We start from the raw sequence: 144,179 nt of genomic DNA, 5'->3' as shown, positions 1-144,179 counted from the left end.
GAGGAAGATATCCCTAAAACTACTTTTAACACAAGGTATGGTCATTATAAGTTTATCATGATGTCATTTGGATTAACAAATGCTCCTGCCACCTTCAATAGGTTGATGCGAGACATTTTCCAACCCTACCTTGATGACGTTGTCCTCATCTTCTTTGATGATATCTTAACATATTCCAAGAATAAAGAAGACTATGGACCACAACTACGAGTAGTTCTTGAAATAATGAGAGCCCATAAATTGTATCCTAAAAAGAAGAAATGTGCCTTCTTCAAAAAGTAGATTGAATATTTAAGATTCATAGTATCGACAGATGGCATTTCAATGGATCCTGCCAAGGTCCAAGATATACAAGATTGGCCACCCCCAACAATGGTCAAGGAAGTGCAAAGCTTTCTAGGGCTAATGGGTTGGTATAGAGTCTTCATTAAAGACTATGCCTTAATCATCGTGCCTCTCACCAACCTTCTCAAAAAGCAGGTCTCCATTACATGGATGTCCCCTGAACAACTAGCTTTGAGAAGCTTAGGTGGAGTTTGGTAACTACTCCTATCTTAAGGCTACCCAACCTAAGCAAAGAATTCTAAGTCATAACTGATGCAAGTTCTCTTGCTTTAGGTTGTGTGCTTATGCAAGAAGGATATCTAGTGGCCTATGCTTTAAAAAAATTAAAGATCCACAAAAGAAACTATGCCACACATGATCTAGAATTAATTGCCGTAATTCATGCCTTTAAATTATGGAGACATTACCTATTTGGTAATAGGTTTTCTCTAGTCACTAATCATAAAAGCCTAAAATGGATTTTTACTTAACCAAATCTCAATATGAGACAACGCCAATAGATTGAGACCTTATAAGAAATTAACTTTGAAATCAAGTATAGACCATGCAAGGAGAATGTGATTGTAGATGCCCTAAGTCGTAAATCATTCCTTAATTCTCTAATCCTAGAGAAACCCTCTAGGGCTGGAACTCTTGCTATAATGATTTCCATGTCCAACAATCCTCTCATAGAAATGGCTAAAGAAGAGGCAGTGAAGGATCCAAGCTATCAGAGATTGTTAAGAGAAATTTTCGTCAAGGATTCAAATCCAAAACTCAAGACTAAGTATCAAGATTTTTCCATAAACGAGGAGCTTTCCTATTACATGACAAGACTATGTATTCCTACAAGTTAGGAACTCAAAAGAAAAATACTCTGGGAAGCTCACGATTCTCCATTTTTGGGTCATCCTAGTTATGCTAATACTCTTAATATAGTCAAAAGAAGCTTCTATTGGGAAAGACTCAAGGGTGATGTACTCAAGTATGTCACCGAATGTCTAAATTGCCAACGAATTAAGGCCAAACATGTCAAGTTGCCAGGAAAGCTCCAGCCCCTTGACATCCCTTAAATGAAACAAGAGTATATTAGTATGGACTTCATAGTTGAATTACCCTCGGTACAAGGATGATAACTCCATGATGGTAGTCATTGATATGCTAACAAAAGTTACATACCTTATTCTTGTAAAACCAATTACAAGGCTTTCAATATCTCCAGGCTTTTCATTAAGGAAAATTTCAAGTTACATGGATTACCCCAGAGAATCATCAGCGACCATGATTCTCTCTTCACCTCAAACTTTTGGAAGAGTTTGTTCGAAGCTCTAGGAACCCAGCTTTACTTCAGTACTACTTACGATCCCCAAACCGATGGTCAAATAGAGCGGGTCAACCAAGTTATTGAAGACATACTGAGAGCTTATTGAAATAGGGAACCCAAACAGTGGATCTAATACCTACCCTTAGTTGAATTTTCCTACAATTCATCATACCATCAAAGTATTCAAATGACTCCTTTTCAGGCACTATATGGGCAAGATTGTCTCACACAAATAAATTTTTTCGATCCTACCCTATGGGTAGAAGCATCTAGGAAAATGCTGAAAGAAATGGATCAGCCAACAAGTGAAGACTATAATGCAAGATATTCAAGCCACCAAGGATTGACAGAAGGCATATGCTGATCAACAAAGGTAAGAACTCATTTTCAAAGAAGGTGACATGGTTTTGCTATGAGTTTTTCCAAAGAAAAGTTCCTTATCTTTGGGGGAATTCAAGAAGCTAAGTCCCAGGTATTGTAGGCCACATAAGGTGCTAAAGTGTCTAGGACCAAATGCCTACAAGCTACAACTCCCTAATAACTTGAAAGTACATAACGTATTTCATGTCAGTCTATTGAAAGCGTATGTTTCTAACCCAGACCATATACTTAACGACTAACAAATTGTGATGCCAAGACAAGGAGTCCTCGAACTTCAACCACCAAAGATACTTGACATGCGGGAGAAGACTCTAAGAAGCAAAACCCTTAGAGAGTATCTCGTCACGTGGAAAGGCTACCCTGAAGAGGATGTCACTTGGATTGACCAAAAAACACTATGTAACCAATATCCCCAATTTCATTCAAGATGAGGACATCTCGATTCCCCTAAGGGGAAGAGGATGTGATATTTTAACTTTATTTCCAATCTTCCCGACTTCTCGCAAATTAGACTTGAAGAATTCTATACCATTAAATAGAGGAAGTCTTGAGCAAAATAGTCCAAGGTTTGTAACACGACACTTTCCTGGGTTGATAGGGATTGTAGCCATCCTTCACAAAAGTTACCATGCGAATGCAAGTCATGGGCCATAAGTCGAAATTGACCAAACCCATTTAAAACTTAGCAAAGCAAGACAAGTCTCAAAGCTTTAAGTATTAAAGCTTAAAAAGCTTATGAAGAAAAAGAATATGAAGAGGAAAGCAACGATGACATGCTACCGCCCCACCCCCCCTTTTTTTATTTAAAAAATTGGTGCCTCATGCTCCCAAATTTGGATTCCTTGATTGCTAAAGAAAAACCCTAAATTTTCCTCTTGTATCACAACAGATAACTCCAGCAATCTCCCCCTCTTCTCAATTCTATGAGAGGCTAAGATTGAAGCAAGATCTTTTGAGAGCCAGGCGAATCAGTCATGGTATATTGATAGCCGCTCTCGACCTCAAAGATCAAATCACCAGCATTAGATTGCATCTTGAAAGCTTCCAGATTGTTGATTTTTTAAGATACCCTTCGTAAAGAACTCTTCTTCTTGGCCATAACCCTTCTTCTTTAATTTAGCTATAAATATGAGGCATGAGGAACCATTGGAGGGCAGTCCCAGTAAGAGAGGAGGAGGCCCTTCTCAGGAGTATAGAACAAGAGGGAGTGGGGCAAGAGAAGTGCAAGGATGGGAATTCTCGTCACCAAGACAAGGAGGATACTCTGCAAGCTCTTGGAATCAATCCTTTGTCCCTTCTACCCTACTTCCATGTGGAATTAAAACTCTTCTTGATTTTCCTAAAATCCTAGTGATCACCAACCCCCATCAATCAAATTCCTATCAACCCAGTTGCGACGACCCCAAGCTCTCTTGCCAAAAATCCCCTCTATGATCTCGCGATTAAATACCATCGCCCCGAAAAAAAGAAAGTTATGAAGGTCGTGGAGGCAAGATCTGCCAATAATGTTGTGGACACAATTACTACAAACAGAATGACGAGTACTAGGGTTACAAGTGAAGCTACGAATACCATCAACCAAGCACTTGTCATGGATCCCCATGTACTATATTTTTATAATAAAGGCAGCTAGCAAGTCAACATCCCATGAATTGGCAACAAATGCTACATTCGTAAAATACGATTTTATTCATTTCCTGCATAAAATCCTTTAAAGGAATTCTTAACTGCAAATTCCAAGGGGTAACTTGGGTTTGTACAAGATGAACCTAATCGGGTCCAAGGAAGGTACTATGTCCCTGAGAGACAATATATTTTTTGTGTGTATTGATCTAACAAAACCTCTAATGGATAATCACAAACACTAATTCTCGGTATACAAAAGACCTTGTGATGGAATTGTCGAAAGAATACTTTTCGTAAGTAAACTAACCAATATTTTTTTATTGTGGACAAGGACCCATAAAAATCCAAGGGAGTTATTCTCAAGAATAGAATTGTTATTTAGTCTAAACTAGATCCCGAGGAAGGGGATATTTGAGAAGACTATTGGAAGGTATTGCCACTTACGCTAAGTTTTGCCTTAATATTATTATTTTTGGAAAGAAACAATTTTTCTTGGAAATAAATTTGTTAAAATTTAATGAATAATGCATTCGAAATAAGATGTTTATGATTGTAAGTTACGTACTAATCTTTCCTAAAATCATTAGGCTAAAAGATGGATGACTGAGGCAATATTCCGATGAGCATAGAATACCCAACTAAGGCAGTGTTCTTGATGGCGCTAGACCTCCCGAAGGCTAGTGTGAATAAAACCTACCCTAAGGGGTTTTCTTTTTTTATTCCATGTTACTGAGTATAGATCAATCATGACGCAAAAGGTCTTGTCAGAGGGAACTCTAGTCGGCAAGGGGAGGTGAGGGTACCAGGGGGCTCTGGTCATAAACTCCTTAGGCTCTTACAAACTACTAACTACCCTTCAATTTTCAAACAGTATTCTGGAAGTTCCAATACTATTTGAGGAATTGAACTTGGAAAGAATAATACATTCAGGTTGACATGACTCTAGTCAGAACAGAAAACATTGTAAAAAGTTATTTTTCTTAAAGGAACCTATTGAGAAGGGATTGCTTTACTCCATTTTTGTGTCATAAATTAAAGGCTTGTAACAAATTTGTATTAGGAGACAATTCAAAGAAGTTGTTTTTATATGTTAAGTGATCATTTCCTCTCTCCACTTGGAAGGACTTTCCCGGTCGGCACGTTACAACTACAACAAAGGTCAATGCTCATCTAGAAAAATACACATGGCCTCCTATAGCTCAAAGCGGTATTGCATCATAATCTTTACCCATAATAACTCCTCAATGAACTTGATTTCTATAACTCTAGGAGGATGAATCTTTGATAAATTTTTCTTTTCAGGCACAATGAATACAAAGAGCCTATCAACCTCAAACATAATCACACCTTTGTACTCATTATCCTCATCCAAGAATATCAAACTCTCCACCCAAGGCTTGCACAACAAGAGCATTAGCATCACAATATTCAACAAGTGGGCAAGTAGAAACTCTTAGACAACCCTTCAAGGAGATCTTCACTCCAAAATCGCACAACCTACAAGGATAACTCCCAAATCAATGAATCATTGCCACCCTCCACATATGCAATTGTAGTTGTTTAGACCTTTGACATGAGTACACATGGCATCTCACACACTCTTCAATTCCACAAACTCTTTTATCTTCTTCAAACCACCACTTTGACTTCGACTCCTTAGGCTTCACTAGCTTAACTAACCACCATATTCAACACCTCCACTATCGTCTTCACACTCCTCTTATCCACATGGAGGCCACCTTGATTTGCTTGGCCTCTCCTTCTCTTGTCTTTGTAGCCTTCATGCTCCTCCCCTTATTCAAAACCATTTCACCTTCTTTAAATACCTTTTGGGTGGCATAAAAGTGCCCTACTTTATCTTTGTGAAAGCTTTAACACATGGTTTCTTTGCATTTTGAGTTATCAAGGCTTTGTAGCCTCAAACAAAGTAGCATGTTGGCTATTCATAGTCCTCCAACTCCTTTGCATTTTCCAAAGTTGGCATGCTCAAAAACTACTACCATCCATACTTTGTTCATTTCTTTTTGCTTTGTCAATGCTACTAGCATCATTGATATCATCAACATCATTCTCTTTGTGTTTTTTACCTTGAAAATTGAGGCACATAGTTGCTTTTCTACCACCTTTTTCATATACAAGCTTTTAGTAGTGATTTAACACCATGTCAACATATCAAAAATCTTGCCATGTCATATAAACATGGCCCACTAGTTGCTTATCTATTTCATCAATTTCCGCTCAATCCAAAGGTGCATCATATGCCATCCACCATGGAATACTACCATAGAAGTCCACCAAACTCAAAAGAGTGGGATGATACTAGGTCATCAAGTTCACTATTCTCAAAATTAACCACATATACATCATCTTTGGCCTTCCATGCTATTATATAAAACTCCATGATGACACACTTACTTCCATTGCTAAGATATAAAGTCTCGAGCCTCTCCTCTACACCAAGCCAAAACCCCGAAACTCTAATAGATCTCGGAAACTTTAGGCAAAAACCTACTATTCATGGGAGAAAACCCTAGAACTCTCACCTAACCACAAGAACTCTAGTTACTATCTTCACTTTTCGTGGCTTTTCCACATGTCACCATCTCATCCTCAATCTACTTTAGGCTCTCAAGAAAGCCTCACAAAGTTAGCCACCCCCCAATCTGATAGAGCATTCATGCTCATTAGCCAAAAAGCTCTGACACACAACCATGGTAAACAATAACAAGAAGCAAGAATGTTGCCAAATTGATAGAGAGGGAAATAAATTGTGAGAGGGGTTGTAACCATCTTAACCACACAAATCCTTAAATTGCATAAGTCTAAAGGTGTAAAGCCCCTTCAACTTCTTGGATGAGACAAAAGCTATTTGACATTCTTTTCCTATCATAATATTTATAGATTGTGGAATTTTATATTTGTGGACCCATATCAATCTAAACTAAAATACATTGTGTTATGTTGGATTTTCCATGAGAAGTACAACTTTAAATTGTGCTTGCATAAAATGCGTATAAATCTGGATCATATTGTGCTTATTTTGTGCATAAGATTTTATATTATCAACTATTGCTTGCCATGATAAGTTCAGGTTGTTGGGGGTAAAGGCACCTCTGCCTAGCCACCCGTGTATTACTACACTGTGACAGTACTCGCGCCTGCACACTACAGGCGGCAAGCACTCATCACCATCACTTTATTCTTTATTCTTTTAGTGACATATAAATAAAGGGAAGGTCGGTCATACATTGTGACTGTTGGAGTTCCCACATTGTGAGTCCCTCTCTCACTCTCGCTCTTCCTCTCACACCATAGCTCTCTCGTGCAAGCTTCGATCCTTCTCACCTTTCAATTGGTATCAAAGCATGGTTGCTTGAGCATTCGAGCTTGGTCAATGACTAATTCAACATTCATTCGAATCCCTACACCATTGGTTCTCACTCGTGGCAACTATATTCGACTCCTTCAAGCTCTGATTACTCCCCGACTTCTTGAGCACCTACCCGTCCCATTTGGGTACCCTCAAGGCATTCCTTCAGAGGTATTGAAATATTCTTTTGAGTGTTTATTTCAGTTTGCAGGGTATAGCAAGAAGGGGCTGCCATAGCTCCATCAACCATTAGAGCTCCCCCATTTCATATCTTGGCTCCTTCCTAATTAGGCTTGAAAGGCTTTGTCTAGGCCTTCTTTAGGCCCTACTTGAGCCCCCCTTCCACCCCATTAATGACACATGGACCATTAGCATACCCAACAACATTAGCCCTAGTTGGGCCAGCTTGAAGACCTGCAAAAATTTGTTCTTTACTTCAGCTCTCCCTTGGCACTCACATTGGTAGCTTGAAAACACTTCATTTGGCACTTGGGAACACTCCCTTGATCCTCGACATTGGTGGTTTATCATTGGCATTGATTTGTGGAATAATTGACCTTAGTTTAGGACTATTTTCCACAATCCACAGGCAGCCACAAATAGTGTTACATCAGCACTTTATGATTATGCTTGGATAGCATTGGCCATTTGATGCCCGATTGGTCCCGAATGGGTCCCTGAATGTTAGGGGAATGTATGCCTATTGATTGGCCATCATTTGGAGCTAATTTATGGCCTGAAATACTCAGTTTTACATAGTAAATCACTAATGTGCACTCCAAGGCTGAAGCTTATTTAGTCACTTTATGCTTTGCCTATTGGTCATCACGGGTGCTTCCTGGGTGTTTCATATGACTATTGGGATGCAAATGAAAGTTGGAAAATGCTTCGAATGGTTCCAAAACATATTTTTAGCCTTGTTTCAGCTCTATATTGGTTGGAATTTACTTGACATTGGTCTACACCGGCATGCTTTATGACAGAGGTTATATCTATGGTCTATGTATGACCCGTTGACACATGCTTGATGCTTATGTTATCTACACACATGCTAGTTACATTATTTGGACTTGAATGCTACTAGAGCTTCATTTGGGATTGACTTTGGATATTCTAGAGATTATTTTGGTCTTGCTTTGGCTCATTAGATATTGATTGGGATTGTCTTCATGACATTGGATGCTATCATTGGATACTTGACCGCTCATATGCTCTGGATGTCTTACTGATGTATGATCTTGGATACTCCATCCCCAGTGCTCCTACATGCTTTGATTGAGCTTATTTGCTTGACACTTATAGCTTTTGTGCCAGTGGGAGTGTCTTTGTACACTTATCAAACATTGAGTAGTGTGGGTTATGTATATTGAGCTTTTGGATCTTTGAGACCGGGATCTTCTCATGGATGATGTATGGTTGATATACCTTGGTCCATGTAGATGTACTTCGGCTGATTCGGCTTTGTATTCACTGAGCAGACACTGACTTGTGTCAAGTCTTGGCAGTGGTATGTACATTTTGCCTTGTTGATAGGGGTTATTGATAAGGGGTGTACTGACTTTACTAACAGACTTTGTCTGACATGCTTGGGTGTTGGCTCATGTTAGTTTGACTATTACATGCTTGTTTATGCCCGCTTGATGCTAGTTTTGCATTTACAATCAATGATTGACTTTGAGTATTGGGTTTTGCCTACTATCAGCTATCATTGTACACTATTGTCATAAATTACAGCAAGCATATAGCTCCGAATTGTCATGTATTTTTCATGTTGAATCATCTTGGTTTAATGTACTTTTGATTGTATTTGGTGGGTAGCATCATTATATACTTGTTTCTCGCCATTTTGCTTTAGTTTTTGTGATTTTTTGGTCCTTTTCTATAGTTTACATCAAGCAGTTTTGAATTGTTTGCACTATTTGAGATTGCAGTTTGGCATCTTCTTCCACTGCCAATGCTATCTTCAACATCACCAAGCTTGTTGGTGTGAATTATGCCTATTGGAAGAGCCAACTTTGGCAGGTATTGTGCAGAAATCACAAATAAAGCCACTAAGGTTGAGTGGGGAGCAGCCTGAAACTATGACTAATGATGAATGGATGGAGCTTGATGAGTTATGTAAGTCCACCCTCATCTTGTCTCTCACTGAACAGGTGCATTACAATGTGGTTCAGGAAGCACAGAGTACTTGGTAGCTTTGGGATAAGATCAAGAACCTCTATGACAAACAAAGTCCTGTAAGTCAAATGTATTGGCTAAAACAGCTTATGGATCTCCATGTGAAAGAGAATGTGACCATGTCAGCTCATTTGAGCCAGTTTCATGCTATTCTTAAGAACTTGGTTTCACATGGCATTGATTTTAAATAGGATGTCACTCCGTTGTTCTTGCTTGGAACTCTTAATGAGTCTTGGGATGTATTCTACATTGCCTTATGTGCTTCTGCCACTACTTTGAAGCTATATGATGTTGAGAGCTCTCTTCTGTAGGAAGAGATAAACCGTAAGAATTTTGATGTCTCTCTTGTGTCTCATGCTTTGACTGTTAGAGGCCAACATGATGGAAATGCAAAGAATGACCATGGTAATGGCCATGAATGGGATTTGCAAAAATCTCGATCCAAGTCGTGTGGCAAGTCGCACAATAAGTCTTATGGGAGAAATGCAAATCTTATTTGTCATCATTGTGGGAAGAAAGGGCACAGTGTCATGAATCACACAATAAAAGGTGCAAAGACAAGGGGAAAGAGAAAGTGCATGAAAAGTCTTCTGATCGCAGCATGGTAGCTGCTAAGTCAAGTGTTAAAATTGAAGAGATTAATGTTATGCAGCCCGAGGATAGTGATGGGGATTATATCCTTACAACAGCTTCATCTAGTGCTTCGCAGATGACAGAGATACACTCTATGTATGCACAGTATTGGCTCTTGGACTCAAGTCTGTCCTTTCATGTAACACATTGCCGAGAGTGGTTCCATTCATAACATTCTATTTCGGGTTCTGTGCACTTGGGTGACGACAGGTCTCTTGAGATTGTCGGCATTGGTGATGTTAGGCTATAGTTTCCTTCTGGCAGTAGTTTTGTTACGCACAATGTACATCATGTACCTACATTGACACATAGTCTCATGTCCACTGGACAGCTTGATGACACAAGATATCATGTATCTTTTGGAGACTCTACATGGAAGATTACTCATGGCAGGCTTATGCTTGTGAGAGGTGCCAAGGCTGGTAGCCTCTACCCCTTCGTTGTTTCTGGATCTACAGTTGATCATGTTTTGTCAGTGGGGTCCTTACCTCATGTATCTCTTTAGCATGCTCATTTGGGGTATATGTCTGTTAAAGAAATGAAAATTCTTTCTGGTTTGCAGTGCTTACCGCTCCTTGACTATTGTCATTTTGATTCTTGTGATCATTGTCTTTATGGCAGGTAAACTAGGTCTATGTATAAAAAGTCTGGTATGTCACGCATGAGTGAGCCCTTGGCTTTTGTATATTCTGACGTCTCTAGGCCCACACCTTGTCAGTTTTTGGGTGGTGTGAAGTATTTTGTTATCTTCATAGATGATTTTTCACGTAAGGTATGGGCTTCTTCCATAAAGCAAAAGTTCGATGTCTTAGCAATTTTTCAAAGATGGCTTGCTTTGGTAGAAAACTAGTCTAGGTATAGGTTGAAATGCCTTAGGACAAATAATGGGGGTGAATATGCATCACGTGATTTTGAGCAGTTATGTGATGAGAGGGGTGTTAAGAGTCAATTTATTGCCCCTTATACCCCTCCCCAAAATGGTATGGCTAAGGGATGACTAGAACCATCCAGAAAAGGGTTCACAGTATACTTAGCCATGCAGGCCTACCCCAACACTTTTGGGCTGAGGTAGTTACAACTGCCATGCATATCATTAATTGATCGCCCTATAGTGGCATTGATTTTCAGGTAGAAAATCCTCCCTCTTATGTGCATTTACGTGTCTTTGGATGTGAGGCATTTTGCCATGTACCCAAGGACAAGTGTAGCAAGCTAGATCCTAAGAGTGCTAAGTGCATATTCCTTGGTTATAGAGATGCAGGAGAGATGGGTTACCGTCTATGGGATCCGCAGGCACAGAAAGTCATCCGTAGCAATGATGTAGTCTTCCATGAAGACAAGATGCATAGGCAGCCTAAGAGAGTCATGGAGATATACAAGGTTATATTTCAAGAGGAGCCACATGCTCTCGTATAGCTAGCTAGACAACCTGCAATAGTAGTAGATGCTCATGGCCAGGGTGTTAGACAAAATGTTGGGCAGGTAGCAAAGCCTACAATGTGGCATTCTACTAGAGATAGATGCCCACCTGACAGATTTGAGCCCTCCATGCACTACCATACACTATGTCTTAGTTACAGATGCAAGAGAGCCTCTCACCTATGATGAGGCTATGTGCAGGGGTGATAGTCGCTCTTGGAAGAGGGTATGTAGTCTGAGATAGACTCCTTGCATAAGAATATGACTTGGGATTTGGTTTCCTTGCTAGCAAGAAGGCTCTGCCATGCAAGCGGGTGTAAAAGCTGAAAAGTACCCCTGCACACCCCAAGCTGGCATACAAGGCTAGATTGTTAGCAAAGGGTTTTAAGTAGGAGCATGGTGTTGACTTTGATGAGATCTTCTCTCTTGTGGTTAAGATGACCACCCTGTGCTTAGTCTTGGCTTTGGTTGCACAGCTTGACTTGGACTTGTACCAAATGGATGTCAAGACGGCTTTCTTACATGGGGACTTGCATAATGAGATTTGCATGGAGCAGCCTAAGGGCTTTGTAGAGCCTAGCAAGGAGCACCTAGTATGCAAGTTGAAGAAAAGTCTTTATGGTTTGAAGCAAGCACCTAGGGAATGGTATCATAAGTTTGATCCTTTTATGCAGCCATAGGGCTATAACCGTAGTGCTATGGATCTGTGCTTATACACGAAGAAATCTCATGATGGTTCTTTGCTTATTTTGGTACTCTATGTGGATGACATGCTATTAGCAGGGAAAGCTCGTGATGAGCTAGATGATCTTAAGGCTTAGCTCAAGAAGAGCTTTGAGTTGAAGGATCTGAAACAAGCCTGTCACATACTTAGTATGCACATTAGACGCAACAGGCATCAAGGACTCTACTTGTCACAAAGGGAGTACATTTGTAAAGTCCTTGAGCACTTTCGCATGTAGGACGTGAAGCCTATTGGCTATCCATTACCTTCTTATGTGAAGGTATCGCAGGCTGATTGTCCGCAGATAGATGAGCAAAGGGCCGAGATGGCCAAGATTCCCCCCATGATAGCCACTCATCTAGATATTGCCTTTGCAATTGGTGTTGTGGCATGCTATATGACTACACCTGGCAAGAAGCATTGGGATGCCGTGAAGAGTATCATGAGGTACCTGAAGAGCACTGCAGCTATGTGCATATGCTATGGTAGCAAGGATATAGGAGTCATGGGGTACATTGACTCTGATTATGCAAGACATGCAAATAGTAGGAAGTCCACTTCTGGCTATGTGTTCACCTATGCTGGAGGTGCTGTCTCTTGGACTTGGATGTCCAGGGTACAGAAGTGTATGGCTCTTTCTACCACTAAGTCCAAGTATGTTGCAGCCACTAAGGCTTGCAATGAGGCCATATGGTTTTAGGTCATTTGGTTCATGACCTTGGTATTGATGCTATCCCTACACTGCATTCAGATTCTATGAGCGCTATTCAATTAGCCAAGAATCCAGTGTTCCATGCAAAGACGAAGCACATTGAGGTGAGGTATCACTTCATACGTGGGGTCGTTAAGGATAAGTCTGTTGACCTTGTCAAGATCTCGACTATTGACCAGAATCCTGCAAATTTGCTCACCAAAAGTCTCTCTATGGAGATCTTTGCCTTCCTCAGGAGATCTCAACTACTGACCAGAATCCTGTAGATTTGCTCACCAAAAGCCTCTCTATGGCGATCTCTGCCTTCCTCAGGAGATTGATGGGCATGGGATGAGATGATGTCTTTCCTCATCCTCCTGTACATGTGTACATGTTGTATTGTCTTTTCTTTTTCTTTTTCACTCCTCACTAGGGCATATTCACCTTTAAGTGGAAGGTTGTTGGAGGTAAAGGCACCTTCGCCTAGCTGCCCGCATATTACTACAGTGACAGTACCCGCACCACCTGCACACTAAAGGCGGCGAGTGCCCATCACCATCACTTTATTCTTTATTCTTTTAGTGATATATGAATGAAGGGAAGGTCGGTCACACATTGTGATTGTTGGAGTTCCCACATTGTGAGTCCCTCTCTCTCTTGCTCTTGCTCTCCCACCATAGCTCTCCCATGCAAGCTTCGATCCTTCTCACCTTTCAGAGTTCTTATATGTGATTAGAGACCAACAATGTCTAACACTTGCACAATGTAACACATTGTTTACTTTTAAACAACTCACATAGTTTATGAATGTCATTGACCTTTAATATATATATATTATCAATTCATAGAGTTTATAAATGTGGCTTGCCTAAACAAATGACCGTTAACAATTCAATCTTAGCACAATGGGGTGTCAGCCCCATCGAAAGACCCACTTGATGATGGGTCTAGGGTTGGGTGACTCTTAGTGAAACAAGGAAATTGTTCACAAAGAATGGATGCCTAAAGCTATGCTTGAATACATGATGGTATTTGTCAAGCCTTTCCCTGTGACATGAATGAACTAACAAATGCAACACTAAGATATAGAGTGACTACCTGCACATTTTAGAACTACGATTGAAGTGTTACATAATGAAAACTCGAGTAGATTGGTAGTACCCCAAGCCCTCTAAGCCTTGCCTCAATGTGATGACCAAAGTCAGTAGAAGGATAACCATTTGCATCACAACCATAGATCTTGGTGCCTATTGAAATTTCAAGTAAACATGTAGGTGCTAATATACTTATTGGGCTTTTACACCCTTTGAATGAGTGATACACGTGGTCACCTAAAGTGTGTAAGAGTACTTGAATGAATTGATGAGAGAAATAGATGTGCAAATGTCAAGTACATTTGAATCAATGGCTAGTAGAAGATGACAAAAAAGAGTAAGATAGATGAGATAAATGATATAGTAATGAGATCACAAAAGAACTATCTAAATACAAATAAGAGAGTCTATAAATGCAAATAAGATACTTTACAAATATAATGATAGAACTAAGCCATGAACAAGATAAACCATAGTTTGATGAGATCCCCAATAAAAAATTTCATCATTGTGTAGTGCATGCCACGCGCCCAATCTTGTAATAAGAAAAGCCACACATGATAAAAACTCTTGAAGTATAAATATCCATGGCAATAATATAATAACTCACCTCTTACCTATCTTGCCTATGCGCCCACAGTCTCTCAACAACCACCTAAAGGCTATGGCACATGCCCTCAAGAATATAGTGAACCTTTACTATATCATGTGCATTCAAGTGTTAATCTATAAATTTATTATGAATAAAACACATACTTTCTCTATTCAACCTATGAATATCCCCATTAAATGATACCCTTTTATATATTTTTTGAAAAACGTATTAAAGTTACATGTTTATCCCCATTAAATGATACCTATGAATATCCCCATTAAATGATACCCTTCTATGTGCTAAAATAAATCTTAGACTTACATGTTTCTCAATGACCCCATGTGCCCCATATCCTGTCTCTAGCCTCGAGCAGTGAACCCAATCTACAAAACTAACTAGGCACAATAATGAATATGTGAATAAGTGAATATAATACAAAAATGAACTTAAAAAATCTAAACTTAAATCATAAAATAAATTGCTTACAAAATTTGTCTTGAGAAAGGGCCAACCACCACTCCCAAGATGCAATTTTGACCCTCTAAAGACATGCACATGGTTCACCTCCTTTTTTTGACTCCACTTGTTAGTGTTCTTCTTTTTCACTTTTTAATCTTCTTCCATTGGTGCCAATTGAACCACCTAGGCTTTCCCAACCCATTGTTGTATGTATCACTTGTAAGATGGGCTAGGTGTTTCCATATATGTTGTCGGAGGGGTTTTAGTCGAAAGGTCATATCCACGGGGATTAGAGAGAGTGAAGAAAGTAGATAATAGAAGATAGAAGAGAAGAAAAATAATAGACAAGAGGTACACAAGATAAAGACAAAGCTCAATGAATCAATGCACTATGTATTGATAGAACTTGAGAAGATAAACAAAATCCTTATCTAGGACTACTCGAAAGCAATCTCCAAGCATTAGATCTCTTGGAGCTCCCTGGTAGACCAAAAACATACACCAAACATTAACTTCTTCTTACTACTCAGACCGCAAATCTGATGGTTTTGTTAGCTTCAAAAGGAGGGTAAAGCTTCAGGACACCTACTCAAAATTATTCTAGATCACTCCTTCTTCTTCTCCCAATTTGGAGGGGGGTCAAACCCTAGGATGCCCGGTCAGAATTCTTCTAGATCACCCCTTCTTCTTCTCCCAGTTCGGAGTGTTGTTTCCTGCTTCTAAACTTTGATCGCACGCCACACGATTTCAAAAGCCCTTCTTTTTGCATGAGATCTCTAAAACTAGTTGAAAAAGCAACTTGCTTTTGCATGTCACCCTATTTTAGAATTTTTCTATAGCTTTGTAGGATATTTACAAGAAATAATATCCAAAATATCAAAAATAGGCTAAACTTGTCCAAATCTAGTATTTTTGAACCATCCATACTATGGACATTGACACTAATTACTAATATGGCATTGGCTCTCTAGATCAATAAGAAAGCTAGATGAAGATACAATCTAGAGTTTTTCACATTGGGTCCATGTAGTGGCATGATATGCACCCCCTCTGAACCTACACATCCTTCGATATGTGCCACTAATGCACCACCCAGGTCAAACACCCATAGCATCAACTTGTTGCTCATTATGCCTATAAGAAGGCATCCCCTTGGATCATAGAGCCAAATAAGTAGCATTTGTACAATGCTAATACCATACCAAGCATCCACTCCAGGGTCATCAAGCCTTGGGTGTGCATCATATACTGGGGGTTGTTGAATCTCCATATACAGGCTATCAATGTACCCATCAACAAATGGATAGCAACATGTCTGCTCTTTCAAAGTCCAACACATTGAAATTTTCTTATATTGATAATTGTGTATTACATCAAACATAAACTGAGCCTCACTTGCATCCAACATATTCTCACCATCACCAAAAATAGTGATGTGGTCCATATCTTGAAGCATCTTAGAATTGCCTATCAAGGCCTTTGACAAAGTATCCAAAACATTTTCCATTTGTGGAGCATCACATCTAACATACTCTAAAGCATATCCTCAAGCTCATGAACTATCTCATAAATGATAATTGTATCCTACAAATCATGTGTATCCAACACCTCACCAATCTCCCTTTGAGTCCCATTTGTGGAGCATCACATCTTCCCTTTGAGTCCCATTTGTGGAGCACCACATCTAACATACTCTAAAGCATATCCTCAAGCTCATGAATTGTCTCATAAATGATAATTGTATCCTACAAATCATGTGCATCCAACACTTCACCAATCTCCCTTTGAGTCCCTGTATCAAGTAAAATATGAGCTTCGTAAACCTCTTCAAATGCATTAAAAATATCTATAGATGTAATGCTGACTCTTCCATAATAGGATCTTCCAAGGCATCCTTGGCTGTCTCAATATAAGATTGTAGCTTATATCCCAGCTATTTGCCCTCTTGCTTGCTATTTAGTTTTTTCTCCTACCCAATCTCTTCCATAACATGCTTTTGAGGTGACTAATTTGCAGCTTTAGGCTGATCCACACTTCTTCTTATCTCTGCATTATCTTTATCTCTCTTCCCTTTCTCTTCCACAAGTACATATGTGTTTTGCACTTTTGCTAAATCTGTATACACTAAATATGCATCTATTGGTGATCTAGTTATGTCTGGAATGTATTGTCCCGCATAAGACATTTCACTATTAGTAACTTTCCTCTTTTCAGCTGCATGCAAAGCATGTGTCCATATTGTAGCCTTCGGACCAGGCCATGTATTCTATCCAACTATAGATCAAAAGAAGAAGTATGTACAACTGCATAAGTATTTTGAACATCCAAGTCGTCCAACAACTTTTGCATACCTCCCTTTCCAAAATTCAAAGCAAGAGGCAATCCCATTTCTTGTGCATGGATCTTACCATCTTTCCAAAAGATGAGTTGTCATGCCAAGGCCTCCTAATGATAAGCATCACAATCCTTCCTTTCATGATGTTGCAGACTATCACACCACATACATCTTTTTCTTGGTTTAGGAGCTACTGCCCGTCCCCTTTCCTCTTGTCCTTTCTCATCCAATTTTGTGACCTTCAACTAAAGATTTCACATGCCTTTGACCAATTCATCTAATACACTATGTCAACTCATGGTCACAAGCATAATGGCTACTTATATATACAAACAAGTTAATATGAGATCTCCTTCACTTTGTTATTAGCACACACACACACACACACTCTCTCTCTCTCTCTCTCTCTCTCTCTCTCTCTCTCTCTCTCTCTCTCTCTCTCTCTCTCTCTCTCTCTCTCTCTCTCTCTCTCTCTCTCTCTCTCTCTCCATCAAGAGTTACCCCTGTAACAAAGTATCATAGAATCAACTAATAGGTTGCTTGAGAGAATAATAAAATCATAGAGTTGAAGTCACTACCCATTTTAAAAATCTCAAGATACCTAAAATATATTTCTTGCTCATGATTTTTCATGTACAAGAATCCATAAGGGTTCTAAAAATTGTCCTCTACTTCATCTTGGTATAGATCAACATATATGTAGCTCCTCTCCAAAAAAAAGCTTCATTGTTTGGAATCTCTTTCTTGTCCTCATCTATGTATGAAAACTCTTGCTTATCTTATTCTTTTGGACATTTTGTTTAGTAGACTCTTCCTTAGTCCCATTGGGAGTGTCCACTCCATCCTTATGAGAGTATCCAACCATTTGAATAGAGCCGCTTGTGGCTTCAATTAGGTTATACTCTTCATACAACCTATGAAAGCATATGGTGAGTTGTACCATGTACAACCACGGGTCATCTAATGGATTGGAATGAAAGTAACCTACAAGCAATAAGGACTAGGCTAGCAAGATACCAAGGCAAACTTATCCTAAGTTTCAAAGGGAAGTTAGCATATGTAACTACTTGTGTTTGGGAATCACAAACATGTCAAAGAGGTCGACTCACAACTTTATCTCCACAAATCTTGAAGAACCTCTTTGGATGGTAGCACTTGGCCCTTCCATGACCACCTTGTACCATTGGACATCCAAGAGGAACATGTTGAATTCAAGATAATCAATACATAAAATTTTCTTGGATCTTCCCAAAGTGCTCTATTTTGGTGACCCCCTCTTATATGCATCTCTTCTCAATTCACCATGCAACCACCTAGTGAAGGTGTGAAATACTTATAGCCTCTCTAGATAGCACACAAGTCATCGACGAGTTGCCTTAATAAAAAAGCTTATCTAGCCATCTTTCTTTTCCTACTCCTTTTTAGCCTCATATTAGGTCAACCACTTCTCCATATCCACATGTTGTAGCATACAATAAATTTATTTATTTTGCAAGAGATTTATCCATCCTCTTTTTCTTTCATTAATCTTGTTTAGCCTCTCCAACTATCCATGGATCATCATGTAGATGCCATAAGGAACACAAATTGGATTGATCTCCTATGTAATTTGTTACATAGACTAAAGACTCTTGGATCAGCCATCCTTCAACCACACTTCCTTGGGTCTTGCCTTTTTATGCACAAATCCCTTCATGGAATTCATGAAGCATTCTATGAAGAAAATCCACCTATTGTGAATGGTGTTGGCTATTGCTACCTCATCCACAAGATGTACTAGTAAATGCACTTGGATGGTGAGCATCGATGTATGGAATTATTTCTTTATGAGTATCACTACTTTAATGGAGTTTCTTTTTGTAGCTTTGATAGAGGCAATATGGACTTTGTTTTGAGAAATCAATTGTACTAGCTAGTTAACCTCACATACTTTGGATCAAGTCTTTGGAGTGAATGACCTGTGACCTCGATTGGTGAAAAAAATTGCAAATATAAGAAAAACATAAGATATATTCAAAGTAATGAGCCTTGTAAGCATTGTGATCAATTTTTATATACATATATGACACACCTTGTACCAATTGTGAACCTTTAATCCACTCAATCTCTTGTCCTTTGTGAATGCTCAATGTTGCTTGTGTATAAAGGCCAGTCAACATGCAAATCTTTGAGCTGATACCTTTTGCATTCTGTTCATTAGCCCTTAGCACTACCCACTGGGTCCTTTAGTAAAGAATGTAACCATCATTGTATTCCTATGGCAAATAGGCTTGTATGATGTTTGTCTCCACAAGATCTTTGTCTGTAGCCACTTACTCCCTTGATCTTATGAGATATGTCCACAAGGGACTTCTAACATTCTTGAGTATATGTGTTGGACAAATAAGATGGTTTATCCAATAAGGCATTCTAGTAGGGCAATGTGTAGATTGTAGAATTTCTAGATGGTAAGGTTTCAACATCTTGGCTACATAAAGTCTTTTAGATGACGATGGTTGATATGTGCTTGGGTGGTCTTCCAAGAAAGCTGGATCAAAGAACAAGATCTTTCAGGAGAAAACTTGATGACCTTCATGTATCATCTTCTTCAATGACCTCAACCTCTATGCATCCTACATTAGCCCACATATAAGATAGTGATGGTAATGGCTAGTAATGAGACCTGCATGACTTCAAACTTAGTAGACAATACATGGAAAGATAGTATTATTTCCAAATTGTTCATAAGCATTGATGGTAGAAAGAGGGAGTGATATATTTCTAAACATTCTCCATACTTAGGAAAGTCATGCATAGTCCATATTAACACCCCTTGGACTTGAAAGTTTCTTTACTTGTTAATAGCGCACCTACTTATACCTATCAATGGAATAAGGCAACCATAATACTTGGAGCTCTTCAAGTAGAGGTTATAGATACACATTGATAATATTTACATTTTATTAAATAAGAATCAACAAACTAAGTATGAGCTGATCCTTCTTGGTTGTAAGCTATGGAGGAATTTTGTAGTTTACCAAAACCACAAGCCAAACACTATACATGGTTGCTTCTTGTTATGCTACTATGCCTTGCAACTGGCTAGGAAATGTAGCACACTTTTAGAGAAATGATATTTTGAGTGCCATGATATAATGGCCGCCAAGTTCTTGGATTTGAATATGTTTTAGGTCATTGGTATGAGGGAGAAATATTGAATGGCTTTCATGGGTACTATCTTCTGGGGGAACTTACTACATCTATATCCTCTACATCACGTGCATTCAAGGCCTATTTATAAATATCCTTATCTGTGAATATTTCTTGAATAAAATATAACCCTTTTCTATTCAATCGGTAAATAACCCCTTTATATTACACCCTTCTGCATGTAAAAAATGTATAAAAATGGTATTTTAAAAATACCTTATTTTGAACTCACGTGATGCACACATATATTCATGAGTAACTTACCCGAGACTATCTTATCTTCCATGTCATTTTGATATTGATCAATACCATACTTGGACACACATTGAATTTTACATGCTTGTTTCTAAAGTGGATGTAACCATTAAGGCATGTACAGATTGTATTATAGTCAATATCTAGCTTTCATAAGACCTTATTGGCCCTATTAAGAACATTTGGCATGATGTTTGATATTATAAAAAATGATTTTTAAAATAAGTTAAAATATATAACCAAATAATATTATAGTTGTAAGACATCATTATGGCTATCCAATGCATTGCAATCACATACTTGAATAAAGATGTTACTCTAGTGTTACCCCATCAAGGGATTGTAAGTCTAATAAAAATATACATGCCTTGAGTCTAGATATTCTTAATCCATCATATAGCATTGTATTAGGCTCCTCTTTCTGGCATCAACACAAGGGTCATTATACTCAAGGAGATCATCTATCATTTGATCCATCTCTAGTTTGGTTAGATCCTTATATGCTTCTTACTCCAAGCATATGTTTGAACCAGCCCCTCCATTAGATGCTGCCATAGATGTTTGTCTTCTTTGAATATTTGTGAAGGGACCCTCACTTCTTCTTAATGTAGCTTTTCTTTGAACACATCTCACTAGTCATTACCTAACTCTCAACACAAAGTTCTAACACATATATTTTACTATCATTGATTAAATATACATTGAGATTGACTGTATTGATAGAGTCTATAGTCATATTGAAGACGAGTTTCGCTATTGCACAAGTTGGTCTTTTTGTTGGGAGGGATCAAACTTCCCATAGTGCCATACATGAGCTATGGTGATGGGATATTGCCATTTAATAATTATTTGTGTCCATTACATGGGCAAGGCATTCTTTGATTCATGAGAGTATCTCAATCATTTGCTTTAGCCTCATTCAAACTAGACATTAATTTATGAGTACTAAATCAAGGAGACATATAAGGTTCTAGACCTTAAGACCTCAAATTTTATTTGTTAGCGGCAAGAAACTTTGATGCAAAATGGTTTGTAAGCTCTTTCGCAAGGAAATTGTGATCCAAACCTTAAGAAATGGCTTCATATAGAAAACATATGCTCCTTTCTTCTTTGAATTGACTTGGAATAGTAGTATTTTTATTCCCATTATTGACTCCTGGAAGTACCTTTTTGAGATGTAATGAATAAATAAGCTTCATCCCTAGAGTGTACAATAGTGATTTATTGTGTAAACGTGAGTATTTTAGGCCACTAAATCACCCGAAGGTTTTTGCCCTCAAAAACAATTTGGGCACTTATAATAACTGGGCAGGAGCAGATCAGAGTACTACTCTACTGCATTATTACAGGGGTATACAAATGAATGAAGAGGTATTATTACGTATGTCGGGTCATTGGGGTATGTACATTACATGGGCCTTATTGGGGAATTATAAAAAATGAATTTTTGACCCAAGTATCTTGAGTGAATGTGAGTTGTAGACAATGGACACAGCAAGTTGTTTACTACAGGACCCTGCTGTAGTAAATCTGTAATAACTTTTTGTAGGAGACTGCGATCGGGGTGGGCCATATATCAAAACGGAGCTCTCGAGGAGTACTTTGAGCCCATGTATGATTTCCATTGATATCCATAGTGTAGGGTAAAATCTTCTTTGAAACAGAGAGTTGTCAACAGTCAATCCAAGAGAAAACAATGCCATAGATAGCTCATCTTGAAGAGGGAATTGTTGGCTCGGATTTGAATTAAAAAAATTTGGAATTGGAGTTTCCTAGCTCAAGTTATAACCAATTTTCTGATAGGGGATACTGCACGACTATACTACTATGGCAAGTCATAAGGGAAAGAGTAAAGACCAGGATGAGTATGCTAAAAAAATCAAAGATTCTATGTTTGAAAATATGCCTCAAAAGAGCCCTAAAGAGCCTCAAATATAAGGAGAAATCAACACACTTAATAATACTATGTATAAACATGAGAATAGGCATGCTCAAAGGCATATGGAGCTATTATCTAGAGTGGAAAAAATGGTATTGTCTACTAATCAAACGAAGTTTTCTATTGAGAAGTTGGTGGATTCCACTACTCAAACGAAGGTTTCAATTGAAAAATTAGTAAAATCCAATGCTTTTGAATCTTGAGCATGATCCTAAACACAAATATCAAAATTACTAGAGCAAGCTACATGATGCTTGTGTTCTGGGCCATGTAATATTGATTTCAAGGACTCATCTAATGCTTTTTGTAGCCTCTACCTATAGGTTCCAAGTGTTTATAGTTGTAGCCTCTAAGAATGGGCTGGCATATGGGTTTAATGTTTATATGTTACAAAAATATGGGCACTTTTCTACCTTTCTTAGAGACTACAAGTTTGTATGTATTGGTTTAATGTACATGCATTGGAAACTATAGGTTGAATGCATATGAATCTATATAGGTTGGAAACTAGGGATTCTTGCACATATTCAAAAAAATTGGTTCTTAGTTGTACCCTCTATACTTATGAGTTTGTAAACATTTAATCCTAATCCTCCCTAAGCCTCTAGTCTGATACATTGTAATCCCATATACTTCAATCTTTAATCTCACATACTTTCTTTTTATTTTTTCACTATTTTACCATTTACAATCTTTCTCTTTAAGCATATGCACTCTATCTTCAATCCTACATGCTTTACTTTTATTTTACATCTTTTTTTATTTTTCATGAATTTTATATTTTCATGTTCTCTTTAGAATTTTATCTTTCATGTTTTTACATACTTTCTATCTTCAATCCTAAACACTTATACTCTTTAATTTTATTTTCCCTACATATTTAGATTGTGAAAACTTCTATGTGGATCATGAATCCTTATTCTTTGTAATTGCTAAGCTAACATGAAAGTTGCATGATAAAATGGTGACTCCTAGTTCAAGGGTTTGAATTTGAAGTGGAGTAGACTATCCAAGATAGAAAAGGAAAAGTGACTCTTGAAAACATCCCCCTACACGTTGCTCGACAATACCGGGTATAAGAAAGGGGGGGGACAAAATGCTTTGAAGATGTACGTTCATAGATAATATTGGAGTGATCTTGAATGCTTCCAAAGATGAGCCATTTAGGGGAACCTGTTGCAACTAACTTCATATTCAGGATGAAACAAGACAATTATGCTAGATAGTAAGGAATTACAAGTTTTCTGCACTAGAAAAAGCTAATAAATGGACTCGACCCATTATATATTTTTCCAGTAGTGGTGTGTGTGTGTGTGTGTGTGTGTGTGTGTGTGTGTGTGTGTGTGTGTGGCTTTAGTTTATATATATATATATATATATATATATATATATATATATATATATATATATATATATTTTCTCACTTTGGTTATTTTGCCGGTTGACTTTGCATAAGGTTACATATAGTTATTACAAGCATTGTAACACATGTTTGAGCATGGGCATGCTTACCAAAGCAAGTGCCATGTTGCTATAAGCAATCCTTCCTCTTAAGCATTCTCGGATGTTCCACCTATAAGAAATCATCTATATAACATGCATTCAAAGGATATTTCTTATACCCTTTCTTTACATGCTATAAGGTCTTAAATTGACCCCTTTTACTTTACTAAGCTTATGGATTTTTCAAATTGTAATTTGAAAATCCCTTTCGTAAGTATAATCTTGTAAATTTTACTAAATATAATACCCTTTCTTTTGAACTCACGTGGTATCTTACATGTTCTATAAGAAGGACTCATTGGGTAAGCATTTGGGAAGTGGAGAATTTAGTTCATTGGATCCATTGATTCTCCCAAAAGAAAATAGAACATGTGTGTCCTTGTATGCATTGGTTATGTTATCAAATGGTTGAAACTAAAGCCTTGAAGCACAATAATGGAAACAATATGACCCTTTTCTCGTACAAGTACATTGTTAAATACTTTGGTAGTTCCTTACCAAAACTATTGCAACACACACACACACACACACACAAATGATTTTCATAGACACAACCCCTTTTGAGTTAGATTATTGTATAGAAGCTATCTTTCTTCTTGAATTGGATTTTCCTTCCCTATAATAGCCATCAATGAGCAACTAGGAGACAAATAATCTGCTTAGGGCTCATTAATACACTTGGGATATTTGATTGGAATTTGATTGAAAGTTGTATAGTGCATGCATTTTGGTGCTCATCCAAGGAATAGTTGATCTCTTGGATTGTAAAAATTAGAATGTGCAAGGTGATCTATGGTTCATGTTGTGTTCATTGATTCAAGGCATCATCTCTTTGTTGTTGGGGAGGGGGCTTAGTAGCAATAAAGGGAAACTTGTTGTAAACAAAAGAAGAGAAGGAAGAGAAAAAGGTTCAAAAATCTAAGAAGAGGATGAGCCTTTGTTTTGGTTCTTCATGCATGTTACCCAAAGGATTTTGTCAATCCAAAACTCCATGGCATGGCTCATAGTACTAGCAATCAAGAAAGGAGAGTAGTTTAATGCAGCAATACAATAAGCATGTGTGTTTATGCACAACTAGGACCAATTTATGAGGTTGCACAAAAGTTGGCATTGCTTAGATAATCGCCTCCATCAAGCTACCATGAGGAACTATTTTACAAAGGAGGCTGCATGCTAGAACAGGAGGAGAAGAAGTGTGGTTACCTAATCGAACCACAACACCTTCCCCTAGATAGAAACATCCCTAGCCTATGCAATTATTATTATGTGTTTCCTTCTTTTGCCCTACAACTCCTCTATCTATATCTAATAACACTCTTGTTTCCTTGTTCATGGCTTGAATTTCACTTGTACTCATCCATCACAAATCAAAAACCTCCTCCAGAAGGCTTCTTTCCTCTTTTTTGGCCTCCTCCTTAGCCCCTCCCTCAATTGCATTTAATCTTATTCCACATGTGAAGACTAATCCAATTTGTTCAAGACCAACCAATCGAGTACAATAACAAGATATAATATAAACAAATGAATGGTGGACACTTTTAGGGCACATTTCAATAGTGTGACTTCAAATCAAGGGCCTATTACCATAATGCACATGTGAAGTGACAAAATGGCTTCTTCAGAGAAGGATTATCGTATCTTCGTGATTGTCCATGCAAGAATGTCCAATTTGGAAAAACTAAGAGTCAACATATATCATGATTACGCTAAAGTGACAAACAATATCAAGTGTAAAGACAATGGATAGCTTTCATCTGCCCTTTAAATCAATCTCCTATCCAAGGAGAGCGCTCATAGAAAAAAGAAACATGAGATGTAAGTGCAACTCGTAGACACATGCTTATTCTTGGCTCGTATTAAGTGGATGTTAACCAAATTCAATCACTGTAAAAAATAGTAGTTGCTAAAAATGTTAATTACTAAAGTTATTAGCTACTAAATTCCAAAATATTTGAGACATTGCCCAAGGTACCATGAGTTACAAAAAGTACCATTTTCAAAGTGACCAAAAACAACCTAAAAAAATGGTAACTACTAAAAATAGAAAGTGATACTTAGATGATTGAAAATAGTAGGAAGAGACCATGGTAATAGCAAAAAAGACAACAAAATAATTTTTAGAGATGTTTAAGGCTTTGGCATCTCTTTAAATTACATCTCTATTCATATTTGTTAGTCTCGTAACTACTCAACATTTTATAGCTAACTCTAGAAACATACCATGTGGAGAATGGGGGAAGAATGCTTACTGTAAAATCCAAGCATGAGAGTGATCGATTGAAATTAGTAGAAAGAGACCAAGGTAGGAGCATAAAAGGCAACAAAATCATGTATAGAGATGTTCAATGCTTTGGCATCTCTTTAAATTAGATCTCTATTCATATTTGTTAGTCTTGTAACTACACCACAACATTTTAGAGCTAGTTCTAGAAACATACCATGTGGAGAATGGGGGGAGAATGCTTTTCGTAAAATCCAAGCATTAGGCTCACTTTGGTGCAATCTTAATAGGCTTACAAGTAAAATGAAAATGTCCGCTTGTGTGCATTAGAACACCCTATAAGGCTAAATATAAGAATCACGAGCATGTATTTTGAAATTCTATGGGAAGGCATGGTCTAAAAATTAGGCATTGTAAGTAGACAAGAGAGGGACTAAATGAGAGTGTCAACCAAACAACAACCCTATGTACATAACATGTAAAAAAACCTAGAGCTCATTCTCATGTGTGTAAATGTGGGAGCTAATGCTTCTATCCTTCCAACTCACACACACACACACACACACACACACACACACACACACACACACACACACAACCCTTTTCTAGAGAGAGAGAGAGAGAGAGAGAGAGAGAGAGAGAGAGAGAGAGAGAGAGAGAGAGAGAGAGAGAGAGAGAGAGAGAGAGAGAGACTAATTAGGAGGTCATGGCATTGAGGAGTGCATATAGGAATCACAAGACCATTCCTTGATCCCTATGGCAACCATGCCTACAACAAAATACAAAAGAAGTGTGAGTCTACCATGCTGTGCTTTTTGATCTTCCTTGTGTGCTTCCATTGCTTCATTGATAGTCAGCAATAGGGTTCAAAGCATAGTGTATGAATTAGCTAGGGTTCAATGCATAGTGTATGAGTCAACTAGGTGAGAGCTAGCTTGAGCTTTGAGGGTAGAGTGCTTGAAAGAATAAGTATTCCATCTACTATTGTCTTGTTAAGCTAATTTCTAAGAACATGGAAGGGTCATGCTCGATTCCAATTGTAGATTTTTTGGACCATGTGGGTCAATTGCTCCTAAATTTGTTTGTACCTTAATGAAAATATGCTTGAAACACCATTGTCATGAGGCAACTCTAGAATTTAGATGGATGGGAGATGATAGCTTGGAGCCTCAATTGGGTTGAGTTGATGAACGTCATGTAGCTTATATTAGTGGTGGTGGGTCACTAAAGCATAATTTTAGTTTTCATTCTCTTATGTATTGTGTACTGGCTACTTCTCAATTGGGTTGAGTCGATGAACATCATGTAGCTTATATTAGTGGTGGTGGGTCACTAAAGCATAATTTAAGTTTTCATTCTCTTATGTCTTGTGTATTGGCTGCTTCTACTTGGGGATATATTATTGAATCTCAATGTCTCTAATGCTCCTTATGGTAGAGTCTGAAGCATGGTGGTAAATGACATGACCTAATGTAGGGGAACCAAACCTCTCATACAAAAATACCATGGTAGTGGCCTTTTGAATCATAGTAGGCAATGCATTTGCATACATAGTGGTACTTCGTCTCAACCTCCACTTGTCACCTCAAGCATATTCTATCCTCCCTCTTCAAAGTGATCCCTTGTCTCAACTTGAAGATGGCTTGAGGGGGTTTACTCTCACCTATAACACCACCTCCCAAATGATATAAGCACAAATGTACATCTTACTGTAATGATGAAGCCATCCTCAAAAACTTGGAGAAGGTGGTCCTTGTAGAAGTCCATCTTTGCATTGATTGGTGTTTCCAATGGAATTTTTGTAATATCCACCTTGACAAGATTGTTTAAGTCAATGTGTTCAAGTTATAGGGTAGGTGCACTCTAGACTAACCCTAGAGAATGGATGACTACAATATCTCCTTGCATCACATCGTCTTTCTGGTATGATAGTATATGACCCTAGGATGGGTGGACCTTAGAATATGTGAGGCATTTGGAGGGAGGCCACCACCATCGTAGCTAGACTAGACCCTTAAGTTCTATCATTCAAGCAAGGCAAGGTATTAGCACCAAATTCACTTCACTCAAAAGCGTTACTCCATCAAATTACCACCCTTGAATGCTATATATCAAGGAGATAAATTTCATCACCTGTTCTTTCTTTTGACCAAAAAACACCCACCCACCCTACTATGGTGCGAGTACCTGTGCACGAATGCGAGAAGCGATAATTCCTTGTGCATCATAGCATGAATTGTCTTTGCAAATCTCTGTTGCCTTCAGCGGGAGGTGGGCGACTACTCAGCAGCTTCGCTTCAGCACCTTTTACTTCTCAAAGGAGCAACTGCATTCCCTCCTGCAGGTTTCCAGTGAAAAAATGGCAGCCCGAGCGAGCTTCCTCCGATCCAAGGCATCTCTCCTGCATCGCCGGTAAGCACCTCAGGCTTTTTGATGGCCAATTGGGACTGAATTATTCAAATATATTTGTGTTATCATTTACTCGGGTTTATGTCAAACTAGGATTTTTACTCTTTCAAGCATAAAAGCAACTACATTATCTTTAGCTCGCTTCCTTAACTAATATAATGTTTACACAGTGAAACTTAACTATTGAGACATCAACCCAGCAAATAATAATAAAGTTGTTGCATCCGTCTATGGATCATAAAGCTAGGAGTCATCCGTCTATTGTCAATTCGCAGAAAACTAGAATACCAGCTTAAAGTGAACTATGCGGGGAATAAAAAACAAATTATGTACTTAATATAAGTGGGTGATACTCTAGCTGCTTCTATGATATTTCATAACTATCAACCCTGAAACTCTCTGAAGGATTGTATCCAAAGAATCTAGTGAGCATACAACTCTCGAACAAAAAATGATCGCAGACCATGCCCAACGTACAATATTCAGCTTAATCAATATTCAAGCCCCATGGTAGGTCATTAAGGTGTGTAATCAGACTATTTTATAGAAATGCAATCTTGGAGTTCCGTATTTCACACATAGAGAGAAGCAGAGTGTGAAGGGATTTTCCTCAAATTCTGTAACAAGGTGTGTAACATGTGGCAATGCAGCGTCACAAGTTGAGGAACATGCCAAACAAGATGTGAGACCTTGGGTATCAGAAGTAGGAGAAAGTGTGAAAGATAAACCTCAAAAGAGATACTTGCAAGTAGTCCTATTCCAACCACAGGTATGGGAACATAGGGAGGCTATTGCTCACATTCATTTTTGAACTTTGCACATGTCTTTCTCTTTCAAACGAAAAAGATTACAGGTTGTCACCCACAAAGAAACATTATGCAGTGACATGAGGAGTTGCAAGTAGCATTTTATCAGTACGATTGCAAGGCGCCATTCCTCTAGAGGAAGGTGCACATTGCAATTTCCTGAGCATTTCAAACTCACAAAATAAAACGATTGCTTTGTTTGTCAATGGAAGGTGTGACAAATAACAATTTATGTTCTAGTATTAACTTATTAGTTTTCTAACGATGAGGTTTACATCTTCTTGTCAACAGCAAGCTCAGACAGTGTAAAACTAACTAAAGTAATAAATGCTTTGGGACAGTTGTATTTCACTCAGATGTTAGCTGAGGACAAACATTGTAGGCCGAAGCAAAGTGCCATAAAACTTGGAGATGCTAGGATGATGTGTAGGAGGAACAAATGATGATGCCAACATCCACACATCAGACCTTTTGTAGTGAACAGCATGCACCCAAGTCTTACCAACTATCACAATTATATTTTAATGACTAGGCAAACTCAGGTGTGCAGCCAACTGAGCACTTTGGGGAAAAATAAAGCAAGGATTTAGTAGTCTCCTCCAAAATTGGGCTTAAAGCTTGTGTCCTTTTTTTTCAATGGTTGATATTGCAGTGTCCCAGGTGTGGAAGAACCGCACGAATCCATCCCTAACTTGGTGGTGAAACTCTACTATAGTAGATACCATAAAGGAACCTTGTAGGAAAATAGCCTAAATGATTAGGCACCCAACCTGTAAGTGCAATGACCCACTTGCAAGGGTGGCATTGTACCGAGCTATATTGCCCGCTCTTCCGCATCCAACTGAAGTATATGTGAACAAGCTAGGTGCTTTTTGTCCTTATTCTTGGTGTAAATGGGCTATGAAATAGAGTATGTAAACTCACATTAATACTCTCTATTTCACAAGATATGTAACCACACATTTTGAAATTTTGAAGACTATCACACCTTTACCCTGTAATTGCTGCACACCAGGCTGTAAACCAGCACCGTATTTTCCTTGCATGCATGGACCACTTGATGGATTGGCATCCATGTCCTTGAACTTTGAACTACTTTCAAAATAACGTTGATGTGCAGATGGTTGCTGATTACTTGCATCTCACTTATTATTATCAATCTATTTCAGTTTGTGTATGTGCAAGAGTACACTTTCTCTCTTTTTGTAAAGAGTATATATATTAGTCACAAAAGAAGTACGAAAGTCAAGGGAGGATCACTGAAGAGACCACTTGATGCCAATAATTTATTATCTCTAGTCAAGATACTAGCATGCTGAATAAGATCAAGCTGCCACTGAAAAAGCTCCTTAAGCTTCACAACATGACATTGGATGCCCATGGCATAAAAAAAAATGAACGCATTGTGAGTAATCCAAATATGCCAACAACCCCAAGATACAGAATCTTCATATGAGGTTGTGGTCACTGTGCCAAGAGCTAGAGGTACCAGAATTAGAGTTCATTTTAGTTAGATCATTAAGCCCAATTGTTATTTTGGTAACATTCTCTAATCTTTTGGTAGGTCCTATTGTTGTCTCATAGGAAATTGGCTACATTCTTATAGAATACTTACGACAGCTCCTATGCCTAGTCCTTAGGCTAGTCTATTACTCTACTCTTGCTCATTGACTTTCTATTATATCAATAAGAGATTCATCTTTTTGGCCTCGTCTCGGGGTTGTTCTCCCCATGCGATAAGCTCTCTAGTAGATATTTTGGACCCTTCAATCTAATTGTCAAAATAAATGTTGTTTCTTATGGACTTGAGCTGCCTACTCATTGGAAAATACACAATTCTTTCCATGTAAGTTTGCTAAATTCTTACACAGGACCAGAACTAGAAGAACCGAGTATTGAAGATTCTCTTGAAATCGAAGATATAGAACAACTCTTGAAACCCGAATAAATTTTATTTCACAAGGATCGCACCACAAAAAAGTAGCCTCGTGACATGAAATTTTTTGTTAAAATTAAAAAATTTACCCGCAATAGACGGGTAGTGGATAGTTGAAAAATTTATGAAGGATTACCTAGACATTCTTTGGCCATATGCAAAAGCTCTTTAGCTAAGAATAGCTGAAATAAAAGCTGGTGGGTTGTCATAACATAATAGAAAAATAATTTATATCCTTTTTATTATTTTGTATATTTGATTGTTTATTAAATGTGTTTCCTTTGCACTTACTAGATATAAAGAAAAATGCATTAAAGTTGGCCATTGATGAGTGGTCGCACAAGTTATTGTGGACTTATGCAATGGGTCAAGGAAAATCTAGTGCATAGTTTTACCTATATGATTTGATTGGGCGCGTGTGATTGGAACTCAAGTATATTAGGATTAGACTTACAAACTGAAAGGATTAGTGCTTTGAAGTGTGGACTAGATTAGTTAGAATAAATAGTTGCAATTAGCAAAATGGCATGATCATGAAATGTTTGTATAATGTGTACATGTAGGTTAAAAGCTTAAGATACATATATCTTTGCATGTAAAACTTGTATGAAGATTGTAACATTGTTTTTGTAATATACTTGCATCATCATTTTTGTAATATACTTGTAAAAAGCTTTCATATGATACCCATATTAGAGGCAACGGGTTCCTAAATTTTAGGAGTCTTGAATTGGTCTAAAAATGCTAAATCTAAAAAAATGAATGATATTCTAAAAATAGCAAGTTTTGTATTTTGGAAGTACTTACTAAATTTGGTTGTTTCTATTCTTGATAGTACTCAGCCAAAAAGGAAAGTTGTAGAGAAGAGACAAGAAAATAGTAAGTTTTGTATTCTGGAAGTGCTTACTAAATTTGGTTGTTTCTATTCTTGATAGTACTTAGCCAAAAAGAAAAGTCATAGACAAGAGACAAGAGTTATGATACTTGTTACACAAGCTTCTAAGTGTTCTACCACTTCACATCTCATGACACATGGCTGGAGGACACTTGTCTTATGCTACTTTACTTTCCCTTTTTGTTCTAGCTCTCTCCTTTCTCCTATAAAGAGAGCTTGTTTTTTCTCATTCTACATTTGTTTTCTTAGCTGTTAACTCTTGTATAGCAATTGAAGATAGCCTAAAGTGGGCACTATCCATTTACAGTATCATTCTCTACTCCTTTACCATCGAATATCCTATATTCTCTTTTGCTATTGTTTTATAGGGCAATAGAATTGAAAATTCATTAGAGCCCCTCATTCTCGAGTTCTTCTTCCATTTCAAGAATAAGAAGCAAGCTATATCAATGTATTGTTGTTCATCAATAGAGAAAGGCTGATTTATTCTCTTCCTATTTTCATCTTTGTAAAGAAATCAATTGTTCTTTTTGCATAGTAAGTGATACATGTGTGTATGTATATCTTTTCATGACCTTGTGAGAGTGAGAACCACTTCTCACTCTTTGGTTGATTATAACTGAACTCCATCCTAAAGGACTCGGGTTGAGTAGAAATAAATTCATTCGAGGGGGCTGCCCATCTTTAATCCTCAATCTTGTCTTCATTACTTTTATATTTCCATGGTTGTAAATTGTCGTATTTAGTTTTAAGTTTTTATTCTGTTCATTTGTTGAAATATTAAGTCTTGAAAACAAATAATTGTTGAGCATACTATGTTGTTTGGAGCATTTATAAGGAACGTGTGGCAATGGTGAAGAAATTAACTATTGCGAAGTTCAATGGCAAGCGAGATGGAAAGCTTATTTACATTGGGGTGAAGGAGGTGGACAATGCCCTTACCTCAATGTGGCAAATGGAGGGATTTAAAATTCTTCATGTTCAAAAGAGTCTTCAGGATGGAGCAGCTCTCTGGTGGGAGTCGTACCTAAAATTACATGCATTGAGCAATTGCATCCCTTTCCACTTTTGTTGAGAACGAGATCGTGCCAAGTTTGTGGATAGCTTGCATACCACCATTTTAGCTGATATGGAGGCACAATGATTAGACTTAGCTAGAATGGAGGCATGAGATCCTTTGGAGTGGGCCATGGAGTTTGAAACTAGCCTTCTTTCTTGGCAAGGGGTAGTGATAACTTGAGTCAACTCAAATTACAGCAAGCCTTAAATACACAAATCCGAAAATACACACTTTATTGCTTGATCTTGGATAGGCGCTATTGGTTTGGCCCCAACAATTGACGCCCCCCTTGTAGTGTTTCTTTATCTTGTATTGCTATAAGGTTGAAGTACATTGAGATATAGATTGATCTCCTTCAATCTTCAATACAAATGCCTGTCATAAATGACTAGCACTACATGGGCACCATTTGTCCCTTGATTGTATAATGGTCTAGGCTAAGATTGGGTCTTCAATTTCTCGTATGTGGTCCATAATAATTTGGAAATGGGCAACCACTTGGATCAGCTGCAAATTAATGCCCTTAGTTGCTACACTTGTTGAGAAACCCTTCACCCTTCACCCATAGTTTGCTTTTTTGCGTTTCTATGTTTTGCCTTTAGGGTTTGCAGCCCCAAAAAGGAGCCCCATCCTAGACCGACTGTGCCTATTTATAGGCCACTCTCTCATTCATTCCTCACGGTTGATTCATTCAGTTTGTCACCACTTGTCTCCATCCTCTCCACTACCCTCACACCCCTTCAAGAGGACATTGCGGTTTGTGGTTCGTGGCTGTCTTCATCATCTTCCTTGTGCTACGGCACCCTTGTTCCCTTGTATCACACTCATTCCATGATTCAAAACTTCATCATTCCATTCATAAGAGTTTCTTCTCTCTTCTCTTCTCTTCTCCATGTTTGCCGAGTTCACTCCGTGTTCCTCCCTGCCAACCCTACTGTCTCGCTGGCATGTTATCTTTTGACATAGTATCAGAGCAGGATTTGCTCAAATAACGGCAAAGATTCTTCACTCTAGTGAAGGCAAAGATCGGTGGCGGGTTTGGCATCCACTTCTCTTCTTCTTCCGCTACATCAAAATCTCGTTTTTGCAGATTTCAGGTGTTTTAGCTTGCTGCCCATACCTCGTTCGCGGAGGACATCTCAGCCAAAGCTGTCCATTGTTGTCTATAACAGTATGGCACGTGTTTCCAGCTTATTACACACTGTTCGAAGCTGATTTTAGTATATTGATTGCTATTGTTTTTTCCTGCGTTTCTGGTCTTTCTCTCACTTGTTGCCTACGTTTTTAGTCTTTCTCTCTCTTGCAGGCTATCCTGCCTGCGTTTTTAGTCTTTCTCTCTCCTCACATGCGTTTTTCAACTGGTTGCAACCTCTTACTGCTGGTAGCATCCTCCTCCCACTGGCAGCTCACTTCCACTGCCCTTCCATCCCTTGCAGCGGACATTGTGGGTTCATGCTTCACACTACCCTCACACCCCTTGAGGCGGACATTGCGGTTCGTGGTTCATGGTGGTTGACCTCTTCCTTCTTCAGCAAGGTACATTGGTATCCGTGGCTTCTTTACCAATAGATGACTAGACTACTGGGTGCTTCTACTGTGGCATCACCGAACACATCACTGATGCTTGCCGACTTTGACCGTTGCTCCTCACCCCTCCGGAGTACATGCGTCTTCCACTAGGCACTCCTTGTGCCACCTCTCCTTTCTGGGCCACAGAGATTGTTCTGCATCGGCTATCAGGGTACTATGCTCAAGGCAATAAGATGCATCCGATGCGCACTAAGTCCTTTCGAGCACATGGAGGATCGATTGGCACTACGACCTCTTGGAGATTGTCGCAATGCTAGCGGTAGTCTTCTCCTACTTATTTTCAGGTACAGTGGCTTCCACGACCTACGGCTCTGCAATCCGCTCCACCGAGAGACAGTGATTGTTTGATAGCGTCTCCTTGTTAGTCCGCTCCTTCGAGAGACAGTGGTTGCTCGACTCCTTCCTCTTCTTCGGCTACCCAGTCCACTCCACTGAGAGACTGCGATTGTTGCCCACCCTTGACTACTCAGGTTCGAGAGGCTACCTCTGAGAGCTCTTCGGCACCCCAGATACATTCTTCAACACGACCGGCAATACTTCCTTCATCATCAGACATTTCGGATTTCATGATTCATGAGTTTTTGGATTTCCTATCTACTTCAGAGGGGGATTCAAAGGGGGATGTTATGTCTTTGCCCTCAGAGGGGGCATCTACTTCTTCTTTGACTTCAGTGGGAGCTCCTCTACCTCCCACCTCAGAGGGGGAACCTACTCCACATGAAGCTCTTCACCCATCCTCTACTTCCTTGGGGTGGCTGTCTTCGACCAGTCATCTCTTCTACTGATACCTAGGATCTTCAGGTACCACCTAGATCGGGACCTTGGAGGTTCAGCCGCGACTTGGTGACGAGGCCTTTGTATTCCTTCCAGCATGGATGCACGGAGCTAGTGGCTTCTCTCTTGAGGTTGTATTTCGGGTTCTCTAGTTCACTTTGTCTATTGTTCTTTACAGCAGGTTCCCTTTCCGGTGGAAATCTTGGATCTTGGGGATCCTCTACATCTTCTTCCCCCTCTTCTCTTATTGCCTTGGTCACTTGGTTAGCATGGGGCCACCTCTCGAGATTAAGTACGGACATATCCTTATGGTTCTCGGCACCACACAAAGTCAGACATTCCTCCTATGCATTGCATGTTTTCATCATCTTTGTACTAGGGCTCTTGGGCAAGTGAACAATTTACCCACAAGGGATATTGTCCAAGTGGCATCTACTACATGAGCATTCTTCAGCATGTAGCATTGCATCTCCAGCTCACTCTTCTCTTGTTTCCCTTTTTGGGCGTGAGAGGGGGTGTTGAGAAACTCTTCACCCTTCACCCGCAGTTTGCGTTTAGGGTTTGCAGCCCCAAAAAGGGGCCCCATCCTAGACTGTCTGTGCCTATTTATAGGCCACTCTCTCATTCATTCCTCACGGTTGATTCATTTAGTCTGTCACCACTTCTCTCCATCCTCTCCACTACCCTCACACCCCTTCAAGAGGACATTGCGGTTTGTGGTTCGTGGCTGTCTTCATCATCTTCCTTGTGCTACGGCACCCTTGTTCCCTTGTATCACATTCACTCCATGATTCGAAACTTCATCATTCCATTCATCAGAGTTTCTTCTCTCTTCTCTTCTCTTCTCCATGATGGCTGAGTTCACTCCGTGTTCCTTCCCCCCAACCCTACTGTCTTGTTGGTACGTCATCTTTTGACAACACTGAGTACTTGGGTCTTCGGTAGTGGTCATGGATACCAAGGTGGCAATGGAAACCCTAATTTTTGTTGTAAATTAGGGGTTTGGCAGCAATTTCTACAATGGCTCTTCACCCCAAGCCGGAAATGGCTGTGAATTGTTGAGGATTGTGAGAGGATGAGAGAGAGAGCTATAGAGAGAAAATTCTCAATTTTGTCATGCACAACTGCCCGAACCATCTACTGCTTTGATCAGGGACAACAAAAATGCTGGCTGGTTGGAAATGGTATGTGGTTGCTTGTGCCTGCTGAAACAGCACTCTTTTTTGTCTGTCTTCTCTCTCCTCATCCTAGAATTCACTCAATGGCTGAAATGACCCTCAGCCAGCCCCTACACAGCTCTCTCCTAGTTTGCATGGGTAATTTTGACAAGTGGCAGCCAGTTTTGCTGCTTGGCAGTCTTCTAATTGTCATTTCCAGCTTTAATTATTTATTTTTTAAAATTTAAATTCTGAAAATGAATTATTATTCATTTGACCCTAACCAAGAATTGCCCAGTGTCCATTTGCAATTACTAGGCTAACCCGCATGGGACATTAAACAATCCCAACATTAATTAGCATTGAACCAATATTACTTTATTAAAATTAATGCCTAGTCCCACAATTGTAGTGGCCCAATTAATGGCTTAGACCCAAAGTGACACCAAGTACCCACAATACCTCTCTGACATATTCACTTGGGTTACTTAGGCCGTCATCGTGACTTAGTTGACTTGCACTCCACACACGCACCTCTCATGTGCATAACTTAATAATGCCAAAGCTAAGCATTAAAAATACATGTCTCCTTGAAATCCTTGCAAGTGTCTTTGATTGCACTACAAGGTATATACCGCATGGGAACACCACACTTGAGCTCTTTTGTAAAAAGCTTTGAGTTGTATTTCACACTTGTGTATAGTAGCAAGTATTCGAGTTGTACTCACTTTATGGCATAAGAACAATCTTTATAATGTACAAGATAGTTTAGTAGGTTACTTTTTACTTAAGTGACTTACGATTTTTTCTAGAGAGATTTTTGGACTTTTGTCCAGACTTTCTCCGGAGACTTCTTGGACCTTGGTCTTGGACCTGTCTCAATAACCACCCCACGAGATTTTTTTCCTCCAAACTTTTTGTTTGGAGACTTTTGAAGGCACATTGGACTTGATTGCAAGCTCCCTACCCAAAGATTTTTTGGCGATAATCTAGAGAAAACCTCCTTCACCATTGCATCTCTAGATACTGATATTGTATAAAGATCTTTTGCCCTCCTTTCTCTTCAGCTATAAAAAGAGAGGGGCGGCAACTAGTGTATCAAGTTATCATTTTATGCTAATAGAGTGTACTCGTACAAATCTGTGTACTTCTGTCACTCACCACTTAAGCATCACTATCTTTCTTCTCTTATTATTATCTCTAGACTTCTCTTCACTCATCCCTTCACCCCAAACTTCACTTCTCTCTCCTTCGGACTTCCTGTATCTAGCGTTGTCTCAAGATTTCTCTCTTCCCTAGACTTCTTTGCTTCTAGACTTCTCTTCTTCCCTAAACTTCTTTGTCTCTGTCTCTAGACTTTTTTTCTTTCCCAGATTTCTTTGTCTCTATCTCTAGACTTCTCTGACTTCTCCTCTTCCTTAGACTTCTTTGACTTTTTCTCTAGACTTATGTGACTTGAGACTTCTTCTCTTTCCTAGACTTCTGTGTCTCTTTCCAAATATCTCTGTCTTCAGACTTCTTATATCCAGACTTCTTTGTCTAACTTCTTTGTAGCATTGTTTCTCTTCCCTCCAGACTTCTCTTTCCTCCTAGACTTCTCTTCCCTCTTTGTTGAAAGGTAGAGTCCGAGTAGAAGTACACAAGCGAAAGTAAAGAGCAAAGTAAGAGCTATGGTGGAGAGAGAGAGAGAGAGAGAGAGAGAGAGAGAGAGAGAGAGAGAGAGCATATGTGGGAATTCCAAGAGTCACAATGTATTGTTCCCTTATTTAATAGTCGTTGAAAGAATAAAGAATAAAGTGACAATGATAGGCATCTGTCACATGTAGTGTATAAGTGTGTGGTCATGGTGTGTGTAGTAAATACAAGGTGGTATAGGCATAGGTGCCTTTGTCCCAAACAATCTCGTAGATTTCTCTTTCCTTTTTGTTGAAAGGTAGAGCTTGAGTGGAAGCATATTAGCAGAAGCAAGAGTAATGGTGGATGGAGCAAGAGAGTAAGAGAGAGAGACACTGTATGTGGGAACTCCAATAGTTATAATGTATGGCCAGCCTTTTCTTATTCAATAGTTATTGAAAGAATAAAGTGACAGCGATGGGTGTTGGCCACCTAGAGTGTACAAGTGAACGATCACAGTGTGTATAGTAAATATAGGGCGGTGGAGACACAAGTACCTTTATCTCCAACAACCTTCCACTTAAAGGCGAATGTGTCTCGAGTGCGGAGAGAACAAGAAAAAAGTGACAAAGTATAAACATACCTAAAGTACAATTGGATGAGAAATAGACATTATCTCATCCTATGCTCATCATCTTCCTAAGTCAAAATGTTCCTTGAGTGAGGAGATTTGTAGGATTCTTGTTAGTGGAGATCTTGACAAAGCTCAATAGACTTGTCCTCTACTACCTCTGTGATGAAGTGATAGCGCAGCTCAATGTGCTTTGTCTTTACATGGATGGCCGGGTTCTTGGCTAATTGGATAGCACTCATAGAATCCGAATACAGTGTAGAAGTGACAGTAATGCTAAGGTCTGCTACATCAGACTGCTTAACCATAGGGTCTCCTTGCAAGTCTCGGTGGCTACAATATGCTCTATCTCAGCAGTAGATAAGGCCATATATTTTGACACCTTGGACATCCAAGGAAAAACCCCCTAGCAAAAGTGAAGACATACCTAGAGGTAAACTTCTTACTATTTGTATGTCCTGCTCAGAGTCAGTGTAACCCATGACTGTAGTATCCTGGCCATCATAGCAAATGCTCATATTAGGTGCCTTTTAGGTACCTCAAGTTTTCATGATACCTTTCACGACGTCCCAATGTTGTTCACCAGGTGTAGCTATATAGCATACCACAACTCCCACTACAAATGCTATGTCAGGGCAAGCGGCTATTATGGCATATGTTAAAGTGCCCACTATAGATGCATAAGGGAACTCGGCCATCTCGGCCTTCTACTCATTTGATTGGGGTCAATCGGCTGACCTTCATATGGGAAGGTAAAGGACAACCAATAGGTTCAATGTTCTGCATATGAAATCACTGAAGTACCTTTTTTATATATGCCTATCGTGTAGGTAAAGGAGTTCCTTGGAGCAATCACATGTGATATGCATATCAAGAATATGTGAAGCATGCCTCATGTCTTTCATCTTAAAGTTATTTTTGAGACGAGTCTTCAAAGCATCTAGCTTATTATGAGCTTTTTCAACAATCACTTGATAGGATATCCTTGTGAATGCACGAAAGCATTGAACTTCTGGTACCATTCCCTAGGTGCTTGCCTAAGGCGGTAAAGACACTTTCTCAACTTACACACTAGGTGTTTCCTGTCCTTTTTTATAAAGCCCTTAGGCTATTGCATATAGATATTCTCATGCAAGTTCCCCATGCAGAAAAGCCATTTTCACATCCATTAAGTAGATATCGGATGACTTATCTATCTTTCAGCATTGGCTTGCTCTTGTTGAGAATCAGCTTGAGTAAAGATTAAACTAAGGTTTGACAATGGGGGTAAATACGTTTCTAAAGTATTTGAGTAGTTTTGTGATGAGAGGGATGCTAAGCGTCAACTGACCATCTCATACACCCCACCCCAGAATGGTGTTGCAGAGCGCAAGAATACGACCGTTCAAGATCCGCAATATGCTTCGTTAGACATGCTTACCGCAACATTTTTGGGCTAAGGTAGTTATTACTACTGTACATTTGATAAATATAACCCCATGCTTTGCTATTGGTTATCAGGTTGCAAAGGAGATATGGTTTGAAAAACCTCTCTCATATGTGCATCTTAGAGTCATTGGATATGAGGCTTTCTACCATATATCCAAGGACAAACGCAAAAAGCTGGACCTGAAATGCATCTTTCTTAGTTATGGAGATGTAGATGAGATGGGCTATCGCCTATATGGATCCACAAGCTCTCGGAAGGTTATTCGCAACCATGATGCTGTTTTCCATGAGAAGAAGATGCATAGGTAGCCTAAGCAGGTAATTGAGATATGTGGGGTGATCTTTCAGGGGGAGCCTTATGTTAACGTATAGCCAGCTAGACAACCTGCAATTGATGTTCTAGTGGCCCATGATTATGATGTTGGACAAGATGTATAGGCCTCCACAGCCTGTTTTGAGATGGTTACTAGAGATAGTTATCAACCTAATCAAATTGCACTCTCCATGAACTATGCTATGGTGATAGATTCCAATGAGCCTTTTACTTATGAGGAGGCCATGCATAGAGATGATAAGTCACTCTTGGGAGAGGCCCATATACTTTGAGTTTGATTCACTGCAGAATAACCATACATGGGATTTGGTTCCTTTGCCGAGTGGAAAACATGCATTGCCATACAAGCGGATGTATAAGTTGAAGAGTACCCCTAGACACCCCAAGCTAACCTACAAGGCCAAATTGGTTGCTATGCTAATAAAAGATAGAGGCTACCACACTTGGCCCCTTGAGCAAAAACAAGATTCCCATGGGTAATCTTGCACGTGTAACCACCAAAGGATACATGATAGCTTGCACTATCCAATTATCTAGCAAACAGAAGTCTTTTGGTCAAGGTTGGTACGTGACGTACTTTATGTAGAGAAAAAGAGCTGCTTGAAGGAAATTGCAGCCTTACATCCCCAATGCCAACAATATCCAATGCCAAGTCATTTCCTAGTCTCACAAAACCTATCATGTTGTGATAGGACTAAAACCAATCCCTATGCGGGGTAACATGGAAAGAAGTCCTCGAATCAAGTAGGCAACATTGAGAATATGTATGTAAAGCATCAGTCAAGTGAGAAGGGAAGTATCAAGAGAGGAAGTTGCTAGGATATACTCGTCATTTGACTTAGGCTGTACTACATTTCTCTCTTCAATCTTTACATTGGACTTACTAGGGACAATGCTGTTGTGAGGTGCACAATGGAAGAAGGAACTTGAACTAGAAAGAAGACAACAGGAAGATGAAGGAAGAAAGAAATTTTCATGGACTGAAATAAATGCTGAATACAAACAAATGGACTGATCAGTCCTTGCATACAGCCCAAGGTGTCAATGAGGGCAGCAGATCTGGCCTGAAATGATGATGGCAGCAGCAGCAGCACCAGAGATAGAGTGTGTCCAGAGTTGGAGCAGCCTACAAAAGAAGTGATTTGCCCTAGCCAATGAGCCTGCTATAAATAGCAGAAAAAGATCAAAACTGGCCGACTAGCTGCCAGCTGGCCGATTGCATTTAATGCAGTCTGGCTGCATTAAAAAATGCGGAAAAATACAGTTGGTGTGGCAATAAATTCAAGGAGTCTTTGACAAAGTGCTCCAAGTTGGGGAATGTTGAAAAATGCTCACAAAACTTGGGAAATGCACACGAAAATGCTAGAGCCCCCATGTCTTCATTAGACTCTGATCACAACTGGGAGATGATAGACCGACAAGATTGAAAGTGATAGGCTAACACCCCTCTCAGATCTTGGGAGTGTTTGGAGACCCAACAATTTCATGTGATTAAGCATAGAAACCTTGGGTGAAGGCTTCGTGAAGAGATCCACCCCATTGTTCACAATAAGACAGTAGGCTATCGCCAACTTGGAATCCATGATCCGCTCTCGAACATAGTGGTACTGAATCTCAATATGCTTTGTGCAAGTATGAAACACAGGGTTCTTTGCTAGAGCACGAGCACTCTTGTTGTCCACACGTAGCTCCGTAGGTCCTGTTTTTGGAAAGCAATCTTTGCCAATAAACAATGGAGCCAAATTGCCTCCATAGCTGTAGAACAAAGGGCACAGTACTCAGCCTTTGTAGATGAAAGAGCCATAGTAGGCTACCTCTTACTACTCCAAGAGATAGCTCTAGATCCAAGGGAGAAGGCATAACTAGTAGTGGATTGTTGTGAGTCCAGATCACCTGCCCAACCAGAGTCACACTTCATCCTAAAAGAGTGGCCCCCTCTCCATATATGATCCTGTAGGGTGGAGTCCCTTGTAGGTAGTGCAGAATGCGCAAGGCAACTCTCCAATGAGCCTGAGTGGGAGTCTTCATAAAAGAAGATAACAAAGCCACCACAAAAGAGATGTCTGGCAGGTATGGATTAGCCCGATCAAAGGGCCAATAAGGCGCCTATAAGGGGTGTCATCACTAAGGGCATCGCTTGTTGCCAAAATCTTGGAATTTGGGTCCATGGAGTATGAAATAGGTGTGAAGAAAACTGCTAGGGTTTGCACTGAGGGAACGCAGAGTGTACGACCACGACAGAAACACAAAGAAACAAACACAGACCCAGGAAGCAAGACTCAAACCCTAAATGCAAAACTCAAAACTCAAACCCAAACAGAAGAAGGGAACTCTGAAGTGAATGAATTCTGCAAATGAATGTAAGATTGTATAGATACTCAAGGGTAGAGCAGTGTGTCGGAGAGTGACGTCCACTAGAGATGGATCCCGAGTCTATGATCACCAGTCAAAGTGTGAAGAGAGAGGAAGAATACCAAATGCTGATCACCAGAGTGTAGGCGACTGCAGAGGATGATGCTTGATGATGAAAACGCTAGTAGAAGGCTGTAAACGCAATTGCCAGGTGGAGAAAGATGGTTGCGAGCTACTGCTAGGTGATGGAGAGCTCCAAATGCAGCAGCAAAAGGCCTCTTGATGGAGGAGGAGGGCTGCCAACTGTCGCCTACAGCCAGAAGCTGCAAATGCAGGGTGTAGATGAAGGTGGAGGTGTTGACGATGAGAAACATGGCCAAACACAGCAGGTAGGAGGGCACTAGACAGTGGGTGACAGCTTGGAGGAAGGCACTAGGGCACTGCACAGGCTGATGGAGAGAGAGAGGTAGTAGTCGAAGGGCTGGATCGCCACGTGTGTATATATTGATGGCTGCAATATGCAATAACGAGATGGGCTGAATGGGAGCAGCTTGTCTATTTATAGATGTTGAAGGGTGCCCCAAAGAATTGGGGTTTTTGGGGGACCATTGAAACTCTCTTGGACCACTCCTCTTTTTAGGGTTTTTCATTAATTAAGTGTGTTTTGGAGTTGTTTAAGAATGCTAATTAGTTGAAAAGCATGTTTTAGCTCAACATCCCCTCGCAGGCTCAAAACTGAGCCGAAAGGTTAGACCAACCACTTTGATTTGTACTTACCCCATGGTGTCCCACCCCAAGCAGCCAGGGCACTGGACAAAGGGTGCATGTTAGCTGCCAAGTGGCCTACCAAGACTATAGAGGTGATGGTTATCTTACCAAGGGAGTCCAAGTAGTCACCCTAGAGAGGATAGGGCATTGGACAAGGGGTGCATGTCGGCTGCCCAATGGCCTACCAAGCCCTGCAAAGCCGGATGGAACCACATTGAACTTGTTTAAAAAATAAGAATAAAAAGTAAGAGGTAAATTTTATGGAATGCGGTCGATTGAGTAATAGTGACCTAGAAGACGGGAGTAGGGAGGATACACCCAACACATCACAAAACAATAAAACCTTACCCATCCACTGAAGGGTGTAGATGACGAGAAAAAATAGGTGATAAGGTATCCATGTGATGGAGTATGGTGGTATGGTGACAATAGCTGCTAGTGGAAAAAGCTTAGGATCCGCTCAAGTGGTGCTCTGCACAATGAGATGCAAACTATGCTACATGTTGAAGAATACTCATGTAGTAGGTGTCACTTGGACAGTGTCCCTCGTGGGGAAATTGCTCACTTGCCCAAGCCCCCTAGTACAAAGATGATGAAATCATACAATGCAAAGGGGAAGGTACAACAGGGGGGGAGAAGCCGATGTCGAAGACAAAGTGCTGAAGCCTGTAGAATACCAAGAAGGGTAGGGACCCCCTCTCAACCTGGATGTAGATGCCGAAGAAGGAAGAGGAGCCTGATGTCGGTCTTCGTGTGGGCGCCATGATAGCATCGAGAGAGATGCTACACGATCCGCCTCAGAAGGGGAAACCTCCACGCTAGAAGAAGAACAAGCACTCCTTGGATGATGAAACGATGAAAGGAACGGTGCGCATCCCATGTCTCTAGCCCAAGTAGGACCAAAGCAATCTGCAAGTTAGCCCTACACTGAAAGACAAAAAAACTGCAAAAGAGATGAGAGTCTGCGAACATAGAGGTTAGTGGTGAGATGCTTCAAAGGAAAACATAACAGAGAAAATCTAACTGAAAAGACAATGCCATGAATGTTTATGTGTGTGAGTAAATGCAACAGAAAACATAAGAATGGAAAAGCTAAGGACAATGAATCCTATGGGCCCAACTCTAAGAGTGCGAAAAAATGAATGCTAGATTGACCTAGGGTATCCTAAAGGACCTAGAGACATACTAGTCTAAGAAAGTGTCCACCATCATGTATGTCTAGTGGCAGGGCTCGGCCAAGGGGAATGCTTGACGAGATGGAGAGGAAGGTGAGATGGATGCATGAAGTGCAACGCGATCCAAACATGCAGAGCAATCAGCCAGTTCCTCAGGGGTAGTGAAAGAGACTGTCTATTGAGGCTGTGCTCGGGCCACATGTCCAGCAGCAACGGGTGCTGAAGGAGTAGATGAAGCAGGAGCGGAAGGTGTAGCCCCATTGGACTGTGCAATCATAGTGGTTTGCTGAGGCTTTTTAGGTGGAAGACCTTGGGTCTTGGAGTGACACTCCATGTCCACATGGCCTGCTCTCTAGCAGTGTGTGCAAAACCAGTTTTTCTTAGGAAGTTGCTACCAAATAGGTGTAGGTTCTTTGGTTCCATCTGAGGAAGAGGAGTCACTCTTTGATTGGCTTGCCTTTGAATCTTGCAAGTTTTTGCCACTGTTGGTTTTTCCTCCCAAAGAAGAGGCAACCAATCTCGTTGCTACAATCGAGGTTGTGAGATGATGTGCTGAATGAAATTGAAGTATTTTTCGGGCAACTTATTCAAGAATGTAACCTGATCGTCGTCTGACTTTGGAGAGCCAGTAGTGGTGAACTTGGCAAGTAGCTGCCTAATTTCAGCTAGTTTGACGTTCAGATCATCCCCTTCCTTAATAGAGAACTCTTGAAGCTCAAAGTCGAGATTTATACTCCGAGTACGAGCTTGGGCTGCATAGCGGTCGAGAAGGTGACTCCAATGCTTTGACGTGAGTGGTGCTAAAGACCTTGAGACTCAAGCACTTGTTGAATGAAATTTGACCAAGTGGTGAAATTCGACCCGTTAAAACGAGTCTTATCTGTGAAGGCATTCTTGGCCATTGCAATAGGAGTGGTAGTGCTCGGAGATGGGTAGTGCGAAAAGGTGTAATGAGGGTAAGATGGGAGAGGGGAGTGCACTTGGGAATGGGCCCTAGAGTGCCCACTAAGTATGCGGGTAGCGTGTGCAAGGTGGATCCATAGGTAGGGATGGGCTAACTAGGCATGGGCATGGTAGCCACATGAGTAACCCAAGGAGTTGGAATGGGAACACGTGGAGCAGAAGATGAAAATCCCTGCATAGGTGTGACCCAAGGAGAGTGTGAAGACGCACCATAAGCTGAGGATGGAAATCCCTGCGTCTGAGTGGTCATGTGATAGGTGAATCTGGGGGTAGTGAGGGGGATGCCCATCATAGCCGTCCCAAGTGCTATGGGTGTGCTCATTTGCGGAAAGATGAGAGGCACTGTGTTAAAGGGTGGCATTCCCCCTAACGAAGTATCATGGTACAAAGAGGTAGAGAATGGGGTAGAGAAGGAGAAGGTGCTAGGAGCAGAGATGGAAGATCCAATCCCTATCATGTGTGAAGCGAATGTGGAGTGTAATCCGAGATTTTGAAAGGATGAAGAGAGATGATCAAGGGTGGAGGTAGAAAAGGGTGGGATGGGAGGGAAGTGACAAGTGCATGTTACATGCTCAAATGAAACAGAAGCTGTAGATGTACCTGAATTCCGTCTGCTTTGTGAGTCCCCCTCTATTGAAGTTCACGTATGCAAAGCCATTCGGATCTTGTACCTCAAAAGAAGAAATAGGCGAGGGTTTTGATTCATGCAACTCAAAAGGATTGTACAAACCTGACATTGGGCTTGGCTGAGATGATGAAGATGGATCGCCAGACGTTCTGAATGCCGTATATCCTCCATGATCGAAGAGGTAGCCAGCCTCACTAGTTGGTCCGAAGGTGGTAGTAAAAGTGGTAGGAGGGGTGTAAACATCACCGTACTTGTTGTGATAGTACTCCTCAAAGTCCTCCTCTGTCATATTATTGAAATCTGGAATAAGAGTAGAAAAAGAAGGTGAAGGTGAAAGTGGAGTGTCGTCCTCCTCACCGAGTCCATAATACCGTCTCAGGGTCTCCAGTGATGGAGAAGCCTGATAGAACATCATAGGAATTGGAGAAGGTGTCTGGGACATTGTGATTTGGTTACGAGTCGTATTGTGTACCTCGCACAAAAACTAGCTCTCCACAATATTCGCAAGATACTCTTTACAAGAGCACCGACTTTGATACCGTGTGAAGAAAACTGCTAGGGTTTACACTGAGGAAACATAGAGTATACGACCACGATAGAAACACAAAGAGACAGACATAGACACAGAAAGCAAAACTCAAACCCTAAACGCAAAACTCAAAACTCAAACGCAAACAGAAGAAGGGAAGGAAAAACACAACTCTGAAGTGAATGAATACTGCAAATGAGTGTAAGAGTGCACAGATACTCGAGGGCAGAGCAGTGTGTCGGAGAGTGACGTCCACCAGAGATGGCGGATCCCAAGTTTGTGACCACCAGTCAAACTGTGAAGAGAGAGGAAGAATACCAAATGCTGATCACTAGAGTGTTGGTGACTGCAGAGGATGATGCCTGATGAAAATGCCAGTAGGAGGTTGTAAACGCAATTGCCAATTGGAGGAAGATGGTTGCCAGTTGCCGCTAGGTGATGGAGAGCTTCAAACGCAGCAACAGAAGGTCACCTGATGGAGGAGGAGGGCTGCCAACTGTCGCCTACAGCTAGAAGTTGCAAACGCAGGGTGCAAATGAAGGTGGAGGTGTTGGCGATGAGGAACATGGCCAAACGCAGCAGGTAGGAGGGCGCCAGATAGTGAGCAACTTGGAGGAAGGCGCCAGGGCACTACAAGGGCTAATGGAGGAAGGTGCCAGGGCATTGCAAGGGCTAATGGAGAGAGAGTGGCAGTAGTTGAAGGGCTGGACCGCCATGTGTGTGTGTGTTGATGGCTACAATCTGCAAAAACAAGATGGGATGAATGGGGGTAGCTTGTCTATTTATAGATGTTAAAGGGTGCCCCAAAGAATTAGGGTTTTTGGGGGACTACTGAAACTCTCTTGGACTGCTCCCCCTTTTAGGGTTTTTCATTAATCAAGTGTGTTTTGAGGCTGTTTAAGAAAGCTAAAACATAGGGTTCTTTGCTAGAGCACGGGCACTCTTGTTGTCCACGCGTAGCTCTGTAGGTCGTGTTTGTGGAAAGCAATCTCTGCCAATAAACAACAGAGCCAAACTGCCTCCATAGCTGTATAACAAAGGGCACAATACTCAGCCTTTGTAGATGAAAGAGCCAGAGTAGGCTGCCTCTTACTACTCCAAGAGATAGCTTCCGATCTAAGGGAGAAGGCATAACCAGTAGTGGACTGTTATGAGTCTAGATCATTTGCCCAACTAGAGTCATTTCATCCTGAAAGAGTGGCCCCCTCTCCATACATGATCCTATAGGATAGAGTGTACATTCATATGAATCTATATGCAAAGGCATGTAATTTCTTATATGTGTGCATACATGTACTCAAGCTTGCTTACTATAATTTCAGCATTGCTTAGCACTGCTCTCAAGTTAGCGAGTAAAAAATTCATGAAATTATTGGGTTTTAATATCACAAATATTGGTAATTCATCGTCCTCTCATGTATCTAAAAGGTAAGCTTGATGGGGCAAGTTGTTACACTCAAGCTTTCATAGCAACATAATTGTTGGTGAGACTAATTATATGAGCAATAAGGCCATCATAAAGAGTGGCTATGATGACACATATGATTTGGATGCAACTTACAACTACCTAATAATCAACATCCAACTCTTCAATGGGCCTGAGTGGGAGTCTTCATGAAAGAAGACAACAAAACCACTACAAAAGAGATGTTTGACGGAGTATGGATTAGCCCGATCAACAGGCCAATAAGGCGCCTATAATAGGTGGCATCACTTGTTGCCAAGAGCTTGGACTTTGGATCCATGGGTTATGAAATAGGCCGACACTCGGCCACACCAAACTCCGAAAGAAGCTCAAAGATGTACCTGTGCTGCGAGGTAAAAATGCCCTGTGCCATCTAATAGATCCACAATCCAAGGAAGAAGTGTAGGATTCCAGGATCCGTCATGTCGAACTTTTGGTCCAATATTTGTCAACGAGTACGATCAACCTCTCGTGTATTGCTCCTTCTAATGATGAGGTCGTCAACATATAAGATGACCAAGATGCACGTGTCCTCCGCAACCTTGTAATAAAGGTTGGGGTCATGATTTGATCGATGGAAGCCACTCTCCAAGAAGAATCAATCAATTCATTGATACCAAGCCATAAGAGCTTGCTTTAGGCCATAAAGGGCTTTCTGCAACTTGTAAACATGGTCCTTCTTCCCCTATATAAGAACACCAAGAGGTTTTGCGACATAAATCTTCTCCTTCAAGATGCCATTAAGAAAGGTCGACTTCATGTCCATCTGATAAACGGGCCAATAGTGATGAGTGGCCAAAGCTAGAATAGCTCGAATAGTGGACATCCAAGTTGTCAATGCGAAAGTCTCAAAATAATCCAAACCTGCCCCCCTTAAAGAAAATCACTTAGCAACAAGATATGCCTTATGCTTGTCCAAGGTTCCATCTGCAAGATACTTAGTCTTGAAGGCCCACTTCACACCAATCACCTTTTGCTTCTTTGGACGAGGAACCAACTTCCAAGTCTGGTTCTGCTCAATAGAATCGAGCTTAGCCTTCATAGCATTGCGTTAAACATCTTGCGCAAGAGCCTCATCAACTATAGTAGGCGCATGATCCTGAAGAATTTGAGACATAAGAGCATAGTTCACATAGAGTGAACTACCCCGTCAGCCTTGCAACCTAGCTGACCTGTGAGGGCCAAGAGGCGTCGCAAGGAATTGAGTAATCCTTGAATCTTGCATGAGCTGCCGATACCATTGAGGAATGATGATAGGATCATCGCGTTGCAAAGGAGAGCGAGTAGCCGTTGGTACCTGTAAAGCACTTATCTATGTAAGGGACTCCCCCTCACTAAGGGAAGGTGGATCTTTCTCACTTGATGAAGAGAGATCCCCCTTTAATAGCTCAATCCCCGCTAGAGGAAATCTGGGGAGATGGGGAAGGGGTATGAATACTCGATGAAGGAGCTGTCAAGGATGGAAGGAGCGAGGGCGTGGAAGAAGGAGGGGGAGGAGTTGCAGATGAAGAAGGGGTGCCAAGGGGTAACTTGGAAGGAAGGGGAGGGGCTGAAAGTGGGGGGGAGGGGGTGTCAATTGAAGACGAAGAAGCACTTGTATTGTTGAAGCGCCATGAATCGGATTCTCAAAGGCCATAGACTCATTGAAGATCACATTCCTATTCACTGCAATCTTACGTGTTGATAGATCATAGAGTCGATAGCCCTTCGTGGTCATATTGTAACCCAGGAAGATAAGCTTGTTTGGCTTGAAATCAAGTTTACTCCTCCTTTTCTTCTTGTCCACATGGACATATGCCTCGCATCCAAAGATGCGAAAGTGGAAAATAGAAGGCTTCTTTTCAATGAAAGCCTAGTAGAGAGTCATATCCTTCAATGCTGAAGTAGGTGACCTATTGCAAATGTGAACCGTAGTAGCCATGACCTCACCCCACACAGAATGGGGAAGACCCCTATGCTCCAACATTGACCATGCCATCTCAAGCATGGTTCGATTAGCACACTCCATTATACCATTTTCAGATGGTGTATTCGGATGGGAATATTTCATGTGAATAATGTGATCCTTGCAAAACTCAAAAAATAGGTTAGAACAAAACTCACTACTATTATCAACTTGAAACACCATGAACTTTAAAGGAGGTTTGCTTCTCCGCAAACACCTTTTAGTCTTGTAAAAATAGGAGCTCTTCTCGCTCTTGTACTCTTAAGAAATAGGGTTACACATAATGACTAAAAGTGTTAGTTTTCCTTCTCATAGCATAATTGAGTGCATCATCATCATGTTCTTTTTTTGTTTTTGAGTTTCTCTTCTCTCTCAATGTTTTCCGTACACATTCTATGTTTCTTTCGGAAAACCCTATTGTCTCTTTGCATCACCAGATATTTTGACATGGCATCAGAGCATACCTGTTATTCTAACATGGTATTAGAGCACAAGAGCTTAGAGAGCTAAAGACCTTGTTCATTAGAGAAAGCAAAGGCAGGTTGTGGAGTCGGCATCATCTAGTGATTTTCCCCTTCATTTTTGCTGCACCATTGGGAGATAGAGATACCCTTCTCTTCCTCTCCCTTCTACCCTCCCTTTTGCAAGTTGACACTGTAGTGCTATGACTTCTCCACAGACAGATGGTCAGACCATTGGGTGCTCCTCTTTTGGCATAACTAGACCCCTATGATATTCAAGGACTGCGCTTTGCTCCCTCAATAGCTGATGATCATCTTCCTCATCCCAGGTAACATCAAAGAATTACGCTTTGCTCCCTCAACAGTTGTCCTTCACTTTCAAGTGATTACTTCGATAGCTCATTGTCTGGAGAATTGCCTTTCACTCCCTTCACTATGTAGATTTTCTACAGGTGTTGCCGCATGATTCAGATAGGCCAGTGGAGTCATCTTTTGAGCTTTGGCTTCATTGTATCAGCTTTCCTTCTCATGGCATGATTTAATGCATCATCATCGTGTTCTTTTCTGTTTCTGAATTTCTCTCCTCTCTGTGTTTGCCTTTCTTCTCGTAAACCCTATTGTCGCTTTGCATCATCGCATATTCTAACATGGTATCAGAGCATACTTTGTTATTTTGACAAGTAGGTGTAGCCTTTGAATCCTTGGATCCCTCCCTAGCTTCAAATGGAGGTACTTCTACCAACATTTCTCCTCAAGATGAGTGCCCTTTCCACAATGTGAGCACTTGGTTTTCTTTTTCTTCTTATCCTTGGAATCATCTTTACTATCCTCTTGTTTCTTAGCTGGAGGCTTTCTCTTCCTCCCTCCAATACCTATAGTAAAAGCCTTTGTGGAGTTGGATTCACTAGTCCCCACCTCTCTAAGAGGCTCATCATACTCCAAGACAAGTGACGAAAGCTGCTCCCAAAGAAGAGTATCTCGGGACCTCGAAGTCAAAAGGTTGGCATAGGAGATATTGTAGTTAGGTGATGGTAGCTAAGTGAGTAGAATCATAGCCATATCCTCCAAAGATATCATCCTTTTTAGGGACGCAAGCTCGTCCTGCATATCCTCTAGTTTGTGGATGTGATCGTGCATGGAAGAGGAGTCTTTAACACTGACCATCCAAAGCTTCTTCTCCAAGGAGATCTTGTGGGCAAATGTCTTTTGATGATATACGGATGCAAGCTTCTTCCACACCTCCACCGTAGTCTTCAATCTGTGAACATGAAAAACCTCTTACAAAGAGTTAAAAAGTGCCCGATGTGCAGATCACTCACACTCTTATGTGAGCGTAGGTGTGAGTAAAACCCAACAAACCCCCTTGGAGTGATAGGTGATGAGCATACAAGTGTCATCCACCAAAGGAGATCAAATTTGAAGCATTGTGGAATGCCTTCAATTTGTCGGGAGAAAGAGCTTTAGTAAAGATGTCTGCCACATTCTTGTTGGTAGGATAGTAGACAAGGCTGATATCCCTCGTATGTAGCCTCTCTCTAACAAAGTGATATTGTATCTTAGTGTGTTTCGTGTGTGCATGAAACATTGGGTTCCATGCCACTGTAATGGCACTTTGATTGTCAGTAAACAAAGGAATAGGCTCCGAGACAGATACATCAAGATCAGCCAACAAACGTCTCAGCCATACAACTCCAATTGTAGTAGTGAAAGCTGCCTTGTACTCAGCTTCACAAGACGATGTGGCAACAATGGATTGTTTCTTGCTAAGCCAAGAAACGCAAGAAATTGTAGCAGCCCCCCCTTGGCATAAAGCAATCCAAGGAGTCTTGGTGCCCTGCAAATAATGGAAAGTACGCTTCATAACTTGCCAATGTGACATGCATGGGCTCTGCATATATCTATCCAAGGCTGAAATTGCAAACTGAATATTTAGCCTTGTGATGCATAAATAAATGAGGCAGCCAACTGGAGCATTTATATGGATGTCAAACATATCATTGTCATCATGCAAAGACAACTTAAGTCCAGTCTCCATCGGTGTGCTTAGTGGCTTGCAATCTTGGAAGCCAAATCTCTCAAGGAGTTTACTAATATATTTGGATTGTGATAATCCAATGCCTCTAGCATCATGAATAAATTGAATGTCCAAATAGTAATGCAAAGGTCCCAAATATGACATATCGAAAGTTTGTTGCAATTTTTTCTTAAATGCTGAAATTTGATCAGTATGTGTTCCTATGAGCGGAAGATCGTCCACATAAAGATAGATGACTAGTAAGGATCCCCTCTCTTTGCATACGTAAAGAGTAGACTTTGATGGGTCATTTATGAACCCTTGGTTGAGTAAGAAGGTGTCAAGTTTTGCGTACCAAGCTCATGGAGCTTGTTTCAAACCATACAAGGCCTTTTTTAGCTTGCATACCAAGTGTTCTCATCCTTTAATTGCAAAACAAATGGGTTGTTGTACATACACTTCTTCCTGAAGTTTCCCATATAAAATGTAGTTTTAATGTCAAGCTAGTGCACAATCCAACCATAATGGATAGCCAATGCAACCATACACGTGATAGTGGTCATACAGCATGTAGGAGAAAATGTCTCCTCATAATCAATGCCTTTTTTTTGTGCATAGCCTTTTGCCACAAGCCTGGCTTTGTACTTATCAATGGATCCATCCGCTTTTCGTTTCAGCTTATAAACCCATTTAATACCAATGGCTTTCTTCCCAACAGGCAATATAACTAAATCCCATGTTTGATTCTTTACGATAGAACCATATTTAGCTTGCATTGCTGCCATCCAATGCACGCTTTGTTGTGCATCCTCAAAAGAATCATGCTCATCATCATCATGTGTGTTTGCTACCATAACAAACTCCATAGCATTAGCATAATCATGTAGACGTGTTTGTCTTCGAGTACGACCAGCAAGAGGAGTATTCGAATGACTATCTTTTATAATCTGCAAATACCATCTGGTTATATGCCTAGCTTCCTAATTATGTGTATGCTCTTGTTGAATCTCAACATCTTGCTGAATATTCTAATCAGCCATGGCTGAATTTCTTCATTATTTAATGGAGCAGCTGGTTGAACATTTTGTTCATTTAATGGAGCTCCAGCTATATCATCAAAAGAAATGGGTAGCAATCCTTGAAACACATCTTTTGCAACCTGATATGTATCGTAACTAGCAAGAGATAATTTTGATTTTTCATCAAAAATCACATCTCTACTGATAAAAACTTTCTTGAAAGTAGGATCGTACAATTTGTACCCTTGGCCTTTAGTATTGTACCCCACAAATATACATTTGACGGTCTTTGTGTCCAACTTTTTTCTCAACGCTTTGGGAATATGAGTATATGCAAGATACCCAAAGGTACGAAAGTGATCAATTGAAGATATATGGCTGTTCCAAGTTTCAAAAGGTGTAATATTTTTCAATGCTTTAGTAGGGCACTTATTCAAAATGTGACAAGCACACATAATTGCTTACATCCAAAAAACAAGTGGCAATTTCTTAGCTTTTAGCATACATCTAGGATCTCCACAAGTCACCGATTCTTCCTTTTTGCAATCCCATTTTGTTGTGGAGGATATATAGTAGTAAATTGTTGTGCAATACCTTTTTGCTTTAGAAAGAAATTCAGCAATGAAAACATATATTCTCCCCCTCGGTCCGAACGAAGAGTCTTAATCTTACAACTAGATTGATTTTCCACAAGTGTAGTAAAAGCCAAAAATGCATCATACACTTATGACTTTTTAATCAATGAAAAAGCCCAACAAAAATGTGTAAAGTCATCAATGAAGTTAACGAAGGAAAAACATCCACCCAATGACTTTGTCTGCATGGGTCTATACATATCTGAATGCACAATTTGCAACTTGGCCTTAGCTCTGAAAGCAACATCACGAGGAAAAGAAAACCGATGCATTTTTCTCAAAATGCATCCCTTATAAATATGCCTAAGAGGTCTCTCTAAGAGAGGTAGGCCTTCTAGCATCTCAGTACACTGCATAAGCATTGGATTGCCATAATTCACATGCCCCATACGAGCATGCTATAACTTTGCGTGTGACATAGCAGGAGTAAGAGTAGATGCCAAATAAACTGATTGATTAATAGAGTGAGCATTTAACTCATAAAGTCCATGGCATAATGTGCCAGTGGACACTCATCGTCAAAAGTGACTTGCATTCCATATTTTGCTAAAGAAGAAATAGACAACAAATTCTTCTTTATCCTTGGCACATATAAAGTATCGTGCAAACAAAGAGTAGAGCCATCAATGGCTTTCAAAATAATCTCTCCAATGTCTCTAACAGGATAAGATGCATTGTTGGCACATTGTATTGATTTGCCAACAGGAGCTGCAACAACAAAAGTAAATAAATCCCTGTGAGATGTAATGTGCTTAGAAGTACCACTATAAAAAAACCAAGTACTAGTATCCTCGGTAGAGTTGAATGCTCTATTTGCCCAAGAAGAGTCATAACCACAAGTATAAAAACAATAGTCATGGTCAATGACAAAAGATGCAGACTTTGTGGTAGTAGAAGTAGAAGGTGCATTTGAAACTGATATCCCAGACTCCTTTTTCTCCTTGGCAATACATTTCCTGCATTCTGTGATATAATGACCTGGCTTTTTCAGTAATGGCACTTGCCCTTCTTCGCTTGTGTGCCTCTTTGCTTCTTGTTGTTCTGTGAAGTTCCAGAACTTCTAGAACTCTGCGGAGCATTCTTGGGCTGATTGCCCTTACCTTTTTGCTTTGCCACAAAAGTTTGTTTAGAAGCTACTTCATGTGTACCAGTATTATTCTTTTTTTGCTCTTCTTCCAGCAATAAGCTAAAGTAAGTGGCTGTGGAGAAACCCAATTTGTAAGATTCAATGCAATGTGGAAGGCCAAATAAGACCGTGTCGAAGAGTTCAAAGTAGTAGAAATCATCTGAGCATTAGAATAATACTCATCTACATTGATCAATTGCTCGCTCAAGTCTTGAATTTTATTAAGGTGATCTTGCACAGTATCACCTTCTTCCATCTTCATATATTCAAGCTCCTTTTCCAAAAAAGAAATGCATGCCTCATTCTTACCAGCAAACATGTGCTCAAGTGTGAGCCATGCTACTTGTGAAGTAGTAGTAGAACGAATATGCGGGATTATCGATTGTTGAATTGCCAATGAAATAAGTGATAATGCTTGGGCATCGCTAGTGTCCCAAGTCCGCTGAGCAGCTCTTCTTTGGGATGCTGTATGTGTGGCAACTTCTTGGCTTTATCCATATCTTGTTGCTTGTTGAGAGGTTGCTGCTGCACCACTCTTGCCTTTGTCCATGACCTCCTGATTGTGGAGGGGTTGCAAGAGCCAAATCACTAGGACATACTGCTTCCACATTGACATAATCCCAAAGACCTTCTGCAACAAGCACATTTTTCATCATAAAGGACCGCAGAAAATAGTTGTTGCCATCTAATCTATCCTCTTTCGAAACATAAGTGAAGACATCATTCTATCCATGAGTTGCCATGATAAATGTCACTTAATTAAATGCAAAAAGAGCAATTACAAAAGCTGGCTGACCTAGAAATCTTCAAATTTCCAGAAATTACAATAAATGCCAAGCTGTAGTCCACCAAATTTAGTCAAAAGAACCACCAAATCATATCACACTTAACCAATACTACCTCAGTGTTCTGAAAATTTCCAGATTTCAGCAAACAACACACTGTTCAAGGCAATAAGAGTGCTCAGTAGCACTAAAAACACAAAAGCCCCAAACATTTGACTGTCCAATGTGCGTAGTTTTAGTCAATTTCAAACTAAAAACACGTTACATGTACCAATGTCTGCCAAAAATACAAAAACCCCAAATTTATTGACCCAAGTATTTGCAAATTTCTTCAATTTGTGCACTAAAGCACTTGCTAAAGCAGAAATTGATCTGTTCCTGCAAAAGCCCTTTGCTTTGGCTCTGAAATTCTGATTAAAATAATAAAATATACCTGTAGCAGCTGCATAGATTTGAAAATATGCTGGTGTGGCAACTCGAGAGCAAGCAGAACTAGTTTTGAGCTGCATGGCTGCTAACATGGCAGGCGGAATAGATCTGGAGCAGTTCTGGACTGCGCAAGTGTTGACATGGCATTCTAGACTACACCTGCAAAATTAGGGCTTTTTGGACTGTGCCTATGCTGATGTGGTAGTTCTGGACCAGTCTGAACAGCCATGATAGGTTGCAGAGATTGAGGAGAACAGAGAAGGCACATCAGAAACACAGGTCGCCACAGGTAGGAGTAGCATGTGGGCTGAGCTGAGAGTGAAGAGAGTAGAGAGACAGCTGGCTGAACAACTCTGATACCAAATGTAAGATCGAAGTACAGCAATGGAGCAGAAAGAAGTGAACACAACTTATAGAGAGAGGGAGTGGTCATAGCACAACAATTTTCATAATAGATTGTGAAGTGAAAAGTACAAAGTACAACCCTTAGACTTTAGTGTTGTGAAAGTGAAGTGCGTTCACACATAGATGCGTGTATTGTGCAGTAAGTGACCAAAATGTATAATGCAAATACACAGATGAAAATAAAAGTGATTGAGGGAAAAAATCTCTCTTAGGGAGAGTAAATAAATGCCCCAGTGTCCTACGTGTGGATCACTGACACTCTTGTGTGAGTGTAGGCATGAGTAAAACCCAAGAGAGGAGAGGGGTGCTCTGAAACGGGGAGTCCATAGGGGACTCAGATCTAAGATAATCTTGCTGTCACTTAGAAGAATCCTTGAGTCAGTAAAGCGGAAAAACTGGTGTTGAGACATGCTCAAGAATCTACAATTACCCATAGTTGGAGGAGCAGCTTGCAAAAGGAGCAATCTGCCGTAGTGAGAAATACCAAAATTGGTTGACTTGATGCTGGTTGGCCAATTGCTAGTTGGTCGACTGCATTAAGCATAAAAAATGTAGAAAAATATAGCTGATGTGGCAATAAAATTAGGGAGTTAGGATAATGTTTGAAAGAGTGGCCCAGGTTGGGGAATGCGAAAAATGCTCACAAAACTCGAAAAATGCACACTAAAATGCCGGAGCTCCCACATCTCTGTTAGACTCTGATAGGAGCTCGCGGCCGGGAGATGACAGACTAACAACACTAAAACTGACATGCTAAGAACTGTAATCATCAGACTTTTCTTGCACTTTCCCCTTGCCTTTCTCTCTGTGCTTATCATCATGCATCTTATGGCAGTGCAGCCAAATATGACTATGCTTTCCATAATAATAACATGTTAGCATGGAACTTATTGCGGGATTGAGACCTTTGTAAGTCTCTACCATAGCGGTCATTACCGCTCTTACCATTATGTCTAGCCCTAATAGTCAATGCATGAGAAGTACGGGCTGCATCTACATTTTTATGTTTATCTTCTTTGTGAGTACAACACCCTCAACATCTTGGAGTTTCAATCTATCCTTAGGCTTATTAGCACATATGGCTATACCGTAAGTGTCCCATGACTTCAAAAGTGTCACAAGTAAGAACAAGGGAGTTAGATTATCCTTGAATTCAATGCCCTGCAAAGTCAAGTGGCTGAAAATTGATTGAAATTCATTCAAATGCAAGGAAGTAAATGTTGCACATGTGAGGTGTAACTGGGGTTAGAGTAAATTTATGAGCCCAGGACCCGAGAAAATCATGGGATGTCAAAGGAAAAAGTTGCTATAAGTTATGCCGTATAGGTACTTGGTGGTATCTGGTGCCAGTTTTTGGCCTAGGTCATTCATTTGGCCATAAGTGTTAGTTGGTGATACTAGAGAAGTGGGTATAATGGTACCTCTAACGCTGATCTGATGGTCAAAGATGGCACAGAGACACTCGGAAATGGAAGTTGCCTAGCCAATTTAATTATTGGCCAGTCAGATTATTTTTCAAGGCACCGAAATAATTATTAGATTGATTTTCAGTATTTAAAGACTGAAAATTAGTATTTAATTACGGATAATGTTGGAAAAACCATTTGGGAAGGCTGCCACTTGTTAAAAATGCCCATGCAAGACTGAAAAACGTCTTTAGAGACTGGAAATATGCATTTTTAGTATATTCAATCTGCAAGAGAGAGGGAGGAGATGTTGCTGGTCTGATTTGCAGCCATTGGAGGACCTATTGAGGCAACGAGGGACAGGAGAAGACCAATCAGCAACAGGTGACAGCATCTACAGGCTATTGACACAAGGCAACAACAGGAAATGATAGATTTTCTTCAGTTCTTTGCGAAGAAAGTCTGAATTTTCTCTCTCCTCAGCATTCTCTTTTATCTCTGAGCCTTTCTACAGTCTTACTCCAAAGATTGCAGCATTGAGATCACCAGAGACGGAGAAATTTCAGATTTCTTTGCTGTAAACCCTAATTTGCAGCAGAAATTAGGGTTTAGCAGCAGCCTCAGGAAGCGTGCCGGAAATTGGAAGCTCCAAGACTTGGATTCAACAAGGCTGAAGCTGTTTTTAGCCTATTCAAGTGGAGGGACCAGCAAATAATTGAATTTGGGGCATTTTTCTATCTCCATAAAAGCAGGTGAAGGCCAATTGATTGCCCAAATTAAGGGGGCAAATTAGATTAAAGACTTGCTGGTCATTTTGAACAGCAAGGGGAGTTGGAATACCGAAAGGGATTGGGAGAATCCCATTGTACATCCACTTCTTCAATTAAGTTAAATAAATACCGAAAGGGGCTCTAGTTTTGGGGCCAACAAGGTGTCCAATGTCCAAGATTATATGGTAAAGTGTACTTTTCAGTTTTGTGAATTTGTTAATTGCTGTAAATAGTGCTTAATCAAGTTATTTACCACCCTATCCGAGAAGAAAGGCTGGTTACAGTCTGTAAGTTGTTTCAACCGATACATCTGTGATGTAGAACTTTGCTTGTCATAAAGATTGCATATCTTTTTCCATAATTGCCAAGAATTATCAATAGGTGTAACAGCATTGAAGTAAACGTGTTTAGACAATGATAGTATAAGGATGAATGTACATAACTCATCCATGATCCAACTCATCCCACTCATCTTGATACATGCCTTCGGGCTTTACACTTGATTTTCAATGGCCTAACTTGCTTCTTTTGAACCCTACCACATCTGCCTCCTTCAATAGGTGAAAATTGTGCCATCAAGCTTTTCAATATTGAAAATACCACTATTATTCGAAGAATTGGCCATAATGAAAATATACAAATGCAAATCCAAGAGAATGGGCTGCTATAAATGACTGTAAATCAGCCCCCAAAACTCAGCGAAAACAAGCGAAAACCAAAGCATAGAGCTATCCACCAACTACAAGCAATAGAGTGTCAAAGTACAATGTTTGGTCTCCAAGACAATGGTGAAAACTGTAATTGCAGTAATGCTGAAATAAAGACAGTATCATATGTCAATCCAATTGTGGGCAAATAGCCAAGAAAGAAGCTCCCACTACTAAGGATATCCAAGTAGTAACCAAGATACAAAGAATACAACTAGCAGTGACTAAGCATAGACCATCGGTACCAAAGATTGTCATGAACTCAAACTGTCAGTAAACCACACATTCCATAAGCATATACATCATTGACAAACTGTTGACAGAGGTAAGTGATGGTGTCTAAAGCTTACGGAATCAAATTAGTCCACAAGGAGAGATAATTGCATCCAATAGTATGTAGGAGAGCATATACACGAACTAAGAGTTCCACTATCTCAAAGAACCAAGCTTTGCTAAGTAAATACAAGCGTCTCCCACTAGAAGCAAGTCCGGAATGCAAAATGAGCAAGCAAAGCTCAAGACATATACATCAAAGTATCTGAAAAGCCCAAGTGTATCACAAATACATTCGGGAGCCAAAGTGTCCAATGAAGCTTCAATACCTATAAGTAAGTACGAAAGATCAAAGTAATTGACCAAAGTCCAAGTACATTAAATGTAGCTCAAATCCAAGTGCCAAAGGATGTTATAACCAAATCGGGGTTCATATATCAATACTAGATATCACCATTGACATGTCGCATACCCTTAAATATCATGTAGGCACAATAGGCATTCAAAGTATTAAGCTCACTATTATATGCTTGCTGTCCAAACTATTACAACATCAATAAACCTTTGCAAAACTGAGCTAATCAAGCTCTAAATAATCCAAATACCATCCCAAAGCATAACCATACCATCTAGGTACCAAAATAGCATCCCCGAAGCATTTAACATGCATTATAGAATTTATTGTTTGCTATCCAAACCAGGAGTGTTTTGTTCTATGTAAAACAAAGAATTGAAAACTGCATAGAATCAACTCTCTGAGTACTTAGATTTGTAGCTCTCATCGCACTCTTGATTTACTAGCTATAGAACACTTGAATCTATTATTGTATGCAAAAGTTATGGCCAAAATACGAAAGTATCATCAAGCTGCCATAGCTACGTGCAACTTCTTGTATCTACTTAAAAATGGAGAGAATGACCGCTTCTCAGCTCAATAAGTACTCATCAAGTCTCAACTAAGCCCTGGGAATCTTCTTAACAAGTTGAGAGCAAGCTGGAATAAGTTCAGAGAAGAGAAGACTCAATGCACATCTCGAGAGGAAGAAACAATGGTTGCTATGAAACCTTGAGCTGAAGCTTTGAATCCAGGTTGAAGCAAAAGATAAAGAAAATCCTCGAATGCCCTCTCTGATACCAATTGAAAGGTAGAATCTGAGTGGAAGTACACAAGCAAAAGTAAGAGCAAAGCAAGAGGTATGGCGAATGGAGCAAGAGAGAGAGAGACACCGTATGTGGGAACTCCAACAATCAGAATGTATGATTGGCTTTTCCTTATTCAATAGTCATTGAAAGAATAAAGAATAAAGTGACAGTGATGGGCATCTGCCACCTGTAGTGTACAAGTGTACAAGTCATGTTGTGTGTAGTAAATACAGAGTGGCATAGGCACACGTCTTTACCCCCATCATTTGCTAGACCTTCCTTCCTGGTTCTCTTTGCATAAACGCCAAGGAATTCAAAGGTGTATGCATTGATTGCAGAGTGAGCATATTGCTTTGAGGAAATCCCCCCACACCTCATATGCACACCATCACATGATAACTACCCCTACACAAGGTGACAAAAGCAAAGCAATATTGAATTAAAAAAGCATAGGCATCATGGTTAAATAACATTGGTTCTTGCTGTTCATACTATACTACTGCCAAATTATGCCGAGGTTTGCAACCAATATAACTAAGTCATAATTGATTAAAATTGAATCATAACTCTTGTCAAAACCACAAGATATAGTATGATGATGAAGGCAGACTTGACATCCCTCAGTTGTAAGAGCCAAAGAAGAACCAATCATTTAGATATGTGGAACATGCACGTACTCGATATCAAGAGAGGGCTTTTGCATTGACCAAGTGGTGTAGGAAAGCCCAAATCTCAACCTTGGAAGAGGGCTCCATGCTAGTCAAGAAGCACTAGGATAGCAGTCCACTATGCAAATGGATGAAGAAGGACGACCAGACACTCTCCAATCGGAAGAGCGGGGAAGAGTCAACCACAAAGTCACTCGGGATATGCCTGTGCTCAATCTTGGGAGATGGCTCAAATATCGACCAAGTGTAGTAGGCACAACCACCAAAGTAGTAGTCCACCTAACATGAAAAGAAATAAAGTAAGGGAGTAGTAAATGATGTTAAAGGATAACAACACCTCAGCTGAAAGGGGAGAAAGACGAATTCCAAGATAAGAGAAAATGGATGCTTGCCATTGGGCTTGAAATTGAAGACTTTGAACTTTTGGATGTTTCTTGAGTGGATGGATAGTCTTTCCTCAATTGAGAGGTGATTAGTCTTGCTAGTGGAGAGCTCCAACTAAGATGCACCTTGTCAAGGAATATTAGACGAAGAAGACTTGGGCCTTTGTGAATAATCCCTAGAAGAAAGGTTAGTAGATGGAATGTTTTCCTTCAAATCAAGACCATAATGCCTCAACATAGTCTCCATTGCAGGAATAGTTTGAGAGAACATTAGAGGATTCGAAGATGGAGTGGTTTGAGCTATTGTGAATTAGCATGTGACGTATAGTGTAATCAAGAACAAACCAAGCAATCCACAATAGCCTTAGGTAACTCTTTAGAAGAGCACCAACTTTGGTACCATGTGAAGATATACTAGGTTTTGCAAAAGAAAGCATTGAGCATATGATCATGACCGAGACATAGAGAAACACAAAATGCAAAACACAAGAACACAAATAGAGAAGAAAGAGCTCTTTGAAGTGAATGAAGGAATGTTGTAAATGAATGAAAGAGTGTACAAGATGCTCAAAGGCAGAGGTGTCCAACAGTTGATGACTCTTGTGGGAGGGGATAAAGCGAGTAGTCGGAGAGTGACGTCCACCAAAGATGGATGTCGAGGTTTGTAACCACCAGTTGGAGCTGAGGTGATGCTGAATGTGGAAGGGCAACTGGCTGGAAACACAGCAGACTTTGGGGCTGGAACTGGTAAAAACAAGTTACAACAATGTAATTCCCAAAAGATGATGGCAGCTGATCAGCAGCAACAAGCTGCAGCTGGGTGACAGCTGTAGGAGAGTGATTTGATGCAGGGCGGCCTGCATAAACAGTAAATGCAGGCAGCAGTGCAGCAATCAGCTTATGGGATATAGACACTTCTGTAAATTAGAGTTTTGGGGCTCTTTAGTGTGTAATACATCTTTTTTAGCTTAACGTTTTGCAGACGTTTGAAGGTCGTGCTTTATTTTGTGTAATAGCTTGTGTCGTATACTTTGTTTATGTGATGTTGATACTCATAATGTGTGAACTGTGTTTTTAAGAGGTAAACATGTTTGGCATTATGTACGAGTATGAAGGTTGTACAAGGTCCAAGTTTGAGATACACTTCCTTTGCATAATTCCCAAAATGGTGATTTTGCCTAAACCCTATCCCAAAGGGATGATTTAAGTAAGTTTTAGGCAGGAGGAGCGTTTTTAACTGAGCACTCTTACACTGCCTCATACTTGCTTCATATTGTGGCTCTATATCACTTGCTTGTGCTTTCTGCAGATTGCTGGAAATACTGGCTCTATAGCAAGGACATGTGCTGCAGCTTCTGTAGGTTTACATCTCATTGAGGTAATACTTTCCTGAATAGGGTTTCTTGCTTGATTTTAAATTTGTCTCCTAATAGGTTGAAGAAAGCCTTTTCTTTCAGAAGCTTGAATTAAGGTGGTCTTCTATTTGAGCAATGTTTTTAAGTCTGCTGCACAATCTGTTGAAATCTTGTTTTATTCTGATCCAAAAACATTCAGTGGATACACTCCAGTATAGTACAGTCAGTGAGTACACCCCAGTATAGTACATTTACCTGGATTTTAAAACTTTTACTGCCTTTCTTCTTGTTTCTTTACAGGCAGTGTGCCATATAGAACTGTAATTCCAGAACAATCTAACAAAGTGTCTTTTCTAGGTATGTGTCTATAGTTACAAAAGACAATGAAATTCGCAAATCATTGCAATTCAAGTTTTCCAAGTCACCACTGAATGAAGAGGGTGTAGCCAAGGCTGCGTTACCAAACATAGCATGTAGCCAAATTTTAAGAACTCAGATGAGGAAATCAAACTCACAAAAGGTGGAAGAGGAAGAAAGATAAAACTGAATTTCAATGGCAATGCTGCATAGCATGTGAACATGGGCACACCTGTACATAAAAGAGATGGAGGCTATGATGCATATGGACAAGTCAGTTGCAAACATAGAGAACCCAGGTGACTTATTTGTATGGCTTGCATTTCAGGTAGGGATTCACATTGCAGGGGTATGCCGACTTTGACTTGGCTGGAGACCTGGATAACCAAATGTCCCATTGTGGGTATATGTTTTCTCTTGCTCTGGTCCCTTTTCTTGGTCCAGCAAGAAGCAGGAGACTGTGGTTGCCTCTTCAGTAGAGGCTGTATAGGGCCTTTTTGATGATACTACAGGGACTGTCTATCTTCACAGGTTTCTTGTGAGATGCAGTTCCCTATCGACAACACTACAGTTTCTGGCAGCTATGCTTGTGGTGTCATTGGGGCTAGGGAAATTAAACATTTAATGCTTAGAACTAAGGCTAATGAAAGTTTGAAGACTTTTAAAGTCATAGGGCTTACCAATTTAAATTGGGGATGGACAGTGGCCGATTTGTGGGAAGGCCAAGTGAATTTTGAATCTCCCCAATTAATTAGTGCTAGAAATTCATTTCTAGAGGCTGAGAGTTGCATTATCAAGTGTGTCACTTGGCAGGTGGAGAGAGAACATGCCATGCAGGGCTGGTGTGAGCCATTCAGGGTTGGAGGTGGGTAAAAGTGGGCACTCCTAGACTGGGTGACTGCTGTAGTGTGCATTCTGAAGCCTGGTAGGTTAGCCTTGATTAAAGGCGACAGCATTCTGGTGGTCCTTCTCAGCAGGTGACAGTATTTATGGTGCCTTAAACAGCTGGTGACTGCATTTAATCCATCAGAACAGCTGTTGACAGCAGATTCCAGCCCCTGATCAGCAGGCGACAGCTGATACATCACTTTCTGGCATCAGATTAACACTTCTCAGCAACTCTGAAGCAAAATAGTGCTGTTGTGCTGAATTTGAACCTGACTATGATATATTCTAATGGATTGGGGCTAGTAGGGAGTTATATATCAGTTGTGATGTCTCCCAAGTCCCCAATATATAGTCCACTATGCTGCTTCCTCCTCCATGTGGGAAGCATATGTGTTTGCCTAACTGTGGGCATGTCCTCATTCGATTATAGATCAGGAGATGGTGCCACAATCCTAGCTCTAGTTTCTCCCAACCATAATTGTGATTTCCCCAGGTATCCACAGATTCCATGTGTGATGTTACATGTATACTCTTGCTGTGGGGAAATCAAACGTAATTGATTGTTTTCTTATCGCTCTTACTTCGAAACCCCCTATCAACAACCCCTCTCCTAGTCTTAGGCAGTGTGGGATCTCATGAAAAGAGTGCTATATGGTGATGTAGTCCCTCCTACCTTCTTCTTTTGATATCCCCTCCCCTCTTTTGCATCATTTGAGTCTATAGCATATCTGGAGGTGTTTGGTGGGAAATAGTATATTTGGTTTTGGCCTTGATCTCTACCACCTAGAATCTCAACCAAATGAAGTGGACCTTTGGGTCTTTGCTCACAATACTTATCCTCAGCTAAAGCTCTCTCATGAAAAGAATAATTACCACATTTGATTCTTTCGTCCTATTTTTCTCTCCATGCGCTTCCTCTAAAGACTGATTTCCACTAGAACCCTGCTATGCAGGGTAGTCCTCTCTTCATAGTTTGGTGTGTCTTTGTAAAAGAGCTCATATCTATGCCTCTAATCGCCTCCTCAATTCATCCATCCAAGTTCTAATCATTGTAGGTCTTAATTGCAAGTTGTATCCTTGCCCCCTATGCTAGATATATTGATGTGACCACCTTGCCATTAATGATATGATGGCTATCTCTGCAGATGGCTTTCTTACCTTGTGTTCAGGCCTCTTTTTACCTTAGACATGACTGTTTCTCCTATGCTGACTTGGGCTTATATGAGATTCTCATATAAGCATATGAGATTGCTCTCCAAACCGCTTAGTGGAAATATGCTAGGGTTTGCATTGAGAAAACATAGAATGTGCAAACACAACTACAACATGATAGCTCAGATAAAATCACAAAATGAAAAATACAAGAATGCAAAAAACATAAGAGAGTAGAAGCTGATGAATGAATGATGCTGATTGTAACTGGGTGAGTGTACATAATGCTCAAGGGCAGATATTTCCAATAGTTGGGAGTGGGCTGATGAAGACGTTGATGTGTATTGTCCACTCGAGACGGACATGGAGTGCAATAACCTCCAATCGGAGTAGAGGATGATATAGAAAGTGCTGAAAACAAAAAAATGACCTGTTGTAGATATTGACTAGTGGTAAGTGTGGCAGTTGTTGAAGGAGGTGATGCAGAAAATGCTGGTACAATAGCAGGAAAACTCCACTACTTCAAGCCATTAGCAGATGGGTGCCTCCGACAGCAGATAGATGGCTCCAACAATAGATGGGCCATTAGCAAATGGGTGGGTCCAAGATCAGATGGGTAGCTACAACTGCAGATGGGCCATCAAATTAGGCCATTAGCAGATGGACAGCTCCAATTGCAACAAATTGATGGCATCATAGGCTGGGAACAAATGCAGTCCATGGGATGAACTGTAGGGTGTCCATGGCATCAGTTGGAGATGGAGGTTAGCAGCTAGTTGAATATGGCATCATGGCAGCCATTGAAGGGGGAAGAGTCAAGATTGAGGATGCAAGGGATGCAAGTGACCTAGCATGCTCTCTAAAGATGGAACTAACCAAAAGTGGGGGAGTTTCTTATGGGACGTTGAAACACACTGAGTGCATTTGAGTTTTGGGATTGCTTAGTGAGCTAATGAAGGTTTAATGTGTAATGCACCTTTTTTAGCGTAACATCCCCTCTCAGGCCCAAAACTGAAATCTGGAGGGATTGAAAGTAAAGCTCACCCCATGTTACCTCGTGAGGTCCCACCTCAAAGGAGCTAGGGCATTGGTCAATGGGTGCACATTGGCTGCCCAAGAACATACCAAGACTATAGAGGTGATGGTTATCTTCCCTTAAGTCCAAAGGGCCACCCTAGAGGGGTCGAGGCATCAGACAAAGGGTTCTCATCATCTACTCACTGCTCAGTGTCCTACCAAGACTTGCAAAGGTGATGTATTAACCACATTGAACCTTTATTCTTTATTATTATTATTATTATTGTTTTTTGAATTAGTGCCCATTAGAGAAACGAAATGTTGGCTCATAAATCACCAGTATAGAGTATGTACAAAGTTACATGCAAGGGTGTTGATGATGAAGTAATAGGGAAGAGGTATATAGGCGTATAGAGGTGATAGAACCGTGGTGGGGATTGTTGGAGATCGAATTTAAGCAAGTTGCTTATGGGTGCTTTGCTCAATGAGATGCATAGAATAATCTATACTATATTATTATTTTGTTTGTGGGTTGGGTGATCTCTGAATGTCCGCATTCGTCCCAAACTTCCAAGTGTTCCCAAACCTAAATTTGACTTTCAAAGTCTCTCTTTTTCCCTCCTAACGTACAATTGTTTCTCACCCCTCCTCCCCTCTCTCTTTTTTAATGATGAGGATTTTCTCTCTCATGTCCTCCCTCCCTCTCGACTCTCTACCAGAGGCAGTCTCCAGAGTGCACGCGTGCGCGCGCGCACACACACACACACACACACATTCTCTCTTTCTTTCTCTCTCGCTCTCTCTCTATGGTAGGGGAGCTAGCCAAGGAACAATGTACACACCATAGTGTTGGAGGGTGTCAGCTCAGTTCACAGCAATAGCAGCAGTGCGTATGATGATGTGGCCAGGGAGAAGCTCATGACGGTGGTGTTAATGGTGGTAGGAGCTAGCGGTGGCAGTGGTGGTAGGAGCCAACAATGGTTGGTGTCAGTTGCTGCAAGGCTAATCTCTCTCTCTCTCTCTCTCTCTCTCTCTCTCTCTCTCTCTCTCTCTCTCTTTCCCCTCCCCCCCCCCCCTAACAAGCAACACGCAAACAGTGACAACAATGGAAGGCAACTGTAGTTGTAGTGGCAGTGGGAGGTTGCAATGGCGACTAGAGGCTTGTAGAGTCTCTCTCTCTCTCTCTCTCTCTCCCCCTCTTAGCAGTGGCTCCTTGCGGTAGCTCCCAATAGTGCAAAAAAGGTGGTAGTAGGTGGAATGGGCAAAGGCTGCAGGCCATATGTGGTGGTTGATGCGCAATGAAGGTTCAATGTTAGGCAATGGTGATGGAGAGAGAGAGAGAGAGAGAGAGAGAGAGGGAGGGAGGGAGGGAGGGAGGGAGGGAGGGAGGGAGCCGTAGTAGAGTGTGAGGCATGATGTATGGATACGAAAAAGATGTACCATTCTTTAGGTTTTTTGATAGTTATATGTAAAGGACTAAAGTACAAGTGCTAAGGGAGTGTTCACACCCGAGCATGTATAAAAGGCACAGTGGCCCTTTATTGCCAACAACCTCCCACCTAAAGGCAGTGTGCTTGAAGGTTGAGAAAAGAATCAGCTAAGTCTAAGTATATACAAAGTTAAATACATATACTAACTCCCATCATCTATTGGCAATGAGCAAACTGCTCTGTTGGAAGTCCCTTCATGAAAAGATCTGTAGGATTATCATCTATATGCACCCTAACAAGCTCAATGCTTTTGCTATCAAGTACATCCCTGATAAAGTGATACTTCACCTATATGTGCTTCATCGTTGCATGAAATGCGGGATTTTGTGCTAGCATGATAGCACTTTGACTATCATAGTGGAGGACATGAGTCTCAGTAAATGCCAAACTCTCCTACCAAATGTGAAAGCCATAAAGCCTCCTTGCATGTCTCAGTGGCAGCCACATACTCTGCCTCTATAGTAGACAGTACAATACACTTTCATAGCTTGGAGATCTAAGAAATTTAGCCCCTTGTGAAGGCGAATAGATACCCTGAACTAGACTTTGTGTAGTCATCATGACCAGCATAGTTTGCATCCGTAAAGCCAATGATAGATGCTTTTTGCTTTCCAAAGAAGATACACACATCCTTTGTGCCCTTAAGATATCTCATGATACCTTTCACTACTTCCCAATGCTTTCTACCAGGACGTGCCATGTACCTACTAACCACTCCCACCGCAAATGCTATGTCAGGACGTGTAGCAACCATGGCATACATTAAACTATCCACAACTAAAGCATATCGAATCTTAGCCATTTCAGCCTTTTCATCATCAAATGTGCACCGAGTTTCACATATGGAGACAATGGTACACCATTCCATATTGAAACACTGCAAAATCTTGGATACATACTCTTGCTGTGACAGATAAAGAAGAAGACCTTTTGATCTGTCTTTGAGTATATGCATTCCAAGAATATGATTTGCTTCACCAAGATCCTTCATATCAAAGCTGCTATGTAGGTTTTGCTTCAATGTGTCTAACGCATGAACATCCCTACCACCAATCAGCATGTCATCCACATACAAAATTAGTATAATAAGGTTGCCATCTGCCACCTTGGTATACAAGTAGTGATCCACTTGAGTTCTTTTAAAATGTTGAGAATGCATGAATGTATCGAACTTATGATACCATTCATGCGATGCTTGTTTCAGCCCATACAAGCTTTTGTTGAGTTTACATACCATCTCTTCTTGCCCCTTAGCCCCACCAAACCTTTTTGCTATTGCATATATATGTCCTCATGCAAATCACCATGTAAGGAAGTAATCTTTACATCCATCTGTATGAGTTTCATGTCCTCACATGCAACCAAACCCAATATGGTTCGTAAAGTAGTCATTTTGACTACAAGAGAAAATATCTTATTAGAGTCAATCCCATGTTCTTGCTTGTACTCTTTGGCAACCAGCCATGCTTTGTTCTTTTGCGAGGAACCAAAGGTGACCTTCATTTTGTAGACCCATTTGCATGGTAGGATTTTTTGTCCCTTAGGAAAATTCACCAAATCCCAAGTATCGTTTTTCTTTAGAGATTCGATCTCTGACAGCATAGCTTTATGCCATTTCTTGCTGTCCTTTTTGTCCATTGCTTCATTGAAGCATGATGGTTCACCACAATCTGTCAACATGACATAATCAACGACATGATTTGTACCAGGAATAAACCTATCTGGCTGTTCAATTTTTTTGGTTGACTTACGGACCCAATGATCAATGTTTGCTAGTTGTTTAGCCTGCAAATCTGCATTAACAGCTTGCTGTTCCAAAGGATCAGCATGCTATATTGTTTGTTACGGCTGTTCCAATGCCACATTTTCTTGCTGAAACTGTGGTATATCATGGGCAACTTCTTGCTGATCAATTTCAGCATCATTTATTGCATTTATAGGGTCATTTACAATAGGTATTTGTTGCTGTATAGCGGGCGCTCTTTGCTGTCCTATAGGTATTTCTTCTTGGAACACAACCCTTTTTACTTCTTCTGTCTTTTCGGGATGTTTATGCATGTAATATTCCCGAAAGATTATATCAGTGCTGTATACAATTTTCTTTTTTTCGAGATTCCATAACTTATACCCCATTTCTCCCTTGTCACCATATCCTAGGAAAATGCACTTACAGGACTTTGGCTCCAATTTGCTGCATTGTTCTTTGCGTATGTGCACAAATGCCTCGCAACCAAACACTCAAGTGTGTATACAAAGGTGGCTTGCCTGACCACACTTCTTGAGGAACTCGCTCCCCAAAGTCCTGTTTGGTGACTGATTTATCAAGTGTATGGCTGTTGTCATAGCAGCCTCTGTCCGAAATCCATGAGGTAATGTAGCATGAGACAGCATGTTACAGACTTTCTCTTGAATAGTTGTATTCATATACTTTGCGACAACATTTTGGGGCAGATTATAAGGGGCAATGAGCTCTCTTTTTATCCCTTTGCTGTCATAAAAGGCGCAAAAGGCTTTGGATACATATTCCCCACCATTGTTAGAGCAAAGACACTTTTGATTATATTTTCAGTAAGTGTCAGGAATTTTTAAAACTTATCCAAAGCCTTGTCTTTACGACGGATCGGATAAACCTATACTTTGCGTGTGGCATCATCAACAAAAGTGATAAAATATTTCTTTCTTCCTAGAGACAACCTTGGCATCTCACATATATCTGAATGTACCAACTCTAAGGGTGGAGATTTTAGTGAAAGAGACTTTTTATGTGATGTTTGAGTATGCTTGCCATAAATACAATGATCACAATGGTCAAAATCAGCATACCTCAAATACGGAAAATAACCCAAATGAGAAAGCGCTTTCATTCTAGTTTGACTCATGTGCTCCAACCGGCTATGCTACAAAGACACTTGGTTGCTTGGTTATGGTGACAATATGATCACACATACTAAATACATGTAATGGATACAAAGTATTACTTTTAGAGCCTTTAGCAACAATTTTAGAGTCCTTACATATTTTCCGTTTGCTATCCCCGAAAGTGGTATGATAGCTTTCATCATCTAGTTGCCTTGTGCTTATCAAGCTCTTCTTGAGTTGTGGTACATGTCTCAAATTATGCAAAGTGAACATTGAACCATGATGAAATGCTAACTACACATTGCCAATCCCTACAATGAACCACTTATTGTGTAGTGTTACGTGGAATGAGGCACCTGAATCAAGAATCCAGGTGTGCATTTCATCATCAGAATTTGCAATCAATGACTGTGCACTAAAAGAAGCAAAGAATACATCACTCCCACTGTCACTCTCTTGACTGACTACATTGGCTTTCTCTATCTTCACATTGCTATTCTTTGCATGTTGGCTATTATTTTTCTCGTCTTTGTTATTATTAGTGTTTTTACCTTTGTCCTTTTCTTTCTTCCACTTAAAGAAATCCCGCTTAAAGTGCCCTTTCTTGCCACAACGATGGCACTCCACATTTTTCCTAGAAGAGTTTTTGCGTGCTTTGTTGTCAAAGTTGCCCTTTTGCTGGGATCTACCTCTAGTATGCAGTGCATTGGAAGACTCGTTTGCTGAAATATTTTGCCTATTGAGTTCCTCCATGAGTAAAGAGCTCTCCACATCTGAATATAGCCTATCACTAGCCGGCCCCAAGCGACCTGTTTTTAACCATCGCCTTGTTGTTTGGAGGTCTCCATTTACTACGTCATCATAGTACTTGATCAACTTGTGTTTCCAGCATTTGGAGCTAGGCGACAAGTTGCTACTATCTCTCCCACTAAGTGACTGCTGCAGTACGTGCGCTTTTGCTATCTAGCAGGCTGCCTACATCAGCAAACATCTCTTCTATTGTCAGCTGTCAATTCTTTGCCTTGGATGATCAATTTTCAGCCTTCTCTAGTAGTACACTGCTACACTTACGAGATTTCAGCCTTTGACTGTTGTGTTTTGATTACTAGCTTGCCGCCCTTCATTGTTCAACACTCTCTCATCTCCGACTAGTGGTCATAGTACTTGGGATCCGTCTTTGGTGGATGTCACTCTCCAACACTATTGCTTTGCCCTTGGGTACTATGTACACTCTTCGTTCACTTTAGAGTTGTGTTCCTTCTCTCTCCCTCTACTTGTGTTTGTTTTTGTGTTTGAGTTTTGAATATTGCTTTTAGGGTTTAAGTTTTGCACATCTATGTGTGTATTGTTGTGTTTCTGTTGTGGTCATGCACTCTGTGTTTCCTCAATGCAAACCCTAGCTGCTACTCATAGTTTTCTTCATATGCAATAGTTGCCTAGTGGGAGAGATGGTAGTAGCGTGTCACTTGGCAACAGATGCAGCAAATGGAGACCTCCAAATAGCAAGGTGATGGCTGGAAACGGCTGGCCTAGGGTTGGATGGTGATGGGCTGCAGCCCATGATGGCTGAAATCTACACTGTAGAGTGAATGGTGTATAGGGTGAAGGCCTCATGCTTTTCACGAATCGTGATGCCGATGGAGGCTTTTGTGTGTGTGTGACCAACTGTAAATCAGTGTGGATATCCAAATTGGTACGAATATTTTTTTGAGGAAAATAGTGGAGGTATAGCACACCCTCAAAGTTATCATCCGTTATGGGTGTCTCTGACTCTTTTTCTAGTTCACCTCATCTATGGTCCACTTGAGACATGGGGATTGGGGCCTCATTGAATTGTACCAACATACAGTTTGATTAGTCATTAATTCATTCATCATATTGGTATGTTTTGAGTTCTCTATCTTTGTTCAAACCTTTTTTTGTAGAGGTGGTGGTGTCACGCTTAGTTAGAGAGGTTGATGCTTGCCAACTATCCCACCTATCCAGCTTGTAGACTGCTCCAAGCCCCCATCTAGAAATGATGGAAATGCTCTAGGAGGTGGCTGCTGATAATGTTGGAACTTTCAGCTTCGAGAAGCAGTGTTTAAACTCATGGAGATGATCTTTATTTCTAAGTGCATTTTACATCCTCAATGAATGGTCTCAATATCTCTCCTCATCAAGGTCAGGCTATTATTACTACGTCCAGGCTTACAAGATTGAAAATATTAAGTTCTACTTATGGAGGAACCACTGGGCAGAAAGGCTCAAGATAGCATGTGTTTATCGTCAATCACTTGTTAATCTAATGGCCTGTAAGGGAGTCCAGATTGGCCATAAATAAGTGGGCCGATCAGAAAGCAATTCAAAAATTTCCTGGCAATCGAGTGGTTACAGTTGGCAGAAGCGTTGTCGAGACTACAGGATAGAGGAACTCCATGAATTGCCCAATTTCGAAGTGGTTTAGAGACCATGGTAGAACCTCCCACAATGTAACTCTTGCTCAATTCCACAAAGCCTAATACTAGTGATGATGGAACCTAATCAGAAACTTTTTTCCTAATGGTGGTTTTTAACAGAATTGACAGTGGTTGGATGGATGGGCCATGTTCATTGAGACTTGGATGGATGGTTGTAATCCTAACAGTCGGACAGATTGGGAATTTCCACTTCATAACCTTCTAAACTAACGCGATCATTTCTTATATCTGATCACTTGTACCCCCATGGGTTGGGTGTCATTCTGGCAAGAGTTTGACCTTGTTGGCCCCTCAAACTCACTCTTGGTGGGTTTACACAGTTAAGAGGTTAACACCTATGTTGACTTAATTAGAGATAGACTTCTATCTGAAGTAGCTGAATGGAATCGATTCAAAATCATTCTTGACATAGTTATAAGTACACAAAAAGGCAAGTGTAACTGAGAGGACAAAACTGTAGTCTTTGATAAATGGTGAAGGTAAGTTGGGAAACTTTCTAAGGTAGCAGTGTATCTACGTTTCCATCGTCATTGCTGCTTGGAATCAGCATGGCCTTCTGTGAGGAGGGAGAGTGGAAAGAGGGGAGCTGGTGTCAGGAAAGGGGGGTGGGGATGGAGGAACGGTCATGGGAGGGAGGGAGGGAATGTGACGTGCAGAATGTGTGGATGACTCTTGCTCGAAATTTTTGGCATATCTAGCATAACATTTATAAATGGACCATGATAGGGGACATTTAATATGTTGCATGAGGAGTAAGCCAAGTGTCGAATGCTTAAGTCATGGATGGATTTTAGAAACTGGGGTATCCAATGCTAGTTTGCTCTTTTTTGTTAAAGATGGCTTATTTTTGGTATCCTTTGACATTTTGGTGCACAATGGAGAGGGAAGGTTAAGGATTTCTTCCTTTTTGTTTTTTAAGGGCTTTTGCAATTCCTGTGGTATGTGATTTTTGAGGCTTTTTATTGGTCCTTTCTGCAAAATAGCATTTCTTGAGCAACAAGCGCAATATGAAAAATTAATTGGTTGAAAATGGTGGTCTGACATTGTACTTATGCAAAAGAAGAACCGTTTTACCACCATTATTATCTTGCTTTGACACTGGATTTTTCCATTTGGCAGCCCCTAGGGTTCAAAATTGATGATGCAAAGTTGAAACGAGCTGGTTTAGATTATTGGCCGTATCCTGATTTTTAAATGCATACATTTTAGTGAGCATTCAGAAGCATTCAAGCTGCACATTGAGGTAAGTTTGCATTGGATGCAACAATAGGGAAGCTCCTGAGGTAAATATCTGACGCCACATTGTTGTGTGGTTTTGCTGCTAAAATCTGGCTGGATGAATTAAGCCAGGAAACAACAACATGAGGTTTGAGGTTTCTGAACTTTGGTCTGCCTCGAATGCTTAACCTGATAGTGTATTATGTATTTCTCATGGCAGGGAATGAAGGATATGCCCGATTTACTTAAATCTGCTGAGAATTCTGATTATAATATTTTCAATGAATGACATGTTTCTTTTTGTAGAGTCGATGTAGGAAGCCTTGGATCTGTCATCACTGTTGACTTGACTGTGTGTCATCAAAACACGTATGATTGACATGTGCTACAATATACTGTCAGACATGATAGCAACAGATGTGGCATAGATGATAAAGGTGGAGAGGCTTGACGGTTGGGCTTGATGAAGGCAAAAAATTTTTGCAACAACACCTTCCCTTGCTTCTCCCTTCTCCTTCCTTTTTCTTCTGCTTCTGCTTCTTCTTCTTCTCCTCCTTGTTCTTCTTGTTCTTCTGCTCTGTTACCATATTTTGGTAGTGATGTCTGTGAATACACTTAAGAAACACTAGGGTTCCTTCACTAAGAGGGTCTTTTAGCACCAGATTGTGGTTCAGCAGCTGTCATCTGCTTCAGAAGGGTGCCCAGGTGCTTTCACCTGCATCAGAACTGCTCTGCTCTGCCCCTACCAGCCCTGTATGGTCAACTTGAGGGCTGATTGCTACATGGCAGGTCAGCACCTGGCACTTGGAAGACATGTCCATGCAATCTCAGCCCCACAACTTTATTCTCAGTCCATTTTTAATTCAGAAAAATGAAAAATAATTGGCCCTGCCCAAAGTTTGACCACTCCGCAGCCTCGATTTTAAATTCGTAACCTCTATGAACCTGAAAATGTAATGAAACTTGGCATCCCTTCGCAAACCTTAATCCAAGAGATCAGATAATCTAATTCTCTAAGCCCTTTGATAATGAAAGCCATTCCCAAGACGCTATTCAATGACGTGGGCCCAGATCTGCCCGGGGTACCAAATGGCATCTGTCCTCCAGAACTATTGCCAATGTCTTCCACTCCCGAATGAGCTTTTCGTATCACCTTGACTCACTTCTTCACTTAAGTTCACATGCGTACAACTTAATTGTCCCAAGAGAAATAAGTTAAAATTTCAGGACTGCATGATAAGTCACCTCACAATGATAAGGTCATATATTAGCTACTTTGTAATGAGTAGAGTTCATGGTGTTATAATATTTCGTTGTGCTCTTTCAAGTATGAAAATCGTGCATGTAGCACCATTGAAAGTATCTAAAGTCCTTAAAGTGCATCAATTGATAAAGTTTACTTAACTCCAGTCCCTTCATCAAAAACCAATTTCAAAATTGATGTTTGCTTGGCAGTTTAGCTTATCATGATTGCACTCAAGAGCTTCACTATGTATGGCAATGGAGTAACAATGATTTGTTCACCCCCCAAAAAAGTGCTTGTCCATGTGTGTGCATTTGACCACAACTAGCCATACAAACACAACTGAACTCATCAGACGAAAAACCTTTCTGGTATCTGCATGTCTACCTTTCTGCACCTGAAAATGATGATTGAAGTTTTGTGTGTTTTGGTATCTTTGACTTTGACCAGCGAAACATTATTGCTGATGTAATGTTGTTCTATGCTTTGTCATCTTAAACTAATACAGCATATTAATCTTGATATGTTACTGAGCAATTCTACCGATTATGTTCCTTGACATACTATCCAGATTTGTTTTTGTGAAAGTTCACTCTTCTTGGAGTGAATTCATGGATTATTTCAAGGCACAGGTACTTTTTAATGAGATCATTAATATGCTTTCTGCTCTTGAGCTTCTGATTTTCAAGGTTCAGCATATTTTGCACATGCAGGAAGGGGAGAAAAGGATAATAGCTTTTACTAAACGTGCAACATGTCTATATACGGTACTTTCTTCCTTTCTCTATTAACATCTGACCGGCAGGCTTATGAAAGTATGACTGGAGTAAAGATAAAAGTGAATAGCTCCGATATGTGCCTAAGGCAGATTAGATAGCTGTTGATGCTAAGTGGTGAAGGCATGCTAAATGGCTTATTGTGTGGCTCACTTGGCTCCTCACTGACTGATATGAAAGCAAGGTGTTTTCTAAACTGTCATGAAGGATCTTCTTATCTGGTTTCATCTTGCTTTTGTCATTGTGTCTATAGGATCTTCTTGTTCGGATATTGTCTTTCTTTTGTACTGTATACCCATTAGAAATGAAGGATCTTCTTATCTGGTTTCGTCTTTCCTTTTGCCATCGTGTCTATAGGATCTTTTTGTTCGGATTTTGTCTTGCTTTTGTACTGTACACCTATTAGAAATGAATGCTTGGAAGTTACATTGGCACATGTAAAACGTGTCTAGTGATGGAAGAGAAATACTTAGCATTGGAAGAGTAATTTACCCTCAACTTTCAAGTAATGAGTCCTCGTGTGGAGATGCTTGTGGTAGTTTTCTGGTTCATGATACATAAGAAGGCTGCCACTTGCCTTCTTATGTATTTGTAAGATAGTCTCTCATACTTTGGACCCCATATCGCTCAGCACCGTCACGTCGTAAGGTTTCTACCCCCCCGCTCCGTCTGATCGTGCCCCTCACTCTGCCTGATCGCGCCCCTCACTCTGCCTGATCCCCCCCCCCCCCCCGTGCGCCCTTCCCTATCCGCGGTGTACCAAAAACAGCAGTGTTCCACGCCACCCCCCTCCAACCCTCTAGTTGCTCCCCCTATCTGCAGCAACTCCCCCCCTCAGGTAGCACCACGGCGTGATTGGTAGTTCTCTCAAAAGGGACGCACAATGGAAACCTCTGGTTAGACGCCGGCACACTCGGTGAGTGCCCCCCAGTCAAACACCTTGCGCGTAGTCCTCTCTAGGGAGCAGCTCTTAGCCGTCCGAGCTAAGGAGCTGGAGCTAATGGAAACAATGATTTATGGTCAGGTAGTAGGACATTCCCCAGCCAGGGCCCAACTTCGGGACTGGCTTCACTCCACGCTGCGCATCAGCACAACGTAGATCATGGAGGCGGCCCTATTGGGCCAAGGGATCTTCATGGTTCAGCTTAGCTCGCGAGTTACTCGCCAGTTCACCATATGCGTCCACAAAGGGGGTCATATACATGGTCCCCTGGTACAGTGGCTTTACTGTGGAGGCGTTTGCGCTCCACAACAGGTTTCTTTGGCACCTGGTCACCCTTCTTTTCCCCGGCATGGCGATTGAGTATCGCCAATTGGTGAAAGATTTTGGACGGCTCTTCAGCACTGTCCTTCCCCCGTCTTTCGCAGTGACAACAGCAAGAGTCCCAAAGGTACGGCTGGTAGTGAAAGAGGTCAAGAATATCCCACAGTTCCTAGAGATTGAGGCAGGCGGGCACTCCTTTAGGTAGCAGGTCATTGTGATTGGGCAGCCAAGGCAAAGCCTGCGCTGCCACGACTTTGGGCATTAGGCAGCAGTTTGTACGCGTTTCGGAGCCAAGGCGGCTTCGCCAACAGGTCCACAGGTGGATGCTGACGGTTTCACACGGGCTTAGAGATGGCAGAGAGGGAGACGGCAAGGGGGGGCGTAGCCAGCTCCTCAGACCTAGCCTCGACAAAAACAGGATGTAGGCGGGCGAGCGATGCCCCCTCAGCAGAGCACTCCACAGCCCCCCTTGTCCGTTCCACCTGGTAGGACCGTAGCCCCCTACATCCTCCACCCACGCCACAGATTGCCTCGCCTGAGTTCCCACAGTCCTCTCACCCAACACCACACACCCCCACGTTCCCCCCCCCCCCCCGCCCACATCCCATGCCCCCTCCTCCCCCCACACTCGCCATGCATCTCCGTCCATCCCACCATCCCTTGATCCTCTTCCCCCCACCACCCCCCCTGATCCACACCCGGTTCAGGTGATCCCCCCCAGACCTACCCCCCCTCCTCCCACAGGAGGTGATGAGCCACACACACCTACCTCCTCCGCGCACCAGCAGTCTTCCCCTTCCTACACAGGCACCAGCTCATCCACCCTTGCCACCCGCCACACCTTCCTGAGATAGGCATAGCTGTTGCCACAAGAGTTCTTCCGCAATGGCCCATGGTCCTACCTGAGTGTTGCGGAGTGCGGAGGGTTCCCACTACCTCTAGAGGTGGGGATCTAGACCAGTAGACAGAGTGAACTGGAGAACCCGAAACACAACCTTGGGAGAGAAGCCACTAGCTCTGCGCATCCATGCTGGAAGGAATATGAAGACCTTGTCACCAAGTCGCGGCTGAATCTCTGAGGTCCCGATCTAGGTGGTACCTGAAGATCCTAGGTATCAGTAGAAGAGATGATTGGTTGAAGACAGCCACCCCAAGAAAGTAGAGGATGGGTGAAGAACTTCATGTGGAGTAGGTTCCCTCTCTGAGGTGGGAGGTGGAGGGGCCCCCGTTGAAGTTGAAGAAGAAGTAGATGCCCCCTCTAAGGGCAAAGAAATAACATCTCCCTCTGAATCCCCCTCTGAAGTAGATAGAGAATCCAAAAACTCATGGATCACGGACTTCAAAATGTTTGATGATGAAGTATTGCCGATCATGCTGAAGAAGGTATCTGGGGTGCCGAAGAGCTCCCAAAGGTAGCCTCTCGAACCTGAGTAGTCGAGGGTGGGAAAGGGTGGGGCTCAGAATGAGCAAGAGGTGGGCAACAGTTGCCGTCTCTTAGTGGAGTAGACTAGGTAGCCGAAGAAGAGGAAGGAATCCAGTAGCCACTGTCTCTTGAAGGAGCAGATTGATGAGGAGACAGTATCAAACAATCACTGTTTTCGATGGAGCGGACTGCAGATCCGTAGGTTGTGAAAGCCACTGTACCTGAAAATAAGTGGGAGAAGACTGCCGCTGGCATTGCGACGATCTCCAGGAGGTTGTAGCACCAATCGATCCTCCATGTGCTCGAAAGGACTTAGTGCGCATTGGATGCATCTTATTGCCTTAAGCATAGTACTTTGATAGCCGATGCAGAATTATCTCTATGGCCTAGAAAGGAGAGGTGGCACAAAGAGTGCCTGGTGGAAGATGCATGTACTCCGGAGGGGTGGGGAGCAAAGGTCAAAGTCGGCAAGTATCAGTGGTGTATTCGGTGATGTCACAATAGGAGCACCCAATAGTCTGGTCATCTATTGGTAAAGAAGCCATGGATACCAATGTGCCTTGCTGAATAAGGAAGAGGTCAACCACCATGAACCACGAACTGCAATGTCCGCCTCAAGGGGTGGGAGGGCAATGGAAGGGCTGGAAGTGAGCTTCTAGTGGGAGGAGGATGCAACCAGTAGTAAGAGGTTGCAACCAATAGAAAAAGGTAGGTAAGGAGAGAGAGACTAAAAACGCAGGCAGGACAGCTTGCAGGAAAGAGAAAGACTAAAAATGCAGGCAGAACAGCCTGCAGGAGAGAGAAATACTAAAAACATAGGCAGCAAGATTGTGATGATGTGGCAGGCTGTACGGCAGGTCTGCACAGGAACAGCAGTCGCCTAGCTGGAATCAGCTCCAAACTGTGTGAAGAGTGCTGGAAATCAGGTGCCAACTGATGGAGACAACAATGGACAGCTTCGGCTGAGATATCCTCCGCGAACGGGATGTGGGCAGCGAGCTGAAACACCTGAAATCTGCAAAAACGAGATTTTGATGTAGTGGAAGAAGAAGAGAAGTGGATGTCGAACCTGTCATCGGTCTTTGCCTTCACTAGAGTGGAGGATCTTTGCCGCTGTTTGAGCAGATCCAGCTCTGATACCATGTCAAAAGATGACGTACCAGCGAGACAGTAGGGTCGGCAGGGAGGAACACGGAGTAATCTCGGCAAACATGGAGAAGAGAATAGAAGAGAAGAAACTCTGATGAATGGAATGATGAAGATTTGAATCATGGAGTGAATGTGATACAAGGGAATAAGGGTGCCGTAGCACAAGGAAGATGATGAAGACAGTCACAAACTACAAACCGCGAAGTTCTCCTGAAGGGGTGTGAGGGTAGTGGAGAGGCTGGAGAGAAGAGGTGACGGACTGAATGAATCAGCCGTGAAGAATGAATGAGAGAGTGGCCTATAAATAGGCATAGTCAGTCTAGGATGGCGCCCCTTTTTGGGGATGCAAACCCTAAACGCAAAACGCAGAAACACAAAAAATGCAAACTACGGGTGAAGGGTTTCTCAACAATTGTTAGTACCACCTAGAGCATCTATTACCCCTATGGTCCGGCTGAGGGCCACCATGGGGGATTGGAGCTCACTGTCTAGACCGGCGGCAAAGCGCACTTGCATGCCTCAAAGTTTCTCCTTCTCATCAGCAGCATCCACACCGAACAGATGCCTGTTCGGTTAGTCACAGGTTTCCCCACGAGCTTACACCTTGCATCTTGGAATGTGAATAGTCTCCACTACTGTGGGGCATGTGGTTCCAGGAAGTTGATTGTTCGGCAAGAGGTGTAGCTTGTCCTTGCTGGATGGATCGACATCCTGCTTCTGCAGGAGCACAAGCTCACTCGCCCAGAGGGTTGGGAAGGTACTTCCGGGCAGCTCACATACTTACTAGGAGCATGCCATAGGTGCCCACGGCAGGAGTGGAGGCGTTTGCATCTCTATTGGCTCAAGTCTCACCGCCTGTGTATGAGACCACGGGATGATAGTGGCAGGAAGGGTTCTATGGATTAGATTGGATATTGGGGACTCGTGCATTGGAGTCCTCAATGTCTATGCCCCTACGCAGGTTAGGGCACGTAGTAGGTTCTGGGTGGAGATCGCAGATGGACTCCCAGAGGTGGACTCTTGGATCGTTGAAGGAGATTTCAACAACCTGGAGACTTTGGAGGACTAGCAGGGCAGAGGCAGAAACTACAAGGGCATGGCTGGGGAGGAGCAGGAGGCATGGGAGGTCTCTTTGCTTGCAGTCGGAGCATGTGATGCTTGGAGAGACCCTGCCTTTCACAGGAGGGAGAGATCGATGGACTTCTCTTGGGGAGGCATGGTCTCTCCAAGCTCGTGATGCTTGGAGAGACCCTGCCTTCCACAGGAGGGAGAGATCGTTGGACTTCTCTTGGGGATACAAGCGGCTAGGTGGAGTCCTGCTGGAGCGGTTGGACAGGTTTTATGTGGGAGAGTGGGGAGGCTCTCGTGGAGGCCAGATTGAGCAGTTGGCAGGCACCACGTTGTCCGATCATTGCCCGGTTCTCTTGACACTTGACCCCCCAGCATCCGCCCTAGATACACGATCTTGTCGGATCCCTGACTCGATCTATAGGAGGGAGGAGGTAACGAGACAGATAGAGCAAATTTGGACCAGAGAATGGGACAGGAGGGATCGGATAGTAGAGGAGGTTGTAGAGGTCCTAGCCGAGTCGAGCAGAATCTGCCAAGCGGCAGCCATACAGGCCAGGCAGCAGTGCTGGGAGGAGGAGAGAGCACTTCAGTGGGACCTTGCAGCCATGCAGAGATTATTGCAGGAGGCACCAGGGAATCCCACCCTCCACGCACAGGATGTACACGTGCGAGCAGTCATTGTTGGCCTAGAGGACAGGTGCTCGGAGTTCTCTTTCCGAACCTCAATAGCCTTTTGGGTGAAAGGGAAGTGGAACCCAGGAGGAAGAAGCTTGGCGGTGAGAGCTATGGCGGATGGAGAGCAAGAGCCAAGAGAGAGAGAGACTCAAAAGTGCGAACTCCAACAACCACAATGTGTGGTCGGGCCTTCCTTTATTCAAACTGTCACTAAAAGAATAAAGAATAAGTGACTGTGACGGGTGCCCGCCACCTGTAGTGTGCAGTGGCGGGTATTGTCAGTGTAGTAATACACGGGCGGCTAGACGGAGGCGCCTTTATCCCCAACAACCTCCCACTTAAAGGTGAATCTGCCCCAGTGAGAGAGAAAAAAAAAAGACAGTACAACATGTACACACGTACAACAGGATGAGGAAAAATACGTCATCTTATCCAATGCCCATCAATCTCCTGAGAAAGGCAAAGTGCTCGGTAGTGAGGCTTTTCGTGAGCAAGTCTGCAGGATTCTGCTCAGTCGGAATCTTGACAAGGTCAACGGACTTGTCGGGATTCTTGGCCAACTGAATGGCACTCATAGAATTCGAATGCAGTGTAGGCATAGCATCTGTCATACCAAGGTTTGCAATTAAATGGCCTAACTAGATGGCCTCCTTGCAAGCCTTTGTGGCTGCAATATACTCGGCCTTTGTAGTAGAAAGAGCCGTACACTTCTGCACCCTGGACATCCAAGAGATAGCCCCTCCAGCATAAGTGAACATATAGCCAGAAGTGGACTTTCTACTATCTGCATGTCCTGCATAATCAGAGTTAGTGTATCCCACGACTCTTGTATCCTGGCTGCCATAGCAAAGGCACATATCTGTTGTGCCCTTCAGGTACCTCATGATACCCTTTACGGCATCCCAATGTTTCTTGCTAGGTGTAGCCATATAATGGGCCACAACCCCAACTACAAAAGCTATATCCGGACGGGTGGCTATCATGGCATACATAAGACTGCCCACGGCTGATGCATAGGGAATCTCGGCTATCTCAGTCCTCTGCTCATCTGTCTGCAGACAATCGGCTTGTGAAACCTTCACATAAAAAGGTAATGGACAGCCAATAGGCTTAACATCCTACATGCAGAAGCGCTCAAGGACTTTATGAATGTACTCCCTCTGGGACAGATAGAGTAGTCCCTGAGATCGATCGTGCGTAATGCGCATTCCAAGTATATGAGAGGCCTGTCCCAGATCTTTTATCTCAAAGCTCTTCTTGAGCTAAGCCTTAAGAGCATCTAGCTCCTCACGAGTTGTCCCTGCTAAAAGCATGTCATCCACATAGAGTATCAAAATCAGTAAAGAATCGTCACGAGCTTTCTTCGTGTACAAGCACGGATCCATAGCACTGCGGCTGTAGCCCTGTGACTGCATGAATGCATCAAACTTATGGTACCATTCCCTAGGTGCCTGCTTCAAGCTATATAGACTCTTCTTTAGCTTGCACATTAGGTGTTTCCTGCCAGGGTCTGCAAAGCCCTTAGGTTGCTCTATGTAAATCTCATCATGCAAGTCCCCATGTAAAAAGGCCATATTGACATCCATCTGGTACAAGTCCAGGTCAAGTTGTGCAACCAAGGCCAAGACTAAGCGTAGGGTGGTCATCTTGACCACAAGAGAAAAGACTTCATCAAAATCAACACCATGGTCGTGCTTAAACCCTTAGTAACCAATCGAGCCTTGTATGCCGGCTTGTGGTGTCCAAGGGTACTTTTCAGCTTGTACACCCACTTGCATGGCAAAGCCTTCTTACCCTGAGGCAAGGAAACCAAATCCCAAGTCTGATTCTTATGTAATGAGTCAAGCTCAGACTGTATAGCCCTCTCCCAAGAGTAACAATCACCCCTACGCATAGCCTCATCATAAGTGAGAGGCTCTCTTACATCTGTAACCAGTACATAATCCATAGAGGGCGCAAAACGGTCAGGAGGTCGTCTCTCTCCAGCTGAACGTCTCAATCCAGGCTCTGCTGCTTGACTGACATTCTGTCTAACATCAACATGTCTAGCATCTTGGCCATGGACATTAGGTGATGTTGCACGCTGTCTAGCTGGCCGTTGTCGTGATGCTATGCGGACACAGTGTGAAAAAGCATGGAATACATCATCATCCGACTTTCTTATTGATCAAGAGAGTCAATGTGATCTGAGTCATTAGTACTAGTGTGAGTTGCATGGATTATCCAAAAATACTAGTTTTCTGGATAATTTTAGTTTATTTTTAATATTATTTATTGTAAAAAATCCAAAAAAAGTTAAAAAAGCTTCTAGATTAGGATGGTATGCAAAAAGCAAGTTGCTTTTTCAGCCAGTTATGGGATTTTCATAAAAAAGACAGATGGACGAAATTGCATGCGTGGCGATCGCTGTAAACAGGCTGAAAACTGCACTTTGAACTGAAAGAAGAAGAAGAAGTGATCTGGGAGATCCGTGAGGAGGTATCCTGAGGTTTTACTCCCCTTTCGGAGCCAATGGAGCCATTAGATTTGGGTTCCAAGTAACAGAGAAGGAGCTGTAATTTTGATGCACGTTTTGTTCTACGAAGAAGCTTCGGGAGATCTAATGTCCGGAGATTGCTTCTGAGTAGTGCAAGGATTCCAGGTTCTTTCAACACATATCGATTCAATTCATTGTGCTTTGTCTTTGTCATGTTTACCTCTCGTCTATTCTCTTTCTTTTCTTCCATCTCCTATCTTTACTTCCTTCTACCTCTGATCCCCGGTGGATTCGACCTTTGGACAAAAACCCCTCCGACATATGTCATCCTAATCTAAAACATTTTTTAACATTTTTTGGGATTTTTTTACAATAAATAATATTAAAAATAGGCTAAAATTATCCAAAAATCTAGTATTTTTGGATAATCCATGTAACTCACACTAGTACTAATGACTCAGATCACATTGACTCTCTTGATCAATAAGAAAGTTGGATGATGATGCATGCCATGCTTTTTCACATTGTGTCCACATAGCATCACGACATCCACCCCCTTTGAACCTACACATCCTCTGGTATGTGCCAAAATCCTAGTTGTCACCGGATTTTGAGTCCTCCTCATCCTCTGTAACCATATCCTTTGCTTCTTCATCTTCCATATTTTCCTGGCTATCCCCTGTATCATGGCGTTCATTTTCTTCCAATTCTGGTAACTCATAGGCAGTAGATTCCCACCTCTTGAATAATTTGATTCTTTTCCTTGCTACCGGAAGTTTTATGGCTGTTCCATCCAGTTCATTTAATGCATTTAAGTAGCATTATCAAATACCTGTCTTACCACATAGGGTCCAAACCATCTTTTGGAAACTTTACGTATGGCACTATGTTGGTTGTCTAAACTGCTATCATAAATCAATACCCAATCCCCATCTTGTATGCTTCTTGGTCTCAGTCTATGTCTTTTGTCAAACCGTTTCTTGTTTTGTATCTTTGTTGTCCTTAACTTTGCAATTGCTGCCTCTATGTCTTCTGACTTTCTTTCCAACTGTCGAATGCGTAAGGCCAATAACTCCTCTCGATTCAACTCCTCCTCCCAAGGTAGCACACTCCATGTGATTATCATTTCTTCTATCGGCATGATAGGTTTTTGACCATACATCAATTCTGCAGGCATATATCTTGTAACAGCACTATGAGTTGTTCTGTCAGTCCACAAAGCATAAGGGAGCAATCGTGGCCACTCTTTTACCTTCTCTCCACATGCTTTTACCAATGCCTTTACTATTAATAGGTGGATGACCTCTTTCACTTTTTCCATTTTCTTCAGGGTTATAGATTGAAGTTAAAGCAAGCTTTATCCCCAACTATGCAAAGAAATCATGAGCTTCATATGCATCCAGCTTGCCCCTATTTGCTGTAATTTTTCCCACACAGCCACACCTACACGGGCAAGCACAAGATACCTCATTTGCCAAAGACCTGTAGGCATTGTGAACAAATCCACCACCCACTTAAAATGAAGAGACAATGGATATGTGGGCTGCAATCCATCCCGATGTCTCACAGATGAATACATTTGGCATGTCATACATGTTTTCACAAAGTGAGCAATATCCTTATACATACCCTGCCACCAACATCTTTCTTTGATCTTTGCGAAAGTATCCCAAACACCTCTATGACCAGCCCATAAGCTTTCATGAAATTCTTGTATAACATTTACTTGTGAAGCTCTGTCACCCAAAACTCGCAATGGTATACCCTGTTTCTTTTTAGCATGTTCCCATAAGTATCCATCTTTTAAGAAAAACCCATATACTTTTCTCTTGATCTTCTTAAACTCCTCATCTGACCATTCATCTCTCTTTGTTCATGTATTGAGGTATTGACCAATTCTCAGCCACTCTTCTACATATTTGTCTTCCAGAAATACTTCTACACAAGATGCAAAACATCTAAAGTGTCTTCTCTTTGTTGTCCAAGCTTCTGTTAATGCTGTAGCAACAACTTGTATTGCTAAATTTACTCTTGCAACATCATTTTCAGCCATAAGAAAGTCATCTTTCTTCTCTTCCATCTCCTATCCCTGCTTTCAATTGCAAGGTGAAACTGATCATAACCCGAGTAAAGATCACCCAAAGAATAGGTCTCTCTGCCTGCAAAAGCCTCTGCAAATTCATCAACCACAGGACCTGCACCCACATTTCTTATAGTTACTTTATTGACCGGTTGTATGTCTTGAATAAATCTCAAAGCCCCATTCTTTTTGGACACAGTAAACTAATGATTTGAGTGCGGGGTTGAAGAAGGCTCCAAGATCTTCATGCGAATCTTTTCATTTAGCAAATCCATCAGCTTTGGCAAGTAAGCTTTAGGCACTGGAATAGGCCTCAAGTTCCATGGTACATGTGGCACAGTAAATATGACAATAGGAGAGACAACATTTGGATCCACACAACCTATTTCACTTGGCTGAAATGCAAATGCCTTTCCATGTCTAGCCAACATCCACATAAAATAGTCTCTCTCAGCAGGCAAAAGAAACCCTTCTGCACCAACTTTCAATTCCTGTAATGTTTCAGATGTAAACTGATGACCTATATCTTTAGGATCCCGTAAGCTTGGCTGCCTTGACACTTTTTTATACATACCCTCACTCTTTGGTGGAAGTGGCAAAGCAATTGGTTTCACCTTTGTCAACTCTCTTATACTTTGTCTCCACAAGTGCTTCAGCCCATTGCAAACAATGCTATAACATCACACATATCCAAAGAACATACTAACAACACTCTGTTTTCAGCCTCATTTTCTGCATGTATAGTTGCTGAAATTTCAGCCATAGTGTCATTAATATTCAGCCCATATAAGATGCCTGAAATGCCTTCATTTTCAGCTAACAGTCCCAATGCTTTCAATTCCTTGGTGCGTTCAGCCTTGCACATAGCTTCCATAGGCTTAAACCAACATGAACTGTTTCCTGTAAATTGAGAATAACCAATAGTAAATACATGCTTCATTCCATCAAGAGGCGAGTACATCCTCTGAACAGTACTACTGTAGCCCCGCATTATAGCAGTGCTTAATGAAAATCCAGGTCTTTGAATTCCCTTGCATTTGGAGCCAAAGGAGACTCTCGAAGCATATCCTGATTTCTAGGATGATTAACACAAATAGAAAGAAATTGGATTGCTTTCCTCCCATCCTTGCTTCTAACTCTTGCATAAGTAGAACCATCATCAAGCACCTTTGTTTCCGTACGCACTCCTGTAATATAGGATTGTCCCAAAATCATTGCATATGAGCAATTATCTTGCACAAAGAAGTGTTGCTCTTCTTGTACATCACCAATTGTCACTTTTACATTAGGACATGCAGCATAAATCTCTCCCGAAGAATTATTTGCAGCCCTCATACGCCAACCATGATCAGTATCTACAAGCCATGTACCACTTTCATATAATCCACACTCAATGACATTTATCTCAGACCCATGGTCAAGTAAAGCAACACAAGGAGTTTCACGTTCTCCTATTTTCACTACCGTTTCAGTGGTAGCCCTAGCCCAATGATTTCTTGTGTAGTGACTTCAAGGAATAAATCCTAGAGTCTCTTTCCCATATTGTTGCATGTGCCTTACTCCACCATGCATATTGCTACAAGACTGCATTTTCAGCCACTTCCTTCTCTTTTCCACATGCTGTTCACTGATTAGTAGCATCCTGTATAGACAATCCTGTACTTACTTCATGCTCATATTCAGCCCGAATACCCAACAAACCAGTTTTCTCTTCAAATTGTAACAATGCACTAGTGGTATCACCAGAAAACTAATGCTTTCTCTTAATTATGTCAATGATCTCATCATGAAATTCTCGCTTGGCAATGCCAAGCACCTCTCCCAAGGTGAATTCCACCGGACTGTTTAAGATCCGTTCTTCAAGAACCTTCTTAAGTTCTGTGGCTATCTCAATGTCAGACTGTAACTTATATCCTGGCTGCTTGCCCTTTTATTTGCCCTCTTGTTTGTTATCTTGTTTTTGCTCCTGACTGACCTCTTCCATAACATGCTCGAGAGGTGGTTGATTTGCAGCTTTAGGTTGATCCACACTTCTTCTTGTCATTCTTTTAGATGTCCCTACAATATCTTTATTTCTCTTGTTCGTTTTTCTTCCACAAGTACATCCATGTTTTGTACCTTTGCTAAATATACATACACTGAATATGCATCTACCGATGATTCCCAACCAGTTATGCCACAAATGTTTTGCCTTGCATGAGGCATTTCATAATCAGTAACCTTTCTCTTTTCAGCTATATGTAAAGCATGTGTCCATATTTCGGCCTTTGGACCAACCATCACTTGGCCATGCATTCTATCCAACTGTAGATCAAAAGTAGAAGCATGTACCACCGCATAAGCATTTCGGACAGCCAAGTCTTCCAACAACTTTTGTATATCTCCCTTTCCAAAATTCAAAGCAAGAGGCAATCCGGCTTCTTGTGCATGGATCTTGCCATCTTTCCAAAAGATGAGTTGTCGTGCCAAGGCCTCCTGATAGGCAGCACAATCGTTTCTCTCATGCTGCAAACTGTCACACCACATACATTTTTTTCTTGGCTTAGGGGCCGTTGCCCGTCCCCTTTCCTCTTGTTCTTTTTCATCCAATTTTGCAACCTTCAATTGAAGATCCCGCATGCCTTTGACCAATTCATCTAAGACATCTTCCCTAACAGAGAGAACAATAGCAGGTATAGCCATAGGGCTAGCCACAGAAGTAGGTGGCTTATTGGATACATCAGCTGTCTTGCCTGTAACAATGGGCAAGCTAGAGACATGCAGCCTTTCTCTTCTTCTATGTTTCTTCACAAGTGCAGTAACAGCTTTCTTGACATATCTCCACTCTGTTTTCAAACCTGTCTCTGTAGTCTGATCCTCCAACAAATCATTAGGCTTCTCTTGAAGCTCAGGATTAGCTGCTTGTAGAAACAATTCAATTTTCTGGCTTGCAAGAGCTTGCTATTCTGCAAGATCCAACTGCTTAAATCGACTTTCAAATTCTCTTAACAATTCTGTAGCCACAAGTCCCTTATTGGGTTGTAAAACCCACTCCTGAAAAGTCTTGCATGTAATCAAACTAGTGTCCTCAATGTAAAATTCTTCTTTGAGTGTCTTCTTGAAGGCTACCCAGTCAGCATCCTGCAAGTATAATTCAATAATCCGTGCTTTCAGTTCATGAATAGTAACACGTACAAAATACCGGCTCCATTCAAGTTGAGCCACCCCAAAGAATTCTATCTTCTAAGTATAGATATGTACATATGTAGATAATTTCTATCATTGAATAACTTCACCTTACGCTCAACTGCTTGTAAAGGATTCATCACAACACTTTCTGTTTGAGCAGAAACTTGCATCACATGTTGTTGTTGTTGTACTTGCATAAGCATATTCATATGTTGCACCAATTGTGCAAAACATCACTGGAGATTGTGTTCGAAGATTCTCCCATCTTGTCTTTCCTTCTTCTGACGACATTTCACGTTGGATTCACCAATGTCGGAGGGGTTTTGTCAAAAGGTCGAATCCACCAGGGATCAGAGGTAGAAGGAAGTAGAGATAGGAGATGGAAGAGAAAAAAGAGAATACACAAGTGGTAAGCACGACAAAGACAAAGCACAATGAACTGAATCAATATGTATTGAAAGAACTTGAAATCTTTGCACTACTCAGAAGCAATCTCCAGGCATTAGATCTCCTGGAGCTTCTTTGTAGAACAAAACGTGTGGACGTCATGATGCTATGCGGACACAGTGTGAAAAAGCATGGAATGCATCATCATCCAACTTTTTTATTGATAAAGAGAGTCAATGTGATCTAAGCCATTAGTACTAGTGTGAGTTGCATGGATTATCCAAAAATACTAGATTTTTGGATAATTTTAGTCTATTTTAAATATTATTTATTGTAAAAAAATCCAAAAAAAGTTAAAAAAGCTTCTAGATTAGGATGGTATGCAAAAAACAAGTTGCTTTTTCAGCTAGTTATGGGATTTTCATAAAAAAGACAGATGGACGAAATCGTGCGCGTCGCGATCGTTATAAACAGGCTGAAAATTGCACTTTAAATTGAAAGAAGAAGAATGAGTGATCTGGGAGATCTGTGATTTGGTGTCTTGGGGTTTTACCCCCCTTTCGGAGCCATGAGAATTGGGTTCTGAGCAGCAGAGAATGAGCTATAATTTTGATGCACATTTTGTTCTACGAAGAAGCTCCAGGAGATCTAATGCTTGGAGATTGCTTTTGAGTAGTACAAGGATTCCAGGTTCTTTCAACACATATTGATTCAATTCATTGTGCTTTGTCTTTGTCGTGTTTACCTCTTGTCTATTCTCTTTCTTCTCTTCCATATCCTATCTCTACTTTCTTCTACCTATGATCCCCAGTGGATTCGACCTTTCGACAAAAACCCCTCCAACACCGTGTAGCGGGCTGAACGGGAGCAGGTGGCTCCTCCTGAAAGATAACTCTGCGTACCTCAACCACTTTCTCAGGTTGCATATACATTTTGTCATCATGAAAGATGACATCATGGTTGCGGATCACTTTCCGCACCTGTGGATCCCATAGACGATAACCCATCTCTCTTGCATCTCCATAGCCAATGAAAATGCATTTGACACTTTTTGGATCGACCTTATTGCGTTCGTCCTTGGACACATAGCAGAATGCCTCACATCCAAAGACACGCAAATGATCATAAGAGAGGGGCTTGCCTGCCCATACCTCCTCTGCAACCTGAAAGTCAATGTCACTGCTAGGCGACCTATTAATGAGATGCACTGCAGTAGTAATTGCCTCAGCCCAAAAGTGCTGCGGTAAGCTAGTCTAGCTAAGCATGCTACGGACTCTTTCTTGAATGGTCCTATTCATGCGTTCAGCCATACCATTCTGGGGTGGGGTGTAAGGGGCGGTCAACTGATGCTTAATACCCCGCTTATCTCAAAACTGCTCAAAAGCACATGATACATACTCGTCCGCATTATCTGACCTTAGGCATTTGAGCCTTTTTCCAGACTGGTTCTCTGCCAATGCAAGCTAACTCTGAAATCTGTCTAAGACATCGGATTTTCTCTTTATGGGATAAGCCCAAACCTTACGTGAGTAATCATCTATGAAAGTAATAAAGTACTTTGCCCCACCAAGTAACTGACAGGGCATGGGCCCACATACATCTGAGTGCACAAGAGTCAAGGGCTCACCCATGCATTTCTTAGCAGACTTTTTATGCGTATTTCTAGTCTGCCTACCATACAAACAATGATCACAAGAATCAAAATGCAAAGAGTCAAAAGGCAGAAGATACTGCAAAGCACAGAGCATTTTCATTCCTTTAAGAGACATATGCCCTAAACGAGCATGCCAAAGGGATACATGGAAAATAGAATCCACAGACAAAACATGATCCAATGTAGCTCTAGATACAAGTAAGGGATAGAGGCTGCCAGACTTGGCACCTCTTGCAAGTACAAGCCCGCCACGAGTAATCTTCCATGCAGAGTCTCCAAAAGACACAAAATACCCTACATCATCAAGCTGTCCAGTCGACATAAGGCTGTGAGTCAACGTAGGGACATGTCGTACATCATGCAAAACAAAAGAGCTGCCAGAAGGAAATTGCAGCCTAACATCTCCAATGCCGACAATGTCAAGAGACTTGTTATCACCAAGACACACAGAACCAGACATGGTACGATAGGTGTGAAACCAATCTCTACAGGGTGTCACATGGAAAGACGCACCGAATCCAAGAGCTAGCACTGCGCATACATAGAATGTATCTCAGAAGTCTGTAAGGCATCGCATGAAGAAGCTGCAAGTATGTAATCATCATCTGAATCAATGGCCTGCATGACATTAACCTTTTCTATCTTCACATTGGACTTTGCAGGTACAATACTGCACTCAGAAGACTTTTCCTGCACTTTTTCTTTTCCCTTTTCCTTGTGCTTATCATCGCGCATTTTATGGCACTGTGGCCTAATATGTCCTGCTTTCCCACAATAATGACAGGTAAGATCAGACTTCCGTCCACGGGACTTACTGCGACCACGTGACTTGGACCTAGACTTCTGAGAGTCCCTACCCTTATGATCATTATCACGCCTGCCATGTCTGCCACCTCTAACGGTTAATGCATGTGAAGAGCGGGAAGTATCATTGTTTTTCCTGTTGATTTCCTCAGTCAGTAAAGCACTCTCAATATCTTTGATTTTCAGCCCATCAAGCTTGTTCGTGCATATGGTAGTACGGAATACATCCCATGATTCAAGCAAGGTGCCAAGCAGAAACAACAGGTGCAAGTTGTCTTTGAACTCGATACCCTGTGACAATATACTCTTCATGATAGTATGAAACTGATTGAAATGAGATGAAAGGGAGGTCTCCTCCTTCATGCGAAGATCAATTAACTGCTTCAGCCAATACATCTGTGATGCAGGACTCTACTGCACATAGAGCTCCTGAATCTTCTCCCATAAATCCCATGCACTTTGATTCTCATCTTCAACAACATTATCTCTTCTGAGAGTGACAAAATAGTGGTAGACTTGCATAGCTCATCAACTTCCAGCCAAACATCATCATCCATATCCTTAGGTTTGACACCCTTGAAACGCAAGGGTTTAATCTGCAACTTCTACACCAAAACCTGTCATATTTGGGACTTCCAATACCCATAGTTGGTACCATCCAACTTGGCAATGTTAAAGAGAGCTGTGTCTTTCAAATGACTAACCATATTGTCCCAAACCAATGCAAAAAGGCAAAATTGCAGGTTGCTGTAATTAGCAGAAAATACACTAAAACCGTTGCTAAAACTGGCTGAAAGAGTGGATTTTACCAAGAGAAGCACCCGTCCACCAAATATGACCAAGATAACATTAAATAGTAAGCATTACCCTCATAGAAGTGCTCAAAATCTGCAGATTTCAGCTTGCTGTAATAAATGACAACAGTATGTAAAACTGTCCCAAAATGAAGCAATCACTGATATATATGTCACTACAACTGCCAGGTAGCAAGATACATCCAACAGTGAGTTTCCAGGGGCAAGAAGGTACTGAGAACTGTCAAACCAATAACCTGTCAGGCAAGAGACATCTCATAGGTCCAGAAGTTATGCAGATAATGGGTCTCGGGGTAAGAGAAGAGACCAAGCACAAGCACAACTGATAGAGTAAGAAGCTCAATACATAACCATCCAAGATACATATAAAATTGTCAAACCTGTGACAGAGATAGGTGCTTGCCCCAATAGGCTTATCAAATCAGCCCACTACAGACAAATTGTAGACATAAAGCTCTCAAGAGAGCAAATGCATGTAACTGTCCCACAAGCTCAAGCTCATCTATAAATAAGACTCTGTGTACATCCGAATATACCAAGAGGCTTCCACTGGAAGTGAAATCAGATGCAAAGAGTGCAAACAACGCTCTAATACATCAAATATATAGCATCAGACATGCCAAATCCTAGTAGGGTACATCCGGAGCATAAATCCCAAGCTATCTCAGACCCGTAAAGCATAAGCCTGAAAGCATTCAAAGAGCATGTAATTGACAACCAAATGTAATGCCCAGTAGATCCAAAATGCTCAAATACATTTGAAGATGAAGCTCCAAGTAACTATCAAGCATGGGCAAACCAAGTGGTATCCATATCTGACCAAAGCATAAATACAAGAGGCCTAAATGTCAAGCAGTGACAATAGGCATAGACTGGTTCAAAGCATGCCAACTGAAGCCAAACACCAGTGAAGAATAACCAAGTCGGAGCTTAATACAAGCTCAAAAGCATTCCAGAACCAAGAAGAAGCATTTGACAACCTCCAAATATATCGATATGATCATTCAAACCTCCAATGAGCACCCCGTATACATGAACTAATGCGTACACCAAGTAAATGAGCTTCAGCCCATTGTATTACAGCAAGCAATTTACTGTTAAATGAAGCTCAAGCAATGCTCAAATCTGCTCCAAATCAGTCCCAAAGCATAGACATAGCATCCCATAATATCCGGGCATCAATAGGCATCAAACGGGCAATGCCAAGAAGCATCAAATAGTAAATGTCAAGTGCTGCCCTGTTTTGACAGTCCTGGGACTGTGTATACAGCAAAGAGCTGAAGGGGAAAGCACTCGAATCGATCACCGGGAGTCAAGGACTAATGCCAGGGAGTCAAGCAATGTTCGGGAGAGTTGCTAAGAGTGGTGGAAAGCTGAGGAGGAGCAGGGAAATGTGGGGGAGCAGATCAGCCCAGCCCCCTAAAAATGCTCCGAAAATTTTGTTGGCTGTTCCTAGGGGTTGGGGGGTCTTCAACAGCCCTTGGGGGCACTTGGCAATGTCGAGGGGGCTCCAATGCAGCCCGGGAAGAAGTCGATGAAGGTCCGGAAGCTCGGGGAGGAGGCGAGAGATCAAAACATACCTGCAAATGAAGGTGCCATGGCTGCCATTGAAGCTCGGGTTGAAGCTCTTCAAATCCGGGCTGAAGAGAATGCCGGGCAAGCTCCAATGCCTTTGCTCTGATACCAGTTGAAAGGGAAGTGGAACCCAGGAGGAAGAAGCTTGGCGATGAGAGCTATGGCGGATGGAGAGCAAGAGTCAAGAGAGAGAGAGACTCAAAAGTGGGAACTCCAACAGCCACAATGTGTGGCTGGGCTTTCCTTTATTCAAACTGTTACTAAAAGAATAAAGAATAAGTGACTGTGACGGGCGCTCGCCACCTGCAGTGTGCAGTGGTGGGTACTGTCAGTGTAGTAATACACGGGCGGCTAGGCGGAGCGCCCTTACTCCCAATACTGGGCGCGGAAGGGGGACATGATATGCAGGGAGTTCTTCAAGGTACACTAGCCTCGCATCGCAGGAGAGCAGATACGCAGCCTTCGGGATCAGTATGGGAGGACCCGTTCTAGCCCAGACGAGGTGATGGAGATTGCCACTGACTATTACACGCGCCTTTTCCAGCAGGAGACAGCTTCAACTAGAGGATAGAGATGTAGACATCATGTATGGGATCACATCTCGTCCCTTGTCATAGAGGAGATGGGACGCTTCCTCCTAGCCCCCTTCACAGAGAAGGAACTAGAGGAGGCTTTCCATACACAGGATGGGCAGAAATGCCCGGGGAAGGATGGTCTCTCTAAGGCCTTCTTCACTACCTACTAGGAAGTGGTGAAGGACCCTCTACTGATGGCCTTTCAGGAGATTTTCACTTAAGGATAGATGCGTGGGGGTCTCTTGGTAGGCCTTATCAGTCTTCTCCCACCGTTGGAGCTTTTCCAGTGGAGACCAATCACCTTATTGTCAGTGGCCTATAAGGCGCTGGCAAAGATGATTGGTAGGCGACTACGCCCCGTGCTTCCAGATATCATCCATGATACATAGATAGGCTTTGTCCAGGATAGGAGCATCCTAGACAATGTATTTACCTTCTTTGAGGCGACAGAGTAGGCTCAGCACAGTGGGCAGAGACTGGCCGTACTACTCTTGGATTTCGAGAAAGCTTATGACAAGGTGGATTGGGATTTCCTAGAGGGTACCATGATGAGGTTGGAATTCCCCCAGGCTTGGATTTGTGGGGTCTCCCCCCTGTACAGATCGGCCACCAGCAGGGTTCTCATAGGTGGAAGGCGAGGGGAGGAGTTTCGGCTAGAGAGATTGGTTCGACAGGGCTGCCCCCTGGCCCCATACCTGTTTCTACTCTTCGCAGAGGCAATGTCTCACTTCCTCGAGTCACGTGTGAGCAGATTATGCGGCCTCCGACTTCAAGTGAGAGAGGAGATTGAGTTGTTCAACTCAAAGTACGTAGATGACACAATCCTCTATATAGAGGACGATGAGTTGATGCTGGAGAGAGTGAGATTGGCTCTTCACGTGTTCTGTTCTGCAGTGGGAGCAAAAATCAACTGGCGAAATTCGGGTGGTTTCCTCACAGACTCAGACTCCAGCACGGAGTGGGGCGTCCATCTAGGATTTAGATGGGTGAGTAGAGGGCAAACCGTCCGGTACCTAGGGTTCCAGGTGGGACTCAACATCACTCTTGCCCAGCAGTTTCTTCTTATCCTTGATTCTATTTGGAGGAAACTGACCTATTGGAGCACGGTTCGCCTCTCACTAGCCAGACGAGCCCTAGTGGTTAACCAGGTTCTCCTAACGACGGCGTAGTACATCACCTCGTGTTGGTGCTTCTCCTCATCGTGCGTAGTGCAGCTTCGCCGCCTAGTGGGGAATTTCCTTTGGTCAGGGTCTGATGGTTCTAGGGATTCCAGGGCCAAGGTGGCATGGGCGACCATCATACAACATAGGTCAGAGGGAGGGCTTGGGATCATGGACCCAGAGTATCAGAGTATGGCCCTCTTGGGCAAGCTAGTTGTCCGCGGTCTCACACCAGGCGGACAGACTTGGAAGGTCTTATTGCAGAAGGGCTTTCAGGACTGTAGACCGAGGCTTGGCGATGAGTGGAGGCCGTCCTTGAGATGGATCTTCACGTCAGCCCAAATCACCCCCCCCCCCCCCCCCAGATCACCTTTCCTTCGTAGTTTACTCTCCGCGTGTGGCAGGGCCTCCGTAAAGGCCCTTATCCAAAGCCCCCCAGGATGCCAGGAGGAAATAAACCGTTAGCCGGTGATCTGGAATCCCCAGGTCAAAGATGAGGAAGGGGCATAGATAGGTGAGCGCCTCCACATCTAGTGGGCTAGGTAGGAGGCCGGCTTGGCTCGTACCATCAAGACATGGCAGAAGATGTACAGAATGGCGGATGAGGAGGTGTTACAGCGAGTATTAGGCTGCAAGAGAGGAGTGGAGTTGAGAAGGGAGATAGACGCAGCAATACCTCCGGAGTGGCTTGCTCCCCCAATACAAGAGCCGATAGAGCCCGGGGAGGTATGGGCAGCTAGGTTTTCACCAGTAGGCATCCCCCTTTAGGTGGTAGGTAGAGTGGGTGGTGCCCCGCAGGGGACTTTCTTTGCTGTTCAGGAGGGGGACGTCTGGCCCTTGACAGAGGGCAGTAGGATGAGGGGATTGCCGCCCTTTCATGGAGGAGGATTCGGGTGATGGGCCTTCAAGGGAAGACATGGCGACTGGACCCCTATGTTTTCTGGAAGGAGCTTAGGGAGTGGCACCTTTGGATCTGGGAGGGCAGACCACTTGATGAGGTGAAGTGGAATCCATGAGAGTGGCTATCTGCGGCATTTGCGGTTTCCAAGAAGCCACCCAGGTTCCTAGAGTACACTGCCAGGATTGGCAGACATGTACTGATGCAGGAGGATATGGACTAGGCGCCGTCACGTAGCAAGCACTGGGTGGAGCACAACATCATGGAGCCCTTTCGACGGACCTTCTGGCGCCGCCTATGGGATAGCTGGAGGCCGAGGAGGGTGTCATATTTCTTATGGTTGGTGGCACATGGAGACTTGGCGGTGGGAAGTTGGCTTGCCCAGATGCAGAAGGAGGGAGGTTGTAAGCGCTGCCCACAGCAGCCTCTGGAAACCCCAAAGCACTGCCTTTGGTCATGTAAGGAGGTGGAGCTCGTGTGGAGAGGAGCATGTTGCATCCTTCGTCGTATAGCACCCAGTCTTGGGTGTATCTCATGGGGAGCTTTCTGTTGGCAAGTAGTCAGCCAAGGCCATCACCTTTTGTATGAGGCCGAGATGCAGGATACGATATTCATTATCGAGGCAGGGTCGTACGCAGTGGTCAGTTTGGAGGCTTTACCCATCCGTCAGGTACTAGAGCCCATAGCAGACCGCTCGGAGGTATGGGAGATCATAGGGAGTCTTACTGAATGGCATATCTGGAAGGCACGGTGTCAGCAGGCTTTCAGCGGAGAGAGACTTTCAGCACATGCGAACTTAGCAGAGCTTTGAACCTCCATCATCCACTCCCTCCGTGGCCAATGGGATCAGGTGCAGGGCGAGTCTAGGGCTCGTCAGGAGCTTCGAGGTCACTTCATGCGCACTTGGGGCAGCCAGAGTTTGTTCTCCGTGATGTAGGCAAGGAGCCCTAGTTGGCGATATATCCCCTCCCTCCCCCCCCCCGCCCCCCCCGGCTTCTTGCCCCCATCCCCCCCCGGCCGCCTTGAGAGGCTTGTATACATGATGTATTGGTGACTTTGCATCAGCTCCAGCTAGTCTGTTGAGCATGAGCACTCTGTTGTAATCAGTGTTTTTGAGTAATATAATCAGCCACGTTTTTCTTGCAAAAAAGTCTCTCATACTTTGATCCTGTCTAGCTTCTCCTACTTACTGGATCCACTTTTCTAACAGTTTGAGAGCGAGATTCAAAAATGAGCGTTCTATACTAAGTTCTTAGTATAATCATATAATTTATCTTTTTGACTATTTGGGCTATGTGGGCAATTGACAACCTGCAGTTTTTTGTTTTGAAAATTCTCTACAACAATCTCTCAATGATTGCTATCGGCTGGAGGGACAGATAGTAAAAAGTAGGCATGTTTTCTGATGTTTTTCACATTCTTTATGGCTATTACCAGGTGAGATACTTAACCATGTCATGTTTATACAACAGCATAATAGTTTTAGAAAAGAAAATGTGTTTGTGTGATTATGTGTGGTCAGGGTGTCAAGCTATATGCTACTTTTGACATTCTTTATGGGTGTGTTTACACTGAACACAGCCTCTCTTGCATCTTAATATAGTAGAGAACAGCTCTTAATGAATTAGTGTTTTGAGCTTAAAGTGTGGCTTCTATTTGCATGCCTGAGACCGGCACTGTGAAGAGCTGGTGTCCTGCTACTATGTAAGGTGTGACCCTGCCCTGGTGATTTGGACGACCTGCTGCTAAAAGTATCATATGTTGTTGCTCGTGTGTCAGGAGAGCTGCATTGGTTGCTTCCTCTTCTTCTTAGTGATTTCGTTGAAAAAGAGGAGTGTATTGAGGTACGAAGTGCTGCTGTCTCTTTGCATCCCCAAAACCTGCAGTGTAGATAGCTGGTGATGCGCTACTAACAGCATAGCCTAACCCTGGTGACCTTAACCTACTACTGAAGGCATGACATACCTTTGCTCTGTGTTGGGAAAGCTGCATGGGTTGCTGCTTCTTGTCTCAGTGACAAATTGGCTGCCTGCATGCATCTTGAATACCCACATTCATTCCTATACTCTTCTGTCTATCCACATCTAGAAATATTCCTTTGGTTGGATTTTACCTGTGAAATGGCACGTGATGTGGAGAAATATCAGCATCTTCCCTTGTGTAAGGGCAACTCCAGCAGAGGATAAGATCCTTAGCCACAGTTTGGCAGCCTGGGTGAACCATGTTTAACATTTCTGAATGGACTTTTAGGAGATTCTGGCTTCCTGGAAAGCGGCTAAATCCACATTGAAATTAGGAAAAGCAGGGCAACTGTCTCAGCTGATGTCTTCCAAAACGTGAAAAGTCAGAGTCAACTGTCCCAGCTGATGTCTTCCAAACTCTCAAAATGTGCAGTAGTGATCTTTTTGCACTTGCAGGATGAAAAATCAGCTTGGAGGATGCTTTGTGGGAGTCTAATGTGTAGACAAAAGTTTCTTTTAAGTTTTTCTAATAACTTTGTGTTTTGAGAATGCAATGCCAGTAAGATTGGTGGGCACATTTGCCAGTCCAAAAGGCACAACCAAACATGATGCAATCCAAAGATAGGTTGAAATCCAATCATTCGAATATCATCAGCAGCTGTAATGTGAACTTGATGACAGTCACTTTTCAAATCCATATGGCTGGAAAAACAAGCTCCCTTAACCTATCTAAGATATCACCCATCCTTGGAATGGTTACATGTTTCAATAGTTATCTTATTTAAGCTTAGTAGTGCATGTGCATGACAAAAGAGACCTCTCACTTTCGGACTAGAAGCACTTGTGAACAAGATTTTTCAGTGCTTGATCTAATTAAGCTATTTTCCAGCAATTAATTCACTTAATGGGCAATTAACTTGGTAAGGTGTTTGATTAGAGAGGTAGAGCTTCTATACGGGAGGTTAATTTTATGATCCTTCGGTTTCTCTTGGCAATTCTCTAGTAAGAGAGTTTGATCCTCAAACTGCTTAGAGAAATCTTGAACTTATGATTTTGAAAGAACTTTTTCATCATTAGCTCTGACTTCTTTGGGAAGGTTAATCTCACACATTAACACTGCCAGAAAAGTTGAAATAACAAGAGGGAACTTTTTAATGCTTGCAAATATGCACATGGTTGATGAGAAATGGAGTTTCCATGAACTCTACCTCAAGTACAATGCCTGACATTGCTTCCTTCTTTTCTTGGACCAGTACAAAATCATGCTGTCTTTGGTGATAACAAGGTCCTTGGCTTTCATGGGTTGTTACAACAATTAAGACAAACTGTGACACTGTCGTAAAGAAGCATGTGATCACACCAATTTTCATGGGATCATGATAGTGATGATAAGAAGTAAGATAATCACATAGTAACGGTCTACAAGCAACAAATTAAATGAAGTTGAACTGCCAAGCTTAGCAAGTAAACAAATTGTACTTAATATGAAGGCTAGTTCTGTATGTAAAATTTGAATAATGATCAACTTTGCTATCTTTTTTGTAGGAAAAAGGCTACAAGCCTGGTGACTGGCTTGTGTTTGGAGCAGAAACTACTGGTCTTTCAGCTGAAGCACTGGAAGACTGTGCTGATGAGTCCAATTTTGGAGGAGGAAAAGTAAGAATACCGATGCTGGACATGTACGTCCGATCCTTGAATCTGGCTGTCTCAGTGGGCATTGGTGTCTATGAAGCTTTACGGCAGGTAAATGTATTACCTGAACTGGGCAAGTATAGCGAAGAACAAGCTGAGTTAGATGAAGCATGTAATGGAAATGAAAATGTCCATGATGTGGAAAGGGAACATGTCCCAGAGGCAGCAGAAGTGTAACTTATTTATCATAGTTTGTAGGGCATAATTTTCCATTTTGATTGAATTTGAACTTAACAGTGTGTATTTGCAAATAAGTTTTCGTACTGATTTCAGAGATGCATCAATGCAAAACATGTGCATCCGAGACTTACATGCCCACATATCACAATTGTTGTCAAACATAAAAGTCTTCCAGTGCTTTTAATGTCAAGGCTGACCCATGCAAAATATGTAGTTCACTCATGAGGTACACATGGATGTATAAGGCATGCTGTCAATAATATGAATCAATCTGTTAAAATACCATAAATGTTGACAGCCAGGATGTTCATCCATGCGAGTGCTATAACATGTGTGGACAATGCAGCTTGTTCAGTTTACCGGGCATATGCCATAAACTAAATCTGGGTATGTTGCCTGGTCTCCAAAGTAGTTGCTTAGATCCAAAAGGTTGTCTACCATTGCTCTTTCCCCTGGGGTAAAAAATGCAATCTTGTATGATATGATCTGGCAAACGGGGTAAAAAATGCAATCTTGTATGATATGATCTGGCAAACATATGGATGCCATCTTATTTTCTGTGACATCTAAAGCATCCTCTTTTCTGAGTGTTGACATTTCACATCCTAAGATGCTAATGTTACAGTCACCAAAAGATGAATGGGCTGATGGCCTAATGATCAGCATTCCCATGTTGGAGTACACATACTGCTTCTGTGATTTGGGAGTACTTGGCTGTTTTACCTCGAGCAATTTAGTGACGCATTTGAGAGATCAGGATGGTTGGAAGGTAATATGCTGTCAGCAGTTGAGACAAACTTGATAGGACGAATTATCCATTATGGTTCTACTTGATGTGACATGTTTTGGTTGTTGAAGGGACATCGAATGTTACTAGAAGTATTGAGAAGTGAGTGGAGTCTATAGCCTCTGAAGGCACAACAGAGGATGAAGCAGGATCTATATTGTCAAAGCTACACCTACAACTGTGCTTGATACAGTGGCCTACTGAAGGGCAGTCTAAATGGTACAGGCTTACGCATTGCTGGCTCTATCTGTTACAAGAGCAAGTATACCCCATATTCGCTCATAGAACTACCAAGGAGGCTTGGATGCACTCACTAGGATCAATTATCTGTAAAATGAGGTATGAGTATTTTACTTGCATGAATAGTTGGAATTCACTCAAGTCTCATATGAAGGAAATTGAGTTGATGGATGAATGTTTCATTATAATCAAGGATCTCAGAGAGTAGCTGGTTGCAATTGATGAAATCATATCAAATGGTCCCATAACTACCAGTGTTCTGAAATCTTCCTAGAGCTTTCTATTTACAGTTCGGTTGTGTTGAGGACAATACCAATGTCTTCATCATTGATGAGTTGATTGCAGTGACATTGTAGGAAGAATAGTGCAGAAAAAAATCATTCTATCATACATATGTCAAAGCAAGCATCTGCTGCAGGTCATCATAAAGGCAAGGGGAAGACCTCTTCTTTTGGTGGCTCAAAGCCCAAGTTTGATTCTACAAATTATCAAGGATTGTCATAAGTTGCTGGCCAAGGAAAAGAAAGAGAATGAGTAACCTTTGGCAGTTGTGGATGATTCAATTTTGGTTCTTTTATGCTTTACTCGTTTATAATCGTTTTTGAGTTTGATATTGTGACAGTGTTACCAACAAACATGTTAATCCTATTAAGGAACTATTTTACTTTTTGGAATGCCTTAGCAAAAGGGCTTTGTTCAATGTGCCACATGTCATATCCTATTCAAGATATTGGTGAAGTGCAACTTGTAGCGATTGATATTATACATTCTCGTTAGTGCTTTATGTATTGGTAGAAAAAAGTGCGTGCCAGCTTTGCAATTACAAAAGCTAGTTTTGCAATTATACGTGGATGATTGATTTATGGGTTCATGATATCTCCCACATAAGCCAACAAAACAAGCTTTCCAAGGAGCAGACCGAGATACAAATATCCTAAGGGTATTTTGTAATGCGCATTTGTATTAATAGTAAGTATTTACATCACCCAGCTTGGGTAAAACACCTTTCTGAGAAGGTTTAGGCAGACTTGAAAAGTTTCCATACTGGCTTGAGACTAGGATCACTCTTTGCAAAGTTCTTAAGAAGCATACATACATCAGCAAGGATTACATTGCTGCAACTAGCTAGGACTCTACGCACATTGTGCTCCCTACCATAAACAACATTACGAAAGGTCCAAACTTTCTGCAAAATTAAGACTTGTCAGAACAGCCCAATACTTGATTGAGCAGTCATTCAGATTGCCCTTGTCTCCAAACAGCATCTGTTTCCAATGGACAGGGCAGTGAAGGTTGAACCTGTCCATTGTCCTCCTTAGTCTGCACCATAAACCATGCACTTCCTTGTGGTCCCAAAACAATCTGAAACTTTGAGATTCTGTCATGAGTGGCCAACTTATTGGCTGCCACTCTCCATAGTAGTAGGTTGAGGCGATGGGACAAGGTAGCTAGTAAGGCTGCCTTCTCTTTCTATGTCCACATGGTTGCCCTAGAACTGTTCTTTCTCCATGAGTCTGCAGCTTTGAGGAACCAATGTGCATTGGGTACCCTGAAGTCTGTTCTCTTTGTCCCTCATTGCCATGTTGGGCTTGCCCTTACTGTTGGTTCAGAACGACATCTGCTCAGAGTTGATGGCCAGAGGGAGGGCCAGTTGTCTCTTTTTTTTTTGCAAATAAAGTGTTGCTAATTATATTACTTCAGAAAAAACCAGAATACAAGGAAGTGCTCATGCTGGACAGACTAGCTGGAGCTGATACAGAGTGATAGATATATCAAGTATACAAGCCTCTCAAGGTGGTCTAGGGGGGATGGGGGCAAGAAGCCATGGAGAGGGGGTGTATCGCCATCTGGGGCTGCCTGCCTGCATCACCAAAAACAGGTCCTGGCCGCCCCACATGCGCATGAAATGAAAATGGAGCTCTTGCCGAGCTGGAGACTCGCCCTACACCTGGTTCCATTGGTCGCAGAGGGAGTGGATGATGAAGGTCCAGAGCTCTGCTAACGTCGCCTATACTGAAAGTCTCTCCCCACCAAAAACCTCTTGACATCGTGCCTTCTAGATATGCTATCCAGTAAGACTCCCTATGATCTCCTATACCTCAGAGCGGTCTACTGTGGGCTTCAGTACCTAGCGGATGGGTAGAGCCTCCAAACCGACCACTGTGCACGACCTGACCTCAATAATGAATATCGTGTCTTGTATCCTAGCCTCATACAGAAGGTGACGGCCTTGACTAATTGCTTGCCAGCAGAAAGCTCCCCATGAGATATATCCAAGTGGATGCTGTACGGGGGAGGATGCAGCATGCTCCTCTCCACACGAGCTGCACTGCCTCACACGACCAAAGGCAGTGCTTTGGGGACTCCAGAGGCTGCTGTGTGCAACGTTTGCAACCTCTCTCCTTCTGCATCTAGGCTAACAAGCACCCCACCTCCAAGCCTCCATGTGCCACCAGCCATAAGAAGTACCATACCCTCCTTGGTCTCTAGCTATCCCATAGGTAGCGCCAGAAGGTCCGTCGGAAAGCCTCTGTAATGCTGTGCTCCGCCCAATGCTGCTGCGCGACGGCGCCCAATCCATGTCCTCTTGCATCAGTACATGTCTGCTAATCTTGGCTATATACTCCAGGAACCTCGGTGGCTTCTTGGCGACTGTAGTAGCCGGCCATAGCCACTCTCCCGGATCCCACTCCAACTCATCAACTGGCCTGCCCTTCCAAATCCAGAGGTGCCACTCCTTGAGCTCCTCCCAGAAGACATAAGGGTCCAGCCGCCATGTCTTACCCTTATGTCTTCCCCTGAAGGCCAACCACCGAATCCTTCTCCATGAAAGGACAACTATCCCCTCATTCTACTGCTCTCCCTCTGACCGACGCCGGATAATGGTCACCCTCTGACCGATGCTGGATGCCGGATAATGGTCACCCACGCCACCTTGGCCTGGGAGTCTGTGGAGTTGTCTGACCCGGCCCAGAGAAAGTTCCGCACTAGGTGGCGAAGCTGAACTACACAGGACGTGGAGAAGCACCAACACGAGGTGATGTACCAAGTAGTTGCTAGGAGGACCTGGTTAACCACTAGGGCTCGGCCTGCTAGGGAAAGGTGAGCGGTGCTCTAGTAGGTCAGCTTTCTCCGAATAGAATCAAGGATTGGAAGAAACTACTAGGCGGGAGTGATATCAAGTCCTACCTGGAACCCTAGGTAACGAACGGTCTGCCCTCTGCCCACCCATCTAAATCCCAAGTGGACGCCCCACTCTGTGCTAGAGTCCAAGTTTGTAAGGAAACCAACCGACTTTTGCCAGTTGATTTTCGCTCCTGCTACAGTACAGAACACCTCGAGGGCCAGTCTCACTCTCTCCAGCATTAGTTCATCATCCTCTACGTAACGTAAAGTGTTGTATCATTTGCATACTTTGAGTCTAACAGCTCCGTCTCCTCTCTCACTGGAAGTTGGAGGCTGTGTAACCTGCTCACACGTGACCTGAGGAAGTGAGACATTGCCTCTGCAGAGAGTAAGAACAAGTATGGGGCCAAGGGGCAGCCTTACCGGACCGATCTCTCTAATCGAAACTCCTCTCACATGCCACCTATGAGAACCCTGCTGGTGGCCGATCTGTATAGTGTTGAGACCCCACGGATCCATGCTTGGGGGAAGCCCATTGTCACCATAGTGCCTTCTAAGAAGTCCCAGTCCACCCTGTCATAGGCTTTCTCGAAATCCAGGAGTAGTACAGCCAATCCCTGACCATTGTGTTGGGCCCACTCCGTCACCTCAAAGAAGGTGAAGACATTGTCTAGGATGCTCCTATCCTGGACAAAGCCTGTCTGTGTGTCATGAATGATAGCTGGAAGAGTTGTCTCTAGTTCTTGAAATCACCTGCTGCAGCCGGTTAGCCTCCTCCCAGATGTCAATCCATGCCCCAAAATCTTTGCTATGGATTTTGTGGCTCATTGAAGACTTATTTGCAGCAGGGACCACCTTGTCTAAGTAAGCTGCCCGATTAATCCAGATGTTAAACAATAATGGTCTCCTTTGTTTCTGCCAGTGTCTTTCCATTGCAGATTCGGGGTTACCTGAAGCCAAGCAGTGACCAATTGTTGAGTGGCCTATGAGCATTTGATTGACACTTTGTTGACTCCACTGAAAAGGATATCCATCTAGTTACTATCTGGCCACTAGATTGCTTTCTCCAGGAGCCCCAGACTTCCATCTAGGTGAAGTGACTTGTTCCCATGCTATGGCATGCCAGCCTCTGGCTTCACCAAGCGACCAAAGCACCTTCCTGAAAAGGGTTTCCAACTGTTCCTATGGATGGGGAGAAAGGGGAGGATAGTAGCAGCAAAGATATGATAAGTGATAAGATGAATTTCAATAGGACGAACTGTCCAGCCAAGCTGAACGTGTGTTCCATTCTGCTTTTGCTCTGGAGTGTCATTCTTTCTGGCAGCCATTCGAAGCACTGTTTGATGCTGATGACTCCAACTGGAATCCCCAAGTACTGAATTAGCTGGCCTTTGCTGATTTCCTTGAATCCTAAATAAGCTCCCAGCCGGGGCTGCCTTCCCATGAAAGGTATAGGGGCTCAGACTTGCCTTCACTAATTTTGGACAGTGAAAGAAAGGGAAACTCATCATACACGAAGTGTGAGCAGAATCCTTGCCAGCTCTAAACATATTTGGGTTATCATCAGGGAAGAGCTGTGCACAGAAATAATTTCCATTATGTAGTACCACAGGTTTGATCGTGCCTTTGTGAATTGCCAGATCAATATTGATGAGGGGGTGGATAACTAAGCCAAAGAGCAGTGGGGCTAGGGGCCAGCCCATGGCAAATGCTTTGGCTTAGCACAAACCTGTCAGTATGGTGGCCGTTGATGGAAATTGTGGCAGAGGTGGTGGTGACCAGATTTTGGACCATTCTGTAGAACATGTCACTGAACCCACATTTGTGCAACACTGCTAATACAGATTCCCAGCATACTCTATTGTATGCTTTTTCCAAATCCATATTCAGAAGCGTGTAGTTGTCCTTTGAGCTCATGGCAAAGTGTTGAGGATGACATCATGGATGCTACGTCCACGAATGAAGCTGTATTGTCTGCTGTGGACCAGACTCACCAGAAGATGTTTAATCCTCAAGGGCTAACGCTTAGCCATCAGCTTGTATGGTGCATTTAGCATGTTGAGTGGCCGCCAATGGTTGGGATAAGTCTGACCCCCGACTTGGGGGTGAGCTTCACAATGCCCTCATTGATATAAGGAGTCGTTTCCCTAGTGGTTCTGAAGTAGTTAGAGTAAATTACATAAATCACCTGCAGATCATTCCCATATAGTCATAAAATATTATATTGGAAACCCTCCAGGAGCTTTATCCCGTTTCGTGCTTTTAGCTACCTCTAACAGCTCCTCTTTTGTTAAAGGCCGCCAAGTGAAGGGCTGCCTCTGCAGAGACATTGCTATCCATACACTCCAAAACCCTCAGCCCTACCATCAAATGGGGAGCTAACAATTGCCGAGAGGTGCCATTTAAAGACAATAGAGCTTTTGTCCTCCTCAAAGATTTCATACCTGTGCTCATCTTCAATCATGGCGATCGTTTCTCTTCATTGCTTCATGTTGAGGGCAGACGAGAAAAATGGGGTTGGGGCTTCATTAATGAGAAAGCCATGCATCCTCTTTTGCACCTTAATGCCTGAAATTCTATGAGATTCCCTATCCCTATTAAGATTCTCAACATCTTGCAACAAACGAAGCAATACACTAACACCGGGCATGAGAAGAACAGAAGCAAGAAGATTGCTTCGAAATTGTTGAGTTGAACCAAATCGTCGTTGCCCCCACTTAGCTTAAGTTCTCCCATGGCAGTTATTGCTTTCATGCGTTTCTCCTGGGCGGAAGGTGGGTTAGCTCCTCTCTTTGCATTCGTCCAAGCTTTCTTGGCCCTCTCCAAAACTGGAGTCCTTTAGGAAAGTCGTATTGAGGTTAAAGGGAGAGGGACCTCGAGTTGTTTTGCCTACAAAGATTAACTCATGATCAGAAGCCATCACATAAAAAAACATCATAAACCTAATGTCTAGAGATGCCCATTGTCCACCATGATTAGAAAGATAGATGTGGTTAAGCCTTGCAGCTTGCCATGCCACATCTATATGTTTATTATGACATGTCACACATTTGCATGAGGTCTTTTCGATAAGTGAGGCAACATTCAGCAAGGTTATGTGATGTGCCATTCTAGTTAAGCTAAAGGAGGCAACATTTAGTGGTCACTTAGACACTATGAGTAGCACTATTTGGACTTTCAATTTGGATGAATGAATGTAGTTGGTTGGATAGTCTCCCAATTTAACATGCAGCAAAACGTCAAGGCCTCTAACAAAAGGATCGACCTAAGGGTTCCTAGATTATGAAGGTCTCCTAGACGATAGTTTAATATTCACTTAAGAAGGGACATTTTGTAACCAATCAAAAGTGAGAGTGGGCTAACATTGCTCTTGATTCAAAGACAAAGAGAAACAAGGGGGGTCAAATGTCAACTCCTACCCTCTAAAGCAACAATAAGCCAAGTATGTATCCAATCAAGTTGGAGGATCACACTCTAGTAGCTCTGTTTAGTATTTTAGAAAAGCCGTTTGATTGATTGGATCTGCCCAACAATAGAATCTCAATCGTTAAAATTGAGGCCTTCCCCTTTCCTTGATGGGTTTGTTTTAGAAATCTAATTAGCAAAGCATGCTATCACATTGTGAGAATATATAAAAGTTGCTTCCTTTTATTATCCTATTATACAAGGTTCACTATACATAATTTAGGCACAAGGCATACATATTTAATATGAATGCATTTCCTTTTAATTAGTATTTTAAGTCCTTTTGCAATGATCCCAACTTCTACGAAGCCATCTAACTTTCCATAAGGACTCAATCTCTTAAGGCCATTCTATCTCTTAACTAGTATTTGAGGTCATCCATTCCTAGCCAGCAATGGGGATCTTGAAGCTGTGCATTCCTATCATATAGTGTTGAGGGATTTATTGGCTAATAGCCTCTCTAAGCTCCTCCGCTTTAGGTGATGTAGCAACAACACTCTTGGTCCTTTCCACCACTTAGCTCTTGGCCTTGGATACCAAGAGTGTCCTTTTGGGTTTATCTCAATCACTTTGCAATTCTTATTGGACCTTGGGGTGATTCCCACTACTAATAGCTTCATTGGTCTCATAGATCCAACATCCACATATCCTCTCTCTGTGATCCCACAAATCTAGTAGCCATATATCTTAAACCATTTGTTTAATTCACAAGCAAAATTGTACAACAAACATAGTGAAGTAAGGAATATAATATTTTTAAATCAATCATTAAGTTAAACTAGAGGAATACTTTTAACACGAATAAAATAAGTAAATATAAAATAAACAACAACAAACCTTTAAGATTATCGAGGATATAGCCCACGTTATATCGAGTCTTTGAGTTGTTTATTTTATACTCACTTGTTTTTTCTTGAGTTAAACGTGTTGCTTTAGTCAAAGTTGTTTTTTTATTGGAAAAGATTTTGGTATGTTTACTTTATATCTTTTCTTGTGAATTAATAAGAAGGTTTAAAAGAACATGTGATTGTTGGATTTGGGGATTAATAAAAAGAGGATATATGGCTATTGGATTTGTGGGACCAATGAAGCCATTGGTAGTGGCACTTCCCCAAGGTTCGATGAAAATGCTTGAGTGATTGAGATAATGACATAAGGGCATGGCTTAGTATCCAAGATTGAGAGCTAAGTGTGAAACACATTGTTGTTATATTAGACAAAGGAGTTTAGAAGGGCTCTGAGCTAGTAGATCCCTCGACAACCTATGATATCCCATGCAGAGTTTCATGATTTCCATTGTTGTTTAGAGATGAATGAACTTAAATACCAGTTAAGAGGTGAAATGAAATTGAGGGGGGTTGGTAGTCCTTGTGGAGACTAACATAGCCTCACAGAAGTTGGGATACTTATGGGAAGAAATTAATCCTAATTAATAGGGAGTATCATATTGATTGTCTATGTCTTGTGCCTAAATTATGTGTCATGAGTTTTACTAATGAAAAATATGCATTTATATGTTTTCATAGTGTAGTGGCATGTTTTACTAATTAGATAACTAAAATAAATCCATTAAGGAAAGTGGGAGGCTTGAGTCCTAATGATTAAGATTCAATGGTTAGGTAGATTCTATTAGTTGGGTAGCTTTTCTAAAACACTAAATAGAGCTACTAGAATGTGACTCTCCGATTCGGTTACTTGGCTTAACTTTGTTTTAGAGGGTTGATGCTTTGTGGGCAAAGGAGTTAACACACACACACACACACACACTCTCTCTCTCTCTCTCTCTCTCTCTCTCTCTCTCTCTCTCTCTCTTTCAACCAAGTACGGTGTTAATCCACTCACATTTTATTGATTACAAAGCGACCCTTCTTAGGTGAGCCTTAGGCTATCAATTAGGGGACCTTTGTGTAAGTTTGGAACCCTCAAGTTGATCCTTCGAATTGAGGTCTTAATGTTGCTGTGAGGTAAATTTTGAGATTGCCCAGCTAGCTAAGTCTGCTTATTCAAATTAGATCTGGATGGTGTTGCTCATCGAAAAGTGTGCGAGTGACCATTAAACATTGCCTCCTCTAGCTTAGTTAGGGTGGATACGTCACACATGGTATCAGAGTAGAAGTTTATTAGAGTGTTGGGTTTTATGAAAATAAAATTTTGAGAATATGAGAGAGAGTTTTTAACTTATTAAAGTAATTGAATGTTCATTGAAATTGATTGGGAAAACTCAATCCAAGTCATTTTCAAGAGGGTTTGATTGAAAAGTAATATTAAAGTGACTTCCTAGGAGGAGGGGTTTTGTTGGATTAAGGGAAGGGAAGGAACGGACTAATTAGAAATAAGTTGGCAAATTGAATCCAACTATTTGGCTTCAGAATATTTGTGGATAACTAAATTAGCTAGTGAGCTTGATGGCATAATGTCTTTAGAATCTAAGATACAATATTTTTATGATCTCAAGAATGTCTGAACATAACCGTAGCCAAACTCCAAGAGAAGAAATGTATTCTCAAGAAAATAAAAGCTCTAGACTTCAATGGTGAGCATATCAATGTTGATGTGAATGTAGAAGCTTAGATTGGTCATATGGATGATTATTTCTCTACTACAGAAACTATTGAAACAAATCGATCTATGATAGCACACTTACACCTTATTGTGGAGGTGAAATTGTGGTGGAAACAACTGTACCTAAATAATACGATGTTAGAAGGGTTAAGGACTTAGGTTGAGATAAAAGCTATACTAAGAGGAAGATAGCTTTCATCATCTTTTAAAAACTTGAATATGAATAAATTCTTTGGCCTTCAATAATTTGATTTAAACATTGTAAGGTTTTGCAAAGGCTTGAATTCTCCTCTTAATCACCATCTTGAATCAATGAGGCTAGTCACTTTAAAAGATGCCCTAATGTGAGCTAAGCCCTTAGTCAAAGAGATTAGTAAAGATCATGGGAATGCTTACATTCCAAGAGGGAATGCAAATTATTGTGGTGCAAGATCTACCTCTCTCATAAGATAGTCAAGTTTACATAGTAAAAGAAACTCAAGGAAATCGTTGATGCTAGATTTGTAATGAAGTGGGTTACTTTAAGGCAGAATGCCCAAAAAGAAAGTGTCATAACTACAATGAGCTTAGCAATTTAGGTTTGATTGTCCCAATTATGAAGGGACTATGAGTTTGGAAGGTTTTCATGTTCCTCTTGGAAGGGAAAACATAACTTGTAGATGTGGTACATGCTATGCAACTGAATCACAATCTTATACCATCATTGGAAAGCTAGAGACAGTAGATCTTGAAGAGTCCACAAATTTTGAATCCTAGCTATACCCTCAATAATGGATCAATTGTATTTGTAGTTATCCAATTGATAAAGTTACAAGTATAGTGAATCACTTTGAGCAAATGTAGCACTAAATTTTTCGAGATGAGAATATCACTATGTTTTTCTGAGATCTAAGATGGTGTTGTTTTGTATCACTTTAGTAACTTCAATAATAATAATAATAGTTTGGAGTATTAAGTGCCTTACTTTTATCAACTTTTTTGAGATATTGGTAGGGATTCTTGATGGGAAATATGGAGATTGAATTTTGGCTTCTATAAAAATTTTCAAACATGTACATTATTAGAATCATGGAGCTTGTTATACAATCAAGCTATGACCATTTTAAGTTATGTCTAATGTGCAAGAATGTTTATGTGTGTGTGTTGCGCATGAGAGAAAAGGCCGTGTTTTTACTTTTTTGGGACTTGTACATTTGTAAAAATGTAGATAGTCTCAAATTTGAGTTAAATGTCTTAAAAAGTACTCAAATTAACTTTCTTCAAGCTTAAGAAAAGCTTCTTATCTCTATCTACATAAACAACCTATTGCTAGTTTGAGAGAAACACAACTCTCTTGGAGGAAACCCCACTTTGCGAGTGTGAGTGAAGCTTTTTCTCATCTCCTTTGCACTTACAAGGAAGCTATGTGTCGAAATCATCAAAATCTACTGAGTTTTTCTCCTCTTCTTCACATGTGCGTGGTTGTTATATGCTTGAAATGATTTATTTTTTAGATTTTTTTTGTTGATTTTTGGAGGCGAATTATGTTTTTATCTATGTTTTTTGAGGTCTATGACTCTTTTATTAGTAGTTTTGAGAGTGTATGTGAGTTTGGATTGATTGCACATCTTTTGATAGCTCATTGTGGTTTTTGGTTGGTTTATAATGATCTAATATATTCTATTTGGTCCTATATGCTTTTAATTGCGTCTATGAGGTTTTGTACAATTCTTTTTCTCTTTTGTTTGAGGCTTTGAGATTATGGATGAAAGAGACTAGATATCATTTGAGATTCTTTTAATGTTTTTTTGTTAATCAATGAAGGTTTTCTATTGATCATGTGGTTTTATTATCTTACGTTTACCTTCTATTACCTTCTATGACATTTTCTATATATATGTAGCCCTCTATATGCTTCTATATGGGTTCTCTTGGATGGGTTAGTAGCTTAGGAATATTTTTCTCCCTTGAAAAGAGGAGAATAGAAGCTCTTATTAGCTACTTTGAATGAAGGAAGTAGTAGTTGAAGGCTTAAGTTGAAGACTTGGAGTAACAATGATAGTAGATTGTGAGACATTGCAATGTCTTTGGTGACTCTTAATATTAGACATATCCTTTGGGAAGTGTCTTCATGACTAAGAGGGGATTTTTGGTAATTATTACATTGGGGAGAGCATGTGAGAGAGAGGTAACCATTTGATATCAATAAATTGTACATTGGAGAGATTGTGAGATTATAAGAGAAAAAGACACTGAAGACTTTATCGAAAATTTTGCAATTATATGAGATAATTTCCATTCAAGATTGGCATATGGAAGTGTTCTTTTTCTTATTGTTGGTGATCTGAAGAATTGGTATGAAGATTGAGTTTAGGGAGTGTGAGAATGAAGCAATTGAAAAAATGTTAGCAAGAGAATCTTCCAAAGGCTAAGAAAATTAAAGAAGCCCTCTGTTTCCTTCTATTGAGTGGTAATGAGGGAGATTGTATCAAATCTTTGATGAATAAGTCAATAAAGAGATACACATTAGAATATCTCTAGAGGTACATGAGATAATTGAAAGCTAAGGGTCAAGCTAAAAGTAAATTAACAAGAGAAAAATCCTTTAAAGCTCTTTTGATACTCTTTATAGAAGTTACAATGGCTCAATCAAACCAAGGTTCCCTTCCTATCTAGATATATCTTGGAAATTTAGATGATCATCTTGCCAACACAGTTCTATTACCAATTTTTAAGGGAGAATACAGTGAAGATTCTGATATTCATCTACCTGAGTTCATGGTAACATGTAGCTACTAATCCTAGGACCCTTGAGCATTGGCTGGTAATATTCTCCACTAGTTTTAAATACATGATGTTTCAATGGTATAAAAGATGCATTAGGAACTTTTAGCATTAGGACAATTTGAAGTGCATTTTCCTTACTAAATTTATGTGTGAAGGATTTGAAGAGTGGATAAGAGAGGAATTCATAACCATAAGCCAGTTAATTGGAGAATGGATCGAATCATATGTCTCTAGAATGGAGTCAATATCGAAGAGATAGTCCAACCACAAAGACAATGGAATTTAGAAGGGAGTGCTTCTTAAAGGATTGCAATCATAGGTCAAGAAGTTTGTGGAATTGAGAAGGCCAACCAATTTGCAGGCTACATTGAAATGTGCCAGATTATATGATGAAGTAGAGGCTAGATTAACCATGAATCAATGAAGAGGAGTTTTGCTTCCCTCAATGCTAGGAGTGATGTATTGGTCCAATTCCATTTTAGGGAATGTACTCCATCCCTATCCATAAGTGTCGAGACAATGCTTGAGTATAGTGCTCCAACTTAATAGTGGCTACAAATAGTACATTCAATAATGACTCAACCATAGTAACAATGGTATTAGTTAGTCCCACTAATGACTAATCAATAATAACCTTGGAATCCTACCACTCGGAGTCCACAACCATTCTAACAAGAAGGCATGAATTAGAGTCAGAACATAGCCCCTTTTGCATCAAATCAACCTATTTATATAGTGATCATAGAGACACCCCAAAACTCTTTTATAAGTACAATAAAATGTGAAACTCTAAAGGACTATTTGTCCAACTCAGTAGCATATATCGAGAAAGAGTTAATGGATGCGTTACTAGTGTTATATATGCTCAATGCCCCACCCTCGTAAGATGCCACCAACGATCCATGTTGCTCTAATTTGTAAGGTCCCCATTATGAGGAGAAGACATGTGTGAACTTGGTTGGGTCATGACTTGTATGTCAGATGAGGTCTATTGGTGCGCGGATCAGATACTAGACGCATGCGTAGCGAATGTCGGAAGGTCCCCAAGAACAATGAACTCTACAAATCTTCATAATGTCAAGTACAAAGAAAAAGCAAATTTGTCCGACATGAGACAAAAGAGACCAATTGGGTGTAATCTCCCCCCATGCCTTGTGTGAGCACTTCACAAGGCATATATTTATAGATTTATTTATCTTCAAGCTAAAAAATAGCCCACTTTACAAATAGCATGCTTTTACTTTTGGTATTTGCATTTTCCCAAATATAAAGTAAGGTGTTTGGGAATCCAAAAATTAGGATGTGCCCAAATACAAAGATCAAATAATGAAATATTTAATCGAGCACATATGCGCATACAATATAATAAATTACGCTTTAATAAATAAGCGTGCTTAAATAAATATTTGCACCACGCCTTTAGTGATAAGATGCGCACCCATAAAAAATAGTAATTCTTCTAGGCATTTGGAATTACCCATGTGCACATTAAATTAATCTGACACCTGAAAAGGATAAGCGTCCCCATTAGCTTCTTGTACAAGGAATCCACCTTATGTACAAGCCTTGACAAATAAATAGTTTTATGGAATCCACCGAAAAACCTCACAGAATTCACCGTGAAATATGCCTCCTGGCATCATCTATAGTGACCAGATGGCAAAAAGGTGACCTTTGTGGATCTAACCTTTGGGTTATATAGAGTAGTTAAGTTGGTAGCAACTGGAGGCACAATGCATCGAGTTCTAGGGTGCGGAAGTTATCAGGGACCCCTGTTTTGGGGAAAGTTATGTTGGTAGCAACTAGAGGCACAATGCATCGAGTTCCAAGGTGACCTTTGTTGATCTAGCCTTTTAGTTATATAGAGTAGTTATGTTGGTAGTAACTGGAGGCATAATGCATTGAGTTGTAGAGTGTGGAAGTTATCAGGGACCTTTGTTTTGGGGTTCAAGGGCCATAGAAGTGGCCCCTAGCTAGGGGCTCTCATAGGGCCAATGGGCCCCTTGATAGGGGTCCAAGGGAAGTGCTCCTAGCCCATGGTAAAAGGAATATTCATTGGCTGACTAGGAAAGGTTCATAATATAGTTGGGTAAGCCAACTAGATTAACTTCCCAAGCTATAAAAGGAAAACCCCTCTAAAGCCATCATCAATCTATCTTTACCCAATCAGAGTTCTTCCAACTACCCTTAAGCTTTTTGCCTATCATTTTTCTAGATCGCCATCCAAGCTTCATAGTGGAAGTGCACACGTGGATAGAGTCATCTTTGTATCAGTTCATTTGAAATTAAAGTAGTTTTTGTTATTCTCATATTTACTGTGTTCTCTACTCTTTGCTTAGATTATGTCCATTGCTCCACGTAATTTCTACATGGTATCAGAGCCTTGTGAACTTAGAGGAGGGAGTGAAGAGTATGTGAAAGGCAAGGGCTTCAACATTGAAGAGGAGAAATATTGTCTAATGTATTAGGTAGCAGTGCTAGCATATTAGGTTATGCTATTGTTGTCACGATAATTCAAACATTGAGATTTCGTCCACTAACCTTTAGTGAAGGCAAGTTAAATTATACAAACTATACTTTGTGGAAGTTTACCATTACAACTATCCACGATTCTTATGAGCTTCTAGAGACGTTGCTGGGGATTTGACCTAAAGCCACAACCCATCCTTTAACTCATCAAATTCGAGTGTTATGATTCCTCCAAATGTAGATCTTCTATGATCTTGGAAAAGAAGGAATGCAAATGTGTTGTGTGCCTTAGTTACAAGTTTTTCTAACAGTGTCTTGACCTTGATTCAACATACAATCAAGGCATTGGAGGCTTGGAACATACTGAAGAGCCAGTACAAAATGCAAAATCAAATGAGGATTTAAAACTTAGAGAATCAACTAACAATAGATAAGTTTGCCAAAGGAGAGATAGCTGAAGCATTCATCACTCGAATCAAGAATTTGCGCAACGAGATGGCTAGTGCTAGGATACAAAAGACTAGTGGAGGTGCTAGCTCAAAGGTATCTTCAATTTTTTCCACCAAAGTTTGATGGATTGGTAATTTCCATAAACACTCAGGTGAGATCCTAAGCTTTGATGTTTGAGGAATTTTGTGCACAAGTAATGGAGGAGGAGTTGCAGCTTAAAGCCCAAGAAGGATAATGAAGATGTTGCATTCTTTGCCAATATGAAAGACAAAGGTGGTTCCTTTACCAATGGTAACAAGAACAAGGGTGGTAAAAAAAAGATTCAAGGAGAGTGCTTCTACTGCAAGAAGAAAGAACATGAAATTGCAAATTATTGTGTTAAAAAGGTAAATGAAAAGAGTGGCATTGTGAAGACAGAAATATCTAACACTAACTCATGGGTATTGGATAGCGGCACCTCCGACCAAAAAGAAAGGTCTATCTAGTTTTATGAAGCCTATGCAATAATACATCATTGTGATGGTTGGAATGCTCTACTACTAAGGGAACAAGTACTATTTTCTTTGTTGCTGCAAATGGTGAACTCAAAAGTCTTTCAAATATGGTTAATGAAAGTTGATTATTAATTGCTTCTAAACTGATCTTGGCCATAAGGTGAGGTTCATTAAGACAAGTGCAGAAATCATCGACAGTGGCAGCAAAGTTTTTGGAAAAGGAGAAAGAAGGAACAACATGCATGAGCTAAGTGTTCTTATAGCCATTGATGGTGTGGGCACAAGTAAATTTTGACATGAAATATTTGGTCACATTGATTTTGCAATATTAAAGAAGATACATAAGCAAGGTATTGTTGCTCACCTACTTGCAATAATAATTGAAATGAAGGAACCATGTGAAGCTTGAATGATGGGCAAGCAACAATTGCATTTCCACAAGAAAGAAAGAACAAAGTAACGGCTCCTCTAGATTTTGAGCATATTGAATTGTGCAATAGAATACCTACACAAGCCTTGGGAGGATCTTCTTATTCTATGTTGATCATCAATTACTACAGTAGGAAGATGTGGATATACTTCCTTTATGATAAGGCTCAAGCTTTTGGTAAGTTTAAAAAATGGCTAAAACTTGTTGAGAATGAAACATGGGAAAGTGTGAAGAAGTTTAGAAAAGATTTTGATGGTAAGCTTAACTCAAAAGAAAGGGATTAAGCATCAATTGATGGCATCTCATACACCTCTGCAAAATGGCATTGTTGAATGCCAAAATAACACCGTGGTGGAAGGCAAGGTGCATGCTTAAGGGCAAGGGATTGCCTAACCGATTTTCAACAGAAGTTGTTAATATTACAGTGTACATTTTCAATCAAAGTTACACAAAGGCTCTTAAGATAAAAACTCCTCATGAGGCCTATTCTAGTAAGAAACCATCTATCTCATACTTTAGAACTTTTCGATGTGAATGGCTATTCTAGTAAGAAACCATCAATCTCATACTTTAGAACTTTGGGATATGAATGTTATGCACATGTTCCAAGAGATAGGAGAAATAAGTTAAATCCAAAAAGCACAAAATGTATCTTCTTGGATTATAATGATGAGCAAAAGGCTTACAAATTGTATAACCATGAGACAAAGAAGGTCATAGTGAGCCTTGATGTGGCATTCAAGGAGTAGCCACATACAATGAAGGATGAGAATCTAAGGTCTTCTACTTTATCATTCTATTAATAAGTAGTTTACTATGAACCTATCCCAAGAGTTTTCCCTACCCTCAAGGAGGAAGAAGTATCATCCTCAGATAATGAGAAAAAAGTTCACAAACTTGGAATTACGCCACTGAAAATCCCATTTCCGGAATGGGTGAAGCAGCTCTATGATCACAATAATCCTAGGTCTACCATAGTTGAGGCAAAGGCAGATGGACCAAGGGGGTCTCTAAGAATAGAGGAGGAAAGAAAGGCTTCTACTTGCACAGTCAATATGGTCTTGATGGCTGAGATCATGAGAGAAGTAAAGAAGCCAATAGACATGGAAGAAGCACTTGCCAATCCAGCATGGAGAGTAGCTATGCAAGTTGAGTATGGTAGCATAATGAAGAATGATACTTGGGAGCTAGTGGAATGGCTAGAAAAGAGGAAGATTATTGGCACCAAGTGGGTCTGGAAGGTAAATTACAAGCCTGATGGGGTAGCTTAGAAAAGTACAAAGTCAAATTAGTTGCACAAGGATTTTCACAGGTTGAAGGATTCAATTTTCAAGGATCATCTTCTTCAACTGCTAGAACGACCACTATTCGCAAAGTGCTTACAATGACCACTCATAAGAAGTGGTCAATTTACCAAATGGATGGATGTTAAACCAACGTTCTTGAATGGAGATCTCAAGGAGGAGGTATACATGGCTCAACCACCTATTCTAAGAAAAAAGTTTATAAGCTAGAGAAGGCATTGTATGGATAACTACAAAATAAGTATGCATGGGAAATCTTAAAAGCATTTGGCATGACCGAGTGTAAGGAGATAGCTACACTCATGGAAGTCAATGTGAAGTTATTCATTGAGTATACATTAGCACTAGAAGACATTGGGAAGTACAAGAGGTTGGTTAGCAACCTCATCTACTTGTGCAATACCATGCCAAATATCAAATTTGATGTCAGTGTTTTGAGTAGGTTCTCAAATAAATCACAAGAAAGTCATTGGAAAGTTGGGATGCGAGTGCTCAGGTACTTGAAGGAAACTTAACTATGCTATCACGTACTGTTCTAGAAGTGCTCTTGTGGGGAACTATAACTTACATTGAGTAGGTGACAATGATCCAAGAAATCAATTTCTAGATATTGTTTCTCTTTAGGTTCAGGAATATTCTCTTTGATTAGAAAGAATCAACAAATTGTGGCATTGTCTTTTACCCATCATGAGATATTTGGACTCAAGTTTGGGCCTTTTAGTTTTAGAGAGAGAAAGTCTCTCAACTAATAGGAGGAGAGCTACCATTATGGTAAAATAGGGTTTTTTCAAATTTAAAGTCTTTTATCTCATTTTTATAGATTTTTGAAAAGAAGCATTCTCAGGTATTTTTAGAGCATAAATTTGTGGAGGTACAAGAAACAAAAGCTACTAGCACAATGAAAGACAGTAGATGGAGACATCTCTTGTCGGTCTTGCACAACCTTGTAGTATCACGGTCATTTTCTTGAAATTCTTGAATAATACACCCAAATATTTTCCCTCCAGTGTAGTATCCCTCCGTTTTTTCCAAAAAACTCAAATAGTTCAACAAATTCCTTCATTTTTGCACAAGATTTTCTATTATATTCTCTCTTTTCTATCAACCTCTTCTTCTACTTCATTTTCTATGTCAACGGAAGCCTCACGTTCTCGGCATCTCTCCTCTTCTATTAGAGAAATCACAATATGCAACAAGTTTGATCTTGACAACAATAGGTGGATTCCTACTACCATCTCTTTTGGTAGTTGGGTTATGTTGCAGACAAGGAAGAGAAGATGACGCGGAAATGAATTCATTGACACCTACAAGGGGCAAGTCAAGAATTTCAAGGTCAAAGGATTGGGGAAAAAAATCAAGGAGGTGCTTATATAACATGTGTATATGCACTTAGAATTGCATTTGTAGAACTAGCCTATTGAGGTGCCACACCATAGACCAAACACTGTAAGTTCAAAAAATTCCAATAGGCTTGAAACCGAGTTTTTATGTTTCAAGAAATTAGTGAAGTGACAAGTAAAATGTTTAAAAGGTGAATAAATTCAAAAGCCTATCAATGCTTTTACTTGTACCATTCTCATATTTATATTTATATGTTGCTCATGTATATGTTTCACTAATAGCATATGGGATTTTAGAAGTGGAACTTGCCAATACCAAATGCCAAGCTTGGAAAGTTGCAGTTTTATTTGTTTGTTTAATTCAAGATGGTTTCGCCTTGCTCCTCTACTCCAACAATCCTCTCCACTCACCAATAACTTGTCTTTGGAATGTGATACACACAATGACCAAAATCTCATAAAAAGACAATAGAAAAAGACGATGTTAATCAAATGAGACTGGTCACATTTAACCAAGTAATGACGTACATTTTTTAGCTTGTGTCTCTTAGTCAATTCATACATTTCCCTAGATGGGCCAGGTAGGGAAGGTACCTACAATATATCAGCATGGGATGCTTTTTACATAGCCCTTTTCTAGATGCTAAACACCTTTAGATGGGGGGGCCCTTCTACTAACACTAGAAGCAAACCATACAACACTAGAATCCCTTTTCTTAAATTATATACTAAGGAAAAATGGTGCCCAAACTCTTCTAGTATAGGGCAAGCTGTAAACAAAAAAGAGAGATTTTCAAGTGTCCCATTTTGTCTAGCATTCTTTTGAGGTGTAAGGAAAGCCAACAAGGGATCTCATGCTTATGAAACTTCATTCCAATCGCTCATTTAGCCACACTTTACTCGAACCCCACCTACAAAGGGGATGGGTAGAATATCCCCATAGTAGATAGTGCAATTGGAGGTAGTCCAACTACAAGTGAACAATTTTATTTCACACATATAGACATCATCCAAAGGCTTCACAAGCACATGCTAGGACATCCTAACTATGCAAAAGGCACTGAAATGTTGCAAGGAACTATTATTGGCTAGAAATGAAAGTTGGCACCCTTAGGTATGTGATCCAATGCTTGAGCTAGCAAAGAATCAAGATCAAAAGGATCAATCCATTGTGCAAGGAGGGTATGATTCCATCTTAATGGTTGTAGTCATGCTAAACAAAGGAGCTCATGCTTTGGTCAAATCAACTCATAAGGCTTTGGATATTGCCACGATATTCATCAAGGAGATATTTCGATTACATGGGCTCCCCGAAAAAAATCATTAGTGATCATCAACCCATATTGGGGGGGGTTACATTTTGGACCCAACACCCCCACTCCCCCCCTTCAGAAATTATAGGAACAAAGCAATTGGTCTCTCATGGTTAGTTTATTTGTGCCTCAACCACCTGTTGCAAGCCATAGAACCAAAATATGATACCTTTATGTGAACCATCTTACCACAAAAGTTGTGCATTAGGATGCAAAGTACCCTAATTTTTTAGCAACACCGATGAATCTAGGCATGGAGTGCCTAGTACTTTTTAAAGATATGCATATATTACTAAAAAATATTTAAGGTCACTTATACAATACTTAGCTCTTGGATTTGGATAGAGACCCTAAAATATAAGAATGATTGTCATATATTTGTATACGAATGAAGTCCTCATATTCAACAATGAAATTTTTAGCTACAAAGTTAGATCTAGTTGGAAATGTATGAAAATTTTTGAATTTTATAATTACTTAAATTCAAGGTTCAATTTACCTACCTAATAAAGGTTTACTTAACTCTTAGAATGACCAAGATAATATGTTTATTTTAGGTTTGCATTTGAAATGTTGCATAGGAGTATGCAAATGTGACATTAAACACATGTTTAAAAGATGTGAACTACATCTTATGGAAGGGTTTGATTTGTGATGGTGTCAATATCAACAAAACTTTAAGCATTCTCGTGAGTGAGACAATTACCAAAGCCACTTGCTGATCTCCTCCAACTAGGCTCAACATTCATAAGTTGTAGACAATCTAATGTCTCTCCTAAAGATGTCACCTTGCAATCTCCTAAGGATGAGAGTAGCCAACACCATGGTTGGCTCAAGGAGAGTGAAAGCTGCTTCCACGATCTCAAGGACCAATACTATACCACTTGTTTCCCTAAAATAATTTTGCTTTGGCTTTATCTCCCAACCTTGTGGTGGTTACCATTGATAAGCTCTAATCCTAACACTAACAGAAAAAGCCACTCAATCTAATCCTAAAACTAACACTAATACTAACACCTCTCTCTCTCTCTCTCTCTCTCTCTCTCTCTCTCTCTCTCTCTCTCTCTCTCTCTCTCTCTCTCTCTCTCTCTCTCTCCCCCCAAACAAATGATGGGTTTATTGATAGATGCAAATTATTTTAAAATCACATCATCAACAAGTGCACTACGATAATTATCGGTTGTTTGCTAGTGTGTACATCGGTAATTATGCAACACATATAGCAACACACATACACATTAGCATACATATCAATGAATTTAGCAACATCGTTTTGGTGCAAATGCTAATGCTGTAAAAACATTATAATAATTGAAACTTCTTTCTCTATACATTTTAGGGTTGAAAAGTTAGTGGGAGCAAAAATGAATGCACAACAAAAATGTCTAGGTAAGAGTATCTTGCTTCCCTCCATTTTTGATTTTGTTAATTAGTTTGCTTCTTTGTTTATCTCCCTATACCCTCTTGGAAAAAGGCATGGCTTCAAGGTAGGGTTATTCATTTTTTGCATACAAGCTTCCATGCTCGTGAGAGCTATAGTTTGAGTGAGAAAAGTATATGTGTGTGAGCTTTAAAAAAGAAGCATAAATGGCCATTTTAAGTTATTTTGCACCATTCTCAACTTGATGTTAGCATAAATAGTATGCAAGAGAGAGAAGTGAATCGAAAAAGAGAGAAAGAGAGAAAAACTATGGTTTAATGCTTGGTTTATTTTCTTTAATGTTTTCTCTCTTTATATATGTGTTATTTTGCAGCACTTTTAGCTTGATTTTAGTGTAAAATTAATGTTAAAGAGAAAGGGGGGAGGAGGGAGGAAGGAATGAGAGATCAAGAGAGAGAGAGGGGTGAGATCTAGGTTGAACTATGCATAAAATTGTTCATAAGCCATATATTAAGGGAGACTTAGGCTACAAAGTGGCCAAAGTGTCATGTCTTTGAGACCAAGGACTTCTTTAAGCCTACGTCAAGTATGCCACATGACTTTTGTTTTTAATACATGTGCTAGAATTAAGTAGTTATAGATATAACTATTTGAATTAGATACCAAAATTTAAGATTACATTATTTAATAATTTACAATATATTTATAATTAAATATTAATATTTTTAAAGGTCTTAATCAATATTAGTATTAAGATTAGGAATAGTACAAGGATTATAATTTAACTATTTTTAAATGTTCTTAAATAGGATTAATATTAGTAATAAGATTTGAAATTTTTTAAAAAGTTCTTAATTAGAATTGGGATTAGGATTAGGAAGAGAATAACTCTTTAAAAATTTATGAAATAGTTTGTGCATCATTAGTTAGTGTGATTAGAGCAAATAGTTAAATATGTCATTGTTGTCAAGATTACATACATCAAGTACGTAGAATCATAAAGGATCACATCAACGTATCTAGAGAATGGGATCCCAAAAAATTTGACCTCAGTAACCTTCACAAAAGAGATATAGGACAGCCACTTGACTTAATATCCTACATATGGAATCGCTCAAGCATCTTATGTATGTACACCTGTGTTGTGACAGGTGAAGGAGTCCCTTAGAGTGATTACATGTGATATGCATACCAAGAATATGTGCCCCATGTCCTTCATCTCAAAGCCCTTCTTGAGCTGAGCCCTCAAAAGCATCCAGCTCATCATGAGATTTCCCAACAATCAACATATCATCGACATAAAGAATCAAGATAATAAGGCTACTACCACGGGCCTTCTTTGTATATAAACACATATCTATATCACCACAAGTATATCCCTCCAAATATATGAAACCATCCAACTTATGGTACCATTCCCTAGAAGCCTACTTAAGGCCAAAAAGGCTCTTTCTCAACTTGTACACTAGTTGTTCCCTTAAGCTATTGCATATAGACATTCTCATGCAAGTTCCCATACAAAAAAGCCATTTTCACATCCATCTTATAAAGCTCAAGATCTAACTGTGCAATAAAAGCTAGAACCAATCATAGGGTAGTCACCTTAACTACAAGAGAGAAGACTTCATCGAAGTCAACGCATTGCTTCTACTTGAAACCCTTAGCAATCAATCTAGCCTTATACACTAGCTTGGGGTGTCCAGGGGTATCTTCAACTTGTACACCCAATTGCATGGTAATGCATGTTTCCCACTAGGCAAAGGAACCAAATCCCATGTATGGTTTTTGTGTAGTGAATCAAACTCTGACTACATGGCCCTCTCCCAATAGTGACTATCACCTTAGTGCATAGCCTCCTCATAAGTAAGAGGCTCACTAAACTTTATCACCATAATATAGTTCATGGAGAGCACAAACTAATAACGCTAACATTTATCTGTAGACCATCGCAAAACAGGCTATGGGACATATACATCTTGTCTAACATCATGGTCATGGGCCACTAGAGCATCAACTAGAGGCTGTCTAGTTGGTTTTATGGTAACAAGAGGCTCCTCTTGAAAGGTTGCTCTCTAAATGACCTTCCAAGCATATGGATCCCATAGGTGATAGCCCATCTCACTTGCATCTCCATAACCAAAAAATATGCCTTTTACTGACTTAGTATTCCAACTTATTGTGTTTATCCTTGGAAACATGGCAAAAACCTTCACATCCAAAGATATGCAAATGAGTAGATGATGGAGGTTTTTCAAACCATACCTCCTTTATAATGTGATAATCAATAACAATACATGGGGATATGTTTATCAAGTCTACAGCAATGATAACTGCCTCATCCCAAAAATGCTATGGTAAGCCTATCTGGCTAAGCATACTACAAACTCTCCCCTAAATTGTCATATTCATGCACTCTGCAATACTATTCTAGGGTGGAGTGGGGTATAGGGGAGTGATCAACTGATGCTTAATACCCCTCTCGTTGCAATACTACTCAAATGCCTTGGAGATATATTCACCCCCATTGTTAGACCTTAGGCATTTTAGCCTATACCCAGGCAACATTGAAAGGTAGATAAGACTTATGGCTTCTACTTAATAGGATATGCCCAGAACTTATTGTGGGAGCTTTCGCTCTACCGCCAAGACCCACGGACCACTTATTGTTTCAAGTGTTCCAAGCAAGCTCTAATGGCTATCTCTCACCTAGCCGACGTGCCGTCGATCCTACGAGTGTAGTGAGCTTACCTTAGTGCCAATATGAGTTGCCTCCTCTCTCACACACGCCGGTAGCTCCATGATCCTAGATGCTAGCTCAAGCCTCTTCCATCTCCAAGCTCCATCCTCCATAGCCGTGCACGCAAGAAGAGAGAAGGGAAGAGAAGAAGAGAAGAGGAGATGGTCAAGAGCTTCACCCTCTTGATCCCTCACTCTCACACACTCACTCCCTCACACTCCCTCTCTCAAGAGCACACACAAACAAGAATGTGAGAAGGAGAGAAGAAGAAGAAGACTCTTTTTGCCACACACAAAGAATGAGCTTCTCATTCACTTTTTGAGCTTTATATATACAAACCCTAAAATCCCATAGGCGCCCATCCCTTTTTTACATGACCGGCCATTATGGCAAGGTCCTTTTTCCATTTCCCTCTTCTAGCCTTGTGCCTCTAGCCTACACCCATCTAATATTTTACAATTTGGCACAGGAGGGAGCTTGGCGCTCTTTTACAAGAGTTTTTCAAGTTTGGCGCCTTTTCATTTAAGATTGCACTTTTTGCCCCGGTTCATCTTTAGAGGCCGCATGGGTGTCTTTGCTCTTTTTCCATCTTCCTTTTGCTTTTTCCTCCATTTTTCTACCATCTCGACTTGGGGTTAATATTACCCCCCTCCTAGACGGGTGCCAGTCCCATGGCATTTCGGCATTGGTGTAAGGGTGAGGGCCACATGTAAACTTAGGTGCTTGTGGAAGTTCAAGAATGATGTGCGTCGGAGCAGCTCATTGGATGTCATGGGTGGACGAGGGCCTCTGAAGTTGGTGGTTTGGCGCTTTTGGAGTGCCTGAAGAAGAAGGTGCGGTGCTCTACCTAAGGGGAGTGCTTTCCTTAGCGTGTTGGTGCATTGTGCTCGTGCTAATGGAATGGGGAGGTGGGTCTAACCGCTTGCGAGCCCGGGTGATGTCCCACACTTGAGGACCCCATTTGTGCCAAGGGGGTGCGGTGACAGTGGCTTAGGGTGACAGGTCTAACCATAGGTGAGTGTTACCTCCCTAGGTGTGTCCTGCCCTTGATGTGCCCTAAGCGTGACGTGGGGGGAGCAAAAAGGGCTAGGGGGTTAGGAGCGGAGCTGGCCGACTGAAGCCACCGGACACGCCTAACTTAAGGACCCCTAGGTGCAATGATCATGCTTTTCTTTGCTTCTTCTTTTTTTTTTTTGATACATTTAGGGATAGTATTACATCAGGAGTATGACAGCCAAGTCTAATTCTCATCGTCGGAATGAGGGGGGGAGGGAGGGCGGATGGATTTGCGTAAAAATTGGTGGCTTTGCATGTACCCTTTCAGGTTCATGCGGACGTGGAGAGAGGTGTTGGATAGGAAGGGGTGATTACACCCAATGAATTGGCAGTCGCTCATATTCTCTAGGAGAGCTAGGCAAAAGGAAGGTAGTAGGCTAGCTCTCATCATTAAGCGGGTCATAGCGTAGCTATCAATAGCATTAGGATCAAAAAAGAGGAAAGGCAAGCCGTTTTCTTGTGGTGCCGGATCTTGCTTAAGTAGGAGCTTAAGGAGCCTAAGGTAATTACAGGTGGTTATGAAAGCGGGATCTGGACAGGAGGAGAACTCAACAAGGAAGCGCGTCATGGAAGCGGGTAGGCTTCCTAAATCAAAAAGTAGACCGTCCTCGAAGGAGGTGGCATTGGAATTGTAGATGATGGGAAAGTCATGCCTCCCATGGAGGGTGGTGACAAAATCCACGCCTACCCTACGAGGATACGCCATGAATGTGGGGTCGTTCCGCTCGTAGGGTAGGGTGTTACAAAATGCCGTCCAGGCAAGCATGTTGGTATTGCATATTTGCCTTCTCCAGAGGGGTTGGCAGTCATAGCCCCTTACTGTGTGTGGCACTTCATACACTTTGTCTTGCTAAAATTCGGCTTCCTCCGTGCCCCACAGAGTGGGGGTCCTTGCCCTATCATCCAGCCATTTTTGGCCTAGTCAGCTGCCAGCCGCAATCACCTCCTCCATTACTTTGATCGGCAGGACCCTTCTCAGGCTGTCAGGCATCAGGAAGCTGAAAGAGAAAGGGTCCTTTTCGATTTCCTGCCGTTCCCAGACCACTAGCTCTATGTGGAATTGTGTTGGGAGGTCATTGGGGCATGGTGGGAGGGATGAGGATGGCCGCACGACTGGCTTGGCCTGTAGAGCTACCTTCTGGCTTCTTCCACCAATTATTTTCGTCGCTCCTTGAGCACGGCTTGTCTGTCCAAGGGCGGGTCGAGTTGTTGCTGTTCCTGATCATGCAGCGAGGGAGGTTGTGGGATTATTTCTTCTTTGGTTCCTCTTATGACGAATTTGATGTCAGTGTTTTCCCCCTGCCGGTCGTCTAGCTATGCCCCTTCCTTAAAGCCGAGTGCATCTGCCTCCTGGGGGGTTAGGCCGGCCAGTAGCAGGTACTTTCGTTGTTCTTCCAAGCCCAGCCTAACTGCCGCAGGTTCGGGTGGCATCTGTAGCCCCACATGTAGAGCTCTGCGTGCAATGCTCAATTTCTTCTGCACCACCTCCAACGACTCCTTTCTCTCTAGTTGAGTTGTGTCCAGTAGTGTGTTGAGAAAAGCCTGTTGCTGGGCAGTGAAGGCTGTCTGGGAGGCATCCACTTTGCTTTCTCCCAAGATTTTTTGTTTCTCCACCAAGGCGAGGCGCTATGCCAGTGCCTTCACCCGTTTCTCGTTCTACGTGGCCCATTCCTCGGCCCTTTTGCTCATTCCTTCCATGCTCTCCCCCTGCTTTTGTGCTAGGGTTACGAGCTTCTGCTCCTGGGCCCTGAGCTCTTTGCTCATATTGTCTTGCTCTTTCTTCCCAAGACGTAGCTGATCGGCCATGGACTCGATCTCTTTTCATTGTTGCTCCCTCTCTTGTCTTCTCTCCTCTTCTTTGGCGCTCAGTTCCTCCATCATCTGCTCAATGGTGGCGGTCTTTGACTCCAGTTCCTTATATTGCATCAGGAGGAGCTTGTATTCCCGCTGCATCTACACGAGTTCTTGATTCTCGTCCTCCAGCCGCTGCTTGTAGCTTTCTTCCCTATCCTCTTTTGCTTTCAACTCTTGCTTGAGTTTGAATATTTGGCATTGCTGCATGGCGATGATGCGGGTTTTCTCCAGCTGGAAAGCCGCCACTAACTCTTTTTCTGTCATCAACTCAGCCACCGCCATTCTTTTTTCCTCCTTCGCTCTCTCCAGTTGGGAGAGCAGCTCAGCGACGTATTCGTCGTAACTGGCTGGTGGCGTCATTGTTGCGTGGGTGGGGGTGGTTGAGGCCTCCATACGCGGATGCTTTTGGTCCTGCCTCGATTCTGCATCTACGGCTGGCCTTTTTGGTCCCATGGTCATGGTTTCCGTGCTCTTTATTTGGGCCATTTCCTTACTGATGAAGTATTGCATCCAGGCCACCAGGTTGGACACCTCCAAGTTGGTGGGGATGCTAGGGGTGAGCGTAGTGGGTTCAGCAGTGGGTGCCATGAGGGTGGGGATAGGATGGAGGGGTGCTTTGCCTTTTTCTTCCGAAACTATGGGGGGTGCGGGTTCTGGTGCCTGCATGCTGGAGCTAGGCCCTTCTTCCCTTGGCTGATTCCAAGCTTCTCGGTCGTCCGCCCTGCATTGCTGCTCGATGGACCGGCGTGTAGCTCGACCAAGTCCTCCTCCTCCTTTCTTCTTAACTCCTCTTTCTCCTTCGCAACTCTTCTTTTCCTTTCCTCTTCGGCCTTTTTGTATTCTTTCTCCAATTTCTCTTTTTTCTCCCGCTCTTCTCTTCTTCTCCTTTCAGCCTCTTACTTTGACGCCTTTTTAGCCTGCCTGACTTGCTCTGTTGTTTCTTCTTCTTCCTGCTTCCTCTTCCTTTCTCTCTCCTTGGCCTCTTTGAGGGATTGTCTTTTCACTTTCTCCAAGTCTTCCTTCTCCTTCCTGCAGCCTTCATCCTATTTCTTTTTTTTTTATGCTGCTTTTTTCTTGGTCTCCTTGACCTGCTTTTTGCTTTTCTATTCTTCTCCTTCTTTCTCGGTCTCTGTCCTATCACTGGACCTCTCCTAGTGTTGATGAGGAGGTGATCTATCAGGTGTTTCCCCCTCCCCCTCTTCTGCTTCCTTCACGGCCTTCTGGATAAGCGCCGTTAGGATGCCCCCGTAGGTGATGAACGAGGCTTTGAGGAGGCTCTCTTTCTTTCTGTGGCCTTCGACACTGGGGATTCTCCTCCTGCTGGCATGCTTCCTAAGACTAGCGCTCGAGCTGCCTGGTTGATGATCTTGCGCACATAGCCCTTCCAGTCGACTTCGTGCAGGGTATGGGCTGCCACATTTTCCAATATCGGTACACTGATCCGGTGCATCAACGCGTTGTAGCACTGGCTGGAAAAGAGCGCATGTATGAGTTTCGCATGTAACCTGGTCTCTGTATTGGGGATGTCCTGGATACTGATGCCATCATTTGTTAGCACGTCCTCCTTTCTCATCCCCAGCATGGCGTATACGTCCCTCTTCTGCTTCTTTTCCACCTTTGGTTCCAGTCCCAATGCGTTCTCCACCAAGGTCGGGGTTAGACCGACCAATACTTGCTTAGCATTTTGTCCCCTTCCCACTGTGACAGTGCCGCATCTGTCAAGGTTGTAGGACCTGAGAAATTCCACACAGCTCGTGTGGTCGGGTTCTTGTGCGAAACTTTCTAGGTACTTCTTGAGGTTGCAGCTTTCCACAACGCTCTTGGCCGCCTCTTCATTGGCCACTAATTCTTCTAAATTGTGAATAGTTCGGAATTTCAATTGATTGAAGGCGCGGCTCTCCACGTTGATGCTGTACCGCGTTCTCTCCTCCTCCGTGAAGGGGAGTCGGTGGGCTCGGTCCTGCTGTGATATTTTTTGTTTCTGTCATAAACCGTAATTTTCATTAGTGCTTGCGACATAATAATTGTTGAAAAAGAAAAAACTCTATGCTTTTGAATGAATTCATTAAGATCTAATGCAAATTCCCTTTTTCAGACTTTGACTTTTTGCCCTTTAATTCAAAGTTTTCATGCCCTTTTCCTACCCCATCCGTTTTCCACAATGTATGTCTACGTGCTTCACTGACTTTGATTTGATTTACTGATTCTGATCTGATTCACCTTACCCCCTCCCCTTCCAGCTTGAGAAGAATCCTTCCTAGGATTTAGGGTTAGAAGGTGAAGGACTTTCGGCATGGAGGTGTAGGGACTACTTGTGAAGGAGCCAAGTATAGAAATTGGGGTTGTATTCCAAATGGGCTTCACGGTCTAGGTCAGAGGGTTTAATCCCCACTTGGGTGATATATGTGAGAACATCAATTAGGAAGTCACCCGAGTTGACTCGGCTAGCAATGTGTAACTCCTCCTCGATCAACAAGCGATCGAGGTAGGGGTGTCCTTTGATGTGTTCTTCTATAGAACCGCCCTGCAAAGTGGTTAACACTCAATATGAGGTTGGCACGACGTATGTGGGGTCATACTTTGTTGTTTTGATAGCGCGGCGCTGCTCAGCATTGGTCATTATTTGACATCCTTCAACTTTCCATTGCAACCTAAGAGCGTACCAATGCCTTAAGAACTGGGATTTCGTTTCAGCAAGTCGCGATAGCTCTGCCACTTCTTGGTCAGTGACGAAAGAAGTGGTTCGCTGATCATACGACATGATGAGGCATTGTTTGATTACTTGCTCTTTGGAGGTCTCGCTCTGCTGAGCAATTTAGCAGCGGAGATAGCGGCTTTTGCAAATGTGAATTCAAACGTTTCCCAAGAACAAGGCATCGTTTGAACTTCGGTTAAGAAGGATTCGTCCAATAGGCCTAAGTCGAGGCGATTGTAGCTCAGAGCTAGCGACACAAAAGTGGCGTCCAGTCGCTTAATGCAATCCACCATGTCATCCCCTGTTTCTTCAGCTAAATCGGCTGCTAATGAGAGAAAGGATTTCCTCTCGTAAGAGGGCCTAAGGCCTGCATGGGTGGTTGGGGTTTGGTAGGACTTGAGCCTTTGGCGACAGAAGGTTGCGGTGATGAGTGTTCTTGAGCTTGCGATTGGGTCGCTGGGACGAAGGCTGGGTTAGCAGCACCCTCGAGTGACGGCCTGCTGCTTTCAGGATGGATTTGGAAGGTCAAATCAACTCTGGCGGGTGATGACTCTTGTGATGGCGGTTGTCGCTTGGGTCAATAGGCTTGGGTGACTCGCGTGGATTCGCGCATGGATGAACTTGATGGTTGCGGGTCACGGAAGCTTTGCGGCTTGTGGTTTTGAGATTCTACGGTTTTTGGGATGATCAAGCTTGAGGCTGGCGTACGAGTGGTGCCTCTGGCCGTGTGGGCCTTAGGTATCCATAACCAAGGATTTCCCTCATAGTAGCCTTGTGCGTGCAAGAGGGCCTTGGGGACCCATCTTTGATGGATTACACATCTATTCCTGTAACTGCGTTTGGGCTTCCTAAGTTTAGAGTTTTTGGTCTTATGAGGGTAGGAGCATCGACTCCTAGGTGGCTGTTACGACTGTTTAGGCATCCATTGAAGGCGATGCTGTGGGGCCTTAGCTTTGGCTGCTATGGGTTGTGGTCCATGAAACTTGGGGAGTGGCGGTCGCGCACTACCCCCCTCCTTAGACTTGTCTCCATATGTTTCTATCAATGGCTTTGTGGCCCGAGATGAGGTTGCGCAGCCCTTGCTAAAAGCTGTAACAATGCAAACATTGCCTATTGCGAGATGGATGCGTTGCGACGCATAGTCAACATTGCAGTGGGTCTGCTTTTTGAAGGTTCGCCCAACAGTGACTCTGTGCCTACGTTTTTAGCATTTGGCAACACGTAAAAAATCATTGGAACAGTCTCAGACTCGATAGAAACTGCTGCTTTGCACTTGCCAAGTAGTGAATAGGAATGGGCCCCATATGGGCTTAATTTGGCAGTGGTGGGTTGAAGTTGTGGTTTGCCAAGTTGAGTCCAATGATCATAGGTTAAGACATTCAAGTCTGCTCCCTCGTCGATCAAGGCGTTGAAAGCACATGTCTGTTTTGTCGTGACCGTGATACGAAGGTATGCGGGTTCTACGGCTTCCTCATCTTCGTCGTCGATTTCAGTGATTGTGGCTACTCGTACTTTGACAGGCGGTTCTAACATCGGTGGCTCGTGCAAAGGATGCATAGGAGGATAGTACTTCTTGACACGACTGCCATTGAAGAAGCCTATTCCTTCACCGTTTAGGGTCTCAAGTTCGACATTGCCTGTTTGGCTGATCACACGAACTTTGAAGGGTCCAAGACCTCTAAATTTTATTTTTTGCTTATGCCCCTTAACCGAGTAGAGGAGTACTAAGTCACACTGTTCGAACTCGCGCTGCTTGACGTGCTAGTCAAACCAGCTCTTGCGTCGAGCTTTCTCACAGATCAGTGCATGAGTGGCTAGAAGACGAGTCTTCAAGAGGCGTTCGAGCTCAACTAGGCGTTGCATCCATGCCTCCTTCCCTTTCCATCGTTCTTGAAGCGCTATTCTCAGGCTAGGAACGAAGAATTCTAATGGTAGAATCGCTTATGTTCCGTATGTCAGCCTAAAGGGGGTTTGACCGACAGCCGTTTTATAAGCTGTTCGGTAAGCCCACAGAGCTGCCATCAGCTTGTTGTCCCAGTCGCTGCGCGAAGCAGAGACAACCTTGGTTAGGACATTGACAAGAATCTTATTCATTGATTCGGCCTGGCCGTTTGCCTGAGGGTAGTATGGCAAGGATTTGCGATGGATGATGAGAAAGGTGGACAGGAGATGCGCAATCACTTCGTTGATGAAGTGCGTGCCTTGGTCACTGACCAGTTCGATGGGGCAGTCGAATCGTGAAATCACTTGCTCCCATAAGAACTTAGCCATCATCTTAGCGTCATTTTTTCGTGTTGCTCGCGCTTCTGCCCATTTAATGAGGTAATCTGTGGCCACAATGATGTACTTGGCCTGCGAATACTGTGCCACATGACTGATGGGTCCAATGAAATCAATTTTCCATTTTTTGAAGGGTTGTCAAGAATAACTAGGGTTAATTCCATTTGATCCTTGCGAATTGGGACCTTCGTCCCCGCTGGCACTCGTCATAGTGCTTGACGAATCGTGCTGCGTCGCGGAAAAGCGTAGGCCACCACAGTTGAGACTGCAACACTTTTCGTGCTGTCGTGTCTCCGATAAAGTGCCCTCCGATAATGCCACCGTGTGCTTCTAAGAGCACATCGTGCATCTCATATTCGCACACGCATCTGCGCAACAATCCGTCTTGCCCCAGCCTGTAGAGTTGGCCTGCAATCAGCTGATAGGGCTGGATCTTAAGGATTAATCGCCTAAGTCGAGCTTTTTCTATTGGTCGATCAGGTAGTCCGTGCTCAAGCACTTGGACTATGCCATCTACCCAATATGGTGTTAGGTCAGCCTTAAATAGATCTCTCTCGCTTGCTGGACAGGTTAAATAGATGGGCGTCAGGTAGTTCATCAACAACACCTTGTCCAGCGGCTTCTCCGATGGAAATGCGTGACATGTGATCAACCATGTAATGCTATTTTCCCTTCCGTACCACCACGGAGAAGTCAAATTCTAAAAGTAGAAGGAGCCATCAAGCTATGCGTCCTGTAGCACAAGGTTTGTTTACTAGATAGAGCAAGGCTTGATGGTCCACAAAGAAGGTAAAGGGCATGGCCAAAAGATAATGCCGGAATTTCTTCACAGCGAACACCATGGCTAATCCCTCTCTTTCCGTCGTTGAGTAGTTCATTTCTGTCTCAGTGAGTTGTCTACTAGCAAAGCTCACTGGATAGTCTAAATTGTATTCGCCAAGTTGGCACAACACTGCCCCCGTGGCAAACTTAGAAGCATCGATATGCACTAGCACTTTAAGGGGTTCAAGGAGAGACGATATAAGCGACACCGCTCGAAGACTGCTCGGAGTTTGTCTAAGTGTTCGATCCAGGTCGAGTGGACATAGAGGTCGTCGACAAATACTTCTAACTCCTTGCGAAGCATGTCCTTAAAGATTGTGCACATGAGGCGTTGAAAAGTGGCAAGGGCATTAGTCAACCCGAAGGGCATGACTATGTAGGCAAAGACGCCCCACTCAGTGGCGAAGGCAGTCTTATGCCTATCCACAGGATGCACTTGCACCTGGTTGTACCCTGAGGAGCCGTCCAGAAAACTATAGGCTTCCTAGCCTACCACTCTCTCAAGCATGTGCTCAGTGTACGGCAACGGTTAGTTGTCCCTCTTGGTAGCAACGTTTACCTTCTTGTAATTGATGCACACTCGAATTTTTCCATTCTTCTTCATCACAATGACTATGGGCGATACCCAGTCTGTGTGCTCAATTTCGTAAATGAATCCTACTCTCATTAGCTTATCAATCTCTTCCTTGACAGCATGAGCATGTTTTGGATTCATAGGGTACAGTCGCTGCTTGACCGGCGTTGCGTCTAGCGTCATGGGTATGTTGTGAGTCATGACACTCGGATCTACCCCCTTAAGCTCTTCTAAGGACCAGGTGAACGCGTCTATGTACTCTCGTAAGAGAGCAACAAGACTCGTTTCTTCTTCATTAGTCAAGTCATCGACAATGAAAACTGGTCGGGGTGTTTCCCCTTCCTGGGCTAGGTCCACCTCCTTGACCTTGGATGGTCCTTCAATTGGTTCGCTTGTCTATGCTTGACTTTTGGCACCTAATAGAACTACCACCCTATCCCCTTTTTTGAATTTCGTAAATCGTTTAGGGAGGTCCTGTGGTTTTTGTTGTTCTTCCGTTCGAGTATCACTGGGTTGTTTTGCCTTTCCATGTCTTAATCGTCTGCGCCTCAGGTGGAAAGGTAGGTCCCCCTTGGTGCATCTGGTTGTGGGCGGCCTAGGGATTTCCGGATCACTATCTGAACTAACCTTTGATTCAGAGTCAAACCCTTCGTCTTCGCTGGAAGAGGTGGTCTCCCCTGGTGGGCGCAGTTCAGATGGTGATTCAGTCCTAAATACTGATGTCATTCCTGGCTGGGCTAGTCCTGCTTGCTCAAGGTCTAGGGCTCCTATGTGTTCCAACCATGCACGATCACATTCCACGCGCATGACTCCTCGCTCCATCCTGAAGCTACTCTTTTTCTGTGGCTTGGAATCTGCTCGTATTTGCTCTAGCATCTGTGTCAGAGGCCTTCCGTCTAGCAGGCAGAGTTATAGCACTTTCCATTTTTAGTGCGATTTTAGCTTCCGACTTCTTCCTCCTCCATCTACGGCTCTTTTTCCCTATCAAGGCTGCATCGAGATTGCTAGGTCCTGGCAGAGAGATGCCGGACTGCTTCATTTGGGCACGGTTCATGACCTGCAATGGGATAGGCGTGGCCTCCCCATCATGGTTCTCGACACCAAACAGCCCCAACGGGACAAATGGCTCGTTGGCTAAGCTAGACGACAGCTTTCACCTTGGGCAATCGACGAAGAGATGGGTGATTCCACACTCAGCACACCTTTGGTCAGCCTTGTCTCTATTTTGTTGCTCCCTTTCAGGGCATCATGATGAGACATAACCTGGGTGGCCACATGTCCAACAGGTGATTGGATCCTGTGTCTACCCTCCTAGGCCTTTACCTCGTCCTCTTCCTAACGCCATCACTAGTATGGGGCGATAATCCATGAGGACAGCGTTGCCCTCATCGTCATGCGAGACGTAAGGGCATATGTAAGCTTCTTCCTCATTTGGTTCTTCCACATAGTGGACAGAAGGGTCACTCAGTGGATGGGTTACGTAAGGACCAGGCGGTCTAGGAATGCCTGTAGGGTTTATTTCCATCCTAGGAATAGCTGGCTCACCGGGAGGGCCAATGGGGCTCCCGTTCCAAAAAATGGCTACGGCCTGTTTGCAAGGTAAGGTTGGCCTTATGGTTGTGAGTATGGAAGTCTCCTTGGCAATCTACAATGCGCGACGTCATGACCGAACCTACCGCAGTTAGCACAAGGTCTTGACCTAGGGTCTTGACACTCGGCTGGCAAGTGGTTTCCGCCACAGTACATGCATTGGAAGTGTGGACGCGTTGGTCGTCTCAACATGTCTTGCAACTTGGCTAGTTCCATCCTAACGTCAGCCAAGTCTTGGTTCGTTTCGATGGTTTTTCCCTTATCCTGGGATGATGGGGCTGATCGCTCACTCGAGGCTGACGCTCTCTCTGAGCTTCGCGAGTTGGTCTCTTCTAGGTTAGGGCTTCTGGAGCTCCGCTCCTTCAGCTGGTCATCAACTCGGATGGCTTCCTCAAAGACCCTGGCTAGCGTGTCTCGCTACAAGCTCGAGTTGCCTACCAAAGCCTTGTATAGTTTCTCGTTCTGAATCCTGCTGATGAATACAATTGATACTGCTCTTTCAGTCGGTCGCTCTCCAGTAGGGATTCTCTTGAAGAGACTCCGCACATGGGTCACGTAATCGCGAATGTCCTCCTTCTCTTTCTGCTTGACGTTCATCAAGCGTACTAGTAGATTGTCGGAGTATCCGAGCTCGGAAAATCTCTTAATGAAGAGATCCTTGAGGCCATCAAAGTTGGCTCACTTTGCATTATCTAAGCTTGTATACCATGTCCTACCCTTGTCGCCCAAGCAAAGCCCGAATGCTTGAGAGCGTTGAGTCAGGTCATTGAGGCCATTGGCTTCGCAGACTTGCTCGAACTGCTCAACAAAGCTGTATGGATCGTCATGGGGTTGGTACTTATCGAGTTGCTTGGCAACAATAGGGATTTTAGACTGGCTCTTTGAGCCCTGGGTTGCTCCTAATCTTGCGAGCAGCGATGTCACTAGAGCCATGGCACTTTGCTCTGCAGTCGTGTTATCGAGTAGCCACTTCATGAGAAGCTCACTCGGCGTTAAGTCTCCTTCTAGTGCTCTCTCATGGTTCATTCGATTTCTGCCAGCCAGATTCAGCACCCGCTGCACCTCCCGCAACTCCATGCTTTGCCTTTGGCTCCTAGCCTGCTGATCCCTATTGTATTCAGCTATGCTTTGCAATGCTTTGCGGGCCAGCTTTCTCTCCTTTTCTAGATCTACGATGATAGCGTCTGCCGTCCTACCGCGGTGCTCATACCAAGCATGAGCGTCGTAACTGCTGACTAGTTGTTGAATAGCATCTGGAAAGGCTTCTAAGTCAAATTCCTCGCTAGATCTGCAGTCTGAACTTTCTTCTGCCATTGTCAAGTGATCGTGCTCCACCAAGCTATCAATCAGGTTCAGTAGGCTTGTCAAATCCACTTCATCGACGTCCCTTGCCTGGTCCTACTTTTGCGCATTGATAGTTTGTCTATGTATTGGGTTCTCTCCTACTGGTGGGTTCCTTGAGTGGTTTATCTAGGTGAGTTCCTTCAGTTATTTAATACAGTCCTCAATTTATGGCCACTCAATGTGTCTTTCCCTGTGCACTTGTGCTCAATCAGGCTTTCAGTTTCCTTGAGTGTACTTCAAGTGTGGAAATTCAGGGTGAGTGCAGCAACCAATTTCTAGACGTATTATGCACTCTCGTGTTGTTTTGGGCCGAATAGGCTTGTTGGTTAATTTTCTGGCCGTTTTGGCAGGGTTTAGGGTTTCTCTAATATGTTGCCGCCCTATGACTTTGCCTATTCTGTGTGCCAGAATCAAGTTTTGAGCGTCCTACAAGCTTTCGACAGTTTGCGCTGCTGAGTTCTAGCCGGGTCAGGTCAAATTTCTGAAAGTTTGGTAAAAATCTACACTCGGCCCAACTGGTCCAAATTGCAGGGTCTGAGTGGGTTACTCGGACGGACCGAAGGCCGAATTTGGGACTTGGATAGGGTGGACTCGGATGGGGTAACTCGGACGGATTGGCTTGGACAGGCCAAGTGGCTGATTCAGACAAGGTCGCTTGGATGGGCCGAGGCAATCGAGCCGAGGCAAGTGGGCCGAGGGTCGATTTGACACGTGGTAGAGGGCCGAATTTGTCCACGATCCGAATGGTAGACTCGGACGGGCCGAGTAGGTTTGGGCCGAGTGGGTCAATTAGGGTTTTGGCCGGATGGGCCGACTCTGGGACTCGGCCCAGAAGTGACCGTTCGGACGGGCCGAGCACGGCGCACGTAAACAGCGCAAGTTTGATTTCGATCATTTCTCATGCTTCACTCAATCATACCAGGCACAAACCTCCAGATCCTACCTAAGGGGGTAAGAGAAGGGATTCATATACCTAGATAGAGTGGTGGCCTCATCGTTGGTGCGATCAAATCGAACCAGGCAGTAGCTCTCTCTCTCTCTCTCTCTTTCACACTGAAATGGTTGCAAATGAGTCCTTCCTTGGCCTCTTGGCTCTTATACCCCTTCCCGGGTATGGCGTTGATGCCCTCAATCACTCACTTGCCAATCTTAGGCATCACAAGCAAGCTTTTTGCCATTTTTGCACAATTTTTACCCTGTTTTGCAACAGTAAACCCTACCCTTCTCCAGTGCGATTTCCTAATCCTATCCTACTCTAAATGCAACAAGAATCGAAAGCAAAATACTAAAATGATTTTTCCATGTTTCCTAATCATCAAACAAACAAAATAACCCAAAATACTTACTTGTTTTGAAGATCAAAAACACCCAAACTTCCTACCTATCTCAAGCTCCGTTTCGGGGATGAATCCCTTACTTTGATGCTCGATATGAGGTGCGCAAGTGCTCAAGCTTGAATCCGTTGGTCCCGGCAACGGAGCCAAAATGTGGGAGCTTTCGCTCTACCGCCAAGACCCACGGACCGCTTATTGTTTCAAGCATTCCAAGCGAGCTCTAATGGCTATCTCTCACCTATCCGACGCGTCGTCGATCCTACGAGTGTAGTGAGCTTACCTTAGTGCCGATATGAGTTGCCTCCTCTCTCACACATGCCGGTAGCTCCACGATCCTAGATGCTAGCTAAAGCATCCTCAAGCCTCCTTCACCTCCAAGCTCCATCCTCCATAGCCGTACGTGCAAGAAGAGAGAAGGGAAGAGAAGAAGAGAAGAGGAGATGGTGAAGAGCTTCACCCTCTTGACCCCTCACTCTCACACACTCACTCCCTCACACTCCCTCTCTCAAGAGCATACACAAGCAAGAAGGTGAGAAGGAGAGAAGAAGAAGAAGACTCTTTTTGCCACACACCAAAGAATGAGCTTCTCATTCACTTTTTGAGCTTTATATATACAAACCCTAAAATCCCATGGGCGCCCATCCCTTTTTTACATGATCAGCCATTGTGGCAAGGTCCTTTTTCCATTTCCCTCTTCTAGCCTTGTGCCTCTAGCCTACACCCATCTAATATTTTACAATTGGCACAGGAGGGAGCCACTCTTTTACAAGAGTTTTTCGAGTTTTTTTTTTTTTTGAGGCGCCTTTTCATTTAAGGTTGTGCTTTTTGCCCCGGTTCATCTTTAGAGGCCGCCTGCGTGTCTTTGCTCTTTTTCCATCTTCCTTTTGCTTTTTCCTCCATTTTTCCACCGTCTCGACTTGGGGTTAACACTTATGCAAATAATCATTAATGAAAGTCACAAAATACTTCCCACACTACCTAGTCATTAATAGGGGTTAGGACCACATATATCAAAATGAATAAGAGCTAGAGGCTCATCCATGCAAGTAGTGCCAAACTTCTTATGAGAACTGTGTGTCTGTCCACCATAAAGACAATGGTCATAAATCCCTTGTTATTGTATTGTACCAACCTCTTTGTAGCACCACATGAAGAACAATTGGATCCATAGATCCCTCCTTCCTTGCAAATAGTAATTTCTGGATCTACACTGGCATAGCTAGTTTCTGGTGTTCAATTTTCTTTAGAGACTTCCATGACTTCATGTCTTCAGCCAATCTATACGGGAGTGTATACTTCATTGCAATGTAAGGTGGATTCTTTCACTTGTCAGCTTAGCAAAGCTCTTGCACGGATTTAGCTTCTGAAAAGATTGCTTTGAGTGATATCCATATACAAATTACTGCAACTATAGTTTTGATGGATTCACAGAAGGCCACGATTAATATCCTGCATCATCCAACTATCTAGCAAAGAGTAGGCTTTTGATTAAAGCCAAAACACAGTGTACATCATGCAAAACAAAGGTGCTACCTGAAGCAAACTGCAGCTATACATCACCAATGCCAAGGTCTAAGAGAACCTATCATGGTGTGATAGGAATGAAACCAATCCCTATGTAGGGTAACATGGAAAGAAGCCCCCAAACCAAGTAGCCAACATTGAGAAAAAGTGGACAAGGCATCAGTCAATTGATGAGCATCAAGAGAAGAAGCTACAAGATGTACTCTCATTGAACTTAGGTTGCACTACATTTATCTCCTCAATTTTCACATTGGACTTACTAGGGATAATGTTTCAATCATCAACTTTTCCTACACTTGGCTTATATTTCTCTTTGCACTTATCATTGCACATATAGCATTGCAATTGAATATGACCCTACTTTCCACAATAATGACATGTAAGAGAGAACTTACGACCATGGGACTTACTACGAGACTACCCGTAAGACTAAGATCTTTGTGAGTCTCTACCACAGTGGTCATTACCACTCTTACCATCATGTCTGCCCCTAACAATCAATGCATCAAAAGTACAAGTTGCATCCATATTCTTTCTATCTATCTCCTCTATGAGTAAGGCACCCTCAATATCCTGGAGTTTCAAATCATCCTCAGGCATATTAGCACACATGACAGTATGGAAAGTATTCCATGACTCAAGAAGTGTCACAAATAAAAACAAGGGAGGAAGATTATCCTTAAACTCAATGCCATGCAAAGTCAAATAATTGAAAATTGAATAAAACTCATTCAAATGTACGGACATACTAGTCCCTTTCTTCATGCGAAGGTCCATGAGTTGTTTCAACCAATACATCTATAAAGTAGGACTTTGCTTGTCATAAAGATTACACATCTTTTCCCACAACTACAAGCATTATCCTTAGGTGGCACAATATTGAATTTACGTAGCTCATCCAACTCATCCCAAGTATACTAATCAATACCTTTAGGCTTTACACTCTTGGCTTTCAAAGGTGAACCTACTACTTTTGAACCAGCATCTGCCATATCTACATCTTCCAATAGGTGAAAGTAGTGCCACCAAGCTTTTCAATATTGAAAATAGCAAAAAATAGCACTATCATTCAAAGAACCAACCGTAATGACAAGATACCAATGCAAAACTCTAAGAGTATAATCTGTTGTAAATGACTAGAGAACATCTCCAAAACTCAACCAAAGAAGGGCAAAATAGGAGGGATAATCAAAATAGAGAGTTATCTACTAATTTCATGTAACAACTGTCAAATCCCAAAAAAAAAAAGTTATGCGTAACCATAAGCTCTGACCAACTTTCAATGTTGGACTGTCTATGAATGATAGAAGTATGTTAAAATCATATGCAGATCGTATCCAAGTATCTACTCTCATAAAGAATGTTGAAAACTATAATTACATCACTACTGTAATGAATGCAATAGGATGGCAAGAACCAACTATTTTATAATTGATCAAGAAAAGCCAAGCTTCCACTACCAAGAATATTCAAGAACA

At 41.9% G+C, this 144,179-nt stretch overlaps 1 protein-coding gene across 3 annotated transcripts; it reads left to right on the top strand.

Annotated features, from left to right (window-relative positions):
- Positions 1 to 28,332: 28,332 nt before the first annotated feature.
- On the top strand, positions 28,333 to 124,870 carry AGL26 (tRNA (cytidine(34)-2'-O)-methyltransferase). 3 transcript variants are annotated; one of them, XR_015691935.1, is made up of 10 exons: positions 28,333 to 28,672; positions 29,320 to 29,438; positions 64,253 to 64,321; positions 75,640 to 75,698; positions 77,553 to 77,613; positions 77,695 to 77,748; positions 102,438 to 102,635; positions 103,390 to 103,533; positions 103,623 to 103,890; positions 104,210 to 104,458. XR_015691935.1 is itself a non-coding variant. In XM_087685321.1 (9 exons), exons 1-9 carry the CDS (start codon positions 28,492 to 28,494, stop codon positions 103,668 to 103,670), a joined length of 933 nt encoding a protein of 310 aa, XP_087541447.1. In that variant the 5' UTR covers positions 28,333 to 28,491; the 3' UTR covers positions 103,671 to 104,465. The 3 variants fall into 3 exon arrangements, 2 of the variants coding, with proteins under 2 accessions (XP_087541447.1, XP_087541448.1); XM_087685321.1 differs by having other exon boundaries at positions 103,623 to 104,465; XM_087685322.1 differs by lacking the exons at positions 103,390 to 103,533; positions 103,623 to 103,890; positions 104,210 to 104,458 and adding an exon at positions 124,850 to 124,870 and having other exon boundaries at positions 28,342 to 28,672.
- The last annotated feature ends 19,309 nt before the right edge of the window (positions 124,871 to 144,179 follow it).

This window comes from Lygodium microphyllum, chromosome 9 (genome assembly GCF_053477565.2).
Source record: "Lygodium microphyllum isolate KBCC chromosome 9, Lygodium_microphyllum_v1.1.10, whole genome shotgun sequence".
Lineage (NCBI taxonomy): Eukaryota > Viridiplantae > Streptophyta > Polypodiopsida > Schizaeales > Lygodiaceae > Lygodium > Lygodium microphyllum.
This window is presented reverse-complemented; position numbering and strand designations above follow the sequence as displayed.

Bases quoted from the DNA above. Each gene is read 5' to 3' on its own strand.
- AGL26 (XM_087685321.1), top strand. From the start codon at position 28,492: ATGAATTGTCTTTGCAAATCTCTGTTGCCTTCAGCGGGAGGTGGGCGA. The intron at 64,322-75,639 runs GTAATACTTTCC...TCCATTTGGCAG, and splicing joins TAGGTTTACATCTCATTGAG to CCCCTAGGGTTCAAAATTGA. The intron at 75,699-77,552 runs GTATCCTGATTT...CATACTATCCAG, and splicing joins GCTGGTTTAGATTATTGGCC to ATTTGTTTTTGTGAAAGTTC.